At 36.2% G+C, this 144,179-nt stretch overlaps 1 protein-coding gene across 1 annotated transcript; it reads right to left on the reverse strand.

Moving 5' to 3' along the window:
- Window positions 1–45,558: 45,558 nt before the first annotated feature.
- LOC141667950 (BURP domain protein USPL1-like) lies at window positions 45,559–46,735 on the reverse strand. The gene is made up of 2 exons (XM_074474606.1): window positions 46,578–46,735; window positions 45,559–46,426 (listed from the first exon to the last, which is right to left on the reverse strand). Exons 1-2 carry the CDS (start codon window positions 46,632–46,634, stop codon window positions 45,650–45,652), a joined length of 834 nt encoding a protein of 277 aa, XP_074330707.1. The 5' UTR covers window positions 46,635–46,735; the 3' UTR covers window positions 45,559–45,649.
- Between the last annotated feature and the right edge of the window lie 97,444 nt (window positions 46,736–144,179).

Below are 144,179 nucleotides of genomic sequence, written 5' to 3' on the forward strand. Positions count from 1 at the left end.
CTGTAGTCGCAACTCAGGGTCCTTATACTCCCTGTAGTCGCCACTCGGGGTGTTGGTAAATGTTTTTTTGTTTTCCATGTATAAATACCAGAATCAGTTCATTTTATTTGTTATATACACACAACAATACACAGAGTCATAAGAGAGAAAGGGTTTGAAATTTTAAGTTGATTAAAATCCTACTGAACCTCTGCCAAATTTTATTTAATTTGTATTTTCTTAAAGCCTAGAATCAGGAGATTCTTTTGTGTGTAATCTCTTGTGATTTCATCCAGTATTACACAAAATCGACTTTTGATAGTTATTTGACTTAAGGCACCATTTGGTTGGTTCTAATAATCAATTTTTAATTAGTTCAATTCATTTGCTCTCTAGGGTTAATAATTTATTTGTTTTTTTATTTGTGTATGTTTATTTTATTTCTAGTTTTTAAGTTTAAGTGCACAATTAATTTGTTTTAAGATCGAAATTTTATTCTCATTTTAAAACAAATGGCGGATAATATTAAGATACTAAAAACAAATTATGTCTCGTTTATAGAACGTGATCCCGTGAAAATGGGTGATTTTAAGAAATGGATTCATTTTCTGAATGAGAACTCAATTGTGCGTTATGCTTTGATTACTAATGTTAAGCTGAATGTTGAGCTTCTCAGACACGTGCATACAACAGTTGAAGATACGTCAGATGACAATCAGTTAGGTTTCTCTTTATTGGTTGGTGACGAAATAATACGAATCACTGAGGATGACTTCAATTGAATATCTTCAACTTCCTCATGATAACTTTGTAGATATGCCAAGGAAATGGGAACTGTTTAGCTTTTTCAAATCCATCAAATGCACCATGGAAAATGACAACCTTCCAAAACACTTCAACAAGAGCCATCTCCCAAAACCATCACATTTGTTCTTTAACATATTGTCTTATTGTCTGGCTTCCAAGACTGGTGAATTTCATGGAATGATAAGGTTCATTCAAGTAACTGGAGTAGTTCTTGCTCACAATTTGTAAATCAACTTTGGACTTCTATTCTTGGAGGAGATCTTAGAGAACCAGGCTTCGAAACAAGATCACATCTTATGTATCAGGTTTCTCCAGATTGTTCTAGATTAGAAGTTGACAGAAGAACAAAAGGCTTTAGTTCAAAGTGATACCTTGGAAGACTCTCATGTGTTGTTCTAAAAAATGGTGGTCAAGTTGATCAATCAGAAATCATATCCCAACAACAACCTGATTTTCTCAACAGACTTAATGGAAGAGTTCTTTGCTACCATTGCTCAGTAATCTGAAGCTACACATCAAGCTAAAACTGGTACAAGTCAACAAGGTGCTCAACAAAGTGATCCACAGGGTGCAGCTGAAGCTTAACCTATGGACATTGATCATGAACCTGTTATTGTTGAACAATAGGAAGAGGTTGTACAACCTGAAGCTGCTAAATAAAAAGAAGAATCTGTGCCCATACAATCAGAAGTAGATGTCTATCGGCCAGACTTCACAGGTATTAATTATTCTTCTCAAAGTGCAACTTTTGATGATTTAGTTGATATTGACTCATTCCACATTGGTGATTCTCACACACAACTTCTTGACGAGCAAGCAGATATGAGAGGTAGTGAATTTGTTTTCCCGCAAATTCATAACCACCCTCTAGATCCTATACACACATCTTAAAATCTCTTAGACCAATCCCTGGCGTATAAGAATTCCATGAGTGAATAGGGAGAAACTACACTCGATGCAACAAATAAGGAAGGTATTATGAGTGAACCCACAACTCTGTCTCCTATGAAGTAAAGCAGTACCCATATAGGGATAACTATAATTCCCCTTGTATCTTCCCAAAAGGATACAATGGCTGAAACGATAATTAAACAGTTCCTAGATTCATCTTCTCAACAAGGTGGGTCTATTGAAATTCGCCCGTCGGCCACGACATCCTGTAATGAGTCAAACACTCTTTTCAATATCCAAGCCGTTGTGCAAGAGAGGCGTGTACTATAACTAGACTAAGTCATACTGACAACCCTAATAATTAGTTTTATGATAATCTAAATTTGTATTTTGTATTGTATTACTTGAGTCTGTAAAAATGTCAAAGATCAGAATGAAGTATTTTTCTGTAAACAGTCTCAAGCCTAAGAATAAACTCTGGTAGAAGATCAAAAAGATCATGCCTCAGAGAAATTGTGAAGAAGCTTGGCGTTGAATAAATCTGTTTTAGGAAAAATGTTCTAAGTCAAGATATCTACAAGTTACAGATCAAGTCATATAGAGAAGTCATTCGAAAACTCCAGAATGACTTATCGAGAAGTACAAAATACCTTATAGAGAAGCCTCAGAGATATCGACAAGCCAAATAAAGACTTGAAGATTGGAGATATCGACAAGTCCATTTTCTCATTAGATATCCCAGAAATATCAACAAGTCAAAATGCTTATAGAGATCTCTGAGATATCGACAAGTCATTTCTACATTAGAGAACTCAGAGATATCGATAAGTCAAAATGAAGATGTGAAGATTGGAGATATCGACAAGTCAATTTTCTCATTAGAAATCTCATAAATATCGACAAGTCAAAATTCCTAGAGAGATCTCAGAGATATCGACAAGTCATTTCTACATGCAAAAATTTGGAGATCTCGACAAGTCAAGTTCACTAATAGAGAACTCAAAGACCTCAACAAGTCAAAACACTTGTAGAGAACTAAGAGACCTTGATAAGCCATTATACTTATCGAGATGTCAGTTCTCTATAAAAAAAACTGGAGATCTCGATATGAATCTCAAGTACAGAATAAAGACAAGTTAAATATTCAAGATTATCAATCAACAAACGATCTAATCAGTTAGATTGAAAAGTCTACAAAAGCAGCTTGAAGAGTTCAAGATCAATGGCCAAGATTAACTGACAAAGGAAAGTCACTAACCTACACGATTTGCAAAGATACACTAAGCCAGAAATGGAAAGATTTAGAGATAACTTAAAGTAGGGTTTAGTATATTCTATTGCATGCTGTGTAAACCTGTGTTTACTATCTATAAAGTAAACACTGGTCATGTGCTTTTAAAATTGTATCAAATATATCTAGTTTTTCTTGTAACTCTCACAAGGAAGAAGCTGAGTTCTTTACTTATAAAGAACCCAAGATTTGTATCAAGACACTAGCTTGATTTTAATATAAAATTAATGAGCTTTGAAATATTGTGTGCATTGTTTATTTTAGCTAACATAATACTCCCTCAGTCCCACTGGATTATTTACGTTACTTTCAGCACGCTCTTCAATGCTCGTTTAAAGTATACATTCATAATAATTTTTAAAAAAAACAAATTCTAAAAAAAAGTTTCATGTTCAAACTTTTATTCAGAAAAAAAAAATTTAAAAAAACATTATGAAACTATACTTTATTGAAGCCTCGAAATACGTGCAAACAGTGTACGTAAACAACTCGCCGGGATGGAAGGAGTATTACTACATCTCTAATCTTTTTTGTTAACCAAGTAACAAACATTCAAAAAGCCTTAAAAATATCAAAAACACATTCACCCCCTTGTGTTGTATTCATTACCTAACAAGTGGTATCAGGGCAAAATCTAAAAGTAAACAGATTAAAGATCTTGGAAGAATGAATACATAGAAGATAAGCAGTATAAAGACCAACCTTTGATAAAACTAACTACACATTAAGGAAGAAAAATATGATGTTGTTTTAAAGGATGGACAACCCTTTGTACATCCAGATTCTGAATAATGGACCTTTTATTCCTATGGAAAAGATTCATGAGTCTATAGAAAAAGACATGGTCATCCCAGCTTACTATGGTCCTAAAGATCCTTCAAAATACACAGACATTGATAAGGAAAAAGTTTCTCTTGATAATGGTCTTTCAATTAATTCTGATAGAGACACTTGACAATGTCATGTACAATAACATTGTCAACTGTGACACAGCCAAACAGATCTGGGAGATAATATAGATTATGTGTGAAAGTACAGAGGAAGTTAGATCCAACCAGAGGAGAATATTGGTCTCTCAATATAAGGGTTTCATGGCTAAACCTAAAGAAAGTATAATTGATATCTTTGAAAGATTCAACAAGCTGATTAATGACTTGCAGCTTTATGAAAAATACTATGAAGCTGAGGAAGTTAACTTGAAGTTTTTTCTCATCCGTACTGACCATCTAGAACAGAAGATTTCAGCTATAAGAGAAGGGAGAGACTTGAGCAAAATGACACTGAAGGTTTTTTATGGCATTCTAAAAACCTATGAACTGGAAATGATCAAAAGAAAATCTTTAAGAGATGGTCAAGGGCACATTGTTGATGGATCAAGTGCACTAATTATTAATAACATCTAGTCATCTGATGATGAGCTAGAAATCCAGACTCCAGTTGTTTTAAGTAATGAGAAAAAGAACAAGGAATCACAGAAGCAAGTTATTCTTGAACTTGAAGAGAATGAATTCTACACCTTGGATGAACTGGATGAGTTAGATCAGTCAATGGCTTACTTATCAAGGAAATTATCTAACATTAGAGTAAAGAAGACATAGTTCTTCAAAAACAAGGGACAGACATCCAATAAGGACATCAGCTGGAAGGCAAAGGCATAGTACAACTCTGGCAGCAAAAATGGCTACAAAACAGGATCTGTTGACATGTCAAAGATCAGATGCTTCAATTGTGATGAATTGGGCAAATTTTTTACAGAATGCAGGAAGCCTAAGAAGGTGAAAAAGGACAAGGCCTATCTTGAATTGGAGGCAAAATATGACGCTCTTCTATGAAAGTAACAGGGTAAAGCTTATATTGCAGAAGGAAAGAGTTGAGATGATTCGGATAATGATGATGATGAGGAAGTAGGAAACTATGCACTTATGGCCTTGGAGAAAGGAGAGTCATCCTCATCAAAAACAGAAGTACCAACTCTTACCATTATTGATTTAAATGAAAGTCAACATAAGGAGACTGTTGAAAAGATGAGCATAGAAATGTTCCATATCCATACTAGCATGGTAGCAGCTACTGAGGAGGTTAGTAAGTTATCAAAAGCTAATGAGAAGCTTGAGAGTGAGAAACAAAAGTTTGAGCTACTGCTTCTGGAGCTTGAGACAGTTAATCAAAAGAATGAATATCTGAAGAACAAGCTAAAGTGTGCTAGTAAAATAGAAGCCGTAGAGAAAAGATAGAGAAAAATGAGGTGAAATTAAAATCATTCAGGAATGCATCTCAGCTAGTTGGTCAGTACCATGAGAAGAACAAGCCATGTTCAAACATAGCTATTGGCTTGGATTATGATACATTGAACAACAAAAAAAGGTTGAAGGTGACAGAGGAAAAATAATTATAAATGAAGATGTCCCAGTTATGCTGAGAAAGTTGGATGCACCTCTGTTCAAGGCATATAAAGAAAATTTTAGTGAAGTTGAGTTGGTGATAAAGAAAGAGCTTGCTGATGAGGATAATGTAACACCCCCAAATCCGGGGTCGGGGATTAGGGTTGTCACGAGTTCCATTTCCCTTATCAATACTTAATCTTAACAGTCAACCAACTACTGCGTACTGTGACCCCACAATATAAACTACTCTGTACTGTGACCCCACAATAAATACACACACCACAAGTTATAGTCTCAGAGATGAATATCCAAAAAATAACACGTGTCATTTTATTCCACAATTATATGCCATTACACCTTAAAAGAGTTTCTGAATAAATTTACATTTTTTTGCCATTATTACAATTCATAAATATACATAAGTCTGGCACAACAAAAGTTGAAAGCCTAGCCTACTGGTAGCTCCTACCTCAGCTACAACGGCATCAACGCCTACAGGAAACTGCGGAACGTTTTCTATCCGCTCGCGAATTGGGAGCTTGATCCTGTTCATCTTGTCTATCTGTTGTTGTGTGATGAAAGAAGAAAGCAAGGGTGAGCAACAAGCCCACCGAAATAATATGTATAATAATTAACAATATATGAGTACTCTCATAGTACTCATGAAAGTCTTGGTCAAAAAGAAATGAACCAAGTTTGTTATCTTAACGCGACCAAGTCGCAAAATATTCAGTATATATGTCCATATACTTTTCAAAATCTTTGAAATCCTCTGCCATTTATAATATACACAGAGTTCCAGTTTATAACTGTATAAAAATATCATTGCAAGGTGATCTCATATATCTAACCTTGTATCAACGTTTTTCTGAAAATCTTTGTCATGCATAAGATAATCATTTATTAGATATAAGTTGAAAAGATGAAGTTACAAGATACTCCAATGTACTTATACCTTTTTCGAATACTACTTGAACTACCATCGTTCAAGTTATAATTAGTTCATCCCATAGATGAAGCTACAAGACAAAACTTGTACAGAATCAATCTTTGAAATATCATCAAAATGAAATTAAGTTACGAGATACTTTATTTGATGAAAACATCATTTTGAAAACTCGACCCTGCCAACACTCAACAATCGCCCAACCGTAGCCTTTCTATCGAAGTTCTCTGGGTAGTGTTGCAGAAATATCCAATTGGATGATGAACTCATTACGGGAGTTTGTCACGCCAGGAAGACCACTCACGATGATCAGTCGCAGTAGTGCAACCCCACCATTTTCTACATGTAGAGGAGAACCTGTCGGATTTACTTGTCAACCGAACACTGGACTCCTAAGGAATGGACCGTCTTAGCGGAACTTCCGGCCATTTGGGCCAATAAACAAGGTTGGGCCGGCGCCACTCGACCACTTACGCCACTCCTAATTCAGATGAAATCCATGACTCTGAAACGTAAAGCTCGTCCCCCCTTTCCCCAAGTAGAAACTTGTTGATACGGCTCCACCAAGAAGTCGTATCTAGTTGAAAAGGAAAACTCACCGATATTTCCCAGGCGATGCCTGTTAATGGATTAACTTATTCCAAGAATTTTACTTCTAAGTGTTGGGTAAGTAATCAAAAACTCTTTTATCAACACAACAACCTTGTTGCGAATATAAAATACACCACAGAGTCGGATCCCTTAGATTTTGAGCGAGTATTTAAATCCCCTTCGAAAGGAAGATCTTAAATATAAAAATGAGTTTTGGGATCCGCCCTAACTTTTACAAATCATTTTGAAGACTCGAAAACATTTTTAGGAATGTTTGGAGTAATGCTGATTTAATGTAATAAATCAGTCCCGATATATTAGAAAATATCTGAATATTATTGTTTAAATAATATTCCCATAAATGATGATCTTTATAAAAATAGTTGAAGTAGAAGTTTTAAAACTCATACTTGAAATAAATAATAATAATTAACCAAAGATATACTTATACGAAAGTATGATCTTTATTTGAATAATCGAAAATAGGTTTGATTATCGAAACACTATTCTTTAATAGAATAAAGAAGGTTATTTAATAAATAAGCAGAGTCATAAGTCCTCAAATGAATATTCAAAATAATATTCATTAAATAAAATAAACGGAGTCTTAAATCCTCGAATGAATATTCAGAATAATATTCATTAAATAAAATAAGCGGAGTCTTAAATCCTCGAATGAATATTCAGTATAATATTCATTAAATAAAATAAAGTTATCGAATAAACCTTATTCGATTAATAGTTTTGAAAACTATATATATATTATACTCGGGAACATCGACTCCCGGTTTAGAAAAATGTTCACCTTTGGGTCCCCTATACCAAGGGTATACGCAACTACTGCTTATCTCTAGCATAGGTATTATGCAACTTATAAGCAATTGAATCAACAATTAGATATCAAGATTACGAAACAGACATGCATATATACCATATCAGCATGCTCCAATATATCACAAGATCTGCTAATAACATCATGCACTTATCACAAGATAATGTATATACATATATTTACATCACAACAACAGTATAACGGGTAGAAAACTTGCCTGAGTGCTCCGGGGTAGACTTAAGCTTAGAGTGGGTCCCGTAACCTATGAACAACAAAATAAGCCGGAATTAGACTACGGTCGCTTAAGAAACTAGTTTTTAACCACTTAGACCCTAACGTTCGCTTTTGCGCTTAGCGATTTACATAAGTCGCTCGAGTACCCTCGGCTCCACCATTTTTAATAAATTAACTGTTACGAATTTTAAGGCGATTCTTTCGCGAGTACTCTACCAACTGCCTAATACACTTTACATAATTGTTTCATACTTCAATTAGTCATTTAAGGGCCTTAACCAAGGTTTCAAAGTAAGGCGAGGGGTAATTGTTCGTTCGCGAAATGCCGTTACTTAAAACGATCGTTTCTCCTAAACCGTACATCGGATTCAAGCGAACCACATATCAAAATGAAGCTTACGACATAATCTAACTAAACATGGAAAAGTCACAGATTCAATAGTTAGCTCTCTGTCCCGAACACTAAGAACAAGCAGTTGTATGAAATTGGGCATTACGACGGCTATGTTTACGCGATTACCAAGTTTTAAACCACTCCAAACAACCACCATTCAACTCACAACCAACAATACAACCAACCCTCATCCAAACCTTACTACATCAGTCCCCAAACCTCAAGATTTTCCAATTTATACAACCCCACACATGAACTACTAGCTATACTTAAGTTTCATGAACTAAAAACAAGATTTCAACATCCAAATCACTACAAATCCAATCCAAACTCTAAACACACAAGCATCATGCTTCTCATTTATTATAACCATCAAAATTATCATAATACTCAAAGTAAAGTTAGGGTTTGGAGGTGTTATACCTTCCTTGGAGTGATTAGAGTAGCTAGGAAGTCTTAGGGAGCCTCCTACAAGCTTAATCTTTCCAAAGAAATCAAGAACACAAAGTTAGGTTTTGAAGTTTCTAAAAGTCAGATTGAAAGAACTGTCAAAACGAGGGTCTTACCATGCTTATTTGGACGAGACTTGTGAACAAGAGTTGTAGGCCATCTCAATACCTTTCCAAAGAGCTATAGAACATACTATTGGATTGAGTATTTAAGGAGATATGGTAGTTTCAAGTTGCTGCTCTGGTTTTGGCCGAGAGCTTCTTCATGAAATGGGGAAAGTCAACTTGTGTTTTGTGTTTTTGATTTGTTTTGCTTGGTTGTTTCCTTTTGTTTTGCTTAATTACCTTTTAACCATGGTAAAATTTGTGTGGCTTGTAATCAACCAACAATCCCTCCATTTGTCATGCTTATGTCACCATGTCTATGTCATCCATTTGCCACATGTCTCTTCCTTGTGGTTTGATGATGTCACAATCCTTGGCTTCTTGTACAAGCTTGTCTCTTGGTCGCTTATTTATTTTACGGTTCGCTTAACTTTCGTTCTCGTTTATCGTTTGAGAGATCATACCCGGGATCTTATTATGATCCTCTCTTATAATCCTTGAATTTAAATCCTTTTAATCATGTTACCTTATACTCAATTCTTTTTGTATTTGGTGGATTTTCGGGAAAAAATCACAGTGTTCGGATTTGGATTCTGACGATCTATACATACACTTATATACCATATAGAGTACTAATAAGACCTCAGAATATCAATAAAAGAACTGCTACATTGTGTGGCATGAAAAGTTTTCTTATTCAGCATAATCAGCAAAATCACTATTCATAAGGTTTACAAAAAGTCCAAAATTTTGGGGTTATTACAGATAATGAGAAAAAATGCACAGAAATAACTCTAACTCCTAAAGCTGAGAAGAAGCCCATGGTGAACCAAACTCCCAAGAAACCAATCTAGGAAGTTAAGACTGAGAATGCAGGAAAGAAGAAGAAAAAAAGAATTGGGAAGTTGGAATAAACAAAAGCAATAACTTTGCATTTGTTACAGATGCTCCCAGGATATAGTGTCAAAAATATTGCTCTGTTAATCATCTAACTTACCTTTGCAAAAAGGTTGTTAGCAATCCAGGATTGGGAGCATGCAAGTATAATCAAGCAAAGGCTGATGATCCCTACTCATTCTGTAATAAATTTGATTACATACCTTGCAATATGAAAGTAATGCCAAGTTGCTACAAGCTAAGAATAGATCTTAAGGAAGTCAATATTGAGACCTCATCTAAAAAGGAAAATGCACATCAGTCAATGAATTTTATTCTTTCTGAATCATCCAATTCTACTTTTACCAGATCTGTTAACAAGAAGAAAGAACCTAACACTGCTTGGGTTGCTAAACACACTTAATCCTCATTGTGTGCAGGGCAAACTAAAGAAGGTCATATGGATCATAGACACTGGATGCTCAATACATATGACAGGTGATATGGCCCTGCTATCACAATTTGAGGAGCTGGTTGGCCTATTAGTGACTTTTGGAGACAACAACAAAGGTTTTACAATGGGATATGGCAATATAATTTCTGAAAATATTGTCATTGAAGATGTAGAACTGGTGCTGGTCTTGAGTTGAATCTCCTAAGTGTCAGCCAATTTACAGGTAGAGGATTCAATATTTTATTTTACAAAGGAGAATGCCTAATTATCAGCAAAAAGACTGGTGAAACTGCTTTGAAAGGAGCAAGGAAGGAAAATTTATTTGTTAGAGATCTGGACTCAGCAAATGAGGATGAAAATTGTTGCTTCTACACCAAGGCATCTGAAGAACAAAGCAAGCTGTGGCATAAAATCTCTCTCACTTAAATTACAAGGCAATCAATACCCTAATTAAAAAGGAGTTAGTGAGAGACATTCCAAATAAGGAGTTTTCTCAAAATGAGGTCTGTGAGGCTTGTCAAAAAGGAAAAATGAAGAAATCAAGTGTTATGGATAAAAAACTAATATATATATAATTGTTGTATTTAGTACTAAGGAACGTGAGCTTCAAGGCTCGATTTGACTGCTCTTGTGTTTCGTGACTCAATCTGCCTTAACAAGATGCCTACGTACCTTGCTGATTGCCAAGGATCAAGTCAAAAAACGTAGTTCTGATTTGTGGGGTGAGGCCCCTTATATAGATGTGGGAGTCCTTGAATTGGACTTGGTATAGGAGACTTGGTGGACAAGCCTCTGAATTAACATAGACTTAGGAGTCCTAGAAAGTAGGAAGCTGATTCCTTATCCTTTTAGGTCCCCTTGAGGCTAATCTATAAGGATTTATATCCTTATCGGGACTCTTCTCAATAGCTGATTTTTCCCTTATTAATTAATTACGAAATTAATTAATAATCAGGGCTTTTGGGCCTTTTTTATTCCACCAGGCCTGATCTGGTCCATCAGGCTTAACCTTTCTGGTCTGAATATCATACATCTTCTTATTGGGCCTAGCAGCCCATACCTTGCAGTATTTAATTATACTATCATAATTTATTTATCCCTATCATTTGCCCCCCAACTTTTGGGAAACATTGATTAGGTTTCGCAGAAGTTAAATCTATTCGTTCCCTTACAGGGTTTCGTTTTTGCGTAAAGTGTGGAGCGACCTACACATTTACAATGAATCTTCCTTTTATTCAGGAATTATCTTAATTTCCAGGAATTTTCCCTAATTTTCTGGGATTTTCCCTAATTTTCTGGGATTTTCCCTAATTTTCTGGATTTTTCCCTAATTTTCTGGGATTTATCCTTTATTTTCTGGATTTTTCCCTTAATTTTCTGGGATTTATCCTTAATTTCTGGATTTTTCCCTAATTTTCTGGGATTTATCCTTTATTTTCTGGATTTTTCCCTTAATTTTCTGTGATTTATCCTTAATTTCTGGATTTTCCCCTAATTTTCTGGGATTTATCCTTTATTTTCTGGATTTATTCCTTATTCCTGAAAATATTAGTATTTTTCAGAAATTATTTAAGGAATTTCCTTATTTTTCTGTAATTTTCCAGGAATTTTTCCCTCCTTTTTCTTCTTTTTTCTTCCTTTTCTCTCCCTTTTTTTTATACAGATTTCGACCAGGAATCCATTCGACCAGGATCCTGGTCAAATTAACCTTCATATTGCCCTGGTCGACAGGATTTCGGGTAGGATGGTTTCGATCAGGAATCCTGGTCGAATTTCGGCCAGGATTTTCCCCCTTTTTTTTTCAAGCAGAATTTTTTGACCAGGATTTCATTTCGGTCAGGATTTCATGCTTTTTGACCGAATTAGCCATCTTTTGTTGCCCAGGTCGACGTAAATTCGGGCAGGGTCCATTCGATCAGGATTTTACTTTGCTTCCTGGTCGACAGGGTCAAAAAACGTTCTGGCATTCTGGTTGAATGAAACAGTTATTTCCTCTTTTCGACCAGGAATTTCTGGTCAGGATCCTTCTCTTGACCGAAATAGGCCCTTTTTTCAGCCTTGGTCGAAGGAAAATCGACCTCAATGCAATCGACTAGGATCTTGGTGCAGGTCTTGATCGAATTGGGTCAGGCTACTTATTTATATCAACTTTCTGGGTTGATGTCTTCACTTTGGGCCTCTCTTGAGCCCATCTTTTCAACTAGGCTTTGGCTCACAGCCCTATTTTAACCCTATTCCAACACATTGGGCTTTATCCATGTGCCATATGTGCCTTTTTACTTGGGCTTTTGTATTTGGGCCCTTAATTTCTAATCATTTGGGCCCTTTCCTGGGCTTATGCCTTGGTTCTGGGCTTTTCTCTATATTTTTTTATCATCTTTTAATATCCAAAGCCCATTCAAACTTGGGTTGGGCTTGAACTCTTAAGCCTGACTTCCAGAATATTCTGGAATTTCTATATCATTCCAGATTTTTCCATAATTTTCTTAGATTTTTCTAAAATAATCTGGAACATTCCAGATCCTTCCATTTTTGGGCCCATATGGGCTTTTATGAGGCCCAAATCCCCTTCTTCTTGGCTATAAAAAGGTGGGATGAGAGTGTGTTTCCTCACACCTCTCATTTCACTTCTCCACTCATCCTACAAATTTCTCCCTCTTCTCTTCCTTTAGTTTTTTTTGGCCACTCCTCCCTTCAAGACTTTCAGGTTTTCTAGGCTTTACTAATGGCTGACAAGAATTCCGAGAGAGCGGCGAAGATTGCCTCGGCTTCAAAACGAGGTAAGGATATCGAGATCCGTTCTTCGTACATGTCTTTAATCGATATGATTAACACTAGGGGGGATGAATATCCCTCTACTGCACATCTCAATTCTTTTAATCATTGTAACACTTGGCACAACATTGATTTCAATAAACTAAATGCTCGTTATAACGTCCTTCCTCCTTTTAGATTAGTTCCAGTCTCTGGTGGTGACCGTACTTGCCACTGGAGACCCGACACTCTCTTCATTTACACAGATGCCCTTAATGCCGGGCTTAGGTTTCCTTTCCATCCTTTTATTCCTCATCTTTTGGCTGATTTACAAATCAACCCGTGTCAGCTTCCTCCAAACGCCTGGAGGAATATTCTATGTTTTATGGTTTGTTGTCTTAGGGAGGGCTTTCCTCTTTCTGTAGCTGTTTTTAGGAAGGTCTTTCAGTGTTATAATAGTTCTTCCAATATCTGTGGCTGGGTCTATGTCAAGCAAAGGCCCAAAAGCAAACATATCTTTAACAGCGCCTCTATTCCTGATAATAATCAAAATTGGAGGAATAGTTTCGTTGGGAGAATGGTGACTGGGGCACACTTTTTTGATCTTCCTTCGGGAAGGTCAGTGATGGTAGCCTCAAATCCATTTACTTAACTCTTGAAAAAACTATTATTTATAATGGGCTTACTCAGGATGATGGCACCACCACCAGCTGGACTCTCTTAGAGGAGTTTTCCCTGATTCATGTGGGACTATCCTCTGTTTCTCAACAGGGTATTTTTCTTCCCTTCTCAATTTTACTTCATTTCATGCATTATTAACATCACTTATTTTGTCCTTTGCTTTGTTTCAGCTGCTAAGGAGATTAACGAGGACAATGTTCCTTTGGTTGAGGAAACAGCTAGGATGAAGAAAGCTCGGCTCGCAGGCCTAGACACCCGGGGAAAGGCCACGGAGCCTATCTTTTTGAAGAAGCACAAAGAGCCTATAGGGGAGGCTTCAACTGAAGGAGCTGGAGGCCATGGTGCTCCTATCACTGCTGCTGCCCCTACTGCTGCTGCCACAGGCGCCTTTCAGCCTCTCTGGGGATTCCGCCGAGGGGACACCGTAGTTAGTTCCACGAAACATGCTTGGGATTGGTCCTACCATAGCGTGACTCCCAAGGACTTTACTGATGTGGTGGCCACCCCTGATCTTGAGAGGATTAAGCTCATGGGAGCTCAGTCTCTGGCTTCGGTATGCCTTCTCTTTTTTGAACTTATTTTTCGTTCTTGTAGCATTTTCTTGCCTTATACTTTGTTAATTGCTTTGTTTCAGTCTAACGCCTACTTTCAAGGCGCTGTGAGGCAAGCCGAATCATGGAAGGGGGATTCTGATAAGGCCGATAATGCCCTCAGGAGGCAACAGAAGAAGTATGCTACCCTGGAGAAGAAGCTCAAGCGCAAGGAGGAAGAACTCGGAGAGTGTAACGCCGAGCTGGTGGTACTTCGGGCGGAGAAGGATAAAGCTATAGACAACTATCTGGACTCGGAGGAGTTTGCCCAATCCATGAGGATTAGGGATGATTCAGTCTTTCCCGGGTTTTTTAGGACTGGTTGGGACACGGCCCTTGGGACCGTGAACGAGGCTTGTCCTGATATTAACCCGGCGGACTACATCTGCCCTGATGACGAGGCTTTGCTACAGAGGTTTCGTACCCGAGTAGTTGTCTCGGACCATGTTCCTCAGGATCCACTCCTTCCTCCTCCCGAGTCTTCTTCCAGACCTGCTGAGGACGACAGCTCTTCCTCCTCCTCCGAGACAACAGAGACATCCAGCGAGAGTGGAGAGGACGATGATATGGATGCTGAGGGCACCTCAACTTCTTAGTGCTTTTTCAGCCCTGCGTGGCTTGTCTTATTTTCGAGACTTTTTTTTTTATCAAATTTCTTGTAATATTTATCTGATCTTATTTTATCACCTTTTATGCTTGCATCCATGCATTTGGTTTTTATTCGTTAGGCCACAAACATACTTTGAAGAATTCATGAATTTCATAAAATTGTCTGGGCTTCGTCCCTTACACAAGTCTTAATAAACTTCGTAATAAAACTAAAACATATAAATCCTAAGCAAGCAAAGCTTTAAGGTGCTTTTCAACCTACTCGCCATCCTGACGAGTGAGAATCGTATCCGGCTAGCCTACACATAGTAAACCTTCAGGTTTTGTGCATGCCAAGTTCTCGGGACTTCAAAACCATCCATAGTCTCTAGCTTGTAGGTTCCTCTACCTTGAACACTCTTGACTCTGTACGGCCCTTCCCAATTCGGGGCAAGCTTCCCTTTTTGTCCTACACCAGATGCTTCTATCTTCCTCAAGACTAGATCGCCTTGTTTAAAAAACCTTTCTTTAACCCTTAGGTTATAGTAGAATGAAGCCTTTTTCTGATATTCTACTATCTTTGCATGTGCCCTATCTCGCACTTCATCGATCAGATCCAGGGCTAACCTTTGCCCTTCCTCATTTTCTTCTGCATTGAAAGCCTGAATCCTTGGAGAGGAATGTGATATCTCTACTGGAACTACTGCTTCTGCCCCATATGCCAACATGAAGGGAGTTGCTCCTGTCGTGACTCTACAGGTAGTCCTGTAGGCCCATAATATTGGAAGTATCTCATCTACCCAATTATTTCTTGACTTCTCGATCCTCTTCTTTAGTCCATCCAGGATTATCCGATTTGCTACCTCTGCTTGCCCATTGGCTTGCGGGTGAGCCACAGAGGTGAATCGTAACTCAATTTCATTTTCTTCACAATACTTCTTGAATTCCTCATTGTTGAATTATGTTCCATTGTCAGTGACGAGGATACGGGGAATTCCATATCGGCACATAATGTTTTCCCACAGGAATTGTGCAACCTGCTTAGTAGTGATTTTGGCCAAGGGTTTGGCTTCGATCCACTTGGTGAAATAATCAATGGCTACAATCAGAAATTTCCTTTGTGCCGTGGCCATAGGAAAAGGCCCTAGAATATCCATCCCCCACATGGCAAAGGGAATAGGCGAGTTGATAGAGGTCAGCATCTCGGGGGGTTGTCTAACAACTGGTGCATGCTTCTGACAGCGATCACACTTCTTCACATATTCTTTGGCATCAACCATCATTTCTGGCCAATAGAAGCCTAAACGGGTTATCTTATGAGCCAAGGCCCTGCCCCCCAAGTGCTGCCCACAAATACCTTCATGCACTTCCTCAAGAGCCAAGCGTGCCTCGTCGGGCCTGAGATACCTCAAGTAAGGAACCACGAAAGATCTCTTATACAGAATTCCATCTATCAAGGAGTACCTTAGTGCTCGAATAGTTAACTTCCGTGCCTCAGTTGCATCACTTGGCAACCAACCGGTCTGAATGTGAGCCTTGATGGGATCAATCCATGACGTCCCCAAGCCTATGGGAGCCACAAGCTTAACATCTATGCTTCGTGTCTTCAAAACACGGAAGTACACACTTCCTGAACTTTCTTCAATCTCAGACGAAGCGAACTTTGATAGCACATCTGCTTTAGCATTTTCTTCCCTTGGAATGTGTTCAACATGGCATTCATTAAATTGGGTCATCACAGCCCTTACTAGGCGAACATACTTAGCCATCGTATCATCCCTTGCCTCAAATTCTCCCTTTACCTGGGATATGATCAGCTTCGAGTCTCCACGGACCTTTAAGTTTTTGACTCTAAGTGTCCCAGCTAGACCAAGGCCAGCAATCAGGGCTTCATACTCTGCCTCATTATTTGTGGTTGGGAAGTCTAGCTTCATAGCATACTCAATTAAGAATCCATCAGGGCTTTGCAAAACCAACCCTGCTCCACTGGAATTTGTTTTTGATGCTCCATCAAAATAGAGAACCCAATATTCTTTCTCCTTGTCCCCATTGTCGACTCCCTTATCTTGAGGTATGGTATCTTCCTGCCCCCCGACTTCTTGGTTGGGTATGGTACATTCCATCATGAAGTCAGCTAGTGCCTGGGCTTTTATGGCCGTACGTGGCTTATACTTGAGATCGAACTCTCCCAACTCTATTGCCCACTTAATCAGTCTCCCACTTGCCTTGGGACTGTGAATGATGTTTCTCAGCGGCTGATTTGTTAGCACTTCAATCTGGTGAGCTTGAAAATAAGGACGCAGCTTTCTTGAAGCCATTACCAAGGCTAAAGCGAATTTCTCAATAGTTGAATAATTCAACTCTGCACCATGCAAGATTTTGCTGACATAGTATACGGGTTTCTGGACTTTCAGTTCCTCCTTAACCAACACCGCGCTCAAGGCGCTTTCTGAAACAGCCAAGTACAAGAATAAAACTTCACTCAGAACTGGCTTGGCCAACAACGGGGCCTGGCCCATATACTTCTTTAACTCTTCAAATGCCTTCTAATTTTCCTCACTCCATACAAAGTCTTTAATGTTCTTTAATGACTTGAAGAATGACAAGCACTTGTCTCCTGACTTGGAGATGAATCGTCCTAGCGCCGCAACCCTTCCTGTGAGCTTCTGTACATCCTTGACAGTTTTTGGTGGTTCCATATCCAGGATTGCCTTTATTTTATCGGGGTTGGCCTCAATTCCCCTCTTTGAGACCATCAATCCCAAGAATTTTCCCGATCCTACTCCGAAAGCACACTTCGTTGGATTCAACATCATCTTGTGGTACCTTAGGACCTCAAAAGCTTCCCTCAAATGGGTTATATGATCAGTCTTTACTAGACTCTTGACTAGCATGTCATCAACATAGACTTCCATAGTCTTCCCAATAAGATCCTTAAAAATTTTATTCACCAACCTCTGATAGGTGGCTCCTGCATTCTTGAGACCAAACGCCATAACAAGATAACAATAAACACCAAAGTCAGTGATAAATGATACCTTTGGAATGTCATCCTTATGCATTTTGATCTGATTGTATCCGCTAAATCCATCCATGAAACTCAGCATCTCATGTCCAGCAGTGGCATCAATCAAGGTATCAATTCTAGGCAGCGGGAAACAGTCTTTGGGGCATGCATCATTCAGATCAGTGAAGTCTATACACATCCTCCACTTTCCATTAGCCTTCTTCACCATTACAGGGTTTGCTAACCACTCCGGAAATTGAATCTCCTCAATGAAACCAGCCTCTAAGAGCTTTTCTACTTCCTGTTTTATAGCCTCTTGTCTTTCCGGGGCAAAATTTCTTTTCTTTTGTTTCACTGTCTTCCGGCTTGGATCCACGTTTAGCTTGTGAGTAATTAACTCCGGGTCTATGCCTGGCATATCAGCTGCTGACCATGCAAACACATCACTATTTTCTTGTAAAAATTTTACTAACTTCCCTCTAAGAGGCTCCTCTAATGTGGCTCCAATGAAAGTCATCCTCTCAGGATTCTCGGGGTCTAAAGGAACCGAAACCAATTCTTCTGCTGGGCTTCCTCTATTCTCATCATTTTCTCGAACATCCATATCTTCAATAGGAAGAACCTGCCCCCCGACTCCATCTGCCCTCAAAGAGGCCACATAACAGCTTCTAGCCATTTTTTGATCTCCTCTCTCTTCTCCAATCCCGTTTCGGGTGGGAAACTTCATGACTGAATGGTAGGAAGAGGGGACTGCCTTAAAGGCATGTATCCCTGTTCTCCCCATGATAGCATTATAAGTTGAACTAGCCTTTACCACCACGAAATCCAGCATCTGCGTTGCTTGCCTTGGTTCCGTACCTATGGTGGTTGGCAATTTGATTATCCCTTCCACAGGACATTCTACTCCAACAAATCCATATATCGGCATGTCGGTTGGTGTCAACTGGGAGTCGTTATACCCCATTCTTAGAAAGGTGTCGTGGAGCAAGATATCCACAGAAGCACCATTATCCACAAGGACCCTCTTAACCGGGCTATTTCCTATTATCGGTGTTATGACCAGCGGGTCGTCATGGGGAAACTTCACACCCACTAGGTCGGAATCATCAAAAGCCAATGTTACTTCTGTCCTGGCCCTCTTCGGGGCTTCTCCAACAATATGCATAACCTCCCTAGTATATGCCTTTCTGGAATTTTTGGACAATCCAGCAGCAGTTGGACCTCCAAAGATCGTGTTTATCACTGGCCCTCGAGGGCGTCGCGGTCCTCCAAAAATTGCATTTATAACCGGCCCTCTAGGTTGGGGATTCCGCCCCTGATCGTCTTGGTCTCTCCTACGATCTTCAAAGTTCTTCCTTCCATTATTATTTCTGTCCCCTCCATCTCCAGTATACTTGTTCAATCTTCCTTTTCGAATCAAAAACTCAATTTCATCTTTCAATTGCCTACACTCATCGGTGTCATGGCCAACATCTTTGTGAAACCTGCAATACTTGCCCTTATCTAGCTTGGCAGGATCATCCTTCAAGGGCTTAGGCCAGCGAATATCTTTGTCTTTCTCAATCTCCATCAAAATCTGACTTCTGGGAGCATTCAGCTTAGCGTATTCAGTGAACTTTTGCCCAGGTCCTCCCTTCTTGGGGGTTGAATCAGGGTTTTGTTCGGTTCTAGGATATTTGTCCTTAGCGATATACTCCAAATCAGTTTTTCGTTTCTTGCCTCCAGTGGGCTCATTACTTACTACGGTCTTCCTCATGCTTTCTTCAACCTTGATATACTTCCCTGCCCTCTCTTGGAGTTGCAACATGTTTTCAGGGGGACGTTTGGCCAAGGACATCTTGAAAAACTCATCCCTAGTTCCTTGTTGCAGTGCTATCATGGCTACCTTATCATCAAGGTCTGGGACTTTTAAAGCCTCCTTTGTAAAACGATTCAGGTAATCCCTCAAGGATTCCTTAGCTCCCTGCACAAGACTCATAAGAGATGCTGAACTTTTCTCATGGACTCTTCCACTGATGAATTGCTTAATAAAAGCCTGACTTAATTCTCTGAACGATCCAATAGAATTTGGGGGTAGGCGACTGTACCATCTTTGAGCCATACCCGACAGGGTTTGAGGGAAGGCCCGACATTTTATTGCATCATTCACGGGTTGCAGCAGCAGTGCATTAGAGAATGTCCTAACATGATTAGCGGGGTCTCCCGTGCCATCATAGGCTTTGATAGTGGGCATCTTGAATATCCTTGAGATATGGGCATTCATTATCTCTTCTGTGAAGGGTGGAGTTGGATCATCAGGATCTCCAAGGGGAAGGAGATTGCTTGGATCAGTTCTTGGGACAGCAGCCCTTCTTCTTACTGGACCATCCAGGTCTATGATAGGAGGAGGATTTCTCCCCCTAGGAGGTATGTGGGGTCTGGTGGCCTGGTGAGCCTCCAAATCACGCCTCAGCCTTTGGATTTCAGCCTCATAAGCCCTGATCCTTTCCTGCACTACTTGGGGATTCGCCCCTGGGGTGCTTTGGGGGCGTTGCCTTCCATCGGCCATTGGCTCTTTTCCAGGACGCCTCCTTCTCGGGGCCACTTCATCATCCGAAGATTCGGAGTCTCTCTCAGTGTATGGACCAGAAAATTCCCGATCCTCAGGGATAGGACCCAAACCTCGTATATAGGGGGCGACCGCCCTCGTGCTTTGCTTCGCCCAGCATATCTGCTTCCTCCAACCTCAGGGTGAAGGGGCATCCCATAAGGGGGGTTAGTAGTAATAATAGTTGAATATTCATACCCGACGGGTCGAGAATTCACAGGTATATGTATTTGTTGAACTTGAGGATTCGTACCTTGAATCGGGGGAGTTGTCCCTTGTAGCTGGGGTTGAGTTGCCCCTGTCTGGGCTTCCTCCTGAGTAGATGCATAAGTTGAATGGGGAGGAACCTCCACGGTTGATGAAATCACCTGGGTTGTCTCTGATGGTGTTCCTTCCTCTATAGCTCCAATTGTTCTCCGTGTTCTCGCCATGGTTGTTGTTGTGCTTCCCACAGACGGTGCCAAATGTTATGGATAAAAAACTAATATATATATAATTGTTGTATTTAGTACTAAGGAACGTGAGCTTCAATGCTCGATTTGACTGCTCTTGTGTTTTGTGACTCAATCTGCCTTAACAAGATGCCTACGTACCTTGCTGATTGCCAAGGATCAAGTCAAAAAACGTAGTTCTGATTTGTGGGGTGAGGCCCCTTATATAGATGTGGGAGTCCTTGAATTGGACTTGGTATAGGAGACTTGGTGGACAAGCCTCTGAATTAGGATAGACTTAGGAGTCCTAGAAAGTAGGAAGCTGATTCCTTATCCTTTTAGGTCCCCTTGAGGCTAATCTATAAGGATTTATATCCTTATCGGGACTCTTCTCAATAGCTGATTTTTCCCTTATTAATTAATTATGAAATTAATTAATAATCAAGGCTTTTGGGCCTTTTTTATTCCACCAGGCCTGATCTGGTCCATCAGGCTTAACCTTTCTGGTCTGAATATCATACATCTTCTTATTGGGCCTAGCAGCCCATACCTTGCAGTATTTAATTATACTATCATAATTTATTTATCCCTATCATCAAGTTACAAGAGTAAAACTGTAAATTCCATAAGTGCACCTTTATAACTTATTCACATGGACTTATTTGGACCAGTAAATGTCTTGTCAATTTCAAGGAAGAAATATGCACTTATGATGGTGGATGATTACTCAAGGTACACATGGGTATAATTTATGCATTCTAAGGATGAGACTTCACACATCATAATTGAATACATCAAGAAGATTGAGAAGCATGCTGAAGATCAGGAATGTGTCAAAAGATTGATAAGTGACAATGGCACAAAATTCAGAAATGCAACATTAACAAAATTCTTCAAAGATAATGTCATTGTTCAAGAATTCTCTGCTGCTAAAACACCTCAGCAAAATGGGGTAGTTGAGATAAATAATAGAACACTAGTAAAGGATGCTAGAACAATGCTAAAAGATGCCAAACAGCCAATAAATTTTTGGGAAGAAGCTGTCAACACTTCATGTTATAGTCAAAACATATATCTCATTAATAAGAATCTTGGAAAATTACCTTACTCAATATTATCTAAAAGAAAGCCTACTATGAAGCATCTTCATGTATTTGGAAGCAAGTGTTATATTTTGAAAGACAACTCTGAATATGTGGGAAAATTTGACTATAAGGTTTTTGAAGCAATTTTTCGGGGATATTAATTGGAGAGAACTTCCTACGAAGTCTATATTCTTGAACAAAAGAAAATTATGGAAAACACATATGTAACTTTTGATGATGACAAATGTCCAGACTTGGAATGCCTTGATGACAATGAAGCTGAGACCCTGAAATATGAAAATCTCAATATTGATAGTGACTCTTAGGATGAAGCTGAAGTCAACACAAATCACAGAATGGATAAAGAGTCAACTGAACAAGTGAATCATGATAATGGAAACTCATCTCAATCACTTGAATTTGATAGCACAAACTCATGGGGAGAAAGATGAGAAAGTTCTACAAGTCATGCCAATGATGAAGAAAATGCAGAAAATTCAAGTCAACAAAATCACACCAGGAAATGGGATAGAAGTCACAGAAGATAAGCAATTATTGGTGATCCTAATGCTGGACTGAAGACTAGAAGTGTATCTACTAATGAATGTCTATTTTCTTTCAAAAATTAAGCCTAAGAAGAGGAATCTCTACTTGATTCTGATTGGATATCTGCTATGCAGGAGGAGCTAAATCAGTTTAAAAGAAACAAAGTTTGGGAGATGGTTGATGTACCAAAGAACAGAAGTGTTATTGGAACAAAGTGGGTGTTCAGGAACAAAATGGATGAAAATGGAATTGTCACCAGAAACAAAGCATGGTTGGTTGCAAAAGGCTACTCACAGGAGGAAGGAATTGATTATGATGAATCTTTTGCTCCATTTACAAGACTTGAAGCAATAAGGACCTTTCTTGCATTTGCTGCACACTCAAATTTCAAGGTGTATCAAATGGATATAAAGAGTGCATTCCTTAAAGGTGAGTTGTAAGAATAAGTTTATGTGCAACAGCCACCTGGCTTTGAAGATCCAGAATTTCCAAATTTTATGTATAAACTACTCAAGGCTCTATATGGATTAAAGCAAGCACCTAGAGCATGGTATGACACACTGTCGGAATTTTTGCTTAAACATGGATTCATTAGAGGAACTATTGATAAGACTTTCTTCTACAAACAACATGGTGGTGATATGATCCTAGTTCAGATCTATGTGGATGATATCATTTTTGGCTCTACTAATGAAAAGCTATATCAAAGATTCTCAAAACTCATGCATAGTGAATATGAAATGAGTATGATGGGATAATTAAGTTACTTTTTTAGACTTCAAGTTAGTCAAAGAAGTGATAGAATCTGCATCAACCAAACTGAGTATGTTAAAGATCTATTGAAGAAGTTTGGTATGGTTGATTGTTCACCTGCATCTACACCTATGTCTACAACTACTAAGTTGGATGAAGATAAAAAAGTAAAAAGTGTAGACATTTCAGGTTATAGAGGGATGATTGGATCTTTGTTATATTTGACTGCTAATAGACCAGACATTATATTTGCAACATGTCTGTGTGCAAGATTGTAAGCCAATTCAAAAGAATCACATTTGATGTCTGTGAAGAGAATTTTCAGATACCTAAAGAGAACTCCAAACATGGGACTATGGTATCCTAAGGGAACAGGATTTGAAGCTGTTGGATACACAAATACAGATTTTACAGGATACAGTGTTAATAGAAAGAGTACTAGTGGAAGCTGTCAGTTTTTTGGACGAAGACTTGTATCCTGGTATAGCAAGAAATAACAATATGTGTCAACTTCCACAGCTGAAGCTGAATACATAGCTACTGGAAGTTGTTGTGCTCATGTGCTGTGGATTAGAAATCAGCTAATGGATTATGGCCTTGTGTTAGACAAAATTCCAATTATATGTGACAATACTAGTGTTATATCTATTGTGGCTAAACCAGTTAATCATTCTAGGACAAAGCACATTGATGTAAGGTACCATTTTATTGGAGAACATGCTACAAATAGTACTATTGAGCTCATTTTTGTACCAACAGAAAAATAGTTAGCTGATATTTTTACTAAACCTTTGGATGAAGAAACTTTCACTAGACTTGTCGGTGAAATTGGAATACTAAACTCTTCATCCTAAAGGCAAGAACTCAACTAATGTTTTACAGCAGATTGATTTCTAATAAATCAAAATTAATTTGATTCAATTGGAAATTAACTAGAATATGAGTTATAAATATTTCGAAAATCTCTGTATATTTATTTTTCAAAATTCAAAACTTAGTTTGGAATTTTTCAATTCTGAGAAAACTGGCTAAATGTTAATTTACATTTTCAATATGTAAAATTAGCATAAGGCAGAATCAAAAAGATGAAAAGTATATAGAGAACTGAGTTCTCGATAAGTCTAATTGACTTCTCGACAAATCATTATGAGACTTCTCGAGTGAGTTCTCGATAAGTCATTTTTCTAGACTTCTCGAAGGACTTCCCGACAAGCCTTATTATGACTTCTCGATAAGCCATTTTAGAGATATCGATTAGTCCTTCTCGAAGCCTTATTATTCACAGAGTTCTTTACAAGTATAAACTTTGGACTTATCAATAACTCAGAACTGAGATAATTTAACTTAATAAATTATTTTTTGTAAAATACTTTTGATAAAATGCATTCTGTTTTAATTTTGATTTATTCAAATAAAAATTAGAAACCATTCAGGAAGAACTGGGTATTTATTTGACATCTCGACAAGTCATTTTCTAGTTCTCAATAAGAGTCAGGAAAATGACATATCGATATGTATCTATTCTCAATATGACTTCTTGATAAGCAAATCCCAAACGTCGTTTTTAGTTTTTGATAAGTCATTTACCTTTTACTATAAATACCCAGATATCAAGACATACACCTCTTTTCGCCTTCAAGACTCTAAGTGACCAAATTTTTTCAAATCCAAACCATTTTCTCTCATTTCAAGCTCTTTCTCTCAAATTTTTCCTACCCACTCAAATTCAAATACTTACAATGGCATCAAACACAGTTATACCCTTTATCCCAAAGGAAGGAACCAACTATCTTGCATTTAAAAATATAAATCAGGCTCTTGATACTTTCAAGAGTTTTGTGAAATTTCTTTCTAAAACATACTTTGGAGGTGCCCTAACTACAAATCCAGTGTTGTACTTGGATGTTCTCAGGGATTTTTGGAACACAGCTGTGGTGAGAACTGTGGTGCATAAAAACCAGGTTGTGTCTATTGTGGTTAACTGCTCCATTAGAGGCTAACAAGGGGAATTTTCCGAGGATGATGTCAATGTGGCTTTTGGGCATCCATATTGACAATTTCGTGGAAGTTCCAACACAAGACGAGATAGATGAGTTCATGGACTTCATCAACTATAGTGAAAGAATCAATTTGGCTAGCCTGAACAAGAAGTACCTAAATAGCGAGTGGTATTTCTTGTTTGATTCAATTGTGAGGGCATTCACCTATAGGAAGAAAGGATATGACAATATTTCAAGTGTTATTGAGAAGCTAGTTTTTCTCTATGGCTCACAACAGACACCTCAATGTAGGACACCTGATAATGGAGGAGCTAAACACCAGGCTAACAATGCCGTTGACTTCAAGAGGTAAGGAAATCTTTCTTCTTAGATTCATAATGTTAATTTTAAATTATAAAGTGCATGACATTCACATGTTAAATGGTATAGATAGAACACAAATAGGCAACTGTAAGCAAGTGTTCAAAGTTCTATTTGGTTCACTTACTACTAAAAATAAGGTACTTGTAAGTATTAAAATCACTTCATTTATGATGGAGAGATTCAGGACTTACCCTTACCTATGCCTGACATGAGGTCTAACATTGAATCAGGTGAAGTAATGGCTCCTGTCCCTGTGAAAGTATGAACACAGGAACACCATCAAAGGCCTTCACATATTGAGACCCCTTATTCTTTACCTATAGCATCTAGGAAACCAACCACTTTATCCTCTAAAAAGGGTGAAGTGAGTAAAAAGAAGAGAAAGCAAGCACCATTAACTATAATAAATGAGAGTGGTGAGGATCAAACAGAACCAGAGTCAACCTTGGTCAGGAAACTGAGTTGACAACTAAAGCTACCTCTGCATCCTCCCAAAAGGATGTAGTTGAAAAAAAGGGATTAAAATATACTCTAGGGGCATCCTCTCAATAGGGTGTCTCTATTGAAAAGAGCACTCTCCCTAGTGCACCATGTAAAGAGTCTGCACAAACACTTGAACAAATTTAAGTGTATGAAAGAAGAAATAAGAATGACACACACAAAGAGCACATCTTTTGAAGCTCCCTCATCTATTCAGGGGGAGCTTCTAACACTCAATTCTGACATTTAAAATCTAATCTCTCAAATTACTTTTTCATACAATCAAACACTTGAATCTGATTCTCAAGTGTTGCCAACATCATGTGATATGGTTCAAAAAACTGTGCTCACCACCCAGGACCCAAATTTAGTTGGTGAGCGGCTACATGCTGGGGTAAACCTTGATGACACCAGCACAAACACAGGGGTTTCATCAGTTTTTACTGAAGACACTGTGGCAGTTTTAAATGCACCTTCATGTGCAAATCAACCTTCACATGTTGTAAGGTTTGAGGGTAGTACTCTTGAGGGGGAGCTATATAAATCCTCTCCAATACAATTGGAGGTTCCAATTGAAGGAACAACACCCCTCAAAACCCTAGCTGAAATTGCACCCATAATTGAAGCTAGGAGTTCAATTTCCTATGATCCTGCTACGGTGGAGGCAAGTACATCACCTTCAAGTGACAGTGCTTTGAAATAAGAACAAGGGTTTGAGGCTAGAGTACATGACAGTAACCTAGTCAACTCCCCTCCAATTCCAATGGAGGTTCCCACCACAAGTGGAGAACAACAAACTGTCATAACCACAGTTCAACATGTGAGTCAAACTGTGACATCTGTCACAGATGGTTCTGTTGAGTCTCTACCCTCCACTTCAAGCCCAACAGATCAACCATTCACTTCTAACCCTTCTCAACCACAACCTCATTTGATCTCACAATGGCTACAGGAGACAGAAGCTCAACTAACAACTATCAATGATCTTTTAGTTTATCAATTATCTGGACTTTCTCAAATCTCACAAAGCTTCTCACCTCAGACATGTCTAATAAATATTACCAAGCTATCATGCTTTCCTATCAGACAAAGGTTCAAGAACCGCAATCCAAAATTGTAAATGAATCTGAACAAGATGTAAATTGTGATGCCTGGCCGGACAAAGATTTTATCTTAGAGATGGATGTTATATTAGCAAGGTTCAGGGAAGAGTACTTGACCATTCTTGGGAGTAATGTCAAATCTCTAACTCCACAAGAAGTGTATGATGCATTCATAGAGGTCTACAAATCTCAACTTAAAGCTTTTCATCTCATTGGTAAAGCTCTAAAATTGCAATTGATTGATCACAAGACAAAACAAGGAAACTGGTCAAGGACAAGCTACATGAGATCATTCCTTCTCAGGTGGAAATCAAACAAAAATTCTCTAAATTTACTGATCAAATGACCAAGTTTGATTTATCATCTGTAGGCAAGAGCATCAAGAACCTCAGGGAGTCATTTATAACTCTACATGAAGTTTTCCAGAAGCATATCACAAGTAATAACGACATCGGGGTCAAACTGGATCAACTCCATCAGGCTAGATTTGAACCATCTGCTCTGATGGAAGGAATCAAGCAAGCTATACAAGACAATTTTGGTGCTCCTCTATCTTCAAGCTCTCAACAACCTATGTCAACATCCATCAACTTGCAAATTCAAGCTCTATAATCTCAAGTATCCACTTTACAGTCAACAAATGAGTCATTGAAACCTCAAGTATCACAACTCACAAATATGGTCCACAGGCAACATGATTATATTCAAACCTTGGTGGACTCCCATAAGCATCTACAAATACAAAATTCAGTCTCATTGGGAGCTATCATGGGTGCATTTAGCATTCCATTGCATGCACTTCCAGAAGCTGTTAGGCCTGAAATCCCCTCACCTCACATCTTTCCTGCTAACAAGAATAAGGGGTGATTGTGGCTAGGCTATTTATATCATCTGTCCAAGCTTCTCAAGCTGTTCAAAAAGGCAAATCCAAAGAAGTTGATGTTGGAATGGAGAGGCTTATAAAAGTAGTTGAGGTACCTAGTCTAAGCAGAGAATTTGATGATATGTTAAAGGCTCTCAGGGCTTATCTCAACAATAACTTTTCACATACAAAAAGGCCTTGGACAAAATAGTTTACTTTCTAAGGGTGATCATGGTAACTGTAGATGGATTTCAAGAAAGGAGAACAGTTGTCAAGATTAATGACTCTGCGGTAGACAGGTGTATACAGGTGTCCCCTAACTACCTCATAACAAGAAGGGCATCTGAATTGGATATTCTGACAAATAAAGTCAACAGAGTGATTCAAGAAGACACTCTGGGAACACAATTGCCCTCTCTGGAAGAAGTCCTGGTAACTCATCTGGGAACACGTCTGAAAACTCATTGACTACTGGAATATCTTCAAGTTTTGTTGGCTCTCGATTTCTATCTATCACATAAGCAATGAAACACTTACATCCTTGTTGCAGTAACTTCTTAGCTTTAATCATTGTTAAGAACTTCTTTGCTTGCTTGTGACCATTAAACGTTACCACTTTCTCGTCTGGAGTCTTCAAAATTACCTTCTTGTTATGATAGTCTATCTGAGCATCGTGCTTAAATAACCAGTTTATTCCTAGAATGACATCGAATTCTCCTAACTTAAATGGTAACAGATCCACACCAAACTTATTGCCGGAAATCTCAATCTCACAGTTCACACATACTTGATTAACAGATATACGATCTTGATATGTTAATTCCACAGTCATTATTTCATTTAACAATTCAACTGGATAATTCAAATTATCAACAAAATCTTGAAAAATAAATGATCGAGTTGCTCCCGAATTTACCAACACTTTGGCACATAAAGAATTCACAGTAATCGTACCTGCCACAACATCACTGTCCTGGATGGCGTCCTTCACAGACATGTCAAAAACTCTATCTCTGGGAGGTTCATTCACTACAGGAGTGGATCCCATAATTCTCAGCGCATTACAGAATGGGGCTGGTGTCTTGCAATCTCTCACTATATTTCATGGCTTTCCACACTTGAAGCATGTAAATCCAATTGCTGGAACCTTGCCCGCTTGATTCCTGATAGACTGATCCTTGTTCACTGATTCTTTGGCTGGCTGATTATAGCACTCCTTTGAATAGTGCCCTTTCTGATTACATCTATAACAAACCACATTCAACTAATTACAAACTTCTCCATGTTTCTTTCTGCATACCTGGCATTTTGGTAAAGCTAGCCTCTACTGATTTGGTTGATTCCCAGTGGCTGGATGGTTGCCTTGTCCTCTATCGCCCGCATTTTGCTTCTTAAACTTGAAATTCTTTCTTGGATGAAACCTTCATTTCTTCTGGGTAAAATTTGGAAACTTTCCTGCTTGTGACTGTCCTTTATTTCCTTCATATTTTCTTTTCTTACTCCCCTTCTCTTTCTATGACATTTTATTTTCTATCTCTGCAATCATAGCCTTCTGTACAACTTCTGCATACGTGTCCAACTCAAATATGGCTACATTCCCTCTGATCCATGGCTTAAGACCTTGTTGGAATCTCTTAGCTTTCTTCCTATCAGTATCCACATATGATGGTACAAACCTTGACAATTCCTCAAACTTACTTTCATAGTCCGCTACTAACATATTTCCCTGCTTTAAATCCAGAAACTTCAATTCCATTTGATCTTGAACAAACTAAGGAAAATACTTCTCTAAAAACAACTCCTTGAATCTTTCCCAAGTAATAACATCCGTACCTTCCAATGTCTTAACAGTTTCCCACCAGTAGGTGGCTTTATTCTTCAAATAGTAACTTGCAAACTCAAATTTATGTTCCTCTCTCACCTTAACCAAAGCAAATGACTTATCTATCTCCTTTAATCAAACTCTCGCTTCAATCGGATCTAAAGTACCTTTGAATTCCAATGGATTCACTGCCTAAAAAGTTTTAAAAGTTACCTGAGGATTGGTCTGTCTCTGCTGCTGTTAATTCAGGTTGATTGTTTGTTGAGCCAAGATATGGAGAATCTTGGCTACTTTTAGGTCTATAGGGCCTGGATTTGCATTCTGGTTATTGTTGTCTTTGTTGTTGTTGTTGTTGTTGGTTTCTTCATTCTGGTTGGTAGAACGGGTATTTCTTTTGGGATGCATTCTGTAAAGAATCAAACAACTTATTCAGCCTTTAATTCAAATCCTTCTTTTATGAAATTTTTTGTGTAAAACAGAAATATCTCTTTTTGAAAACATTTGTAATGGTTAAACTAATTAAATTTCATGTTTTTTTTATAGAATTTAAATAGTTAAAGGGGATAGGGTACATGTTATCACAAGAGTTTATAACTGGCAGTATATAAAGTAAGATAAAACAGGTGCAGTAATGTAAATGATAATGTTGGAAAAGAAAAGGTACTGATATATATATATATCAAAGTTTGGTAGTACAAGCGTGAAAACATTTCAGCAAAAGAAAAAGGGTACAATAAGCCTACACATTAGTCAGTAAGTCTAGTCTATAAATTCAAACCAAAATCTGCTGATACAAACTACACACAAATGTACATATAAAAGCTGTCACAGCATCTCTGTCGTCTAACTCTAGGGAAACTCTAGTCCACCAAGCCTTGCAAGATCCTCTAACACCTCTCTGGCCCACCCCATAAGATCATCCAGGACCACATACTCTTAAGTAGCTCCATGCAGTCTAGCCTCAAGCACCCTCCGAGTCACATGAATCTCATCCTGAAGCTCCCTCGCATTCTTGTCAACATCTATGGTCCTCATAATGTGCTGTAGCTCCTGAATCTGTGCTAACAGGGCCTCTCGCTCCAAAAGAAGATCCTCACACCAATAATATGGAACATGGAATGGAGTAAACTAGAAAGATGAACCCGCAACTGAATGCCTAGTAGAGTCAGAACCAGCAGGTGGGGGTTCTCGGATAAGAGGCCTCATATCAGGGGTGGAATAGCTCATAGTGGTACAACCGACACAGCAGGAGGTAATATAGCTAACACCGGTGGAAGAGCAGGGCGTTGATCAGATGATGACGGTCTTCCAACTAAAGGCTCAGAATGATCAGATGGTACTGGAATGATGGAATCTGACATCGCTGCTATATGAAAATCACATCGTAAAATAAGAATCTCGAATCACAACATGAAACATACTAACACCTACTATACAGTCGCACTCAACCTCTCGATGTTCTATCTTTCTATTTCATGGTTCTAATCCTAACCCTCTACCCATTCCCGACAATCTAGACTTGTGTCAGTGACTTATAACATGTAGCTCTGATACCAAACTTGTGGCGCCCTCCAAACCCGGGTCAGAAGTTTGAAGTTCACACCACACACACACACACAATATATAAACCTGTTTATGAAAATAAAATATAAGCAATAACCCTACTTACCATATTCCACGGATCACAACAGGTTAAAGTATGCACACAAGCCACAATCACACTTATATTACAAACGTTCCAAAACCCATCTAGTTTAACTTACATCTAAAAATGAAACATTCTTACAAACTTTCAAACTTAAACTATAACAAAAGTCTCCAGCTAGCATATTCCGTCTCAACCTGGAATCCTAGCTCGCACACTTGATTGGGGATCCTCTCTACCGACGGGCTCCTTCTTAACTGGAAAAGAACATAAACATAATCGCATAAATGAGCTAACAAGCTCAGCAAGTCGCAATGACAATACTGAGATTAAACAGTGATCAATTGAAGTGATTTAGTGTATCAAGTTTATAGATAAGCAATGATTAAAATTGGATATTCATTTTTAATTTAAAAACCAAGGTTAGGCTGCTGATCAATCACGCACTAACCCCGAGCAAGGTACACAGCTCTGCTCTATATAATGGATCCAAGGCACACATTGGCCTAATACGACCACGAGTCTGGTCTGACCATGAATCTGGTCCACATTTATAAAACAATCCAATTATATAACAGTAACAGAATAAATAATGTAAATCAATAAACAGAAGCATAAATAACATTTGCTTTCAAGCGTAAGGTGATTTACAATCGCTATAGGGTATAACAAGGTAAGTATAAAGATTGGCTATCAGCCGGTAACTAGATCAGATAACAGAAGAATCAAGGACTTGTGGTGATAAGGATTGATCTTATGAGATATAAGGTTTAAAGGTTGTATGTTAAACAATTCTGGCTCATTTAGTAGACAGCGAGCAAACAGCAAACACCTTTTCTTGTTGGAGGGGCAACCGTATCTGGTATTCAACAATCAATGATTTACAAAGAATAAGGCTTACGGCTCAAATATCAATAACTGGAATCAGGGTTTAAAGTTATATGCTCAAAGCACTTACAATATAAAACAGAATTATTCCAAACACATGTCAAGATAGTTTAGGAATCACTTGTCTTTTCTCACTCTGCTTACGCTTCACTTGCTCTTGTTCACCGACTCCTAATCACTGACTATCTGCTTCCCCTTTCTACACCTCACTTCCTCTGCTAGACATTACAACTATCTATCAACCCTTATTCTTACTTTATTATATTCGTTATAAGCTTTTATATACCCTTCATTTCACCCAAATCCGACTTACGGATTGAAAGTTATGATTAAAATAATTAAAACAATACACATTTAAGCATATCGTACATCAATCGGATCACATATAGCACATAGCACATAAGATATTTGATAAAACTACTTTTTCAAAGAAGATTCAAAGTTAAAATGATTTTTCAGATATTTAATATGAATTTTTAAACATTTTTCAGAATTAAAACGGGTCGTTGAATCATTTATAACCAATTAACAGGATTCGAATACCCGAATCTGACTTTAAAATTATTTTATAATAATTATCGAGCATTGAAAATAATTTAAAATAATATTTTAAAGCTCGAACCTATTTTTAAAATTTTTAAATAAAAAAATAATTAAAAAATAATTAAATAATCAATTAAAATTAATTAATCATCAATTAAATCAATTAATCAATTAATATTCAAATTAATTAATTAATTATTAACTAAAATTAATTAATTAAGTAATTCAGATTTATTTTATTGAATTAAAAATAATTTTTGGAATTAAAATAATAATTTTTTTGGAATTTTTAAAAATTAAAAATGAATTTCTGAATTTAAAATAAAGAGAAATATTATTTTTAAATAATTTTAAAACAGGAATCCAAAATTTGCAAGTTTTTGAAACCACAGGGACTAAACTGTATCTTCTTCAAAACTTGGGGACCAAATTGCAATTTTTCAGTGGTCGCCGTCATTTTCGCCGGAGGAAACAATCCTGGCCAACTCAGGCCACCAAACTCTCCATATTTACTCTACTGTCTATCAGAAACTTATACATGTAATCAAAACACAAAACCAATCACAGATTTAGCCGAAAATTGATCAAGAAACTCGCCGTCGCCGGCGAGTTTTGTTTTCTTCGATTTGGTCAATCCATGAATCCTCACATAATTTCAAATATATAAATCGACTCCCGGAATCATTCTAAACACGACGGTAACAATCAAATTCATTAATAACCCCTTGGGAAAAAACCCCCAAATTTTAATTAAGAACATTCATACGGGTTATAAACCCTAATTTCATAATTCGAAGATTAAACTCAATTTTGAACATGTTATTGAACTCCAAATGACTAGTATGACATACCAAAATGATCAGAATCAAATTATCTACAATATGCAATCATCAAATCACACAAATAACATCAAAATCAAAAATTCATATTTAAATCCAAAATAATTCGAAAATAAATAAAAATATAGAAAAATATCGGATGATTCTGCAGGTGTATGACTTATAGAATCTTATAGTACTCTCCAAGACCTTTGTTTTCGTTACTTAAACTCCAAAATTCGATATCGATAACACCTTGAAAGTCATGTTTAATTCTCAAGAACTATTATGAATATACTGATTTTCTCTGAAAATTATATATTTTACTAATTGCAAATGATTATCTGTACAAAATAAAATACGGCAAGGGCCATTTATATTTACGTAATATTGGTACCCCGTTGGATCATATCGGATATAAAATATAACATTTAATTGATAAAACAGATCCAATTCGGTACCAGTTTTGAGATAATTATCAAAATTTGGTACCGGTCCTTGTCTCAGCGCTTTGGTTACACGAATTATGAGAAGACAATGTAATACTTTAAATAAAATATTCTGTTTCTCGAAGATACGGGTTTTATCGATTTACCGAAATGAATATCATATCGAAAATTTTATGTCGGGACCCGCACAGGGAAAACCGTACTCCGGATTGAAAAAGTCAAAACATGAAAAATGCTCAGAAAATTCCAATTAGGTTAGAAAGGAGTTTTCCCGAGACTTCCGGGTTGTAAAAACGTACAAACGGTTGAAGTCAGTTTGTTCCCGATTATACAAAATAGTTTATAATTACTCGGAAAAATAATTTATCAAATCCATAAATCATTTATAAAATCATATGACAACATAAAAATTAATAAAAAAAATATCTCAATTATCTATACTTTATTTTAGACATATGAAAATTAAGATACTCATATTTTATCATATTTAAACATCCAAACACAGATACCACTTAACAGATAATTCACCAGAATTCATATAATAAACACAAAATATTTATTTATTGATACGGATCTTACAGGAGATATCTGAAAAATGCTGAAACCAATTTGCCCAAAACTCAAATCAATACTAATGGTGACTTGGATGATGATGAGCAGAATAAAGATGATAAAAAACCTTCTGGCTCAAATCCAAGTCAACCTTCTAAGGCAACTGGCAACAAAGAAGAAGACAAGAAAAGGGATGCTAAGAAGAAGGGAAATAATGAAAAGAAGGGTGATGAAAGAAGAAGAAAGAAGAAGGAGGATAGTTCAAGATCACAAAAAAATTTCCAATCAATCCAAATCCAACTTGCTCAACCCACTAAACCTATAAGCTCAAACATCCAACTATGCTTGACCTTAAAGCCTAAGTTTCTGTATAAACAAACTGCAAACACCCCAGTCAAAATACCAATCACATCTAGCCAATCCACCTTGAAGAAAATCACAAACCTACCCGCATTCAAGCCACCAACCAAAATTCATTTCAAATATGTTGGAAGAAAACCAAAGAAACTGCAAGTTACTGAGAGGGTTGTCTGGAACTGTTTTGATCAAACTGATTTTCTGCCAATAAATTGGTGCATCACAGATGATGACTACTTTCAACAATTAGCTGAAGAAATAGTCAAAGTCTGGGTTGTATCTTACACAAAAGTCAGAATATATTACCAGGATGGTACCTTTATTCTACTTGGCAGTAACTTAATGGATACACTTTCAACCACAAAACTCAAAAGAGTGATTAGCTTGATGAAGGACAAGGATAAAATTACAAGGGCTTGGAAGGTTGTGTTGTGTGTATGGGTGAGAGAAAGGGATGATAGAAATGCAAAAGCAAAGGCTGAAAAGGAAGAAAAAGATAGAAAGAATGCAGAAGAACTTGCAAGACTTGAACAAAGATCAAATGAGCTTAAGGCAAAGGGGATGAACAGACTTTCTAAGGATGGACACTTTCTGAACATAAAGGTTGGCAGATTCTCAAGATTCAGAGCTGGTTACTTGAATAGTTATTCATTGGATGAGTGGCTCAAGCTTAAGGAAGCTCTAAGAGGTACTGAAATTATAGAAGAACTTCAAGTGCTAGTAAATCTTAAGGACCTTATTAGAAAGGAGCCATGCTATGAGGATTTCATGTAATGAATGTATTTATCAAACTCGTGTAATCACTTAAGGTATAAAAGTTGTACTTTTGTCAATTTTTATATAATCTTTATTGTTTCATTGTAACTTGGGGTTACTCTTGGTACCAGGCATGAATTTGTGATAAGTAATCTTCTCAAAAATTGGGGGAGATTGTTGTGCAAGACATGCCTGTACTATAACAAGACTAAGTCATACTGACAACCCTAAAAATTAGTTGTATGATAATCTAAATTTATATTTTGTATTGTATTACTAGAATGTATAAGAATGTCAAAGATCAGACTGGAGTGTTTTTATGTAAACAATCTCAAGCCTAAGAATAAACTCTGGTAGAAGAACTAGAAGATCATGTCTCAGAGAAATTATGAAGAAGCTTGGAGTTGCATAAATCTGTTTTAGGAAAAATGTTCTAAGTCAAGATATCTACAAGTCACACATCAAGTCATATAGAGAAGTCATTCGAGAACTCCGGAATGACTTATCGAGAAGTCTAAATTAACTTATAGAGAAGTCTCAGAGATATCGACAAGCCAAATGAAGACATGAAGATTGGAGATATCGACAAGTCAATTTTCTCATTGGAGATCTCAGAGATATCGACAAGTCAAATGCTTATAGAGATCTCTGAGATATCAACAAGTCATTTCTGCATTAGAGAACTTAGAGATATCGACAAGTTAAAATGAAGATATGAATATTGGAGATATCGACAAGTCAATTTTCTCATTAGAGATCTCATAGATATCGACAAGTCAAAATGCCTATAAAGATCTCAGAGATATCGACAAGTCATTTCTACATGCAGAAATTTGGAGACCTCGACAAGACAAGTTCACTAATAGAGAACTCAGAGACCTCGACAAGTCAAAACACTTGAAGAGAACTAAGTGATCTCGATAAGCCATTATACTTATCGAGATGTCAGTTCTCTATAGAACAAACTGGAGATCTCAATATGAATCTCAAGTACAGAATGCAGAAAACTTAAATATTCAAGATTATCAATCAACAAACGATCTAATCAGTTAGATTGAAAAGTCTACAAAAGCAGCTTGAAGGGTACAAGATCAAATGCCAAGATTAACTAACAAAGGAAAGTCACAGGCCTACACGATTTGCAAAGATACACTAAGCCAGAAATGGAAAGCTTTAGAGATAACTTAAAGTAGAGTTTAGTACATTATATTGCATGTTGTGTAAATCTGTTTTTACTAATCTATAAAGTAAATACTGGTCGTTTGCTTTTAAAATTGTATCAAACAAATCTAGTTTTTCTTGTAACTCTCTCAAGGAAGAAGCTGAGTTCTTTACTTACAAAAAACCCAGGATTTGTAGCAAGACACTAGCTTGATTTTAATACAAAATTAAGTGACTTTAAAATATTATGTGTACTGTTTACTTCAACTAAGATAATATAACTTCATTTCTAATATGCTTTGTTAACCAAGTAACAAACATTCAAAAAGCCTTAAAAATATCCAAAACACATTCACCCCCCTTTGTGTTGTATTCATTAACTAACACAAGCTCTTGAAGCTTTAAATGAGTCCATTAGAAGAGCGTTACATGATGAGGAAGAATCGATGGAAACGAGACATTCAACTAATTCAAACCCAGGGTAAACAAAAGCCTACATAGCAGTATTATGGTTAGCATATCATGTTCAAGGTCCTTCAATGGATCAATTGCCTTCACATGCGTTAGGAGAAAGTGTTGTAATTGCTGCCACATCTAGCACGACACTTACCTCCCCATGACTAATAAACCTGGATGCATTTGTGGATAGGGGATCTGACATATGTGCGGATCGGCAACCCATTAGCGGTGAACCAGATTCACATGGTGAGCCTAAGGGGGAAGTGTCTTCACCGACACTAGAGGAAGCTGAGGAACAGATGCCAAGTATGATAACCTCAGTGATCCTCCCAGAGATTCAACCTCTGACATAGTCATCTCCAGATAACATGCAACTTGTCTTCTACAAGGATCGAGAATCACAAACTCCCATTGCACCACTACTGACCTCCTTAAGGATGGTTCCAGTGTTTCTTGAAGGTACTTCTTCATCTTGGAGCTATGGGAGGAGTGTATATATGAGGATGAGTAAAACACCAATCCCTACAATGAATGAAATAGTGCTAAGCGAAACACCGTGAGAAGTCAGTGAGACACCTACCAGCCAAAACATACCTATAACATGTCACAATACGTAACAAAATCATATCTTGAAGAGCAGTTGGATTTCATAGATGAATTTCTCAAAGAACAACTGGCTCTAATAGATCAATATCTCAAGGCTGAATTGTATGTTAGGGATCATCAGATTGCCCATCTTTCCGAGCAACTTGAACTTCAAAAAGCATCATTTTCTAGTTTAAGGGAATTCATGGAGCAATCACTTTCACACTCAGGAAAGGGGACGGCAATTGACAATATTGAGCCAAAGCTCTCAGTTAGCAAGCAAGCACCAATCCCGACTTCCTATGGAATAGTTCTTACCAGTACTGGGCCAAAGACCTCAGTAAGTAACCAAGTCTCTATTTCGGAACCGCTTCTTCAAGAGGTCCCTGACTTGATCTTTCCTACTCAATCAACCCCAGCTCTGAAGGATAACACAACTGAGGGGTAGAAAAGGGTAGAGCAAGAAAAAGTAGTTGCTGCTGTGGATTTAATTCAAGATGTGTTTCAAACAGCTGGCTCTGAATATGATGAGTTTTGAGATGAGCTAGAAGAGGAGAAGGGTGAAGAGATAATTGATAAAAGGGTACTGATCAAATCAAGAGTTGCTAAGAAGAGTTCTATAACTTAAGGGGAGCAATACAAATCTAAACAAGATCATATGATCCAAGTCATTAAAGCTCAGAGGAATCTTCTATCGGATGTATATACTCCAAGGCCTGTATTCTAGAGTTTCAGTTGTAAGGTTTGGAGGAAGGGGAGATACACGAGAGCGACATTCCCAAGGGATGTGAACCTACATTTGAGGAGGTAGAGATGGAGGATAGGAAGATGATCTCTGAAGATGAAGAATATGAAGATGAAGATGCCTTCTTGGATGACTGCTTGTACTATGGAATGACTAAAGAATTCAAACTATATTATGAAGCAATTGAAGACGAGATAAAGAGAGCAAGAGCAAGAATACAGAGATCCATTCAGAGAAAGGAAGCCAGGGAAGCTAGAGAATCATATCTTCGCAAAAACAGAAAATGGAGTGAATGGGATGAAATAAAAAGGAAAATGGAAAAACCAGAAGTCGATCTAAAATCAGAAACTGGAAATAGGAATCTTCTAAACATTGTGAAATATTTCAGAAAACTCTATGATAACATTCATGTGTTCTATCACGAGTTCAGTCGAGTAATCACTGGTACCACTGTGAATGTTCTGAAGAATGGATGGAGGAACCACATTGATGGGTTTCAAATGAAGTTGTCCACTAGTGTTTTGAGAAAGCTGAATATTATTGAATTATTTGTTTTTACCTCAAAGATTCCATGGCTGATATAAAATGAGAAGGAATATTTTAGAGATAAGCTTTAGAAGATGATGATGGATGTGTCTCCTCAAGCATTCCTTAATCCACTGGTGATCAAGTGGTTTGTAGATGGCAGAATAAAGAATATCAAATTGTCTGATAAACACTTAAAACTCATTCATTATAAACAACTCACTTTTCTGAAAAGTCATCTGAGAAGCAAGAGAGCAAAGCCGGAGGCTTCTGGAGTAAAAAGGTTAGAAGCAGGTCTCAAAGCTGATGAGGCTCTATATGCTTATAGACTGAATGACAAGATGATCAGAGATTCAGAAAAAGACATAAAGAAGCTAACCAGAGCATATCATGAGATGGTGTTCATTAACGGAGAGGCAGAAATTGGACTTATTAAAGATAGTGAACCTATAATTAGTAAAGATGAAGAAGGGGATCTAATATTCAAGATCAATTAAAAAAAGACCAAGATCAAAGATTTCAAAGCAAGTGAATCAGACTCAATAAAGCAAGCCTTGATAGATGTTAAAATTTCCACATGCAAAACTGACATGGTTGCACTAATTCCAATCATGGAGAAGATGTAATGGAAGAAGAGTCTATCAACAACACCAAGAGAGTACGAGGAAATCCCAAAAGGATAACCGTCTTCGTAATGGTAAGAAGATCTACATTGTTGTTTGAACGTATTCCTAAATGCTCCAAGATCAGATATCTTTAATTGATGCTTGATGAACTGAACAATCCACCTCTCGTTAATGCACTTGAAATAGAAGCTCATGATTCTGTGCAAGCAAGACTGAATGATCTTCTGAATTGAAGCAAAAGAACATCTCTTCCAGAATCAACACAGACATCAGATCCCAGGAAGAAAGCTACCCAGAGAAAGTCTGTTCAGACTCAATGTACTCAGGAAAGAGAAGGTAGTCAACACAAGAAGCAAAAAAAGACAAAGACGAAGAAGCCTTAGATTATCTGTTCAGGATAAAGGAACACTTCTTTGTAATTTGTAATTTAAGAAATCTGGAATTGTATATGTAATCCAGAATGCACTTAATATTATTTCTTATTTTCAATACATGCATTTTTATTATCAGTTAAGTTATCCTTAGGGATTTGCTTGTCGAACTCTAACAAACAAATAGGGGGAGATTGTAAAGCATTATGTAAAGTAAATGTAATCGAGGAAATATAACTCAATTTGAAATAAAAACAGATAATTAATATTAATTGTGAAGTACAGGAACCCTGAAGATGAAGACTAGATAAATACAAAGAATTAAAAGATGGAATTAATATGCAAGTCTGTAACCAGGTCATGGAAAGAAGTTCATTAATATGTTCAAACCTCCGTGAAGAATACAATATCAACGGACTTCCAGTGTCAGTGAAATCTATTAATTTGAAGTATTGAAGATCAGAGGTTCAGTGAATGAAGCAATGAATAACCAACCAAGTTGTATCAGCTCAGAATTTTAAGAGAAATTAAATTAAATTAATTCAGTGTTAGTTGTTTATGAACCAGATAAGTTCACCAAGCATCAACACATCAGAAGGGAATTAATTTGATTATGCAGAAGATTTATTGTTGATAAAATTACAGGGGTCCAAGAGGTGTAAAATTGTCTAAGCAAAATACTTGCGAGTGGTTGCAAGTAAGAAATAATCTAAGGCAAAGAACTTGCTAGTGGTCGCAAGTAAGATGTCTAAGGCAAATCTGTTCCCTAGTGGTCGCAAGTTAGGGAAATGCAAAGCTCCCTAGTGGTCGCAACCTAGTGGATTTATGTTAAGAGGTTTATGTTTTCCTAAGGTCACAAGTAAAGATGATTGTCAGAAGACAAATGCACTCCTGTGTTCGCCACTAAGAAGGAATTGATACTAAGAGATAATTTGCCTGTAGTAGCAAGTAAACAAAGTCATGTCCCTCTCTGGTCACAAGGAAGAAAATTGCTATGGAAACTATGTTCTCCTGTGGTCTCAAGTAAAGGGTAAAATGCAAAGGAATTGTTTCCCTCTTGTCGCCAGTAAATCACTTGGAATTATTCATTGAATAAGAAGCAAATGATTTGAATTTGTGTCCAACAATGTGCCACATGTCCAATTCATTTGAAAGTCTACAAAAGAAATAGAATTAATTTATTTCATTTACTTATCTTTCTCAGCAACCAACTATATTTTTTTACAAAGCTCCATTGAAGGCTTCATTTATTAAGCTTGTAAATATACTGTTATGCTGTTGAATTTATTGTAGCTAATTATTTAATTGATTAGATTGTAGCAACCTAAAGGTTTATATTAGTAAAAAAATATATTCCTCGAGTTGTTTTGTGTCTATTTTGATTCCGTAAATATAACGAAGAACTTGAAACGAATCGAAAAAGATTGTAGGTATCGTATTTAACCCCCCGCTTCTACGATACTTTGGGACTAACAAGATGTCTCGGCCCAATCTCAAATTTCTCATATCGAAATGTCAATATAATGTTTTTAAATATTTCACGTAAATGTTTATTTAGAAAATATTGGCATAAATACTATTTGTGCATCTGACATGTACTTTGGAATATGTCATTATGCGTGCTATTTTTGGTGTCAGATTATATATATTATTTTTTTATTATAGAGACTAATGTATCATATTTTAATCATTCTTCATTTTGTTCGTAAATGATTTCAACTTTTTTTCATATTCAAATTCAATAATTAAATATATTGGTTTTCTGTGTCAAACTTTTCTAAATTCGATAAAATTGTCATAAACATTAATAATAAAATTTATAATATTTTAATATTATTATGAAAGAAATAGTACAATAACTTTTGTGATCAATAAAATTATTTTTCATTTTTAACTAATAACAGATCGAATGAAATCATATTTTAGTGTGTGTATAAGTCTTATTCATATATTAAAATTTCAAAAATGATAATAATTCTATATTAACATTAAACTATTTCGTATTGAATAAACAATTAAAAAAGGTACCATATTTCATTCATAGACTTTTAAATATATGTAATTTTATTTATATGAAACAAATTACAATATATAATGTAATTTTTTTTATAATAGAGTATTGTTAAAAATTATTTAAGTCAATACATTTTTAAAGTTACATTGACTGCTAGAATTATTTTCTTCATAAAATTGTAAAAAAAAATCTGATTTTGTATAAGACAAATATTAGAACCTAAAATTTATTCTTTAACGATTCACCATTGTTAAAAAAAGTCACATACACGTACTTTAAAATTATAACAAAGTCGAATTTGGGAAAAAAAGTTGGTTGAGTACAAACCCCATAATCCGTAGCTTCACCTGATCGTGCGATAATCTAAATCAAATACTAAGTACTTTTCAAAAATCGGGTCAAGTCCACATTAAATTATAATAAATCAAGATAGTAATTTTTGGTACACGTTATTTATTGGTTTGTCCTTATAAAAGTCACTAACATAGTAGTACCCGTGAATGTAGGAAGATATATGGATAGATAAATAGATAAATTTAATATTTTTTTAAAATTAACTATTCATTTCTTTAAATTTCAGAAAGTGCGTCCAACATGGATTTTAAGGTGAATATAAAGTATTATTCAGTAACATATTTTTAATTTTTTTCTAAATAATAATTGAATGGTTAAATTTTTATTAAGAAAAAGAAATGTATAAAAATAAGTTACGGAACTATACTTTATACGTCCCTTAAAATGCGTGTCCGACACTCTCACTAAAATGTAAAGAATTGAGAGGGACATTGGGAGTACTAATTATGTTTGAAGTGAAAAATAAAATGTCTTACTATCTACGATACTCAGATATTATGTGTATTATTAATAGCATATGTGACACTATGGTGTAATGGTACCAACATGTATTTGCGAATATATTGGCTCGAGTTCGATTCCAACAAAGGGTGTATTCGAGCTGAGCCAAACACTGCCAGGCTCGGCCGCTCAAGATTGATTAAAATAGTTTGATCTCGAGCTCGGCCGAGCCTTTAATTTCAAGTTCGAAACTCGGCTCTAAAAAGTTCTATGCTCGAGTTTGACTTGAAAACTGGAATTAATTTCACTCAATATTAATAACAACTCGAAATATGATCGATTCGGCTCGAGTTTGATTCCATAAAAATATATAAAATATTTAAATATTTAAATATCTATATAAAAGTATATTTATAAATAAAAAATTAAATATAATAGAAGCTCGATAAGGCTCGCGAACGTTACGAGCCGAGTTATTTGAAACTCGAGTTCGACTCGGTTAAAAATTTGAAAAGCTCGAGCTCGAACTCGGCTCGATTATTTTCGAGCCGAATTTGAATGTCTTACGAGCCGGGCTCGAGTAGCTCATGAATAATTTGACTCGTTTACACCTCTAATTCCAACTAACAACGCCATTTTGAACTAAATTTTAGAGATAAGGGAATATTAGTCATTTTAACTAAATAAAATATCTCATTAATTTTATACATATGTTGGTCTATTATATGGATAATAATAAAGGATAAAAGATGTTGTACCAATAAAGATGAACATGTAGGAGCACAAATGATTATCATATATAACTTCACTGCTTCGACAATTGATATAATCTCTTTCAATAACATGACTTTTCAAAACTTCTTTCTAAAAAGATATAATGTGTAAGCTTTTTAAAAATAATTTTTATGTATCAGAATATTCTATTCTAGCGTGAATTGGTTGGTGATTTTTTTCTTTCTATTTAGCAGTGTAATATACACATAATTAAGCGATGTAGAATACTAATTTGTAATATAGTTACTAAGAAAAATAATTTTATTTGATTTGATTCGAATGAGCTTATATATATATATATATATTAGTTATTATAGCTTTTAAAACAATTAGTCACATTAAGTTTAAAAATGTATTTATTATGTAATACTTATATGTGTTTTAATTAGAACGTATATTCAAGATAATTACTTGTGTTTCGATTAGATTAAAGTTTTAAATAATAAGGTATATTATAAAACGTTAAAATAAGTAGATCCATAATTGGTCTAATTATCAATTGATTCATCATAACTTATAATATTATTGTTTTTAATAATATAATGCATATACAACTTTAAAGTTTATTGTTTTCATAACTAATGTATGTCGAGTTTCACAGCATACTTAAATTTGATCATATTCCGAAAATGTAATCCATGTAAAATATTTTAATTTTATATAATTATTTCTTATATTTACAGACTTTTTTTAAATAAAATTATTTTTTATAAAAAACAAAGATATAGTGAAATTATCTTTAGCGCTTTAGAAAAAAATTATATTTTATAATTGATTTTATAAAATATTTAAATATGACAATTGAACTTGTTCTTATACTATTATTTAATGATATATATACACACACACACACACTCCATCAATCACATAATATTAGTCTCTTTTCAAATTTTACGTTTAAAAAGAAAAAATTAAATTTATGATACATTTAAACTTACACCAATCATAAATACAATGATTTCATAATAATATAATTTATTTAATACTTTTACACACCCTCATTAATTGTTATACAATATTCAGAAAGGGTAATTTGGTAAAAGTGATCAAATTTTGAGAATTGCATTGGAAGTTCAAAATTGACATGAATTGTTGAAAAATAAATTATCTTAAAAAAAATAATAATATTATGTAAAAAAAGGGTGCAACATTAAAAATGTTATAAATCGAAACCCCTTCAGTTCATTTTTCTAAAAAAAGATAGAAGATTTTATAATTTTTTTTAATAGTTAAACACAAGCGCACGCTAGGAGTCGAACTCGTGGCCTCTCTTAGAAATACCAAAGATCTAAATCAATGCACTAACCTTTGTTGGCAAGATTTTACAGTTCTTTGAACAATATTTGTAACTTTAATAATATTAAATTATTAATGTGCATTTTTTCTTCTTCAAAATTATATATTTTAGAAATTAAATCTTAGTTGTATTGATTTATACCTACTCACTGTACTTTTATCGTTAAAAAAATAGTATATATATTACGATGTCATGCTAGGAAATCATTTTGTCTGTTACGTTGCATAATATTTTAAACATTTGTTCAAAATGTAACTAAATAATAATTAATAGTCAATGTACATATATTAACTATAATATAATGAGAATATAATAATCTCACAAATCACTTGCCCAATTTATTAATTTAGGTATCATTCATTTTGAACAAGCATGGCATGCTGAGCATGCATATATGATCACATCTACTGATCAGAACTTAAAGGAAGCCACACAAAATTATTATGTGGAATAAAATGACAAACAGGTCCACTCCTGGGTTTCATATTCAACATTTTAAAAGAAATGTGATCCTCATCCCAACTAGAAGTATGCGAATGACAAACAGCAATGGCATCAACTTTATCTCCATTTTCACCTCTTAGCGGAATCTTGAACACTCTAGTAGAGCCGTCTACATGACCATGGCAATAGAAAACTGCATATGGATAAGGCATTGGGTGGCAAGCCATCATTTTCTGTGTTGGAAACTGTTGAGGAACATCGAGAAAAGTATAATTTTGTAACAGTGGAGAATTTTTAGAAGGATGAGTGATTGAGGTGAAAAGATCAAATTTGGTGCTCGATCCAAAAGTTTTTTGTACTAAATCAAGCATGGATTCTAGTGATGAAACACAGATTTGGTGACCTCCTACATTCTCATTGCAATTGTTAAGTGTGTATGCAATGGCTTTTGCTTCTGGGGTTTCTTTAGGAATCGAAAAAATTGAAAGTAAATTATCAAGTTCTGATATTGAAAATGGAATTGATTCAGATTCCTCTCTTGTGAAGAAATGAGGAGAATTTGATGGATCTCTTTTAGCAAAATATATAGGCATTGTGAAGCCTTTGTAGAGATCTTTAGGTGTAAACCAAATATGGTAGAAAGGTTTAATGTCATCTTTGTTAATTTCTGAATATTTTTGTGAAGTATCAGCTCCTTGTTGGTTGATTGTCATCGAGGCGCTAATACCATACCCACACTGTGTAAAAAAATCACATTATAATCATATGTAAACAGATAATATAATTTTATTGTTACAGAGATTTATAGATTAATACATACACATGCGTGCACACACACATTTAAACACTCAAAATAATCATGATTTTAAAAGTTATTGATGTTATTACCTGTAAAACAAAAACAAGAAAGAGGAGAAAACAGCAAGATGCAAATCCAGAAGCCATATTTTATGTGTTTGTTATATTTCTTTCTTTTTCTTGAATCATATAAAGTATTTATGAACTGAGATTATGCTAACAAAATCGAATATGTGAGATATAACAAGTACTATTGGGATTTTATATGAAAAGATGACAGTACAAGAGGGAATAATAACAAAAACATTAAATAATTATCCTCCAACTACATCTAAACGTATGCATTTAATATATGTAGTTGGGGCGTATAGATAAACTAACGAAAATAGATATATAACACACTATATATATAAAAAGACGTAAATAAATACGACAAGATGGAATTGAAGAAAGAAGATAAAAAAATATTTAACAAATATCACCAACCATATTGAAACGTAAGTATTTAATACATGTGGTTGGTAAAAATAGATTATGTTGGTTAGAACATTGACCTTTTAACATTTTTGATGATAAATTACCAAATTACTTTAGACTTTTTTTTGTAGATCATCGATTTATAACTGAAAGTAGTTGTGGGTTGTGGGTATATTATAGTCAGTTATATATTGATTTCGTTGGTTAGAACATTGACCTTTTAATATTTTTTATGATAAATTACCAAAATAATTTAGACTTTTTTTTTGTTTTTGATTTATAATTGAAAGTAGTTGTTGGCACATTATAGTCATTTTCATCAACGATTATCGTTATCTTCAAAGTAACAAATTACTAACGAAACTTTCAATATTTCGGCTTTAATAATGTAGTATAGAAAGAAATTGCTTTCTAATTTCACGTATTTGATATGAACCTATTCAAAATTTAAATCATTTTTTTCAATTTTTTGTGTCAAATACGTTTTGAATAATTAATATATTGAATAATTTATATCAATAAAAAAATGAATTTTAGTAAATAATATTACTAGCGTATAAATTTTTGTAAATTTGAATGCCAATAATTTCAATATAACTCTTTAGATTGAAAATAAAAAAAATATTTCAACTAAACATAACTTTAATTAAAATTAATTTACTTCTCTTCTACCACCTTAAAATATATATAAAAATACGCATTATTAACAAAATTACTCTTTTTTAAAATTCTAAAAGAATAAAACATATTTTCTTAGAAAAAATAACAAACATAACTTTTTGAGTAGCCTCTTTAATTATTTCAAATAAATTCGATTGAGAAAGCAATAAATTTATTTATTACCAACATCTGAGTTGTATTTAATTCAGTTTTTAATGGATTTTAAAAATCTACGTGTATTGGAATAGAATTTTGAAAAATCTTTTAAGATTCGGTGGTATTTGTTAGAAAACAAGGATCCCAAAACTAGGCAGAGGCGGGTGAATGATTAGTTTATTATTTTTTCAGAACAGTTTGAAACTATGCAACTCATAAATAAGACGAACTGCACAAATAAAACTATGTAAAAACATAGAGATATTTTACTCAATTTACTTTATATAAGATATAAATAAATTATGTTACAACTCCCAAGAAAAACTATGGTCTTTTTCCTGACTCATTCTCAAGAACAAGTCCTGAGTTTGGCTTCCACAGAGAGAAAATATATTTCAATGTTTATCACCTATTTGTTACACAACTAAAATATGGGTAGATCACTCAATATATAAAATAATGTACTACATAGTATGCACACCCATTTACAGCAAGTTGTCCTATACTGCTGAGGCGACACGTTATAACTTTTATAAGGACCGCTTTATTATTCCATACGCTTCTCCTCTTTTGCTGTGTGTTTGCTCATCTTTTCTCTCCAAGTTAAACTGTAGGCTTGACACTTGTCCATGGATTATCTCCATGTACAATATGCTATAGTGATATGTTTCTTCTTTTCTGGTAATATGTACCTTCATTTTTCTTGTTGTGAAGAAGTCGAGTGAAGATATCGCGAACTCCAGTTGGCTTGATTACACTATATAGCTTACTTTGGACTTCTCGATACAGTACAATTCTACACTTCACCATATAGCATATTTCTTGACTTCTCGGTGTAGTACAAATTAGACTTTACAATCTGGAAGAAGTTTGGACTTCTCGACATAGGCCAAACTTAGATTTCTCGATATAGTTGTAAATCGAACTTCACTATATGGCTTAGATTGACTTCACGATATAGCTCTTTTAGACTTCACGATATTGGACTTAAAGAATTTATGCAACTTATTGACTTTAGGATTCTTCTTTCTTCAATTTGCTGTTTGAACAATCTATATTAAACTTCTTTCAAATTGATTTATCCTATATCTATTATATACAAAGTTTTTTCAGAGAAGTCCCTAAGCTCTTATAGCATTATGAGTTGTCTAGATGATAAACAAGACAAGTACATTGAAACATATCATTAATCCAAATGGTAGCATCTATTTGGTTATGTAAAGAGATATTGTCACTTAAGTAGACTTGTTATGATGGTATAGATAGGTCATGCACCTAACAAACTCCCCTAAATTATGAGTAAGATCCTTAAGCACAATTTCAAATCTATCAACAAGCCTACCATACATAAAAGAAACATGCAGGTAAAAGAAGTATGACTTTTAAATAAAAAACATATAATTTGATATAAGAAAACTTACAGAGAGTGACCTAGAAAGTATTGACATAGTTTTCAGTTCTCTTGTCGCTTCAATTTCTTCCAAAGATTGTATATTGGCCTTTTCTCAATTTTTTTAATAAGGTGAATAATCAATCTTTGGTTGTTCTGATTTAGGTCTCTTGGAATGGCAAGATTTATGTCTTGTGGTCGTGTGCCTGTTTGATAGATAATAGTTTTTGGATTGTTGCAAGCTTCTGGAAGCCTTAGTGACTGATTGTTGTGCAGGAGATCATATAGATTCTTATTGTTTGGCCCATTTAGTTCAATGAGAGTGAGGATTATATTAACCTCAGAGTACTTTAGTCTTTCCAAGGTGTCATACTGAAGATGCTAGACAATGTTGTTATTTTCCGATACCATGACAATCTTCTTCATATACATTTCATTTATCCTTCACGAAAGTACTGTAAAGTAGTTCACTCTCTTTTTAAGAAGTCTGAGATATTCTAAGTGATTTCCTCTGACTTCTTCCTTCAAGTTTTTCAAAAACTTCAAGAAAGTCTTATCATGATATTCATTTGTGTTTGCTACTTCCTGAGGTTTGACTTGGGTTATTAGTGGCATAGTCACTGGTTTTCCATCTGCCTTGGGTGCTACTTGGCTGATTGGTTTTGGATCCAGCATCATAGTTTCCGGATGAAAGGTCAATTGAATAATTGTTGTCATTCCTTCAGAGTCTTTGATAGCAACCTTATGTAGCTAGAATGGTTTTAGCATTTCTTCCGTGATCTCCAGTTTGCCATTGCCTTTTTCATCACTCACTTTCCCTTTGCTTTCACTTCTTGATTTACTGCTTCCACTAGATCTGCTACTTCCACTTGCTCTGTTGCCCACACTTCTACTTCTCTACCTCTTATGACTGTCAGTGATATTTGTAATAGATGCCACCTCGGGGATATTGAGGTGTTTTATTATTTGAGAGATCATTTGCTAATGATTTAATTAGACTTCACTGATAGTGGTGGCTGACACATCTACCCAATCATTCACTATCAGCTTCTCCTTTAACTCATAATTTTCAAGTTTTAGTTCCTTTACAGTGTTTTCCAGAGAATCTATTTTTGCATAGAGATTGTTGTAGGATGGTACATATATGGTAAGTTCCTTGAGTTTCTCAAATAGACCTTTAGATATTTGATATAGAGGAACTTCAGTTGTAAGCATGTTACCATACTGAATCCTCCAGAGTACTTCACATTTTGAATCTACATCCATGACTTATTCAAGGAGCTTTGAAAAAACTTCTTTATACTATTTGAAGTGAGTATTCTTATCTCCCAGATTATAACTCAAATTTTTTATTCTTCTTTTGATTCCTTCTCCTTCATTCATAGCATGAGTCCTTTGGTAGATGATCTTCTAAATGTTTCTTGACTTCTCTGACATCATGTGTTATAGCTTTACTTTTAATTCTTATCCCTAAAGGATTTAGACATTTTAAATTGAGTTTGGTTGAGTTATTTAGAGCCTCATAGAGTTAAGTGGTTATGAGATCTTTGGCATTTGAACTCAGAGTTATTAAATACTCATGTCTATTCTTGGATAGGGCTTTTTAATCTCTAGTTGATGATTAGCATGCAACCAAGAGTCCGCATTACAATCTTCTTCAGCTTCATTTATAATCTTTTCACTTTAAGTTTCCATGTCTTTCTTGTGTTCTAAGAGAATTTTTTGATAATTATCATTAGGTAAGTCAGATGTAGGGGAAGATGTTGAGCAATTTTTGTGAACCTTCTTAACTGATCTTCATAGTCAAAAGACTCTGTCAATTGAGTTTCAGTAGAAGTTCCTGCAGTGTTGTCATTTTGCATAGGCTACAACCAAGTTTTCATGAATTGAGAATTAGAGCTAGGCTCCTCTGGAATAGATGAAGATTCTAGACCAGGATGGATTTTTCTTGACTCTGAGGGTCCAGCTTTTACATGGCTATGAAGTCTATCGATGTCTTCACTGTAGTGGGATGAGTTACATCAATAGCATCTTTAGCCATTTTATGAAAAATCCTTCAAAACATCTTGATTGATATTTGTTGGATATTTAGGAGACTTCACGGTATCTTTAGTAAAAATTGGTGAATTCATCATGTTTTTGTTACTGTCATTAGAGTATTCCCCAACTTGCATCTCCTGACCAACTGAACGTGTTTCCTAGGTAGTGAGTAAAGTTCCATGCACTAAGTCACTTGATATTGGCTCAATCACAGAAGAAGATTGTGATTGATCAATTTCTAGAGTTTCAGTCACTTGAATCTCTAGTTGAGAAGAAATTTGAGAGTTTGAGATTTCTGGTAAAGAAGTGAATTATAGATTTGATTTTGGCAAGTTACTCTGAATTGAGGTAGAGTGAGTTTCAGTTTCCATGTGCTCTTCACTCTTGTGTGCACCTTGTTCCTTAACCTCTTCAGAATTTAGTTTCTGAGATTTTGAAGATTCTTTACAAAGAGTAATGGGGAGACTATTCTTTTTAAAATCTATGACTCGTTGAGAAGCCACAGACAATAAAAGGTTTGCCCATTCTAACATATCTTAGTCCTGTTGAGAGAAAACAAAGGTGGCTTATTTCTTTGACTTCTTCAGCCTGACAAGAGGTGACACATGATTCTCACGTCCTACATCTAGATTAAAATTTACAACAACATGCTTAAAGGTTCTATTCTTCTTCTTTTTACTGACATAAATCTTTTGGAAGACTGATGGAGTTGTTTCATTGTCTGTTTGGTTTGTATTTTCCAAGGATGATTTTGGAGGGTTAGCAGTGCTTGGGTCAGATTAATCTTGTATTGTTTCAACCTTAGAACTACTTGACACACTAGATAGTCTCTGTAATGTAGGTTGTGCCAGAGAGTAACTCTTGAACATATGACTCATATGAGATGTTATGCACAAGTCTACATTAACTAGATTCCCTATATCCAATGTTATTCCCTAACAATACAACAAGAATTACAGAAGTGGGGTTGAATGTAATTCTGGCTTCTTTTTGAGATTTATGAAAAATGGTTCTAACTTAATAATATATAAGTGTTTGATTTGCAAAGTGCGGAATGAAAGAATTATATAAATCAAAACACAAGTAATAAAAACACAAGTCTTTAAAACTTTCTGGTGGATTTGAATGTATCCACCAGAGATATAAATATATATATCAAGAGAACTCTGTGAAGCTTGAATAGCTCACAGCTGCTTTATAAGTGAATAAACAAACTATAGAAAAATTCTACAGAATACAGCTTACAAAAGTTTCTCTCTGCTAAGAATGTGTTTTCTTATATGTTTCTTAGTTGGTTTGTTCTACTAGCTATACTTGGTTTATATATCGCCAAGTTTACATGGTAATAAGATAGGATAATAAAACAAAACATATCAAGTCTAACTCCATGCTGCTTCACTACTATATTCCAGCATCTTTGAATATCTTTATAACTTGCATGGAAATGGTAATGCTTCTTTGTTCTCAAAACCCTGCTAAATAGGCTGCCACATTCCCTTTTTAAACACCCAACGCATGTGACTGTGTTGTCACTATCAACAGATATTCGAATTAATCATCCGTCGGGTACATGCTTGTTATCCTTCGGGTAGCCTTGTTGATCATCCGTCGGGTAGCTTTGTTGATCATCCGTCGGGTAGCTTTGTTGATCATCCGTCAGGTAGCCATTTATCACTTGACTCCATTTCATTTATGCAGAATTACAAGACATCTTATATTTACATTTAATCAACCTATTCTACACATCTACTAGTAGTCTACATGATTCATAAGCTACTACAGAATCTATACAAAGTTGTTTGCAGAAATGTGCTTCATGACTTATTGATATATAAGCTACTCACCCGGTGAATATCAAATTATCATCCGTCGGGACTATATTAAATCATCCGTCGGGACTATAATTAATCATCCGTCGGGTGCTACAAAATTCACTAAGTTAAATCTACTAAGGTGTTTTGTTTAACTTATCATCAAGTACACAACCTATTCCTAACAATCTCCTCCAATTTATGTCTACTAGAATTGTAGCCATAAATTAAGAGAAACTTGATGATAACAAAACATCATAAACATGCAGATTGAGAAATAGTAGATAAAACTGATAAGTGCTACAAAATTGCTAAAAGTTGAACAATGTAAAGTACACAAAGAAATTGCTTACAATTGTTATCAAGGTGCTCCTCTAGTCTGAGCAGATAGATCTATTTCCTCGATTGTATGGATTCCTTCCCAAGCCTTCTGTTGTTTTCTTCAATTTGATTCTGAAGTTGTCTGTGGAATTCAAGTTCATCAGCTTCTGAGAGATCTAGCATTTTCTGCATTTCCAAAAGAGTCTCATTGCTAGAGATACTCAATTGGTCCTCCAATCTGAAAAATCTTCTAACCCCTTTTTCATCCTTGAATTCCATCAGCCAATAAGGCCTCAGATGCACTCTCTTTCCTGTAAAGGGAATAAATAGAGTTCTTGGAAGTGCATCTTTGGCTCTAATACTCCTCAGCTCCTCAATCTTCTTTAGAACTTGTCTTCTTGCAGTCACATTGTAACCAAAGTTCTTTTTGAATGATGAGTAACCTTTATCAGCACATATTGGCTTTCTAGGAGAATCCTGTGAAGTGGCCATATGAACTCACTTCCTCCCTTATATTTGAATACCAGTCTTTCAAGAAGACGTCTGTAAGCATCAATTCCTCTAACTTCTTCCAATTCATCTAAGTAAAGGTTGATGTCAGAAAAATCCTTGATGTCACAGATGTACAACATGTCTCCCTTGTTTATTGTGGGTTGGGACTTGGTTAGAGCTTTGGATCTGAGAGATACAACCTTCACTTTCTTGCTAGCTCTAGTTTATGTCTTCTTTGTCTTGAAGATGGGTAAATTTAGCTCAGGAATTGGCAAACTATCCCAGTCTACTGGCTCATCCTTAGGAATAATTGGCTCACCATGAATATTCCTTGTTGGATCCACCACTTTGAATTCTTCAAATATCACGGAAGGTTTTGATGTCTGAGTTGTAGTTGTAGACTTTTTGGGAAATTGGTCTTCCAATTCCTCATCATTAAAGTTCACTTTCCTCTTGGAATGAAGTTTGTATCTAAATCTTCTTTTTTGCTGTGATTCTTCTTGCATTTTCAGATCCTTAGATTCAGTAATTACAGTTGGTTGTACAGGAAGCTCTGTTGTGGTTTTTACAGCTTGAAGCTTGGCCAAGATAGCAGCTTGTTCTTTCTTTTACTTTTGATTTTTAACATCCAAAGCAGCTTGCTTCTTTTCTAGCCTGATTCTTTCTTTCTCTTCCTTCTTAGCTTCCATAAATAGTGGATGTCCAACCATCACACTAATCTCCTTACCATTTCTGTAAATTTTGGCAATTCTTCTTCTCAATGCTAAATCATCTGGATCCTTTAGAATGCAATAGATCTTGACAACAGTTTCTTTTCATATGGATTTGGTGTCTCAAACACTGTATCCATAGGATTCTTGTCTGAAAACTTAGGATAGTTCCATTTAGCCTTCATGATGAGATCTTTCTTTGGAGATTTGACACAGGAAGTTTGACCCCTTTCCAGATAGTTCATACTTGTATCATTTACAGAGATTTTCATGACTTTAGAGTGATGATTGAAAACTTTCTCTGGCTTCTTTGTTGGGCCAAATATCTTCTGAATGTTCTCATCAATTTTCTTCCAATTGATTGGACTCAATTGCTTCTTCTCAGCTGCTCTCAAGTTGGCTGCTGCTTCTTTGATTAGATCTATGCTATCTTTAGCAGGTGGCCTTGTGAAAACAATTATTGGCACAATTGCTTTACTTAATTGAATATTAAGCACTTTTTGCTCCCCCTCACTTCTTAATTCCCATTGACTGAATAAGACAATTGAGCTTTATTTCTCCCCCTTAGAAGAGGTTTCTTTCTCCCCCTTTTTGTTATCAGCAAGTTTAGTAGAAGAGGAGGTTTGTGCTGCCACTAGCCTTTGAAGCAAGTATGTTTGTTGTGCTTGGTGTACATGAATTGCTGTTAGAGAGGCTTCCATTGCTGTCATTCTGGTATTCAAGGAATCTATCTTTGTGGCAAGATCAGAATTCTTCCTGAGTTATCTCTTAATGTCAAGCATTGTAGCTTCTAGAAGTTTGGAATCCAACCTGTCAGAAATGCCCATTTTCATTTGATCAATTTCACCTTTGAGAGAGGTGACATCCTGAGTATGTTGAAAACCTTGGATTTGTTGCAATTGGAGAGAAGCAAGATGTGCTTGTAGAAGTTTCTTGGTGCTGGCATTTGTTGTTGATTGAAGAGCAGAGTGTGTTTGACTGATAAGTTGGATGAGTGTGGTCTTGAAATGGTGTTCATCACATTTCTTGGAGAAGGCCCATGATGGCATGCCTGATCTGGAACTAGGGCCTACTTCTTCCCCTATGTCTAATGGCTCTTCTTCACTTTCTGCATCCTCACCACCAAAGAAATCTTCTGAACCACCATTCTCATAGTCAATATCACCAGCTGTAGAGGGCAAAGCTGTGATTGCATCCTTTGCTCTTCGTATAGACTGTGTGGTGTGTACCAAATTGAGCATCCTTTCTGCATTATCATTGCCCTATCCGGCTAGAAGTTGATATCCTAAAACAGGGTGAGTAAATGTCTCAACATCCAAGGAGGTAGAATCTAGAATAGCTTGACTTTGCTGAAATAGTCCCTCCATGTTTGCATCCTGGACATTCATTGATAATAGGCCACTTGCAATGACATCCACCCTTATATCTCATATACCTGCATTTCTCTCAATATCTCTCTTTTCTTACATCAAGGTCTCACCTTGGCACCCCACCCTCACACCCTCACCTTCACCATCTAAGGTGGGACTCCTCTCACTCACTTTTGCCAGTCCTAAAGAAATAGACTGCATTGGATCACTCTTTTCCTCTCTCTTTTCCTGGGAGCAACCCAGACTCTCACTCAAATCACTCCCTTCCCTCAGTCCTAGGAGCGATTGCATACTACTAAGTCTTCTGCACTTGTAAGAATAGATGAAATCTGAAGCTGTGCAGAGACACCCAACGGATGAGGAATATCCATCGGGTTAGCAGTTTGACTATCTGACGGATGACTGCTATTAAGCTTATCCGTCGAGATATAATCACTACTCGACGGATGATAGATATCCATCGGGATAGAAGAAATAATTTAGTTTGGAGTGGAGACTATTGTAGACTCTGTGCAGATTGATGAAAATTTTGGCACGGATGTCTCAATAGTCTCAGAAAGAAATGGCAAGTGAGCCAACAAATCATCTAGAAGATGATGCTCACTTGCATGGATTTTTGGCTTCTCCAAGAGAGTTAAAGATGGAGAATTTGGTTGAGATGTATGAATCATATCAACGTCCAATGAGTGTGTGGGAGAATTTGGTGTTTCAGGTGCTTCAATTATAAGAGATTTTAGCTGTGACTCCACATTTATTGGAGTCACATCAACCTGACTTTGAGAGGGTATAGTGACTGGGTCTTTTGTACCAGTTTGCACAGTGTGTGAACCCTGTGCATCCCCCAGTGCTTTTGGCTTCTTCTTTCTGGTATAAGTTTGGGGTGAGCTTGTGTCCCTTACCCTCTTGGCCTGTGCTCTTGGCTGAAAGCTTGTTTCAATGGTAACATCCTTTTGGGAGGATGAAACCAGTAATGAGCTAATGTCCTTATTAAGCACGACAGTTTGTTGAGAAACTGTAGTATGGCTAGGCTGGGAACCACTCACCTCTGTATCCTTATGCTTAGGGATTCTTTGATTTTCACCTTGTCCTTCACCTTTCTTTCCCACCTTCACACTCCCCTCTTTAGATTTGGTGGATTTTACAAGTAATTTCTTTTGAAAGAAATCAAAGAGGGTTTTCTTAGCTTTGGATTTAGGAACTTTTGTTGATTTGGTAGCTTGGGTAGGCAACTATTGGGTCATTGACACAGTTGCCATAGCTACACTAGAAAGCAAAGAAATTTGTGAGGTTGGAAGAGTGGAGACAGAAGAAATTACCTCACTTACCTCAGGTCCCTCCATTACTGGAAAGTAGTATAAGGGAACCTCCTTGTGATGGTTTGCTCTATTTAAATCTGCAATGATCCTTCTTTCTTGAACCCAACAATTCAGCTTGTTGGTTGGGTTCTTAATTATAATTTCCTCAACAAGATGGTTAGCAAGCATCATGAAAAATCTAGCATAATAGATATTTCTACCTCTCTTGTTGATCTCTCCTAACTTAAAGCCTAACTCAAATAAAACTAAGTCACTGAAATTAAAGTACTTATCAGTAACTAGCATGTAAAGCATGTTAAGCATAGAAATGTATATAGATTCAAAGTTACTAACTTTACCAGAAAACACCTTAGTCACTACATCATACAGGTAACTCCATTATTTCCTAAGACCCAACCTCCTAATTTCACTTAATTTAGAAGTAGTGAGTGCATAGCCCATGGAATTAAACATATTAATAATGTCAGTGTCTGTGTGTGGAGCAGTTACAGTATTATCAGGATTCTTGAAGCATGCTTTAACAATATCACTATTTATGTAAAACTGCTTACCTTTCAGAGTGAATGTGATGGTTTTGTCTGTCGAGTTGTATACTGCAGTTGTCCATATCTCTTCAACAACCTCACAGTAAATGGTAGGCGATTCCAGCATGGCATAGTTGTGTTTGCAGTTCCTCATAAAATCCATCATTTTGTGATAGTCACCAGACTGTTGAATCTCCTTGTTCACCAAAGCTGAGAAGTTGTTTTTCTCATAGATATAACCGGTTTGAGACATGATTTTCACTACAGGTGCCATTATTAGAGGTTTGGAATTTGCAGAGAGAGGGAGTTTGCTTTTGAGAAGAAAGAAATTAGAGCAATTGAATCTTGAGAATGATAAAAGAAATGAATAAAAGTGAATTTGCTTTTATACTATCTCAGAATATAACTGTCAAAAATAATAAAGTAAAATAAAGTAACCAATAAAAATTTCCCAAAATAGCCGTTTCAAAATAAATAAACTGTAAAAATTCCATCACTTATCCGTCGTGTCATGCTTACAAGCTGTAAGTATACTCGATGGATAATGTTCAGGGAATTAACAGCTAGGATTGAGACAATTCGACAGATGAGAATAAATCAGTTATCCGTCGAGTTATAAAATATTCCGGAAAAAATTTAATTGATTTTATTGACAAATTTTATTCCGACGGATGATCAAACTCGATGGATAATGATCATCCGTCGGGATGTAAATTTTGACTTAGCCAAAATTTCATCCAAAACAGAAAAATCAATTAAATTTCTGGCTGCATAACAACTTGCAAAATATCTGAAATGATTCAAGAAAAATTTAGCATACCTAATTCACTTACCAACCTTGAAAAGGTGGATTCATCTAGTGGCTTGGTAAATACATCTGTAAGCTGTTTTTCACTTGGAACAAAATGCAGTTCCATAGTACCATTCATCACATGTTCCCTTATGAAGTGGTACTTGATGTCTATGTGCTTTGTTCTTGAATGATGTACTGGATTTTCAGTGATGGCAATTGCACTTGTGTTATCACAGAAAATAGGAATCCTTTCCACTTGTAGACCATAGTGCAACAATTGGTTTTTCATCAATAAAATATGTGCACAACAACTACCAGCAGCAATATATTCAGCTTCAGTTGTAGAAGTAGAAACTGAATTTTGCTTTTTACTAAACCAGGACACAAGCTTATTTCCTAGAAAATGACAGGTTCTTGTTGTACTTTTTCTGCCTATTTTACAGCCTGCATAATCTGCATCTGAATAACCAGTTAGATTAAAACCAGAATCTCTAGGGTACCAAATGCCAAGTTTTGGTGTTCCCTTGAGATATCTGAAAATTCTCTTAATAGCTACCAAGTGAGATTCTCTAGGATCAGCCTGAAATCTAGAAAAAAGACAAGTAGCAAACATTATATCTGGCCTACTAGCTGTTAAGTACAGAAGTGAACCAACCATTCCCCTATAACTTGAAATATCCACAGGCTTTTCAGTAATGTTTAATTCAAGCTTAGTTGCAGTGGCCATGGGAGTTTTTGCAGATGTGCAATCCATTAGATCAAACTTCTTTAAAAGATGAATATATTTAGTTTGACTAATGAATATTCCATCACTAACTTGCTTGACTTGTAAACCTAGAAAGTAAGTTAGTTCTCCCATCATGCTCATTTCATACTTACTTTGCATCAATTTGGCAAACTTTTTATAAAGTTTTTCATCTGTAGAGCCAAATATAATATCATCTACATAAATTTGAACAAGTATACTAGAGCCATTAACATTTCTAAAGAATTAAGTTTTATCCACAGTACCTCTTGTGAAGTGATTTTCCAAAAGGAACTTTGATAAAGGGTCATACCAGGCTCTAGGTGCTTGCTTCAGTCCATAAAGTGCTTTCAAAAGATAGTAGACATGATTTGGGAAATTTGGATCTTCAAAACCAGGAGGTTAACTGACATAGACTTCCTCCTCCAAATCTCCATTTAGAAAAGCACTCTTGACATCCATTTGATAGACCTTGAAATTGGCATGGGCTACATAGGCTAAGAAAATTCTGATGGCTTCAAGTCTTGCAACAGGAGCAAAAGTTTCATCAAAATCTATTCCTTCTTATTGGCAATAGAACTTAGCAACCAATCTAGCTTTGTTCCTGACCACTATGCCATTTTCATCCATCTTGTTTCTGAATACCCATTTGGTGTCAATTGGATTATTTCCTTTAGGCTTGGGTACCAGCTTCCATACTTTATTCCTTTCAAATTGGTTTAGCTCCTCCTGTATAGCTAAAATCTAATCAGGATCCAACAAAACTTCTTCAACTTTTTTGGTTCTTCCTTAGATAAGAAGCTGCTATATAAACATTCTTTTTGAGTTGCTCTCCTTGTTTGAACTCTAGAAGATACATCACCAATGATGAGCTCAAAAAGGTGATCTTTTGTCCATTTTCTTTATTGAGGTAGATTAGCTCTAGATGAAGAGGCCTCATTGTTGTCTTGATGTGTATCTGAGTTTTGATTATTAGAAACCCCCCCTGAGTTTATGGATCTTTGATTTGAGAAAGGGAAACTTTTTGTAAGTGATATATTCTGACTTTCAGCTTCTTTTGATGACCCGACGGATGGTGCATTTTGAGTTTCTACGGATGAAGCTGATTGTCTCCCGACGGATAAAGCAGATTGTCTCCCGACGGATGAAGTATTTTGCAACTCAACAGATGTTGAATTTTGTGCTTTATTAGTAGTAGATTTTTCTGCAATATCCTTTGTCATTGTTTCCTGATCACTTTCATCATCACTATCATCACTAACCATCTCAACATTATCAAATTTGAGGCTCTCATGGTAATCTCCATCTTGTAGTCCTTCAATCATCTTATCATCAAACACAACATGTATTGATTCTATAACAATGTTGGTTCTTAGATTGTAGACTCTATATGCTTTACCAACAATACATCCAACAAAATTCCTTCATCTGCTTAAGCATCAAACTTCCCATTTTGATCAGTTTGATTTCTCAAGATATAACATTTGCAGCCAAAGACATGAAGAATATTTAGAGTTGGCTATTTGTTCTTGAACAATTGGTAGGGTGTCATACACTTTTCTTGATTAACCAAAGAAATATTCTGAGTGTAGCATGCAGTATTTACAGCTTCAGCCCAGAAGTATGTTGGTAACTTTGATTCTTCAAGCATTATCCTTGTAGCTTCACTAAGTGATCTGTTCTTTCTTTCAACTACTCCATTTTGTTGTGGAGTCCTTGCTGCTGAAAACTCATGCATAATCCCATTTTCTTCACAAAATGCTCTCATAACAGAATTCTTGAACTCAGTTCCATTGTCACTCCTGATTGTTCTAACTTTGAAATCAGGATGATTGTTGACTTGCCTTATGTGAATGATGATGATTTCACTAGCCTCATCTTTAGACTTTAGGAAATATGTCCAAGAGAACTTTGAGAAATCATCTACAATTACTAGGAAAAAGGCAAAATCTTTTCCTTGAGATGGACAACACATTGACTGGTCCAAACAAATCCATGTGTAGCAATTGCAAAGGTTCTTCAATTATTGAATCAAGCTTCTTCCTGAATGATGCTTCAATTTGTTTTCCTTTCTGGTAGGCATCACACAGTCCATCCTTAGAAAACTCCACTTGAGGAATGCCTCTAACCAGTTCTTTCTTGACAAGCTCATTCATGGTCTTGAAGTTTAGATGAGACAGCTTCTTGTACCACAACCAACTTTCATCTTGACTTGCTTTACTGAGAAAGCAAGTAACAGATTCTGCATTTGATGAGTTGAAGTCAGCTAGGTACACATTTCCTTTTCTCACTCCAGTGAAAACCACTTTGTTGCTCCTTTTATTAGTCACAACACAGGCTTCTGAATTGAAGGTTATTGAATTGCCTTTATCACAAAGTTGGCTGATACTCAACAAATGGTGCTTGAGACCATCCACTAAGGCAACCTCCTCAATGATGACATTGTCTTTTGAAATCAAGCTATATCCCACAGTATAACCCTTGTTGTCATCTCCAAAAGTAATACTTGGGCCAACTCTCTCCTTGAACTCTGTGAGCAGGGTAGAATCTCCAGTCATGTGTCTTGAACAACTACTATCCAAGTACCACAAATTCTTTCTATTTCCCTGATTACTTGAAGAACTTGTTTTTGTTTTATCAGACTTGGCCATCAGGGCTATATTGACATAGGTGACATCTTCATCTTCATCCAGACCATCTGCTGCCAAGTCATTTTCTTGTGTAATAAAAGCCCTTTCTTTTTGTTTGAGCAACTCAAAATACTTCTATTTATAATCCATAGGCTCAAACTTTTTCTTGCTGTAATCTGACTTTCTACACTCACTGGAAAAATGGCCTACCAAGCCACATTTGAAACATTTGAATTTTGATTTATCCACCATGTTTCTATTTGGCTTAGCTGTTCCAAAGTTCTTCTTGAACTTGAGCTTGGCAAATCTTCTGGAAAGGAATGCAAGATGTTCATCAATATCATCCATATCATCTTGGCTCAAAGAATCTTCATTTTCAGCTACCAGCCCCTTTCCCTTGTTTTCACAGACCTTTGTACTAGACTCAACAGCTTCTACCTTCACCTCTTTCTCTTTCTCCAACTCAGCAACCAGTGCTATGGACCCTCCTTTCTTCCTTCCTTTCTCCATCCTTTCATCTTGCTCTACTTCAAGCTCATAAGTTTTCAGGATGCCATACAGTCTCTCTAGAGTGAACTCCTTGTAATCTTGAGAGTTTCTCAATGAGACTGTCATTGGTTTCCACTCCTTTGGAAGAGATTTAAGGAACTTGAGATTGGAGTCTTTTGTCTAATAGACTCTTCCATGCAACTTTAGAGCATTTAGCAGTTTTTGAAATCTACTAAAAATGTCAGTGAGAGACTCACTATCTTCACAATGAAAGTGCTCATATTGCTGAATTTGCAGTTGCATCTTATTCTCCCTTACTTGCTCAGTACTATCACAGATAATCTGAATTGTGTCCCAAACCTTCTTGGCTATTTTGCAGTTAATGATGTTATCAAACATATCACCATCAACTCCATAAAACAATATATTCATGGCCTTCTTATCTTTCCTGACTTGCTCAATATCAGGATCTGACCATTCATGCCTAGGCTTGGGAACAGATGGTTCATTGCGTGTTGCAACTTTCATTGGCACATGATGACCTCTCTCTATGCAATCCACATAGGCCTCATCTTGAGAAAGAAGATGTAGGTGCATCTTCACCTTCCAGTGGTGATAATTATCTTTGTCCAGAAATGGAATCTTGACTCCAACATCCTTGTTGTTTTATTGTGATCTTTAAACTCTTTGTACTTCAAGAGCTTGCTCTGATACCAATTGTTATTCCCTAACAATACAACAAGAATTATAGAATGGGGTTGAATGTAATTCTGGCTTCTTTTTGAGATTTATGAAAAATGATTCTAACTTAATAATATATAAGTGTTTGATTTGAAAAGTGCGAAATGAAAGAATTATATAAATCAAAACACAAGTAATAAAATCACAAGTCTTTAAAAATTTCTGGAGGATTTGAATGTATACACCAGAGATATAAATATATATATCAAGAGAACCCTGTGAAGCTTGAATAGCTCACAGCTGCTTTACAAGTGAACAAACAAACTACAGAGAAATTCTACAGAATACAGCTTACAAATGTTTCTCTCTACTAAGAATGCGTTTTCTTAGATGTTTGTTAGTTGGTTTGTTCTACTAGCTACACTTGGTTTATATGTCACCAAGTTTACATGGTAATAAGACAGGATAATAAAATAAAACCTATCAAGTCTAACTCCATGCTGCTTCAATACTCTATTCCAGCATCTTTGAATATCTTCATAACTTGAATGGAACTGGTAATACTTCTTTGTTCTCAAAACCCTGCTAAACAGGCTGCCACATTCCTTTTTCAAACACCCAACGCATGTGACGTGTTGTCACTGTCAACAGATATTTGAATTGATCATCCGTCGGGTACATGCTTGTTATCCGCCGGGTAGCCTTGTTGATCATCCGTTGGGTAGCTTTGTTGATCATTCGTCAGGTAGCTTTGTTGATCATCCGTCAGGTGTAACGTCTGGGAAAATTACGTCTGTATTATATCATATTTATAATAAATTATATGTGTTAATGTGTTATTTATGTGTAATTAACTGTCAAACCCTAATTGCTATGTGTTACGTGCATTCTGTGTCATCCAGGTATTTTCAGATATTTTATTTTGCATTTATAGCATTCATATCAAAAGTTATACGACTCGAATCATGATTTTATAGCTGATATTTCAAATAAAATAATGGGCCTTAATTTTTTTTCAAACGGCTTTTACCATCGCATTATTCTGAACATCTAGGTATTTTATAAATTTTCTCATTTCGCGAAAAATGACTTTTCCGGGCCCCATTGGGTGTTAAAAACCCCACAAAAATTACATTTTTATTTTTATAAAATTATAGGACTTTCATTTATACCATTTCTTTGTATTTTTGCATTATTCACAATTTTTGGGAAATTTTGGCATATATATTGTATATATATAATATTTATAAATTAAATTTTAATACTCAAAAATTATAAAATTAGGGGCTTATTAATTTTAAAAGATGTAGAATTAGGGCCTTAATTTTAATTAGGAGTATTAATTTCACTACTATAAATAGCCTAATTTTTATTTAATTAATTATAATTAATCATTAAAAATCAGAAAAATTCTAAAAATTCTCTGAAATCGGGTCGGGAAGAACAGGGTCGGGCCGAAAATTCAAGCCGTGATTTCTTATTGATTACAGCATCAAATCGTGTGATTCAAGTACTCAAATCGAAGGTATTGATCTGTTCTTTCCATTTCCAGTATCAATTTCACGTTTTAATTCATTGTTTTTTATTTTCGATTTCTAGGGTTTATGTTCGAATTAGGGATTTTTTGATAATAGGGTTATTATGATGTTTTGATGATTGATAATGCTTCCTGATGTTATTTGCAATCAATTCATGGTGTTTAATTGAACAAACGATGTCTGGATAGTAAAGTTCGATTATTAGGGTTTATGTTCGATTTTCAAAACATAGCTTCGTGATTTCTGTGAATATTTGGTTCTTGTGATGTTAGGGCTTTGATTGTACATGTTCTTAGCTTTAATTTGCTCTATAAAGCATTGAGTTTCATGTATGATTCTGTGATTTCGATTTTTGGCCGGAGTTAATGTCGGTTTTGGTCGAGATGGAGATTCAGGGATGTTTTTGGTATGTTTTGGCCTGAATCAGAAGGGTGAAGTGATTTGGAATGATTTGGACTTAAAAACTGTACCAAACGAAGCTGTTTTGGGCATGAATTAGGGTTGCCGGAATCCTGGCCGGTGGCCGGATTCTGAGCAAATCCCGGCCAGTTCATCCCCAACCAGGGATGTTTTTGGTGACCGGGTTGCAACCCGGGTTTAATCTGTTTTTGTGAGAATTCCAATCCTGACAACTGTTTCTGGAAATTATTTTTATTTTTATTTTATTTTAATTATAAAATCATTTTTATTTATTTTATAAATTAATTAATTCATTGATTTATATTATAAATAATTCTGAAATATTTTCTAAGAATCATATTTAATTATTTTCTTAATTAATTGTTATTTATTTATTTATTATTTATTATTTATTTATTAATTATTTAAAAATGATTAATTATTTTGATAATTAATCAAATAATTTTCAATAAATCATAATAAATTCATTTTAATTCCAAAAATTATAGAAAAATCATTTTTAGTTCTGATTTTTATTAAATAATTATTTAAAAATTATTTTAGGGTTTAAAAATTAGTAATAATTATTTATATTGAATAATAAATTGAATTATATGTGTTTAATTGATAATAATTAGACCGTTAGTCCGATTCGAGCGAAACAAAAGCCCTTTGACCCTGAAAAATGAATTATTTTCATTAAAAGTAATATTAAAACCTAATTTCTTCTAGAAATTAGTTTACTTTGTTATATGTTCGATTATAAGTTGAATCGCGTGCCGAGACGAATCCGATAAATCCCGAAAAATAGGAAACGAGTCAGATAATGATCGGTTAAGCGATCAGCGAGTCGATTTTGATTCTAAAAATTAATTTAACTATAAAAATGATTATGTGGCTTATGTGATTATGTGTATTATGTGGTTACTTGAGTCTTACTTGCTAATATATAATATACGAGTTAGTCATAAGCACATGGGTAGACAATAGGGACGATGTGAAATCGGTTCGAGACGCAATTGAAGTACGAAATGACTAAACCAGTCTATTTCTCTAACAGAATCTAAGCCAGCAGGGCAGGTTGAGCCGGTGATAGACGAAGCTGGCATAATTGAAGTGAGTCGCGCAGAAGGCAAGTTTTTCGCCTATTCTAATTTCAGAATAGTGATATTTCTTCAAACTCATATCACGCTTGCACTCTTTTGATTCTTGTTCATAAACATCGACACACACTTATTATTCTCTTGTCTATATTTCATTTTGATTCTTGATTTCTCCTTTTCCTTTGAATTTCTTATTCATATTCCAATTGATACGCATACACATTGGTATATTCTGGTGATTAGAATATATCAAAGCATACCGATTATTCTGGTTGCTACTTCATGGACTGGATAGTGATATTTTGGGGATTAAGTTTTACTTAATCCTAAGGACCGGGACATAACTGAATCCTTGAGATGGGTCATAGTGCCTGGGTTCCCGACTGGATCTATATAGTGGGATATAGATCTGCACTGTATCCTGGCTGATCAGCAGGGTATAGATGCGAACTAGTGTCTAGTTTAGTTCATTTGCATTCGCCAGTAGTGGCCTTCTTTCTATTCTCATGGGGTTATATCTTTGCAGATATACCCAGATTACCGATTCATTTAAACTGCTTTAACACTGTTTATATATTGCGAACCTGTTGAGCAATTTATGGCTCACCCCTTTTTATTGTTATTCACCTTATTGTTTTCAGTTAAGAAGGAATATGAAACCCATCAGGACTCGAGTGGTAAAGAAGCAGGTCAAGCCTCGGGATCCTCTCATACCCAAGGTGTTGATCCCAATCCAGGAAGGAAGCTTTGAGTTATCCGAACAAGTGGAGTGTAGATAGTTAGTTTGTGTGTTTGAATAAAAGATGAAATTAGTTTAAAACTGGTTAGACAATGGTTTGTAATAAAGAGAGTTTGTAGGATTTTAAATATGGTTTGTAATAAAGTAGTTAGTGGTTCTTGTTTTCATACTTCAACCTAAAAATATCATGGTTAGTGTTAAAGGGGTGTAGATACATTTCTTTATTATTTGTTATTCAGATTGTACAGGTTTGGTGATTAACTAGTAACCCCCAGACTTATACCCCGGGTCGGGAGGGCGTTACATCGGGTAGCCATTTATCACTTGACTCCATTTCATTTGTACAAAATTATAAGACATCTTATATTTACATTTAATCAACCTATTCTGCACATCTACTAGTAGTCTACATGATTCATAAGCTACTATAGAATCTATACAAAGTTGTTTGCAGAAATGTGCTTCACGACTTAATGTTACATAATTTACTCACCTGGTGGATATCAAATTATCATCCGTCAGGCCTATATTGAATCATCCGTCAGGACTATAATTGATCATCCGTCGGGTGCTACAAAATTTACTAAGTTAAATCTACTAAGATATTTTGTTTAAATTATCATCAAGTACACATCATATTCCTAACAATACCGATTAATACTTTGGACATAGATTTTGGAAAACCATTATAGTCTTATCTATTCTACCATCATCAATAAGTTTATTATTTCTAAACAGTAATACAGACATTATGAACCTGGAGTAAAAGATTTTAGTACCTCTTTCTTTCGGTGATTTACCAAACTTCTTGGTGAGCTCCTTCATGATTATGCCCCCAATGTTTATCTGCTTGTTATGAGCAATAGAGTATACTATCTTCACTTCAGCATGACCAATTTAATCTCATCCAGTGTGTTTGCAAATAAGTGCTTTTTGAATTGCATCAAACAGCAGTGACCACTCTTTTTTAACATTTTTCATGTTGAACTGGGACATGTTGATTCCATTATTTTATATGATTAAATCAAGAAATTCAACCATTGAGAAGTTTCAGCTTCAAGTTCCTTGGTGGGAAGTTTCAAGGCTTTGTTCATATCATCCTCATTGAAAATCATCAAAATTCCCTTGATGTTGCAGGATATTTCTGTTTTAGATAATCCATTTTTCAGTATAATCTCAACACAAGTAGCTATCTTCCAAAATTATTTTAAGACTTCCACATAGGGTATGGAATTTTTAGTTAAGGCATCCTTTATATAATAGTTGTTGAGGAATTGAACGAAGCACTTGTACTGGTCTTTAATTTATTAATGGCTGGAAAACTGAGGTAGTTTTTTAAAGTATAAATGGTGTAAGATTTAGGTGCTGCTTTGGGTGCCATTTAATGAAGAGATTTATGGAATCTTTGGTTTAGGGTTTTGAAAGATTTGGATTTATATGAAAATTGAGTAGTCGATGGAAGTGATTTGAGAGTTTGGCTGATATATAATTAGTGAACTTAAATGATATAGATATAAAAGTTGTGTCGCATAATTTAAATGTTGAGAAGTCCATATACCAAATATAGCAAACTCAATATTTGAACTAGATCACATAGTCAAAAAGAACTATATATTGTAGTCCAAAAATGAACTAGACCACATAATCTTAAAAGTAACTATATCAAGTACCCTGAGACGAGAAGATGTATTCATATAGTGAAGTCACTACTCTGAATAAGACGTCAAAGAACTGATAATTTTCTAAAAATATTCAAACATTGAAATTTCTATGAAATCATTTCTTTGTTTAATTTCAGTAAATGAGTTACAAAGATTCAGAAAATACCACAGAGTAAGTTCTAAATATTTTTGACTCCGTAGAATACAATAATATTTATAACATATACTTCAGCTAATTTTCACACAGATAAATATCAATTATTTTATAATGTGAAAATTTACTGCCACAAAGCAATTTTCAGATGTTTTTACTAAAAGATTGAGAATGAGGGATTTAGCATTCCTATTTTACTAACCAACCTGTTAAAGGATGCTTCATTCAAAGGATTGATAAAAATACCAGCTAATCATATTTATGTTGGAACATACATTACAACAATTGTACCATTTTCAACATGCTCCCTGATGAAATGATACCTTATGTCAATGTGCTTTATAGTAGAATGAATAGTTGGATTATGGATAATGGATGATGCACTGGTACTGTCACGTGTGATTGGAATATGTTCTAATACAAGTCCATAATCCATCAACTGATATCTAATCTAAAGCACTTGAGTACAAAAACTACCAGCAACAATATACTCAGCTTCAGCTGTAGAACTTGCTGTTGATTGTTACTTTTCACCTGACCAGGACACTAATCTTTTTCCTAGAAACTGCCATCCCCTGAGGTTCTTTTCCTATTCACCTTGAATCCAATATGGTTAGAGTCAGTGAAGCCAACGATATTAAGTCCAGTTTCCTTGAGATACCACATGTCAAAGTTATGTGTTACTTTCAAGTATCTGAAGATCCTCTTGATGGCAATTAGATGAGATTCTTTGGGATTTTCCTGGAATCTTGTAGAGAGACAATTAGAAAACATGATATATGGTCCACTAGAAGTAAGATAAAGTATAGAACCAACCATCTCCTTTTATTACTTGATGTTTACACTTTTCCTTGACTTGTCTTCATCAAGTTTCGTTGAAGTTGACATTGGAGTTTTTGCAGGTGATGAATTTTCTATGTCAAACTTCTTCAATAGATCTCTAGTGTACTTGGCTTGATTGATGAATATTCCATCACCTCTCTGATAAACTTGAAGACCCAAGAAATAAGTCATCTCTCTCATCATGCTCATTCATATTAGCTTTGCATCAACATAGAAAATCTTTAACATAGTTTTTATTATCCAAAAATAATATCATCAACATAAATTTGCACCTGTATGATATCATCATTGTGCTTCTTGTAGAACAGTGTCTTGTCTACTATGCCTCTGGTGAAACCATTTTCAATCAAAAATTTTGAGAAGGTTTCGTACCAAGACCTTGGTGCTTGCTTTAGTTCATAGAGTGTTTTGAGTAATCTGTAAGCAAAATTAGGATTTATTGAATCTTCAAAACCCGCTGAACATAGACTTCCTCAGCTAGATCACCATTGAGAAATACGCTTTTGACATCCATTTGATACACCTTGATATTTACGTGAGCTGCGAAGCTATAAATATTCTAATGGCTTCCAATTCCTTCTGCTTGTGAGTATCCCTTAGCAACCAATCTTGCCTTGTTTATGGTAACCACATCCTGTTCATCCATCTTGTTTCTGTACACCAATTTTGTACCAATGACATCTCTGTCAGTAGGTGGTGGAACTAGCTCTCAGAATGTGTTCCTTTCAAACTGGTTCAACTCTTCTTGCATTGTTGTAATCCATTCATCACTCTTCAAGACATCTTTAATTTTTTTGGTTCCTATTGGGACATGAAACAAGCACAGAGACACTCATTTTAACATTCCTTCTAGTTCTTATACCATCATTGGGATTACCAATAATTTGATCTCGAGTATGGCTTTTGTCCCATTTTCTGTTAGAAACATTCATTTGACTTGATTCAGCATTGTTAACATGATCATTTTATAATATTCCCCCTGAGTTGGATAACTCTAGTGAATTGGAAGCTTCCCATATGTTTGACACCCCCACTATGTCATTGAGGCTTTGTACAGATGAAGACTCGGGCCTATTTTCATGATTATCTAGAATTGAATCACTTTGCTGATCAATTGTACCTTTAGGTTCATGGTTAATTTGAATTTCATCATTAGAATCATCATTATCTGAATATTCAAGATATCCCTAATTCTCAAATCTTAAATTAACATTTTTTGTCTCATTTTCATCATTGTTACCGGGAAATGACTTATCATTAAATGATACATCCATGTTTTCCATGATCTTTTGTTGAGTAGGAATGTAGACCATGTAAGTTGTTCTTTCTAGTGAGTAGCCTAAGAATACACCATCAAAGGCTTTGGCATCAAATTTTCCAACATATTCAGATTGATCTTTCAATAAATATTTTTTTTCCAAACACATGTAGATGCTTAAAAGATGCCTTCTTATTACTCATTAGTGAATACAGATTTTTGCTATTTTTCTTATTGATCAGTTTTATGTTCTGAACATAGCATGCAGTTTTGATGGCTTCAGCCCAAAAGCTGATAGGCATCTTGGCATCAAGTAGCATGGTTCTTGCATCCTCAATAAGTGCTCTGTTCTTTCTTTCCATCACACTAATTTTTAGGGAGTTCTAATAGATGAAAACTGTTGTGGTATGCCCTTATATTTGCATAAAGTATCCAGAATAAAATTCTTAAATTCAGTTCCATTGTCACTTCTGAGAGCAATTACTGATTTGCCTTATGTTTCCTTTCTACTCTCCTGATATGCTCTATAATTACTTTAGGTGCTTCATCCTTAGAGTATAGAAACTCCACCCTGGTGTACCTTGAGAAGTCATCAACCATTACTAGAGCATACTTCTTCCTATCTAGAGATTGAACATTTACAAGACCAAATAAATCCATGTGAATTAGTCATAGATGGTTGGTGATTGATTTCACAATCTTGATTTTGTGACTAGATATTTTCAACTTTCCTCTCTGACATGTCTCACATACTCCTTCTTGAACGAATTCAAGTGCAGGCATGTCCCTCACCAATTCCTTCTTTACAAAAGAGTTCATTGACTTCAGATTTAAGTGAGACGGCTTCTTGTGTGTTATGCATATGACATATCTATACCATCATAACAAGCCTACTCAAGCTATAATATTTACTTTGCATGAACAAGTGGAGTTTACCATTTGTCTTAGTGATAGATTTCTATGTACTGTCCTGATTGTATCTTAGACATCTCATAAATTTATAAGAGCTAAGAGTTTCTCATGCAACAGTCTTGTGCTGTTACGACCGGTATTTTGTGTAATATTATTTGCGAACTCTGTATAATATTAGAGTCGAAAATTAAAATATTTATTGATTTTGCATTTGTGTGAATGGAATTTGCTGCATTATAAACCGATTTATTAAAAATAAGAATTTTTCAAAGAGAGAGTTTTATTAATTGCTCTTATTCTTGATTTATAGAGAATATTCTTTACCATGGGAAAATTATCTTTTAAAATTATTTCATTCACAAATCACAAAAGTGATCTCATAAAATTTCTAAAAATCCAAGCTATTTTATGGTACATCTTTTATAATTTTCAAAATTTTATTTTATTTTATAAAAGTAAATCTTTGAAATTAGTTGTTTAGTAATTAGCAATTTACATGGATACCCATGCATGCAAATACCCACCCATTCAACTTAAAGGGCTAAAAAGATAATTCATACCCCATTAACTCTCTTTTATCCACCAAAAGACTAAACTAACCTTGCATGCAATTTTGCTTAGCTTTGGGAGAAGGGCACTATTGTAAATTCTAAACTCCACTCATTACTTGGTGCATGATGATAAAAAATAGGAGAGTTAATCCAAAACTACACTCCACTCAACCTCACCATTTTCACTCTCACAATTTTCTCTCCTCCCCCCTCTGTCTTCCATTCAGCCGAAGCTCCCTTCTCCCATCCCCTTCAATTTTTCTTCAACAAATGCTTGCAATTCTAGTGTAATTTTACTACATATTAATATATAATACACTTTCCAAGAAGTTCCATGCCTAGGATGAAGTTTAATGCTTGCATGTCTTGTTTTTATGAGATCTCCAAGGAGAAACTCTTAATTCATGTGGATTAAAGAGTTCTCCATGAGATATAATTTTATGTGCATAAACTAAGTGTTTCCTTGATTAAAACTCCTTCAAAACACTTGGATTCTACTGATCTCTAGTTGTAATGCCATGTTTTACTTTGCATGTTAGAGATAGGGCATTATTTTCAAGAATGATCAAGCTATATATGCTCTCTTTTTCAAAAATATATATGCATGTTTGGTTTGTGATTAAATTTGACCTATATGAGCTAAAAACGAATTGTTTCCTTGATATCATGCTTGATTTTAGTTTCTAAAAGATAGTGTGCATGATCCCTTGAAATAATTTAGTATTTTAAGTCGAATTTATGAGCTAATAATCCCATTGTTTAGTCGAACTTGTTTTTATGATTATTGTGAGTTGCATGTTAAGTTTTAGTTTCCATGTTGGTGCTATAGGGCATGAATGATCTCCATTCTTGGTTGAGGCCTTAGTTTAGAGTCTTATAGAAGTAAATTTGCCTTGGTTGAGATTTAATTTGTGGTTTTGAAGTGGGAGTTAAGGTGGAAAGGCTAGGATAGAACCCTGAAATTTTTCCAGATTTGCATGTGAGTTGTGTGTTGATTTTGAATGGGCATTTCTTAGGCATTGTTAGGCCCAAGCCACGGGGAGTTAGTAATTGGGTTGTAGTTGATTCCAGAATCCATAACTTAGAGAAACCCAACCATTTAGTGAGGTGCACACACCAAAACTTAGATTCTGCCAGAATAGGGGACATTTTGAGTTTAGTACCTTTTGGAGGTCAAAAAGTTGGATTAAGAGCTAAATTTCCTAATTTCCTTTCCAGTTGGCTATCATTCTAGTTGTTGAACTCTTGAACTATGTAGTTTCCCTATTTCCTTGTTGAACTTTGATATCGTTGTATTTCATTCGAACCTTAATTATTGAGTTGTAAGCCGACTTTGCTTTGATGATTAAAGCCTTGCTATTTCATTTCAATTTCGCTTTCGCTTTCATATCTATAATTGTCTATCACCTTTATTGCTAATAACCAAAAATCTGAATTGCATGTGATAAACTTAACTTGTAAACCCCCTTAACTTGAAATAATTGTTATATTTACAACTGTTTTGTTAAACCTTTTTATTTCAGAATCATGCCACCCAAAAAGACGAGGCAAACTAGTACCTCTACCGACCCTGATATCCTTCGAATATTGGAAACTTTACAACAACAAACCCATACACTTGCTCAACAACAACAAAATACTCAACAACAATTCCAACAACAATAATTTTGAAACTCAGAGAATCATGAACAACACCAACATCAACCAGATCCACCAGTACCTCCTCAGCAATAGTAACTTTCAAAGCTTTTCAAAGTTTGAACCCTCCAGCTTTTCATGATACCACTGATCCAGTTGTAGCCAACACCTGGATAAGAGAAATTGAGAGATCTTTCGAATTGGTTAGGTTAGGGGAAGAGCAGAAGACTGTCTATGCTACGTATTTTCTGAAGGGAGAAGTGATCTATTGGTGGGATTCCGTGAAGGCCATGGAAGCAGTTCAGCCAGTTACTTGGGCAAGATTTAAGGATCTATTCTTGGAAGAGTATTATCCCAAGTATATTCAGAAGCAGATGGAAGTGAATTTTTTGGAATTGAAGCAAGGGAATATGTCAGTCTTTGAGTATGAGAAGAAGTTCATAGAATTATCAAGGTTTGTGGCCAAGTATGTGGGAACTGAAGAAGAGAAAGCCCAAAGGTTTCAGCAAGGGCTTGAATATTGGATTCGAGATAGAGTGTCGATGTTTAAAATCGATACTTATGCAGGAGTAGTTCAGAAGGTGGCTTTGATTAAAAGTAATGGAGTGCAGTCCAGGAAGGAAAGAGATAACAAGAAAAGGAAGGTATTTCAAGGAGAAAAGACAGAATTAGGAGGTCAGATAGACACGAATGTGAAGAGGTTTGTATTCCAGAAGGGATGGAACTCACAGAAGAAAGGAGAAGTGAGTAAGAAGCAGAATAACAAAGGAAATATCCAACAGAATCAAGGACCAGCAAGTGAGAATAGGCAGCCAAGGGTTGAATGCAAGCACTGTGGAAAGAAGCATCCAGGAGTTTGTAATAAGATCAACATGACTTGTTATCGATGCAATCAGAAAGGACATTTGGCAAATGAGTGTAAGGCTCAGAAGACGGGAATTACTTTTTTCAAGTGCGGGAAGCCAGGACATATGGCTAGGGAGTTATAAGGCCTAGTATGTCACCGTGGGGAGCGACGGTTTTGTTCGTAAAGAAAAAGGATGGAAGTATGAGACTGTGTATAGACTATCGCGAGTTGAACAAATTGACAATTAAGAACAGACATCCTCTACCAAGGATAGATGATCTATTCGATCAATTAAAAGGAGCTAAGTATTTCTCTAAGATTGATTTGAGGTCAGGATATCATCAGTTGAAGGTCAAGCCAGAAGATATTCCGAAGACGACATTCAGGACAAGGTATAAACATTATGAGTTTTTAGTAATACCATTTGGGTTAACAAATGCCCCAGCAGCTTTCATGGATTTAATGAATAGAGTTTTCAAGAAGTATTTGGACAAGTTCATCGTAGTATTGATCGATGACATTTTGATATATTCAAAGTCAGAAGTGGAGCATGAGCAACATTTGTGGATAGCTTTGGAGATTCTTAGACAAGAGAAGCTGTACGCCAAATTTTCAAAGTGCGAGTTTTGGCTGCGAGAAGTTCAATTTTTAAGGCATATAATTGGAAGTGAAGGAATTAGAGTGGACCCTGCAAAGATCGAAGCAGTAATGAGTTGGGAGAGACCCAAGAATCCCATAGAAGTAAGAAGTTTTCTAGGATTGGCTGGGTATCACAGAAGATTCGTAAAGGATTTCTCAAAGATTGTTACGCCACTGACAAAGTTGACAAGAAAGAATCACAAGTCTGAATGGAATAAGGATTGTGAAGATAGATTTTAAGAGTTGAAGCAAAGATTGGTTACCGCCCCGATATTGGTATTACCGGATGATAAAGGAAAATTCGTGATCTATAGTGACGCTTCGCATAAGGGTTTGGGCTGTGCTAATCCAGCATAACAAGGTGATTGCATATGCATCCAGACAGCTTAAACCTCATGAATTGAAATATTCGACTCATGATTTAGAGTTAGCAACTATAGTATTTGCGCTCAAGATATGGAGGCACTACCTGTATGGAGAGAAGTGTGAAATATACACGGATCATAAGCTTGAAGTATATATTTACTCAGAAGGAGCTCAACATGAGGCAAAGGAGATTGTTGTAGCTTATAAAGGATTACAATTGTTCGATACATTATCACATAGGAAAGGCGAATGTAGTAGCCAACGACCTCAGCAGAAAGGAAAGATTAAATTTGAGGGCATTGCCAAATGAAAGGCATATGTCATAGCCTATTAGTTTATTCGAGGATTTAACTCAACTCAAATAAGAATGTAATAAGAAAATAGTAGATCCACAGTCAAAGAGATCTCTCTAAGTAACATCTGTCAAAGGATTCAGTATCAATGTTCATCTACAGCTTTAGAAATTACTTCACTGGCAGAAGTTCAAGAAATTGATCAAGCCTTAGTGATATAAATCAATATTGTGGATTTAATCAAGTGACAGAGATCTCGTCAGGGTATCAATTAATTACAGGGATTTAATCAGAAGAAAATCAAGACATGAAGAAACATCACAGAAGTTAGTCATTCATGAACCAGATAGTACATCGAGTGTCAACATTGAAGTGGTGAAATGGATTCATGATTTTCAGAAGATTGTCAGAAGAGTGGTTGTTGTTCAAGAATAGTATTAATTCTCTATTATTAATTAAATCATATAATTTAATTAAGAAAATAAATTATATCTGCAAAGATTAATTTATTGATTAATTGGATTAATTGATTATTTAATTCTGAATTAATATTATGGTTTTTTAGAATTGATTTTGAATTTAAATTCAAGATTAATTCAGCAAGACAATCTTTTGTATTAGTATGACAATCGGTATGACAATCAATAGTCATACCGAAAGTCATGCCAGTTCATTTAAATTGTCTTACTGGAAGTCTTACCAGCTGTGGTGATTGTCTTGCTAGTACAATCAATAGTCCTACCGAAAGTTCTACCAGCTGTTGGGATTGTCTTGCTGAGCTCAACAGATTGTCTTGCCAATTAAAATCAAGCGGGTTGTTTTAATATAAAACAATAGAAGCTGATTGTTAACAGAAGCATTGAATATCAAACCAACTGAAGAACACAGAATAAAAGCAGAGAACTTATTGCAATTTCTCAGGACATTAATTTCTAGTATTTTATTGTTAAATCTAAACCACTAGAAATCATTCTCTTGTTCTTGTGTAACTATCTAGCGGATCAAAATCCCTAGAACTTAATCTCAAATTCCTTTTAGCATTTGATCCTTTTTATTTCAAAAATAGAAAAAGTTCATGTCGAATTTATTCTAGATTTGGAATAATTTATTTGAGATTAATCCCTTGTAAACGATACCGTTGTTGTAACACCTTTCAAGTTTAATAATAGTTTTATTTAACTTGAATTTTGTTTCACTTTTTTATTCCGCATTTTATTCAATTAAACGGTATAGTTTGTATTCAACCTCCCTTCTACAAACATATTGGGACCTAACAATTGGTATCAGAGCCTTCTGATTAACGAACAAATCAAGATCCTAGACTTTTATGATTCTTCCACTCCTTGAATTTTTATTTACTCAAAAATTCATAATGGCTACACAAAAAGTTGGAACCGTTAAAATTCCACTGTTTGATAAAGAAAATTATATTATGTGGAAGAAGAAGATGCTCTTGTTTTTACAAGTTGCAAATCCAAAATATCTGGACGTGTTAAAGAAGGGTCCAAAAATTCCAATGGTTATTGAACCAGAGGTTATAGAAGATGATGTTGTAATTACCAAAGCTAGAACCTATGTAAAAGACACTGAGGATTTTTCTCCTGCTGCAAAAGAAGAAGCCTCCTTGGATGCCAGCCTTCAATTAATTTTAGTTGATTCCCTTGATCCATTGATGAACAGACATGTGATGAACTGTAAAATTTCAAACACATCTGGGAAACTATTGAGGTGATTAATGAAGGCACAGAGGAAGTTCGGGAGAATAAGTTAGAGATCCTAACCTCGGAGTATGAACATTTTAAATCCAATCCAGGAGAAGGAATTACTGAAGTGTTTGAGAGGTACAATGCATTGATCAACAACCTGAACAACAACAACAACCACAACAACAACAATCTCAACAGTCAGAGAGAATGGTACAGTCTTCCAAGGCTGAAGAAAATGTGATAGTAGCAGAATTTGATCCTCCTACTACAAATCAATCAGGAGATGATTTTTACTCCTTGGAAGAACTGGAGCAATTGGAAGATGAGTCAATGGCCCTGATTGTCAAGAGATTCTCCAATGTCAGATTCAAGAGGAATCCCAAGTTCAAGTACAAGTCCAACTACAACAGATTCCAGAAAGGTGGATCTTCATCCTCTAACACCAGCAGTGGTGGATACAAAACAGGGACGGTTGATCGAAACACCATTCGATGCTTTAACTGCAATGAGTTGGGACACTTTGCCACAGAATGCAGGAAGCCAAAACAAGTTAGGAAGAACTCTTATGATTCTAATCAGAAGAGTAAATCTGAAAGGGCTTACCTGGCAAAGGGAAGAAGCTGGGATGATACTGACAGTGAAGATGAAGAAGTTGGGAATCTTGCTCTTATGGCTAGTGATGCAAACACCTCATCGTCAGGAAAAGAGGTAAAATTTACTGATGCTGAATTAGTCTATCATCTAGGAGGCTCCTTAGATTGTGCTCGTCGTGATAATGAAATGTTAACTCAACAAATCAAAGACCTTGAGAAAGAGGTCAATGAATTAAGACTTGTGCAGATTAATCAAGATAAATTAAATGAATAAGTATCTTTTCTAGAGAATAGAGTTGACTGTTATAGACAACTCGAAAGTATCTTTTCTAATTAATTAATAATTGGGTAATTAATTAATAATTGGGTAATTAATTAATAATTAGGTAATTAATTAATAAATAAGGATTAGAAATAATTAGTGATATGATTAATAATCTAATAAGTAGTTAATAATGCGAATAGTGATTCACTAATTAGAATTAGTATTCGAGCGATAGTTATTCGAATAATATTGCGGTAATTATTTGTATCGTATAATTAAATATCAGTAACTAATTGATTAGCGAATCGTATGAGTTTCAATAATAATTTAATAGTTCGATAATTATGCGAGAATTGCGAGTAGCTCGTAGTTATACGAGTGATTAATCGTTAAGTTAGTTTATAATTCGAGTAATTCATAGTTATTCGATAAATAGCGTATCAGTTAATTAAATCGATTGATTATTTGTAAATAATCGATCTAATCGAATAAGTAATAATAATTTATAATAAATAATAATAATTCCTAATAATTAGGGATTAATTATTTTAAAATACAATAATTATTAATTAATTATTTAAAAATGTAATTAAGGATTGTTTAATTATAATTAATTATTTATAATTAATTATTAATTAATTTAATCTTGTTTAATTCATAATAATTCAACCGTTAGTCCGATTTGAGCGAAACGAAGACCCCTAGACTCAGAAAAATGTGACGAATCCAATAAATATAGTTGTAAGTTATAATTTCTTCCGGAAGAGAGTGGTTTGGTGATAATTAATAGTTCATGGGTCCTAATAGGGGTATAATTGAGTCGAATAAATCCTGAAAAATTATAATAAAATCATATAAGACTAGTTAATGCAGGTATGAGTCTAGAATCGATTCTAAAAATAATTATAAGTCTAAAAATTGATTATATGCTTTATGTGCTATGTGCTTTACATGATTATGTGAACCTATGTGCTATATAAATATATGTGTATATATGCGAGTCAGATAGAAACGCATGGGTAGACTGATAAGGTTACGTGATATCAATTCGAGATACACGTATATAGTAAGTTATCTAAACGACTATATTTCTATGATTGGTTCAGTGTTAGCAAGACAGAGCAATCTAGGGACAGAAGGCGGTGAGTTGAACCAGGTTAAGTACGCGCAAGGCAAGTTTTTCCCCTACTCTAAATTCAAAATAGTGAATTATATTTCCTTTTATCATATTAGTTACCTTTGATAATCATTGTTCATATACACTGTTACCCATTTATTAATGCTTGTTTCAATTTCATTTCGATTCTTGATTTCTCCCAATTTATTGAATTTCCTATTCATATTTTAATCCTTTTTTTTACCCTTGTTACATATACTCTGGTATATCCTGGTGTTGGGATATATCAAAAGCATTCTGATTGTTCCGGATGCTATACCTTGGACTGGATGGTTACTATACGGGCTGGGTTTTACCCAGACCATTATTTAATAGGCTATAGTTGCCTGAGTACTCTTTATGTTGGTTGGGTCTATGCAGTTGGGTATAGATCCGCACTATATCTTGACTGATCAGCGGGTTATAGTGCATATGTTGGTTCTTGTTTCCAGTCTTGTTCATCTGGTACTCGCCAGCATTGGCAAATTACTATCCTATACAGATTCAGATGGTTGTTTCAACCAGCTGCTTATTGGTTCACTTATTTCTCTCTCTTTACACTATATATATTGTTGCAGGCTTGTTGAGCAATTTTGGCTCATCCCCTTTTATTGTTATTATTATTGTTTTACAGTTAAGGTAGAGAATGAAACCCATCAGGACCCGCATAGTCAAGAAGCGAGTCAAGCAGCGGGACCCTCTTATACCAAGAGTGTTGCTTCCCATTCCCGAAGAGAGCTTTGAATTGCCAGATCAGGTGTAACAGGATAAGTAGTAATGTTGGGTTGAAGAAAAGTCTTGTGTAGTTTGAATAAGAGTTGTGTGGTGAGATTGTAGATAGAATAAAGTTTTATATCAAAGAGAGTTCTTGAGACAGGTTTTATTTATTTGGGTTTGTAATAAACTGTAGTATGTGGTTCTTGTTTTCGACTCAACCCTTAAAAGATCCTGGGTAGTAATAGTTCGGGGTAATTAATATATTTATATTCCGCTTGTGCAGGTTTAGTTGGTAGTTGTTGTTAATAATGCCCCAAATCTATACCCCGGATTTGGAGGGTGTTATAGTTGGCATCAGAGCTTAGGATTGACCCTTGAAAACAAGAACGTTAGGGTTAAGATAAGATAGGAAAATGAGATAGGATAAAAGTAAGAGTGTTAGGATTGTCTGTTTATGTGATTAGAAGTTATGAGTTTTAGGATTATGATTTGATTTTTTTTGTGTTATTATTGTTATGTATATTAGATGGCTTCTTTATCCTCGTCTACGGAGCGGACCGAGACAGATCCAATGGTTGCACCGGTATTAGCTCCAGTGTCAGAGCAGATCTTTCCTCCATTGCCACCACCTCCACCATTGCCACCTGGACTAGCACCAGAGATACCACTTCCCCCAGAGGTACCAGGTTTTGCAGATTATTTTCCCTATTTTGAGCCAGAGATACCAGATTTTCCACAACTAGAGTTTTCGATGTTCGATATTCCTGACATGATTGATCTTCCGCAGTGGGAGGATCTAGAGCCCCAGATTCTTATGCCACCAGTTGAGATTCCAGAGATGCCACAGATGGAGCCAGAGGCAGAGCCGCCAGTGTATGCACCTATGGAGCAGCCTGTCTTATTCCCTGCCCCATTAGCCATTTATGCCCCTGTTCCTGGAGTTTATCAGTTTCCTCAGCCAGAGTTTATGGATGAGATAGTGGTAGATGGGTCGTTACCTTCTCGAGGTTCTAACACAGATCTTCGTGAGCATCATACAGTGACTTATCAGCGCTTTCAGGCGGAGAGAGAGGAGAGGATTCGATGGCAGAACCAGTGTAGAAAGATCCTTGGATTGTTTGAGATGCAGGCAGATGGTCCCGTTCGAGCGTTACGATCAGATTACATACTGAGGGAGAGGTTACGTCAGATTCACCGGGTTAGTTCTCAGCAGCTTATGGATTTGAGACAGCAGGATCTTAGTGCGGGGACAGTATATCGTAGAGCATTGGGACTTACCGAGGCAGTGCTAAAGGCATTGCAGGAGGAGTTGAGTCACGTGCCACCAGGATTTTGAGATTAGCAGATAGAGGAGTGTTGTACCATATACATTTTGTAGATAGAGGCAGCATAGTATTGTATGACTAGTTTGTATGAGCGTAGCTACTGACTTTGACCGATAGTAGTAGCAGTACGACTGATATATCATAGGTTTTTGTATCAAGCATTGACACCTGCAGCTGGTGTTTTACCTATATATATATATATATGAGATGGTCTTTTGCACATTTTCTTTATTTTATTTCCAGTCATTTAAGCATTTACATTTATTTCATTACCATTGCACATTTACAAATGTTGTTTTATTTACGATCATGTTGTACCCTTATATTTTCAAAAAAGATTTTAAAGTATTTAAAAAAAAAAATTAATTACACATCATACTGTTTTATTTATTTAGCTATTTAATAAGTTGTTTTATTTTCCCAAATCAACTGTTTTAACACATGTTTAATATACTGTTATTAAAGAAGACCCACTATTTTATTACCAGAAAGATGGCACCTAAAAGAAAAGCACAACCCGACTCATCAAATGGAAACACCGAGGGCCAAAACAATAATAACCAGATGGATTAGATGTTTAATCTCATGCAACAACAGATGTTGATGATGCAACAATAAATGCAGCAGCAACAGCAGCAGTTCCAGCAACAGATGTTACAGCAAGCCGCTCATCCAGGACATCAAGTACCACCAGTAGCACCTACGGTCACTTTCAAGCAATTTCAGTCGGTAAAGCCTCCATAATTTATGGGTTCCACGGATCCTACAAAGGCGAGAGCTTGGCTGAAAGAGATAGAAAAGGCTTTTTCGTTGGTAAAAGTTGAGGAAGAACAGAAGACAGATTTTGCTAGCTACTTTCCAAAAGGCGGAGCCAATTACTGGTGGGAATCGAAGAAAGTTGTTAGTCCCTTAACAATATAGAAAGAATTACAGAAGGGGGGTTGAATGGAATTCTTGAACCTTTTTCTTGAAATAAAAATGTTCAACTCGATTATGGATATATTTGTTTTGATTAACACAATGCGGAATGTAAACTTGAATGAATCAAAACTTAAGTAATTAAAAAACAAGAGTCTTTAAAAACTTTCTGGTGGATTAAACAATTCCACCAGAGATATATTTAATATCTCGAGAGGACTCTGTGTGCAGAAATGCTCACAGCTGCTTACAAAAAATAAAACTGATAAGAATACAGGAAATGCTAAAGATAGTGCTTACAAAGATTTCTCTGTTGTTGTTTCTTAGCTGTCTCAGTTATTTTTCTATTTGCTACTCTCTTGGTTTATATAATACCAAGATTACAAAGTCAAAAGAACTGAACAAATATAAAATCTAACAGTCTTGATCTTTGCTGCTTTTCGTCCTCTATTACCCAGTTAATGAGCTTCCACAGTGTACTTGTATCCAACTCAACGGCTGTGTGTCAGCTTTCACTGTTCAACTGATGTTTGAATCTTGATCATCTGTCGACTTTCAGATCATCCGTCGATGACTTAATTGATCATCCGTCGACTGCTATGTTAAACATCCATTGATAGCTATTTTGGTCATCCGTCGAAGCTTTGTTAATCATCCGTTGGTAGCTATTTTGGCACTTGACTTCATTTCACTTATACAGAATTACAAGACATTGCTTATGTACAGTTAATCAACCTATTCTACATATCTAGTTAAAGTCAACATGACTTATATGCCACTACAGATTCTATACAAAGGTGCATACAACACTGTGCTATAAACTTATTACATAAGCTACTCACTAGATTGATAATAAGTTAATCATCCGTCGGGACTATAATGAGTTATCCGTCGGGACTATAATTCTTATCCGTCGAGTGCTACATTATTTCACTAAGTAAAATCTACTTAGATATTTTGTTTAGGTAATCATCAAGTACTCAACATATTCACAACAATCTCCCCCAATTTATGTCTACTGGAATTGTAGCCATAATTAAGAGATACTTGATGATAACAAAACATCCTAAACATATATTTTTAAAGATAAGTAGATAGAACTGAAAGTGCTTTCATTAAAAAAAATGTACAAGGTTTTCATTAAAAAAGATAAGTAGTTAACGTTCTTTCGATGTCAAAGAAGTGTTACTGTCTTGTGATAGTTGATGACTATTCCAAGTATACGTAGGTTATATTCCTTCACTCTAAGGATGAAACACCACAAGTTGTGATTGATCATATCAAGTTGATCGAGTTAGATTCTAATGTCCCTGTTAGAGCAATAAGGTCAGATAATGGAACATAATTCAAGAATTCACTTCTCAATGGATTTTGTACAGACAAAGGGATTACCAGACAATTTTCAGCTCCTAGAACCCCTCAGCAAAATGGAGTGTTAGAAAGGAAGAATCATACATTGATTGAAGCTGCAAGAACTATGTTAAGTGAATCAGGTCTTCCAATGTATTTTTGGGCTGAAGCTATCAATACTGCATGTTATACTCAGAATCAAACTCTAATCAACAAAGACTTCATGAAGACTCCCTATGAGATTATGAATGAACAGAAACCTTCTATCAAATACTTTCATGTATTTGGTGCCAGATGCTTCGTGCTCAAAGATGGAGATGATCGTCGTGGTAAATTCGAGGCAAAGGCATATGAGGGTATTTTTGTTGGATATGGAAGAAGATCATACAGGGTGTATATCATTGATCAACACAAAGTAACTAAAAGTGTCAATGTTACATTTGATGACACTAAACTCCCTAGTATCCAAACTGAAGATCCTTCTGAGAAACTGAAGTTTGATGATATGTCAGATTCAAAATCAGAACATGATTAAGGACCTGAGTTTGTTGCTGGTGAAGAACCTGTTAATCATGATGATACTTAAGGTAATGGTGATGGAAACATTGGCAACAATGGAGATACCACTGCTACTGATGGAGAATCTTCAAGTCAACATGGCAACAACTCAGGGGGGGATGCTAAAGGATCAACTAGTATGACCCAACATCCCAATAAATTTCAAGGCGAATCATCAAGATCAAATCTTCCAAGACAGACTGTCTGGAATAAAGCTCATCCTTTTGAGTTGATTATTGGTGATCCAGATGTTGGAGTCAGAACTAGACGTGCTACTTAAAATGAATGTCTATTCTCAGGATTTCTTTCTGAGATGGAACCTAAGAAGATTGAGGAAGCACTGACTGATCCAGATTGGGTGATTGCTATGTAAGATGAACTCAATCAGTTTGAACATCAACAAGTCTGGAAACTGGTACCTAGACCTACACACAAGAAAGCTGTTGGTACTCGGTGGGTATTCAGGAATAAACTAGATGAAGATGGTGTGGTTACAAGAAACAAAGCAAGACTGGTAGATAAAGGGTATTCTCAAGCTGAAGGCATTGATTATAATGAAACCTATGCTCCAGTGGCTAGACTTGAGGCCATTAGGATATTTTTGGCATTCGCAGCATTCTCTAACTTTAAAGTTTATAAAATGGATGTCAAGAGTGCCTTTCTGAATGGAAAGCTGGATGAAAAGGTGTATGTAGAGCAACCTCCTGGTTTTGAAGATCCAGATCATTTGGATTTTGTCTACTTTCTTTTCAAGGCTATCTATGGTCTCAAACAGTCTCCGAGAAAATGGTATGACACACTCTCTGAAAATAGCTTTATTAGAGGTATCATAGACAAAACTCTCTTTTCTAAAAAGCATAAGAATGATACTATACTATTCCAAGTCTATGTGGATGATATAATATTTGGGTCTACTAATGATAATCTCTGTAAGAGATTTTCTAACTTAATGCACAGCAAATTTGAAATGAGCATGATGGGAGAGCTGAAGTTCTTTCTTGGATTACAAGTAAATCAAAGGTTAGATGGAACTTTTATTTGTCAATCCAAGTATCTCAAGGAACTCCTCAAAAAGTACAATCTAGAGGATTCTGCATCAGCAAGGACTCCGTCAACTACAGCTGTCAAGCTTGGACCATGTGAAAACTCCATTAAGGTAGATGTCAAAAGCTACAGAGGTATGATTGGCTCATTACTTTATCTTACTGCAAGTAGACCAGATATTATGTATGCTACATGCTTATGTGCAAGGTTCCAAGCGGATCCTAGAGATATTCATCTCGTTGCTGTTAAACGAATCTTGAGATATCTTAAGGGAACACCAAATTTAGGTATTTGGTACCCCAAAGAATCTGTTTTTAACCTTGTTGGATATACAGATTCAGATTACGCAGGAAGTGTTGTTGATAGGAAAAGCACCTCAGGGAGTTGTCAATTCCTAGGTAGCAGACTAGTCTCATGGTACAACAAGAAACAACAAATAGTTTCCAATTCAACGGCCGAGGCTGAATATATTGCTGCTAGAAGCTGCTGTGTTCAGATTTTGTGGATTAGGAATCAGCTACGGGACTATGGCTCTGTATTGAACAAAATCCCTATTCTATGTGACAATACAAGTGCAATAGCCATCACCAACAACCCTGTGCAGCACACAAGGACCAAGCACATTGACATCAGGTATCATTTTATTAGAGAGCACGTCATGAATGGTACTGTTGAACTATTTTTTGTTCCGACGGAAGAACAAATAGCAGATATTTTCACTAAACCACTTGATGAATCCACATTTACCAGATTAGTTGGTAAATTGGGTATGTTGAATAGCTTTAGTGATTAAACTAGTTAATATCTGAGATCTGTTCTTGAATGAATTTACAAATGAATTTTTCATGAATGAAAAATTCATTTGCAAATTTATTTTATCATATTTATCATTTTTCTTGGTTATTTATATGTAAGTTTTATTATCTTATCTTCTTTATTTATTCTACTTGTTAATTTTAATATCTCAGAATAATTTATTTTCTCTAAAAATATTTTTCTATGAATTTTGTTTGCTAAAATTCAACAGAAATCTGTTTTTGGAATAAAATATAATTATTTCTAAGTATTTTAATTTTGTAAATATTTTGTGTAAGTGTAAATTCTGCTTATATTTGGTTTATTACTGCAATGATAATCGGCAAGACAACTGAAATTGTCTTGCAGAAAGTCATTCTAGTGTATATGTGTATATGTGTTTAATTTTATTTTCAGTTTAATTTTATACTGGCAAGACAATCGGTATGACTATCAATAGTCTTGCCAGTTATAAAACTTATATTATATATATTTTTTTATTTTTATTTAGTACTAGAATGACAATCGGTATGACTATCGATTGTCTTTCTAGTTTATTCGGTTAATTTCATGTATTTTATACTGGTATGACAATCGGTATGACTATCAGATTGTCATACCAGTTATTTTTATTTTCTTTTTCAAATCCAACCGTTTGCCTGGTATGACAATCGGTATGAAAAACCTGGATTGTCATACCAGTTGTAGTACTTATACTAACCAGTTGTGTGTATTCTTTTCTATCAATTTTCTCTTCAATTCAACAGACTCCTCGTTTTTTATTATCAAAACCGCCATTGTTCCTCTTGCTCGAGTTTTTACTCAGCACACTTAACTGTTATATATATACATATTCGTGTGAGGAGGCGCTGTCAATTTTTTTTATTTTTACTATTTCACTTCGTTTTTTTCTCAAATCAGTTTTACTTTGGTATTTCAATTTGGTTTTGTGTCTTGTGAGATTGCAAATCTGATTTCGTGAGTTAAGAACATTAACGAGATACATTTCTTTCTAAATTTTTCAGATATAATTGATTTAATTCGAATTATTAATTTTTTTTAATTCAAATTTTCTTAATTTAATTCTTAAAATTCTGAAAGTGTGTGTTTTATTATATTTTTAATGGCTCTCAATTTCCAAATTGTCTCGCATAATCATGTTGGTTATTTTAATCTAGAAAAGTGTGATGTGGAAAAACTTAAGCCGTGGATTAGATTTTTAAATGACCATTCGATTGTTAGCTCTGCTATTAAATCAAATGTGCTATTAAATGTCGATCTGCTTAGACTGATTTGCACAACCTCTACTGTGGCCGATGATTCAAAATCTTTTTCATTCACCGTGGCAAACATACAGTATGTAGTTGATGAAACAGTCATCAATCGAGCGTTAAATTTTCCAATTGACAATTTCTGTAATTTACCCTCTGAAAATGAGATTTCAAACTTTTTTCATGCCATTCACTATCAGGGGGTGATTAATTTAACCAAGCTTTCTAAATCCAATTTGGTTTCTGAATGGGACATTTTCTTTGATACTCTTTCCAAAGTGTTTGCCAACTACACTAAATCAAATTTTCACAACATCACTTCCACTCTGCAGTATATTGGTCTTGCGGTTATTTTTAATCAAAGGATCAATGTTGGCAAATTACTTTTACCCATTCTTCTGAGACGTCTCATTTCAGCTAAGCGTGATCATTCCACAAATCATAGGGTTTCTTGCTATTACGCTCGCTTTCTCATGCTTATAGCAGAACATCTTCTCACAACTGAGCATAAGGCTCTTTTTGCTAACTCATCAGTAGTTGAACCCCCTCCCGTAAGCAAAAAGATCTACACACGCCAAGACACTTCCTTCAAATTCATGCAAGTTCCAGTACTTGTATCTGCTTTCATGGCCACCTTAATTCCTTTACCAATTTTCAATCTTCCCGGTCATGAACAGCAAGCTCAACCTCCAGTGGTTCAAGCCACCCAGGCACAAACATCTGATGCTCTTCCACTGCAGGTAATAATTCCTCACTCTCAAACTATTTCTACTTCTGTTGAAAGACCCCCAGTGGTTGATAGGGCTGACCATGAAGTTGTAGAACCGCAACTTCAATCCCAGGTCATAGAGCCAAACACATAGTCTCAACTTGTCTCAACCTATCCCTCACTGTCTAAAATGTTACCGAGAAGGTTAGTAGGAAGTAGTATGTTGTTGGATGTGAATGAACCCTCAGCTCTGCCTCCTCTCAAGAAAAGAAAAACACTTACTGAGGCATCTGAAAGACCATACGTGTCCTCCCAACAGGACATGAACTTTGATATGGCCAATGAACAGTTACTAGAGACATTCTCTCAACAGGATGAATCTATTGAAATTCGCCATAGGGCCATGGCATCTTGTACTGAGTCAAGCACACTTCCATTACTCACAATGGAAGCATACAGACCAATAGATGATACTCTAGACACAAAGAGAGGAGTGCACAATGAGTCAGTTACAGTGCCTGCCATAGTTACGGCAGAAGAGCAGTCACATGCTTCTGGGGGAAAATCTGACTCTCAGCCACCTCTAATAGAGTCATTTTCTCCCCTCCCAGATCCAACACCTCTGGCTCCCTCACGGGATTCTCCACTCACAGATTTATCTGGAGAAAGTGGAGGGCAACTCGGTCAATCTATCCCTGAAGCAATTCAGACATCTATTTCACATGAAAAGATAGATTTGACTGAGGATCGGGACTCGCGAATTCCCATTGCACCACCACTGACCTCTCTTGAAGAGGCTATGGTGATTTTAATTGCAGGTACAGAAGATCAGCAACAGGATGGCTCCTCACGAGCACTTATATTGATAGAAACACAAGCACGTGAGTTGAGTGAATCAAACACGAGAGATATTCAGGTGAGCGCACACACAGACACAAACACTGAAAATCTGTTAGCTCAAATTGCTGCTCTGAAAGAACAACTTGCAAAAAGTCAGGCTGAGGCTCAAACATTCAAAGCATAAGTGGTTGAACGGTCTTCTTCTTCCACCTCTGTCAACAATCAGCTGGCATTCATTAGGAATGATATCTCAGATTTCAAGACCTCTGTGATACCAAAGCTTAATTCCATTCAGGAATCTCCAACTTTATCAGCAGACGATATTGCAAACTTCTGCTCTCTTCATATTAGAATGAATTCTCTTGAAGACCTGGTTGAAATTAACCATTCACTGGACTCCTCCAGATTCCTAAAGATAGAGACGGGCATGGAACATCTCAATGAAGGGATGAAGCACTTGTATTTCACATTGCCCTAATGAAGAACAAAGGACTTTCTTTGAAGGGCCTTCTGGTGGGGGCTTAGGCTCTGGAGGTAATGGAGGTTAGGGAGGGTCTAAAGGAAAATCTGTAGAGGATTTCTCAACTAAGGGGGAGAAGCAAGGGAGAAGTGAAAAGGGTAAAGAAAAAGATTCTTCTGCTGGAGACACAAGGAAGGCTGATGATGTCTACTATAGTGGAGAACATGACGACTTTGATATTTTTGACATTCCCACTGAACCAGTCTTGGAAGATAAAGATGGTTTCTTTGAAGCTGAGGAGGAAAGTGATTTTGAAGAATGGGAGGAGGAAGCTCAAGTGGATCCTGTTTTTGAGAAAGAGTTTCAGCAGCAGCAGTCAGAGTTGAAGAGAAAAGAAGCTGAACTTAAAAAGATATCCCAGACCATTGATATGAGGAAAGACTTTCAACAAACAGAAACTCTTGAAAAGCAACGTCTTCATGACATTAAAGCTAAAGAAAGGAGAAGAGGTGTCAAACTGAAGATTGGTGAAAAATGGGATGAAGCTAGGAGAGTACTTGATATGCCTCAGCTGAGCACAAACAATGATAGGCAGTTTCTACACCTTCTTGACAAGCTGGAAATCTCTAATCCAAACAATGACGTGTACATGAATGCTATCAAGACTGAAGTCTCAAGGATCACAGCTGCCTTTGACAGATCTTTAAATGAAATGAGCATCTTTGTATATTGTCATAATGAAGGATCTTTCAAAGTATCAATTCACTTGTTTGAGAATCGTTCTTTATCTGAGATTTGGGTTCTACTCAACAAATTAAAAAGAAGCTCAAAATTGAATGAAGTTCTTCGAGAAAGGCTCAAAGAATTTGCCAGCAGGACTAGTCCTCAAGTGGTCAACAATCCTCATCAGGTAAGATTCTTTAAGTCTGAGTATCTTCAAATCTGCCATCTCGATGCACAATCTCTTAAAGACTACTCTGCTAAGTATCTTATCTGGATGGAAATTCACTCAAGAACTGCCGGATACTCATCCATGTTGAAAACTCAAGTTGCTGATCTGATTCAAGCTTATTGTGAAAAGAATATTAAAAGGTACAATCAGTTCAAGAATAAGCTAAAGTCAGTTGGAGTTCAACCAGTCAGACCAACCAGCTTCACTTCGGAAAAGGATCGTGTCTTTGACAAGGAGTCGCTTCAAGATTTCGAAGAAGGTGAATTCAGAAGGGAAGACAACTGAATTCAATTAGCTCAAAACTTAATGTAATATGCTTAGAGCTTTATGAATCAAGATAGACAAATGTAGTCATTTGTTCAGTCTAGAGGAACATCTATCTTGTATTCACTTGTAAATTTCTTTTGGAATCTGGAAAATGTTAAATATAATCCAGAACTTTTCTGCTATTTACTTTACATTACTGTTTATATCTTTTTCTTATTTGTTAGTTGAGTTATCCTCTAGGTATTTGTTGTTATTGTCTAACAAACAAATAGAGGGAGATTGAAAGGCATATGTCATAGCCTATTTATTTATTCGAGGATTTAACTCAACTCAAATAAGAATGTAATAAGTAAATAGTAAATCCATAGTCAAAGAGATCTCTCCAAGTAACATCTGTCAAAGGATTCAGTATCAATGTTCATCTACAGCTTTAGAAATTACTTCACTGGAAGAAGTTCAAGAAATTGATCAAGCCTCAGTGATATAAATCAATATTGTGGATTTAATCAAGTGACAGAGATCTCGTCAGGGTATCAATTAATTACAGGGATTTAATCTAAAGAAAATCAAAACATGAAGAAACATCACAGAAGTTAGTCATTCATGAACCAGACAGTACATCGAGTGTCAACATTGAAGTGGTGAAATGGATTCATGATTTTCAGAAGATTGTCAGAAGAGTGGTTGCTGTTCAAGAATAGTATTAATTCTCTATTAATTAATTAAGTCTATAATTTAATTAAGAAAATAAATTATATCTGCAAAGATTAATTTATTGATTAATTGGATTAATTGATTAATTAATTCTGAATTAATATTATGGTTTTTCAGAATTGATATTGAATTTAAATTCAAAATTAATTCAGCAAGACAATCTTTTGTATTAGTATGACAATCGGTATGACAATCAATAGTCATACCGAAAGTCATGCCAGTTCATTTAAATTGTCTTACTGAAAGTCTTACCAGCTGTGGTGATTGTCTTGCTAGTACAATCAATAGTCCTACCGAAAGTTCTACCAGCTGTTGGGATTGTCTTGCTGAGCTCAACAGATTGTCTTGCCAATTAAAATCAATCGGGTTGTTTTAATATAAAACAACAGAAGCTGATTGTTAACAGAAGCATTGAATATCAAACCAACTGAAGAACACAAAACAAAAGCAGAGAACTTATTGCAATTTCTCAGGACATTAATTTCTAGTATTTATTGTTAAATCTAAACCACTAGAAATCCTTCTCTTGTTCTTGTGTAACTATCTAGTGGATCAAAATCTCTAGAACTTAATCTCAAATTGCTTTTATCATTTGATCCTTTTTATTTCAAAAATAGAAAAAGTTCATGTCGAATTTATTCTAGATTTGGAATAATTTATTTGAGATTAATCCCTTATAAATGATACCGTTGTTGTAACACCTTTCAAGTTTAATAATAGTTTTATTTAACTTGAATTTTGTTTCACTTTTTATTCCGCATTTTATGGAAGAATTGGTTAAGGAATTCGACAAATTGGAAATCGAGATTCGTATTCCCAATGAATCTGCAGGAACTATCTACGCTATGACTTTTCAACCAGGGTTGCTAGAAAAGATTCGCCGTTGTCAAGATGAAGTGATGAGTCAAGACGACGACTTAACGGGAGAAGAGATTACAACTCAGAAAGATAATGAAGGAATTTTACATTTTGCGTCAAGAATCTGGATCCCTAACGTGGCAGAATTAAAAGAAGAGATTATGCGAGATGCGCATAATTCGAAGTATTCCATTTATCCAGGAAGCACGAAAATGAATCGCGATTTGAAGGAGAACTTTTGGTGGCCGAATATGAAGAAGGGGATAGCAGAATGGGTGAGTAAATGCTACACATGCCAGCGAGTTAAAGCAGAACATCAACGTCCGAGTGGGTTATTACAACCGTTAAACATTCCAGAATGGAAATGGGAACATCTGGCGATGGATTTCGTAGTGGGACTTCCAAGAACGAAAGCAAATCACGATGCAATTTGGGTTATTGTTGATCGATTGACAAAATCAGCACATTTTCTTCCGATTAACGAGAGATTTTCACTGGACAAGTTAGTGCACTTATATCTTAAAGAAATTATGATGCGTCATGGACTACCAGTATCGATTGTATCGGATCGAGATCCTCGTTTTAATTCAAGATTTTGGAGACAATTCCAAGAATGTCTAGGAGTGAAGTTGAACATGAGTACAGCCTATCATCCGCAAACCGACGGTCAAAGTGAAAGGACAATTCAAACGATTGAAGACATGCTACGAGTTTGTGCGATCGATTTTGAAGGCAGTTGGGATGAACATTTACCCCTAGTGGAATTTTCTTATAATAACAGCTATCACGCTAGTATTGGAATGCCACCGTATGAAGCATTGTATGGGAGGAAATGCAGATCACCAGTGCATTGGCATGAAGTTGGAGAACGCAAGTTTTTGGGTCCAGAATTAATTCGGCAGACAAAAGAAAAGATTGAACTTATTCGATAATGAATCGAGGTAGCGCAAAACAGGCAAAGCAAATATGCAGACCAAGCAAGGAAGGATATAGACTATCAGGAAGGAGAACACGTATTGCTCAAAATATCGCCATGGAAAGGATTGACCAGATTTGGCAATAAAGGGAAATTGAAGCCACGATACGTTGGACCATTTGAGATTTTGAAGAAAATTGGGAAGGTTGCGTACGAGTTAGCTTTACCACCCCATATGCAGCACATTCACAACGTATTTCATGTATCTATGCTTAAGAAGTAAATCCTGATACAAGGCATGTAATAAAATATGAACCAGTAGAACTTCAGGCAGATTTGTCGTATGTAGAGCAGCCGATAAGGATTTTAGGTCGGCAAGAGAAGGTATTAAGAAATAAGTTTGTATCATTAGTGAGAGTCTTGTGGAGAAACCCAGTGGTTGAAGAATCAACCTGAGAGCTTGAGAGTGAAATGTTAGAAAAGTATCCTCAGTTATTTGCATAGTGTGATTCTGAGGACAGAATCCTGTTAAGGGGGGGAGAATGTAACGACCGAGGAATTACGCTTGTATTATATTATAATAATGATAAATTATGTGTATTATTATGTGATTAAATGTGTTAAGTCATTAAACCCTAACTGCTATGTGTTATGTGTTGGTCGTTTTGATACCAACGTGTTTTGGATATTTATTGAGCGTTTTATCGTCAGTTATATATGTTATATTAAAACCTGTACAACTCAAACCTATGTTTTAAAAGACCATATTTCAAACAAAATCATTGGCTCTATTTTATTAAAAATGCCTTATACCATATCGCTATTCTGAACCCCTAGACGTTTTACAAATTGACCTTTTTCGCGAAAAAATGACTTTTCCGGACCCCTTCGGATACCAAAACCCCACAAAAATTACATTTTTATTTTTATATGATCATGAAATTATCATATATCATTTTTCTTTGTATTTTTGTAATATTCACAATTTTTGGGAATTTTTAGCATTTATTTTGTATTTATTGGATATTTAAAAATTCAATTTTAATACCCAAAAATCATAAAAATTGGGCCCAAATATTTTTATTAGGAGTGTAATTAGACCCTTAATTTTACTTAGGGGTATTATTTTCATAAATATAAATACCTGAATTAATATTAATTAAATCAGTTAATTATACAGAAAAATCAGAAAAATAAAAAGAAAAAGAAAAAGGGGATTAGGGTTAGGGTTTGTGAAGAACAGAGCAGGAGAATCAATGTCGAATTTCATCGTGATTCCGGAGTCCAAATCAGTCATGTGAGTACTCGTTTTGAAGCTTATGATCTCTAGTTTTCAATTATGTAATTATTTTTCGTGTTTGATTGATCGAATTGAAAGTTGTTATTTCGGGTTTTAATTTCGAATTCGGGTTTTGATTTCTAGTTATTGTTTGATGTTATTGTTGTTAGAAACGTGTAGATCGTCGAATAGGGAGTCGTTTAGCACCGGTTTCACTCGATTTGGTGTCCGTTTCGAGCTCGTCGGAAAAACGGCGATGCCGCCGTTGTTCTTCGTTTCCGGGGACAACGTCGACGACTGGAGAAGAAGGAAGGAAGGAGAGGGTGTCTGTGTTGTTGTGCTTCAGAAACGCAGAAGAAATAAACTGGAATCGAGCATTTTGGCTGCATTTGGTTCGCCGGAATCAGCCCGCCGGCGTCGGGTTCTGGGCAGCCGACCGGTTGTTCTTAACGAACCGTTTGGGTTGGGGACGACCCGGTTTGCAACCTGGTTTCGACCCGGTTTGCAACCCGGTTTCGACCCGGGTTCAATCCTAAAAACCCAAAATCTGTTTCTGATTTTGTGTTTTTGAATTAATTAATTATTTATTTATATTTTAGTAATTAAAAATCAGGTTTAATAATTCTAAAAATTAATTAAAAATTAGTTTTAAATTCTGAAAAATAGTATTAATAATTTCTGAAATATTTTATTAAATTATAAATTCGAATTTATTTGTTTAATTAATTATTTAGTTATTTATCTAATTATTTATTAATTATCTAATTAATTAATAGTTGGGTAATTAATTAATAATTAGGTAATTAATTAGTGAATAAAGATTAGAAATAATTAAGTAATGTGATTAATAATCTAATAATTAGTTAATAATGCGAATAGTGATTCACTAAATAGAATTATTATTCGAGCGTTAGTTATTCGAATAATATTGCGGTAATTATTCGTATCGTATAATTAGTTATCGGTAATTATCTGTTTAGCGAATCGTACGAGTTTCAATAATAATCTAATAGTTCGATAATTATGCGAGAATTGCGAGTAGCTCGTAGTCATACGAGTGATTAATCATTAAGTTAGTTTATAATTCGAGTAATTCGTAGTTATTCGATAAATAGCGTATCGGTTAATTAAATCGATTGATTATTTGTAAATAATCGATCTGATCGAATAAATAATAATAATTTGTAATAAATAGTAATAATTCCTAATAATTAGGGATTAATTATTTTTAAAATACAATAATTATTAATTAATTATTTAAAAATATAATTAAGGATTGTTTAATTATAATTAATTATTTATAATTAATTATTAATTAATTAAATCTTGTTTAATTCATAATAATTCAACCGTTAGTCCGATTTGAGCGAAACGAAGACCTCTAGACTCAGAAAAATGAGACGAATCCAATAAAAATAGTTGCAAGTTATAATTTCTTCCGAAAGAGAGTGGTTTGGTGATAATTGATAGTTCATAGGTCCTAATAGGGGTAAAATTGAGCCGAATAAATCCTGAAAAATTATAATAAAATCAGATAAGACTAGTAATGCAGGTATGAGTCTAGAATTGATTCTAAAAATAATTATAAGTCTAAAAAAATGTATTATGTGTTTTATGTGCTATGTGCTTTACGTGATTATGTGAACCTATGTGCTATATAAATGTATGTGTATATATGCGAGTCAGATAGAAACGCATGGGTAGACTGATAAGGTTGAGTGATATCAATTCAATATACACGTATATAGTAAATTATCTAAATGACTATTTTTCCATGATTGGTTCAGTGTTAGCAAGGCAGAGCAAGCTAGGGTCAGAAGACGGTGAGTTAAACCAGGTTAAGTACGCACAAGGCAAGTTTTTCCCTATTCTAAATTCAGAATAATGATTTATATTTCTTTTCTATCGTATCAATTCTCTTTGATAATCATTGTTCATATACACTGTTACCCATTTATTATTGCTTGTTTCCAATTTCATTTCAATTCTTGATTTACCCAATTTATTGAATTCCCTGTTCATATTTTAATCCCTTTTACCCTTGTTACATATACTCTGGTATATCCTGGTGTTGGGATATATCAATAGCATTCCGATTGTTCCGGATGCTAAGCCTTGGACTAGATGGTTACTATACGGGCTGGGTTTTACCCAGACCATTATTTAATAGTCCATAGTTGCCTGAGTACTCCTTATGTTGGTTGGGTCTATGCAGTTTGGTATAGATCCGCACTATATTCTGACTGATCAACAGGTTATAGTGCATATGTTGGTTCTTGTTTCCATTCTTGTTCATTTGGTACTCGCCAGCATTGGCAAATTACTATCCTATACAGATTCAGATGGTTGATCCAACCAGCAGCTTATTGGTTCACTTATCTCTCTTTCTTTATACTATATATATTGTTGCAAGCTTGTTGAGCAATTTTGGCTCATCCCTTTTTATTGTTACTCCTATTGTTTTACAGTTAAGGTAGAGAATAAAACCCATCAGGACCTGCATAGTCAAGAAGCGAGTCAAGCAGCGGGACCCTCTTATACCAAGAGTGTTCCTTCCTATTCCTGAAGAGAGCTTTGAATTGCCAGATCAGGTGTAGCAGAATAAGTAGTAATGTTGGTTTGAATAAAAGTATTGTGTAGTTTGAATAAAAGTTGTGTAGTGAGAGTGTAGATAGAATAAAGGTTTGTAACAAAGAGAGTTCTTGAGACAGATTTTATTTAGTTGGGTTTGTAATAAAGTGTAGAATGTGGTTCTTATTTTCAACTCAGACCTTAAAAGATCCTGAGTAGTGATAGTTCAGGGTAATTATTATATTTATATTCCGCTTGTGCAGGTTTAGTTGGTAATTGTTGTTAATAATGCCCCAAATCTATACCCCGGATTTGGAGGGTGTTATAGTTGGCATCAGAGCTTAGGTTTGACCTTTGAAAACAAGAACGTTAGGGTTAAGATAAGATAGGAAAATGAGATAGGATAGAAGTAAGAGTGTTAGGATTGTCTGTTTATGTGATTAGAAGTTATGAGTTTTAGAATTGTGATTTGATTGTTTTTGTGTTATTATTTTTATGTATACTAGATGGCTTCTTTATCATCGTTTACGGAGAGGACCGAGACAGATCCAGTGGATGCACCGATATTAGCCCCAGTGTCAGAGCAGATCTTACCTCCATTGCCACTACCTCCACCATTGCCACCTGGACCAGCACCAGAGATACCATTTCCCCCAGAGGTACCAGGTCTTGCAGATTATTTTCCATATTTTGAGCTAGAGATACCAGATTTTCCACATTTAGAGTTTCCGATGTTCGATATTCCTGACATGGTTGATCTTCCGCAGTGGGAGGATTTAGAGCCTCAGATTCCTATGCCACCAGTCGAGATTCCAGAGATGCCACAGATGGAGCCAGAGGCAGAGTCGCCAGTGTATGCACCTATGGAGCAGCCTGTCTTATTCCCTGCCCCATTAGCCATTTATGCACCTGTTCCTGGAGTTTATCAGTTTCCTCAGCCAGAGTTTATGGATGAAATTGTGGTAGATGGACCATTACCTTCTCAAGGTTCCAGCACTGATCTTCGTGAGCATCATACAGTGACTTACCAGCGCTTTCAGGCTGAGAGGGAGGAGAGGATTAGATGGCAGAACCAGTGCAGAGAGATCCTTGGATTGTATGAGACAAAGGCAGATGGTCCTGTCAGAGCATTATGACCAGATTATATACTGAGAGAGGGGCTACATGAGATTCACCGGATTAGTTCTCAGCAGCTTATGGATTTGAGACAGCAGGATCTTAGTGCGGAGACAGCATATCGCAGAGCATTGGGACTTACCGAGGCAGTGCTAGAGGCATTGCAGGAGGAGTTGAGCCATGTGCCACCAGGATTTTGAGACTAGCAGATCGATGAGTGTTGTATTATGTGCATTTTGTAGATAGAGGCAGCATAGTATTGTATGACTAGTTTGTATGAGTATAGCTACTGACTTTGACTGATAATAGTAGCAGTACGACTGTTATATCATAGGTTTTTGTATCAAGCACTGACACCTGCAGCTGGTGTTCTACCTATATATATGAGATGATCTTTTGCACATTTTCTTTATTTTATTTTTATTTATTTAAGCAATTACATTTATTTCATTACCATTGCATAATTACAAATGCTGTTTTATTTACAATCATGTTGTACCTTTATGTTTTCAAAAAGATTTTAGAACATAAAAAAAATAAAAATTAACATCATACTGTTTCATCTATTCAGTTATTTAATAAGCTGTTTTATTTTCCCGAATCGACTGTTTTAATATATGTTTAATATACTATTATTAAAGAAGACTCATTGTTTATTTACCAGAAATATGGCACCCAAAAGAAAAGCACAACCTGACTCATCAAATGGAAACACCGAGGGCCAAAACAAAAACAACCAGATGCATCAGATGTTTAATCTCATGCAACAGCAGATGTTGATGATGCAACAACAAATGCAGCAGCAACAACAACAGTTCCAGCAACAGATGTTACAGCAAGCCGCTCATCCAGGACATCAAGTACCACCAGCAGCACCTACGGTCACTTTCAAGCAATTTCAGTTAGTAAAACCTCCGGAATTTATGGGTTCCACGGATCCTACAAAAGCGAGAGCTTGGCTGAAAGAGATGGAAAAGGCTTTTTCGTTGGTGAAAGTTGAGGAAGAACAGAAGACGGATTTTGCTAGCTACTTTCTGAAAGGCGAAGCTAATTATTGGTGGGAATCGAAGAAAACTTTGGAAGGAGAAGGTGTGGTGACCTGGGATAGATTCACTGATCTTTTCTTGGAGAAATATTTTCCTCGTTTTATGAAGAACCAGATGGAGATCAAATTCTTGGAGCTGAAGCAAGACAACTTATCAGTGTCAGATTATGAGACCAAGTTCACTGAATTGGCAAGGTTTGTTCCAGAACAAGTGGATACGGATGAGAAGCGGGCCAAGAGATTCCAGCAAGGACTGAAACCATGGATTCGTAGCAGGGTAGCTGTGTTTGAACTGACAACTTATACGGCTGTTGTTCAGAAGGCTATGATTATTGAAGGTGAAAGTGAAGCAGCTCAAAAAGAGAAAGGACCAGGAAATTTTCAGAATCGTTTCAACAAAAGGCCAGGATTTTAAGCTAGAGGAAAAGTAAATTTTAGGAGACCGGAACAAAACAACCAGAGGATGGGTAATTGACTTCCTGCCCCAACTCAGCAAAGGCTTATTCGACCGCCTATACCTGATTGCAGAACGTGTGGTAAAAAGCATACGAGGATTTGCAACAAGCCAAATGTTACGTGTTTTAAGTGCAAGCAAAGGGGACACTATTCTGGAGAATGTCCGACGGGAAAAGCAGAAGTTACTTGTTTCCAATGTGGGAGAAAAGGACATATCGCCAGAGACTGCAGAGGAATTGCAATGGCCGCTAGTATTCCAAGAGTTTTAGTATTACCTCCACCTCCACTACCACAGCAAAATCAGCCTAGAGCAAGGACTTTCAATATGTCAATGAAGGAAGCGGTACAGAGTCCGAATGTGGTTGCAGGTACACTCCCTGTAAATTCTGTAAATGCTTTAGTGTTGATTGATTCAGGAGCTACTAGATCTTTTATTTCTGAAGATTTTATCTCTAAGATAGACTGTGAGGTTCAGTGGTTAGATGAAGTGTTAGTCATAAAATTAGCAAATGATGACCAGGTTGCAGTAGATCGAGTATGCCCGAGTTGTGATATTGAGATAGGGAGATGTCATTTTTCAGTTGATTTGATACCTTTTAGGCTAGGGGAGTTTGATGTTATTCTAGGAATGGATTGGCTATCTAATAATAATGCTCAGATTGATTGTGCGAATAAGAGAATGGAATTACAAACTGATTAAAATGAAACGGTAATATTTAAAGGTGAGAAACAAAAGCAGAAATTTCTATCAATAATGCAGACGAGAAGATTGCTACGTCAAGGATGTCAAGCTTATATAGCCTATGTACGGGATGCTGATAAGGGTAATCCGAAGATTGAAGATATTCCTGTAGTTTGTGAGTTTCTTGATGTTTTTCCAGACGAACTACCAGGACTTCCACCAGATCGAGAAATCGAGTTCACTATTGACTTGACGCCAGGGACTGAACCAATTTCGAAAGCTCCATATCGAATGGCACCTGTTGAAATGAGGGAATTAGCAAAGTAGTTGAAAGAACTTCTCGACAAAGGAATCATAAGGTCAAGTGTATCCCCATGGGGCGCGCCAGTATTGTTCGTGAAAAAGAAGGATGGTAGTATGTGACTGTGTATTGATTATCATGAGCTGAACAAGTTAACTATCAAGAATAAATATCCTTTACCTCGCATTGATGATTTATTTGATCAACTAAAAGAAGCAGCATGGTTTTCGAAAATTGACTTACGATCGGGCTATCATCAGTTAAAGATCAAGGCTGAAGATATTCCTAAGACAGCGTTCAGAACGAGGTACGGACACTATGAATTTCTTGTGATGGATTTTGGATTGACGAATGCACATACAGCGTTTATGGATTTGATGAATCAAGTATTCAAGAAGTATCTGGATAAGTTTATCATTGTATTTATTGATGACATCTTGATCTACTCCAAGACAGAAGAAGAACATGCAGCGCATTTAAGAACGACATTGGAGATATTACGAAAGGAGCAGCTTTATGCAAAATTTTCAAAATGCGAATTTTGGTTGAAAGAAGTGCAGTTTCTAGGGCATATCATCAGTAGAGAAGGCATTCAATTTGATCCAGTAAAGATTGAAGCTGTGTTGAACTGGGAAAGACCAAAGACGCCGACAGAGGTTCGAAGTTTCTTAGGATTGGCGGGATATTATCGAAGATTTGTTAAAGATTTTGCAAAGATTGCAACACCGCTGTCCAAGTTAACTCGAAAAAGTGAAAAGTTTGAATGGAATAGTAAGTGTGAAGAAAGTTTTCAAGAGTTGAAGAATCGGTTGGTGACCGCACCAGTATTAGTACTACCAGACGAGCAAGGAAATTTTGTTATATACAGTGACGCTTCGTATCGCGGGCTAGGATGTGTATTGATGCAACATGGTAACGTCATTGACTATGCTTCGAGACAACTTAAACCTCGTGAGCAGAAATATCCTACGCATGATTTGGAATTGGCAGCAATTGTATTTGCATTGAAGCTTTTGAGACATTATATGTACGGTGAAGAATGCGAAATCTACACGGATCATAAAAGTCTGAAGTATATCTTCACGCAAAAGGAACTGAACATGTGACAACGTCGATGGCTAGAATTGATTAAAGATTATGATATTACAATCAGTTATCATCCAGGAAAAGCAAATATTGTAGCGGATGCGTTGAGCAGAAAAGAAAGATTGAATCGGTTAACTTCATGCGAAGAATTGGTTAAGGAATTCGACAAATTGGAAATCGAGATTCGTATTCCCAATGAATCTGCGGGAACTATCTACGCTATGACTTTTCAACCAGGGTTGCTAGAAAAGATTCGCCGTTGTCAAGATGAAGTGATGAGTCAAGACGACGACTTAACGGGAGAAGAGATTACAACTCAGAAAGATAATGAAGGAATTTTACGTTTTACGTCAAGAATCTGGATCCCTAACGTGGCAGAATTGAAAGAAGAGATTATGCGAGATGCGCACAATTCGAAGTATTCCATTTATCCAGGAAGCACGAAAATGTATCGCGATTTGAAGGAGAACTTTTGGTGGCCGAATATGAAGAAGGAGATAGCAGAATGGGTGAGTAAATGCTACACATGCCAGCGAGTTAAAGCAGAACATCAACGTCCGAGTGGGTTATTACAACCGTTAAACATTCCAGAATGGAAATGGGAACATCTGGCGATGGATTTCGTAGTGGGACTTCCAAGAACGAAAGCAAATCACGATGCAATTTGGTTTATTGTTGATCGATTGACAAAATCAGCACATTTTCTTCCGATTAACGAGAGATTTTCACTGGACAAATTAGTGCACTTATATCTTAAAGAAATTGTGATGCGTCATGGAGTACCAGTATCGATTATATTAGATCGAGATCCTCATTTTAATTCAAGATTTTGGAGACAATTCCAAGAATGTTTAGGAACGAAGTTGAACATGAGTACAGCCTATCATTCGCAAACCGACGGTCAAAGTGAAAGGACAATTCAAACGATTGAAGACATGCTACGAGTTTGTGCGATCGATTTTGAAGGCAGTTGGGATGAACATTTACCCCTAGTGGAATTTTCTTATAATAATAGCTATCACGCCAGTATTGGAATGCCACTGTATGAAGTATTGTATGGGAGGAAATGCAGATCACCAGTGCATTGGGATGAAGTTGGAGAACGCAAGATTTTGGGTCCAGAATTAATTCGGCAGACAAAAGAAAAGATTGAACTTATTCGAAAACGAATCGAGGCAGCGCAAAACAGGCAAAACAAATATGCAGACCAAGCAAGGAAGGATATGGACTATCAGGAAGGAGAACACGTATTGCTCAAAATATCGCCATGTAAATGATTGACCAGATTTGGCAATAAAGGGAAATTGTAGCCATGATACGTTGGACCATTTGAGATTTTGAAGAAAATTGGGAAGGTTGCGTACGAGTTAGCTTTACCACCCCATATGCAGCACATTCACAACGTATTTCATGTATCTATGATTAAGAAGTACAATCCTGATACAAGGCATGTAATAGAATATGAACCAGTAGAACTTCAGGCATATTTGTCGTATGTAGAGCAGCCGATAAGGATTTTAGATCGGCAAGAGAAGGTATTAAGAAATAACTTTGTATCATTAGTGAGAGTCTTGTGGAGAAACCCAGTGGTTGAAGAATCAACCTGGGAGCTTGAGAGTGAAATGTTAGAAAAGTATCCTTAGTTATTTGCATAGTGTGATTCTGAGGACAGAATCCTGTTAAGGGGGGAGAATGTAATGACCGAGGAATTACGCTTGTATTATATTATAATAATGATAAATTATGTGTATTATTATGTGATTAAATGTGTTAAGTCGTTAAACCCTAACTGCTATGTGTTATGTGTTGGCCGTTTTGATACCAACGTGTTTTGGATATTTATTGAGCATTTTATCGTCAGTTATATATGTTATATTAAAACCTGTACAGCTTAAAACTATGTTTTAAAAGCCCATATTTCAAACAAAATTATTGGCTCTATTTTATTAAAAATGCCTTATACCATACCGCTATTCTGAACCCCTAGACGTTTTACAAATTGACCTTTTTCGCGAAAAAACGACTTTTCCGGACCCCTGCGGATACCAAAAACCCCACAAAAATTACATTTTTATTTTTATATGATCATGAAATTATCATATATCATTTTTCTTTGTATTTTTGTAATATTCACAATTTTTGGGAATTTTTAGCATTTATTTTGTATTTATTGGATATTTAAAAATTCAATATTAATACCCAAAAATTATAAAAATTGGGGCCAAATATTTTTATTAGGAGTGTAATTAGACCCTTAATTTTACTTAGGGGGTATTATTTTCATAAATATAAATACCTGAATTATTATTAATTAAATCAGTTAATTATACAAAAAAATCAGAAAAATAAAAAGAAAAAGAAAAAGGGGATTAGGGTTAGGGTTTGTGAAGAACAGAGCAGGAGAATCAAGGTCGAATTTCATCGTGATTCCGGAGTCCAAATCAGTCGTGTGAGTACTCGTTTTGAAGCTTATGATCTCTAGTTTTCAATTATGTAATTGTTTTTCGTGTTTGATTGATCGAATTGAAAGTTGTTATTTCGGGTTTTAATTTCGAATTCGGGTTTTGATTTCTAGTTATTGTTTGATGTTATTGTTGTTAGAAACGTGTAGATCGTCGAATAGGGAGTCGTTTGGCACCGGTTTTACTCGATTTGGTGTCCGTTTCAAGCTCGTCGGAAAAACGGCGATGCCGCCGTTGTTCTTCGTTTCCGGGGACAACGTCGACGACTGGAGAAGAAGGAAGGAAGGAGAGGGTGTCTGTGTTGTTGTGCTTCAGAAACGCAGAAGAAACGAACTGGAATCGAGCGTTTTGGCTGTGTTTGGTTCGCCGGAATCAGCCCGCCGGCGTCGGGTTCTGGGTAGCCGACCGGTTGTTCTTCCCGACCCGTTTGGGTTGGGGACGACCCGGTTTGCAACCCGGTTTCGACCCGGGTTCAATCCTAAAAACCCAAAATCTGTTTCTGATTTTGTGTTTTTGAATTAATTAATTATTTATTTATATTTTAGTAATTAAAAATCAGGTTTAATAATTCTAAAAATTAATTAAAAATTAGTTTTAAATTCTGAAAAATAGTATTAATAATTTCTGAAATATTTTATTAAATTATAAATTCGAATTTATTTATTTAATTAATTATTTAATTATTTATCTAATTATTTATTAATTATCTAATTAATTAATAGTTGGGTAATTAATTAATAATTAGGTAATTAATTAGTGAATAAAGATTAGAAATAATTAAGTAATGTGATTAATAATCTAATAATTAGTTAATAATGCGAATAGTGATTCACTAAATAGAATTATTATTCGAGCGTTAGTTATTCGAATAATATTGCTGTAATTATTTGTATCGTATAATTAGTTATCGGTAATTATCTGTTTAGCGAATCGTACGAGTTTCAATAATAATCTAATAGTTCGATAATTATGCGAGAATTGCGAGTAGCTCGTAGTCATACGAGTGATTAATCATTAAGTTAGTTTATAATTCGAGTAATTCGTAGTTATTCGATAAATAGCGTATCGGTTAATTAAATCGATTGATTATTTGTAAATAATCGATCTGATCGAATAAATAATAATAATATGTAATAAATAGTAATAATTCCTAATAATTAGGGATTAATTATTTTTAAAATACAATAATTATTAATTAATTATTTAAAAATATAATTAAGGATTGTTTAATTATAATTAATTATTTATAATTAATTATTAATTAATTAAATCTTGTTTAATTCATAATAATTCAACCGTTAGTCCGATTTGAGCGAAACGAAGACCTCTAGACTCAGAAAAATGAGACGAATCCAATAAAAATAGTTGTAAGTTATAATTTCTTCCGAAAGAGAGTGGTTTAGTGATAATTGATAGTTCGTAGGTCCTAATAGGGGTAAAATTGAGCTGAATAAATCCTGAAAAATTATAATAAAATCAGATAAGACTAGTAATGCAGGTATGAGTCTAGAATTGATTCTAAAAATAATTATAAGTCTAAAAAAATGTATTATGTGTTTTATGTTCTATGTGCTTTACGTGATTATGTGAACCTATGTGTTATATAAATGTATGTGTATATATGCGAGTCAGATAGAAACGCATGGGTAGACTGATAAGGTTGCGTGATATCAATTCAAGATACACGTATATAATAAGTTATCTAAACAACTATTTTTCCATGATTGGTTCAGTGTTAGCAAGGCAGAGGAAGCTAGGGTCAGAAGACGGTGAGTTAAACCAGGTTAAGTACGCACAAGGCAAGTTTTGCCCCTATTCTAAATTCAGAATAGTGATTTATATTTCTTTTCTATCGTATCAATTCTTTTTGATAATCATTGTTCATATACACTGTTACCCATTTATTATTGCTTGTTTTTAATTTTATTTCAATTCTTGATTTACCCAATTTATTGAATTCCCTGTTCATATTTCAATCCTTTTTACCCTTGTTACATATACTCTGGTATATCCTGGTGTTGGGATATATCAATAGCATTCCGATTGTTCCGGATGCTAAGCCTTGGACTGGATGGTTACTATACGGGCTGGGTTTTACCCAGACCATTATTTAATAGGCCATAGTTTCCTGAGTACTCCTAATGTTGGTTGGGTCTATGCAGTTGGGTATAGATCCGCACTATATTCTGACTGATCAGCAGGTTATAGTGCATATGTTGGTTCTTGTTTTTAGTCTTGTTCATTTGGTACTCGCCAGCATTGGCAAATTACTATCCTATACAGATTCAGATGGTTGATCCAACCGGCAGCTTATTGGTTCACTTATCTCTCTTTCTTTATACTATATATATTATTGTAGGCTTGTTGAGCAATTTTGGCTCATCCCTTTTTATTGTTACTCCTATTGTTTTACAGTTAAGGTAGAGAATGAAACCCATCAGGACCCGCATAGTCAAGAAGCGAGTCAAGCAGCGGAACCCTCTTATACCAAGAGTGTTCCTTCCTATTCCCAAAGAGAGCTTTGAATTGCCAGATCAGGTGTAGCAGAATAAGTAGTAATGTTGGGTTGAATAAAAGTATTGTGTAGTTTGAATAAAAGTTGTGTAGTGAGAGTGTAGATAGAATAAAGTTTTGTAACAAAGAGAGTTCTTGAGACAGATTTTATTTAGTTGGGTTTGTAATAAAGTGTAGTATGTGGTTCTTGTTTTCAACTCAGACCTTAAAAGATCCTGAGTAGTGATAGTTCTGGGTAATTATTATATTTATATTCCGCTTGTGCAGGTTTAGTTGGTAATTGTTGTTAATAATGCCCCAAATCTATACCCCGGATTTGGAGGGTGTTATAAATACCCTCCCATTCAACTTAAAGGGCTAAAAAGACAATTCATACCCTACTAACTCTCTTTTATCCACCAAAAGACCAAACTAATCTTGCATGCAATTTTACTTAGCTTTGGGAGAAGGGCACTATTGTAAATTCTAAACTCCACTCATTACTTGGTGCATGATGATAAAAAATAGGATAGTTAATCCAAAACTACACTCCACTCAATCTCACCATTTTCACTCTCAAAATTTTCTCTCATCCCCCATCTTTCTTCCATTCGGCCGAAGCCCCCTTCCCCCATCCCCTTCAATTTTTCGTCAACAAATCCTTGCAATTCTAGTGTAATTTCACTACACATTAATATATAATACACTTTCCAAGAAGTTCCATGCTTAGGAGATGAAGTTTAATGCTTGCATGTCTTGTTTTTATGTGATCTCCAAGGAGAAACTCTTAATTCATGTGAATTAAAGAGTTCTCCATGAGATATAATTTTATGTGTATAAACTAAGTGTTTCCTTGATTAAAACTCCTTTAAAACACTTGCATTCTACTGATCTCTAGTTGTAATGCCATGTTTTACTTTGCATGTTAGAGATATGGCATTATTTTCAAGAATGATCAAGCTATATATGCTTTCTTTTTCAAAAATATACATGCATGTTTGGTTTGTGATTAAATTTGACCTATATGGGCTAAAAACGAATTGTTTCCTTGATATCATGCTTGATCTTAGTTTTTAAAAGATAGTGTGCATGATCCCTTGAAATAATTTAGTATTTTAAGTCGAATTTATGAGCTAATAATCCCATTGTTTAGTCGAACTTGTTCTTGTGATCATTGTGAGTTGCATGTTAAGTTTTAGTTTGCATGTTGGTGCTATAGGGCATGAATGATATCCATTCTTGGTTGAGGCCTTATTTTAGAGTCTTATAGAAGTAAATTTTCCTTGGTTGATATTTAATTCGTGGTTTTGAAGTGGGAGTTAAGGTGGAAAGGCTAGGATAGAACCCTGAAATTTTTCCAGATTTACATGTGAGTTGTGTGTTGATTTTGAATGGGTATTTCTTAGGCATTGTTAGGCACAAGCCACGGCGAGTTAGTAATTGGGTTGTAGTTGAGTCCGGAATCCATAACTTAGAGAAACCCAACCATTTAATGAGTTGCACACACCGAAATTTAGATTCTGCCAGAATAGGGGATAGTTTGAGTTTAGTTCCTTTTGGAGGTCAAAAAGTTGGACTAAGAGTAAGCTCTCATTAGTCCTTGATTAGTATTGATACTATGGAGTTTAAGAAAGAGTTTCAAGTTGAACCACGGAGGTTTAGAGTTAGAACCAATGAGTTTAATTTAGTCCAAAATAGGAAAGTTTTCAGGACACCCATTTAGAGTTGTGTCAACTTTGAGGTTAGGCCCAAGAAAATCTAGAAAGGCCCTTAGTGTCATTACAAGTGCACAAGTTAGCTTATAGACTTAATAATCCAGTAGGTCAGTTTTGGTTAGGAATATTCAAGCTTTAGTGGTGTCAAAAACCGAGAGTCGCTTAAGGTGTCGCCATAAGTGTGCAAGTGAGAACGCTTTCTTTTAGCGTTTAGTTTTGTGGACCCTATGAGTGAGGCATGAGTGAGCCCTAATGTTTTCATTTAGATATAGTTAAGTAGAGTTTTAGGCCAAGGTTTTGGCTAAGAGAATTGGAACCACCAAGTGTAGGCCCTTCAAGAGTCGAGACTAGTTTTGTAGTATGTCGCAAGTGGAATTGTGGAGATTTGAGAGTGAGATCATTCAAGTCCCGAATAAAGCACCAAGTCTAAATAATAGTATGAGTATACCTATCTGTGTTATGTGCTCCAAGGTTCTAATATATGTATATGTGCATGGTATTGTGTGTTACCTTAGTGTCTTACGCAATATAAGACACTAAGCGTTACTTGGAGTCAAATTATGCATTTAATGTTAGGGTTGTTTGGTGTCATAAGAGTCCGTAGTAATGAGGGATTCTTATTATTTTTTAGGACCGAGTGAAGATAGAAATTGTTCCGTCAAGGTCGAGTAGTGCTCCCGTCGCTCTCAAGACAAGTCGTGTGTAGTCAAGCCTTCTCAAGGCAAGTGTCCTTCCCTTGTAAACTTATATTGTGAAAGTATATTCCTCTTGTTAATATTTTGTGATGCAAGTGACCCTCTTTCAAACTTATATTTATGCAAGTGTACCCCTCTCTCATATTTTTACAATGCAAGTGTTACACCCTTCCTAAATTTATATTGTTCAAGTGTACTTTTCCTTCGTAATGATATTATGCAAGTGTTTTCCCCTTGTCGAATTGATATTATGCAAGTATATTCCTGTTGTTAATCATAGTTATGCAAGTACCCTAAGATACTTATTGGAACCATGATAGCTTGCTTGTTAAACGAATTTGATATTGCCCATTATCGTAAGTACCCGAACTTAATTTTAGTTAGTATAATTGATATACCTTGATCACCCCAAACTCATTCAGAAGCATTTTGTACCTTTAATAATCATTCATATACCTTTGTTGTATTCCCCTTGACTTAGTGTTTAAATATCCTTATTGATTATACATTATCAAATTTCCTTGCGAACTTGAGAAAGTTAATCCCTTCGAATCATATTACCATTTTCGATTGTTTATCATTTCCTTTCATTAAACCCTGAGATAACGATTCATTTGTACACTTTCTTATTACCCCCCTTACTATGATACTCGAACATTGAAATTTCTTTGATATCCTATGACTGTAACCCTAGTTGAGATTCCTACCTTTGTGGTTTATTGATTCGAACTCTTTTTCAATACTTTCTTCCTTAATTGTTAAACTATTGATATTCATCTTTGACAACCTCTAGTGAGAAGATTGTTCTTCTGTCGATAAGAATCTCGTAATCTTAATCCTTTAATTATTGATCATAACCCTATTATTTGAAATCCTTCAAAATTGGAATGATTGATACCCTTACTTATAATCATTAGAATTTCCCTCTGATGAACTATTGTTACTCAACCCTGATTATTCCTTTAAATCAGTGAATTGTTCCTTTGCATTGAACCCTGAATTGATTTCCTCACCTTGATAGTTCAATTCGTCTGGCAATAAACCTTAACTTAGTACAACTGTTGTTGAGTTTGGCCTAGAATTCCTTAAAGAAGTACACGACCCTTTCATGCCTAGAGAGCTTTTGAAATGTTATTATTTCTGGCATCAAATTTTTATAAAAATACAAAGTTTTAAAAAGTCAAATTGTCAAAGGGACAAGAAATATGTTTTCTTGAGAATAGTGGATCAGGACTAAGACGCAGGTCCTTTTCACACTTATTTGTGGCTTAAAAGCTGCCTCGGGATCCCATTAAATTTGTTAGAACCCAGCGAGGTTCGGGATTACTTCGCGGCTGATCACCGGCTGTAATCCGTAGCGTCATAAAATGATTTTTGAGTTAAGAGTTGATTTAAAAAGATTTTGATCTGATTAATGATGCCATTTCCCAATTGTTAAACTTATAAATTTGAACTGTTGTTAATATTCCAATTGTTGATTATATACCTTGGTGAGCATTTGGCTCACCTCTTGCTATTATTTATGTACTTCAGCTAGCAAGTATGGTTACCTCCCGTAAGTCCACTGGAGATGCTGAGGCTTATTTGAGAGCTCAGGTAGATAGCTGAAAGTCTATTGTGAGAACCGATAGTTATGAAGTTGTATTAGTTTGTAGTGTTGGACTGTTCTTCAAACACTAAACATAACGATCTTGGATATTGTTTGTAAACAGCCTTTTGTAATATTATTTTATTATTAAGTCATTTATATTGTTAAGTGTAATTTGGGGCTGTGACATGTGCATAGTAAATATAGAATAAAACAAATTGGGTTGAAGTTTAATAAAGACTGTTCAAATATTAAATTGAAGATAGAAGACTTATAAAGTTACGGAAAAGTTCTAAGTCTAATATCATGATGTCTAGAAGAGCAATATCGTGAAGTCTATCAGAGTTTACAACTAAACTCTGATATATTCCAAATTTGGCCTATGTCAAGAAGTCTAAACTTGTACTACATCGAGAAGTATGATTCTGCATTACACCGAGAAATCAAGAAAAATGTTAAACTGTGAAGTGCAGAATTACACTACATCGAGAAGTCTAAAGTCAACTGAGCAGCATATTTAAATTTAATGGAGTTCATGATATCGTCACCCGACCTCTTCATAATAGGATAATTGAATGTACAAATGAAATGAAAAACAAATCACTACAACATCATGTACATGGAGGTGGTCCATGTACATTTTTCGAGCCTGTAACAAAATTTGGAGAGAAAGAAAACAAGGCAAACAACAAAAAATCAGGAGCGAATAACGAAATAATGTGGTCCTCAAAAGGCTGCTATGTGTCCCCTATAAGGATATTATTATTTGTTGTAAATGGATGAGCACTCAGGGTAGTACAATGCAATATTAATATTGTGATCATCCCATCTTTAGCTACAAGAAAATAGTGAGCAAAAACTGATTATAATATTTTCTCTCTCTGTAAGATATCCCAAGAATCTGTTCTTGAGAAGAAGCTAAGAAAATTAATTTTTTTTATAAAGAGCTGAAGCACAATTTATTTATATCTTATATAAAGTGAATTGACAAAATCTCATTTCTTTAATTGCTTTCAGTTGCAAACAGCTGGTTTAATTTGTTAGTGTCTCCATCTTTGAGAAAAGGGTTTGAAAAGAAGTCTAAAATACAGTCTCCGTACAAAGAGCACAACACACAAGAACCTGATTCTCAAAGGGTTTCATCAGCTATTCAAGCTTTAGTCACACAAGAACCACTCCCTCAAAGTGAGAATGCAGACACACTTATTCAAAGGATAATTCCTGACACTGTTCAAGGTGGTCATGATTTTGTGGAAATTGAGATTAAAACATATGTACAACAAAAAGAAGCTCATCAGGAGCATTTGGTCAAGTTGGATGCAGTGATTAATGATCCAATCTTTGAGAGAATCCCACAAGAACCTTCAACTCAAAGGGTTGAAGAAGCTTCACAGCCTCAGGTCCCATAAAAATTATCAGTTCAAAGTACTGATGCAGACAAAGCTACAATTCATGATTCCAAGTTAAATCCTGACGCTATTCATCCTGATACAACAAATCCTGACGCTTTTTGATCCTGATATTGACATAGTGGCTACAAAGCAAAACACTGGAGCTATCCTGGTGACTCATTTTTTTGCTATGCCTTTGGAATCAAGCACACAAGGTACACTTTCTACTCAAAATTCTACTTTATCTATCACTATGACTATAAATAGACCATTGTATAAGGATACCCCTATTTATATGACTGCAAGGCCTTCTTCTCATCCAACTCTTATTTCTTCTTTTGTGAGTGATTTGAGCCTTTCTAGTGAGACTGAGAGAAAACAATTAGTGAAAAATCAAATAAATGAAATGCAGTCTCCTGTACTGGTAAAAGGAGAGGTAGAATTGAGTGAAAAGAGTAAGCAATATATTACTATTGAAAGTAATATATGTGTAAAAAGTGATGAGATCACTTTAAAAGAATAGAGAGACTTAGGTGTTATTGGTTCTTTTGTTTCAGGTTCTTCTCAGGATACTGGTCTTCCTAAATCAAAGGTTGATCAAAATATCAAAAGCGCAGCTGAAGATCCAGTTCCTGATGATCACGATATTTTTGGGGAGTTTAGCACTGACAGTGATGATGATCCTGATGCAGCTCAACTTAAAGCAATATTGGAAGCTTCTAAACATTCTATATATGGATCTTCATCTGGCCATGCTACTCACAATGCTCATAGAGCTCATGAATAGAATAACTTCTGAAGTCTTGCAAATGAATGAATTTCTTATGATACTGCTCATACTTTAGTTGACCATGCTATCAATTCCATTGCTAATCCTGAGTTAACAACTGTTGTTAAAAACACTACACTTTTGGTTAAATGACTGCATTCTTCTTGTTCTTCTCTCAAAGATTCAAATACTGATTTGAAAAAAGAAGTTACTGACTTATCTGTTACTATCAAAGACACTAACAAGCACAATGAAATGGTTAAAATGATGATGAATGTAGAGTTCAATCAGGAATTGATGAATAAAAGGCTTAGTGCTATTAAATCTATTCAACAATCTACAAATCAAAAATTGGATAATATTTTCTCCTTTTTACAGGGTCTTGATGCCAAAAAGGGGGAGATAGTAGCTCAGATAAAATGTGCACCTGAATCAGTATTGAGGAAAGATGATGTCAATTCTGATGATGATGGTAGAAATCAAGGTACATGGATCTCTGATGCTGTTATGGTACAATTAAGAGCTGGAATCAAGACTGAAACATAAACCACACAGTCCACTCATGTCTCTATGAATGGTGCAAGGACTGTTAGAACTGAAACATTGACTCACTCTCAAATATTGGTGGAAAATTAAACTCTATCTGCATTTCTTGAGGAGGATGAAGTGGTCATTGATAATCCTGAAGATGCTCAAAGGTTCTACAGATCCTTCAAGACAAGAACTGGTGAATTTGTGACTCTTTATCATAAAGATAAAAGAGTTGAAGATATGTTTGATAGAAAAGTCTTCCCTCATATAGTTGAAGAGATTCCTGATATGACTGAAGAAGAAATGCTAAGGCAGCAGGAAAATATTCTTAAACAATTCTAGTCTGGAAATCAAAAATCATCTAGAGGAAGATGAGGTGGAAGAGCTAGAGGTGCTAGAAGTGCAATAAGAGGATAAAGAGGAAGGACTACTAGAAATGATCAATCCATTATTCCTTCTCCAAGAAGGACAAGGTCAAGTGGGGTCAGGATTGAAAAAATTCCTGAAACATCTCAGGCTCCAAGAATGCTTTATTTCTTAATCATGTACCAAGGTCAAGTGAGGTACCTAATCTTAATCTCTTTAGAGAAGAAGGTCATGAGGAAATTAAAACTCGGCTATCTAAAAGATCAAGCAACTTCAGATTACTGCAGCTTCTAATAATACCGATCCTGACATTACTTATCTTGACACAGGAATTCCTGACATAGTCAATCCTGACAGGGCAACTCATGATACTGACATGAGGTCAAACATTGAAAATCCTGATATTGATGAAAATGGAGATCAAGAATGCCTCAATCAATTGAATATTCAAATTATTTTTGTCTTTGTTCATTCTCATAACTTTGAAATTGATGAAGAAGAAAGAATAGAAGAAGCTAGAATCAGGAAAGCATTGAACAAGGCTTATGATGAGTTCAATAATATGCTTTGGAGATCTGAAAGGGAGAGATGTCGTAATTCAAATCTTGGAAATCTTGAAGAAAATCAAAAGACAAGAACTTATTTTTCTAACAAAAAAGAAAACTACAAGTGGAAAAAGATTGATAAAGTAAAATGTTCTGGTAAAATGAATTTCATTCCTGAGGAATCAGTCATGAAAATCAAGTTGAACCTGTTGAGGAAAATAATTCAAATTCACCCTCCTGGTTGAGACAAGCACAAGGTATCAGACTGTTGGGGCCACACACAAGAGCAGGAATTGGGCATCATGAAGTTGAGTTTATAAATCCAAGAATATAAATTTTACATTGGTTAATAGAAATGGTTAGGAAATTACTTCTGATCATCTTAACTGGCTTGAAGCCGTAAAAATTATCATTGACAAGCATGATGGCTCAGAACCAAAGGAGAAGATTATATTGATGTTGGAAGAAGATCAAGTTTAAAAACTTTCTTCTGATGAGCTACTGATGATGTCAACCAAGGAGCATAAGTATATTTATCATTTTCTAATGGTTGAAAATAAAGCATCTAAAGAATAGCTGAATCTGATTTTCTATGTAATCAGAAAAGAGAATTCAAGATAGAGGCTTTGAGTACTTTGTGCATTACACTTCTATGTACATGAACTACAGACAGTAGGAAGTGAACATGAGAAGGGGTGCATCTATATTTGAAATTATTCTTACTTCAAGCCAGTTGACATTAAATCCTGATGGTCTAAGAACCAGTTATGTACTACTTGATGATTTGATGATAGAGAGGACTCCAATTGGGAACTTGAGAGCTGCTATATATCAGTTGTCTGAAGAAACTGATTATGAAAGAAGTTTAAAGATCAAGCTAAAGTAACTTCTCAGAAAGAAGATAAATGAGAGAGTCAAGGCTTTTGTCAAGATATACCCAAGGGTTTATGAAGAACCAGAAAAATTGATATCAATAGAACTTAATGTGTATGCTCTACAACTTTTAACTCAATATTTTATCTTCCTATTTTTGCATAAAACAGAGCATAGAATTTATTCATGTTCTACAAAGCATAAATTGATTGTTAGGTGAAAATGCTCTAAGTCAGAATCAGGATTTGCTGGGAATCAGGATCTGCCATCAGTCAGGATTTGCATAGCATCAGGATATGGCATCAGGATGAAGATATTCATCAGGATATGACTGAGTGTCAGGATTACAAAATAAATCAGAATCTACTGATTTATACAGTCCCAGTAATTGAGGAGTAGTTTAGTTCTTAGTTCCTAATTTCTGGGAACGTAGCTGTTAATTGCGATATGTATAGAAACATGATAAATATCTTTTTGACATATCTTGTAATTGATAGAGCAACTGTGTATTATATAAATAGAGAATATGTTATCATTGTTGATAAGCTTTTAACACGAGAATTATTATAACCTAACAGCTCTCAAGAACATCTGAATTTCTTGAGACAGTTATGTAACAGTTTATATCATAATTAATAAAGTGTTATTGATCTTACATCCTGATTTTGATTTATTGATATAATTGTATCCAGCCCCCTTAAACAATTATATGGTTAACATCTTTCATCTTTTATTTTCTATCTGCAAACACATACACACTCCAAGCTCTTTCTGTAACCCTAATTTTTTTCTCAATGGAAAATAGTGATCCTATCTCCAGGATTATTTCTGTAAGAAGATCACTCGTGACCGTACCTTTGGTACAAATAACTTTAAAGCTTCATTGTCGCATGATAACATTCATTTTATTTTTTCACATGATTCAAGACTTTCTTGCTCACAATGATATTGGCTATGCTTTAACTGCTCCTTCTAGAGTGTGGTTTAAACATGTTATGTAAATTGGGACCACAGCTTAAGTTGATGCAAAAAGAGGTACTATTTTCTTTGAGTACGATAACAAGGAGTATGAGATTACGGCTAAAGTGGTGGAAAAAGCTTTGGGTCTTCCTTAATTGGGTGAAAGATCAGTTTTTGTGACACCTACTGCAACATTCTTCGATTTTGTTAGGACCATTGGTCATAGCACACAGTTCACTAAAGCCAGAGAATTATTCAGGACCAATCCTAGAAAAGAATGGAACTTTTATTTTGATTGCATAAGCCACTGCTTTCATAATAAGGTATCAAATTTTGATGCACTGCCATTGGTTTCCTTGAAATTAGGATACTCCTTAATTTTTAATCATGTTTTTGATTATGGGGGAACAATTCTGCAATTCCTGATAGCTAGAGATGGCAGTTTTATCCGACCCGATGGATACTCGACCCGTTCTGACCCATTTGGATTTTCCCGAACCCGATTTTTTGGATCTAGATCTGAATCTAGATCTTTTTTTTAGACCCGAAAAAATTTGGATCTGGATTTAGATCTTTGATATCCCGAGCCGATACCCGACCCGAAACCCGAGACCCGATCCAAACCCAATTTGAACCCGAAACCCGAAAAAAATTCGTTAATATATATATATATATACACATACATATATTTATATATTTACTTATATAATTATAAATTATTAAATGAATTTATGATATATACATAATTTATATGCAATCTTTTAACGGATGTGTTATTAAACTTTATTCCATTTATACATTTTTAATTTTTATTCCATGTACGGTAGTATTAGGTTAGAGTTGGTCTATATCTATTTCAACAACACTCAGCCGCATACGATCACGATGCGGTCACATAACATGACATCTCAAAGACTCTGACTTGAAAGCTTAAGACGATCATCTCTTTCATTTTCAGTCAACTATAATCCAAAGTAAGCACTCAACAACTTTGAATAAGTATCTAGATTTTGTATTTTAATTTTTAATTGATGATTATGCAATCCAAATATGCAACCCTACATTTAGTTGTTCTCCTAATTTGATTTCAAGTTCACTTAATGCTTTTAAGTTTTAGCCCGAGTCTTGATACTTTGCAGTTAAGTAATTTGGGTATATAAGTGAGTGTGACATTATGTATTGGAAGTGTTTGACAAAATGCTTCTTAGAAGATGTATATGTAAATGTTAATATTTTATTTTATTTTGATGTAATTACAGTAATGTCAAGTCAATCTCCTTTAAAATCTCAATCCGTGAACAATGTAGGCTCTGGCTCTCAACCATCATTGACACCGAAATTGGAATCGGCCCATCTTGATATGAATATAAATCCTGACTCTGAACCAGATGTAGTTTTTATTAGCGATGATAAATATGTGAAAGTGGACAGATCAGGGAGTGATGTTTATAATCATTTTGACAAGAAAAAGGTTGATGGTGTCATGAAAGCAATTTGCAAGTATTGCGGTAAAAAGCTTAGAGGTGATTCAGGATGTGGAACATCACATTTAAGGAAGCACTTTTTGAATAAGCATCATAACAAGACGGTTGGGGGAATATAAGGCAGAAGCTTTTGATGAGCAATTTAAATAAAAATCATCATGAACTATCCTTTTATAGTTTTGATCATAATGTATCAAAGTAAGAGTTAGCAAATGCCATAATAATGCATGAATATCCTCTTTCTATTGTTGAGCATGTTGGGTTTATGAGGTACTCATATTCACTTCAGTTGTTGTTCAAGGTGTCGTGCAGAAATATGATTAAAAATGAGATATTACAAGTTTATGAATTTGAAAGGGTGAAGGCATTAAGCTTGATAGAGAGTAATGTAAGGCGGGTAGTGATCATTACGGATATGTGGACTGCAAGCAATCAGAATAAAGGTTATATGGATGTGACAGCGCATTTTATTGATGATGCTTGGATTTTATAAAATCGTATCATGAGGTACGTTTTTAAATTTACAAATAATGCTGGGATTTCTAACTGGTGATAGTAACTTATAGAATTATAATTTCAGGTTCATTTATATCCCATGCTCTCACACAAAAGAAGTGTTGCGTGATCATTTATTAGAGTGCATGATAGACTAGAATTTGGACAGAAAAATCTCGGCTCTTACGGTTGATAATTGCACAATAAATGATGCAATGGTTGAATCTTTATTAGATAAGCTGAAAAGGTCTAAAATTTTGGCAGGTGGGAGTTTGTTTCACATGCGATATACTGCGCATATTTTAAATCTTATTATCATGGATGGAATGAACGTGATTAGAGTTGGAATAGAAAAAGTCCGAGGGTTTGTCAGTTATTGGACATCAACACCAAAAAGAGAAGAAAGATTTGAAGAAGCAGCACGACAATTGCGGTGTACAAGCACCAAAAATTTGGGACTTGATTGTGTAACAAGGTAGAATTCAACATATTTGATGATTGAGAAAACATTATTGTATAAGGACGCGTTCACTCGCCTGGGTACTAGTCCTAGAGAGCCTCAATATCATAAATTTATGCCTACTAGAGAAGAATGGGAATTTGCTCAAGATTTTTGTGGGAGATTAAAGTTATTTTATAAAGCCACTGAAATTTTTTTCAGGTACGAAGTATCCTACTGCTAATCATTATTTTATCAACATATGTGAAATTCTACTAGCAATTGAAATATGACGTAAGTGCCCAAATTCTGAAATTCAAAAAATGGGTGAAAAAATGTTAATAAAACTTGAGAAATATTGGGATGGGATGCATGGTGTTGTGGGCGTAGCTGCTGTATTGGATCCTAGATATAAGTTGGTGGTACTAGAATTGTATTTTGACAAGATTTTTGGAGAATACTCATCACTACAAGTTGAAGATGTTCATACCCTTACATATAAATTACTAAAAGAGTACCATCAGAAACTTGATCAAGGCAGCGAGGGTATTGTTGAATCTAATTCAACAGGCTCTATTTCTAATTTTGAAAATGCATCACAATATGAGTTATTCATAAGCAACAAGAAGCGTAAAAAAGTGGACTTCAGAAAATCTGAGCTGGACCATTATTTAGAGGAGGATGTGTTGGAAAAAACAGATGGATTTGATGTATTAACATGGTGGAAGGGCAATGCGACAAAGTACCCAACTTTGCAATATATGGCTCAAGAATTTTTGGCAATTCCACCATCAACTGTTGCATCAGAGCCTGCGTTTAGCACTTGTGGGAGTGTGGTGATCCCACATCGTAACTGGATTCATCCTAAAACAATAGAGGCGCTAATGTGTGCTCAAACTGGTTATGGTTTGCTGAAATGAATGATAGCGTATGATTATATTGTTTTATGGTTTTATTTGTCTGCTACTGCTACTACTACACTAATAATCTAATAGTTTCAAATCTAATCATATATTTAATTTTAGCAGAGGCTTTATCTGGATATGCCACATTTTCAAAGATATGGAGTTGGAGGATTCATGTATCACTCGTGAGGTAATTATATTCAATCAAAGTTAGTTGACTATAAATTATTTATGATGCATCCTGATGATTTTAAATCTATTATGTATGATATGTACAACTGTGAAAAATATAGCATGAATCAATGAGTAATCTTTTTTGCGGAAAGTTTATGGTATTTAATTTTTACTCAATTTTGTGTCAAATGATAAATTAGTAACTATATATTTGCCTAATTTATTATTACTTAATTGCTGATAACTTATAAAAAAAATTCAAATTTTGCATGTGGTAAATAGTATGTCAAATTTTTAGAGGTGCATGTGGTGGCTCAATTTCACCAGAATATTGAAACATTTGAATCTTGTCATTTATATATTATTGGTCTTAATCAAGCTTTGTTTATAAAATTGAAGACTTGATTTATTTTGGAATGTAATCAGATTCTGAATTTATGAAGTATTGCTGGTATTTTATTTTTTAAAATTATTCAATCCATGGTTAATGGTTATGTAGCATTATAGGTCTGTAGTAGATTTGTGTTAGTAATATAAATGCACTTCAGTCTCTTGAAGCATAATTCAGGTCAGTGTTTTGGGTAAAATCCGACCCAATTTAAAATCAAGAATAAATTTCGGGTCTCGGGTAAAATCTGATCCGATCCAAAATCCAATGGATCGGATTCGGGTCTTATTTTGTTTTTTGGAATCTACTAAAAATGTCAGTGAGTGACTCACTTTCTTCATTGTGAAAATGCTCATATTGCTGAATCAGGAGCTGCATTTTATTTTCTCTTACTTGCTCAGTACCATCACAGATTATCTGTATTGTGTCCCAAACTTCCTTGGCAGTCTTGCAGTTGATAATGTTATCAAACATGTCTGCATCAACACCATTGAACAGAATGTTCATGGCCTTTTTATCTTTCCTGACTTGTTCAATATCAGGATCAGACCATTCATGCCTTGGCTTTGAAACAGATGGTAATTATCTTTATCAAGAAAAGGAATCTTGACTCCAACATCTTTCTTGTTCATCTTGCTGAATTGTTTTGATCTTTAAACTCTTTGTAGATTAAGAGCTTGCTCTGATACCAATTGTTAGTCCCTTAACAATATAGCAAGAATTACAGATTGGGGGTTGAATGGAATTCTTGAACCTTTTTTTTTAACAAAAATGTTCAACTCGATTATGGATATATTTGTTTTGATTAGCACAATGCGGAATGTAAACTTGAATGAATCAAAACATAAGTGATTAGAAACAAGAGTCTTTAAAAACTTTCTGGTGGATTTAAACAATTCCACCAGAGATATATATAATATATCGAGAGTACTCTGTGTGCAGAAATGCTCACAGCTGCTTACAAAATAGAACTGCTGAGAATACAGGAAATGCTAAAGATTGTGCTTACAAAGATTTCTCTGTTTTTATGTTTCTCAGCTATTTTCAGTTGTTTTTTTTTATTTGCTACTCTCTTGGTTTATATATTACTAAGATTATAAAGTCAAAAGAACTGAACAAATATAAAATCTAACAGTCTTGATCTTTGCTGCTTTTCGTCCTCTATTACCCAGTTAATGGGCTTCCACAGTGTGTTTGTATCCAACTAAACGGATGTGTGTCAGCTTTCACTGTTCAACTGATGTTTGAATCTTGATATGATCATCCGTCGACTTTCAGATCATCCGTCGATGACTTAATTGATCATTCGTCGACTGCTATGTTAAACATCCGTTGATAGTCATTTGATCATCCGTCGAAGCTTTGTTAATCATCCGTCGGTAGCTATTTTGGCACTTGACATCATTTCACTTATACAGAATTACAAGACATTGCTTATGTACAGTTAATCAACCTATTCTGCATATCTAGTTAAAGTCAACATGACTTATATGCTACTACAGATTCTATACAAAGGTGCATACATCACTGTGCTACAAACTTATTATTACATAAGCTACTCACTCGATGGATAATAAGTTAATCATCCGTCGGGACTATAATGAGTTATCCGTCGAGACTAAAACTCTTATCCGTCGAGTGCTACATTATTTCACTAAGTAAAATCTACTTAGACATTTTGTTTAAGTGATCATCAAGTACACAACATATTCACAACAATCTCCCCCAATTTATGTCTACTGGAACTGTAGCCATAAATTAAGAGACACTTGATGATTACAAAACATCCTTAACATATATCTTTAAAGATAAGTAGATAAAACTGAAAGTGCTTCAATTTAAACAAAATGTACAAGGTTTGGCTCACAGTCAGTTCAAGATGCTCCTCTAGCCTGAGCAGATTTTTCTAGTTTCTTGAAGGTCTGGATCTTCTTCCAAGCTTTCTGTTGTTTTCTTCAATTTGATTCTGGAGCTGCCTGTGGAACTCTAATTCATCAGATTCAGAGAGATCTAACATTTCTTGCATCTCCAAGAGAGTCTCATTGCTAGAGATACTCAATTGGTCTTCTAATCTGAAGAATCGTCTCACACCCTTGTCATCCATGAATTCCATCAGCCAATAGGGCCTTAGATGCACTCTTCTCCCTGTGTATGGGATGATAAGAGTCTTGGGAAGTGCATCTTTGGCTCTAACACTCCTTAGCTCTTCAATCTTCTTCAATACTAATCTTCTTGCAGTTACATTGAACCCAAAGTTTTTCTTGAAGGATGAATAGACTTTGATCAACACAGCTTGGCTTTCTTGAAGTATCCTGTGAAGAGGCCACTGAATCTCCCTTCCTCCTTTGTACTTGAACACCAACCTTTCAGGTAGGTTTCTGTATGCATCAATTGCCCTTACCTCATCCAGCTCCTCCAGATAAAGGTTTAGATCTGAGAATTCTTTGATGTCACATAAGTACAAGTAGTCTCCCCTGTTGACCTTGGGTTGAGTTTTGACTACTGACTTGGATTTGAGAGGTGACAACTTCACTTTCTAGACTGCCCTTGACTTTGTCCTTCTTGGCTTAATAAGAATTGGCAAGTTGAAGTCAGGAATTGGAAATTTATCCCACCCTATTGGCTCATCCTTTGGCACAATAGGCTCTCCATGTATGTTCCTGTAGGGGTCCACCACCCTTATATCTTCAAATACCATAGAGGGCTTTGCTGATTGAGTTTTAGCTTGAGTGGATTCCTTAGGAAATTGATCTTCCAATTCCCTGTCCACAACATCCAATTTCCTTTTTGTTCTTTTAGCCAGTTCTTTCTTTCTTGGGGATTTCTTCTGTTCTTCAATCTTCTTCTTTGATTCAGTAGCTTGAGATGGTTGAGAGGGAATTTGTTGAGAAGAATTCACAGCCTGTAGCTTGGCCAAGATAGCAAACTGTTCTTTCTTTTGTTTAGACTTCTTTGCATCTAGAGCAGCTTGACTCTTTACCTACTTCAATCTGGCTTTTTCTTCTTTCTTTGCATGAGCAAATTGTGGATGTCCAGCTACCACACAAATTTCCTTCCCATTTCTGAATATCTTTGCAATTCTCTTTCTTGAGGCTGAATCAGCTGGATCTTTGTAGAAGACAATAGATCTTGACAGAAGCTTCTTTTCATCAGGCTTGGGTGTCTCATACACAGTATCCATAGGGTTCTTCAAAGATGACTTTGGATAGTTTGCCCTTGGTTTAAGAATTATCTCAGCCTTTGTAGTCTTGATGCAGGAAGATTGTCTTTTCTCCAAATAGTTCATGCTCATCTCATTCACACTGATTGGCTTGACATGAGAGTGATGGATGGCTGACTGAACTGGTTCCTTGACTAATTCAAACCTTTTCTGTATGTCCTCATCAATCTTTTTCCAGTTGATCAGAGTCAACTTTCCTTTATCAGCATCTTTTAAATTTTCTGCTGCTGTATTGATAAGATCTATATCATCTGCAACTGGTGGCTTGGAGATAGTAATTGAAGGTACAATTAATTTGCTGATTTGAACTAGAAGTTTCTCCCCCTCAGTTGGTCCTTTCTCCCCTTTACTTGATTCTCTCTCCCCCTTTTTGTTATCATCAAGTGGAGGAGTTAGGCCTTGTGCTTTAGCCAGTTGTATAAGAAGATTTGTCTGAGTCTGTTGATTTTGAAGAAGTAGAGCCACTGAATTCTCAATAACTTGAACTCTGTTCTCCAGCTTGGCTATCTTCTTGTCAGAATCTGATTCTCTCCTTAATCTCAGTAATAGTTCTTGCATGGTACCATATGGTATTACTGAATCCAGCTTCTCAGAGTTATAGGTCTTCAAGTCAGCTATATCCCTTTTCAATTCATCCACACTGAGATTCTGTCTTAAGTGCTGGATCTTCATTAGATGTAGAGAGTCCAGGTGAGCTTGAAGAACAGCCTTGGTACCAGCATCTGAAGTTTCCTGAAGGGCCTGTTGAATAGCTATTACTTGTTTGACCAAAGACACCTCAAATTGTCCTGGTGTAGATCCCTTTGCCCATGCCCATTCAGGTAAACTTAAAGCAGAACTTGGGCCTTCAGCTCCCCCTAAGTTCATGCTTCCATCCAAAGAACCAGAGTCATCATCATCAGAATTTACTCCAAATTCTTTAGATGGCTCTCCAGCTTGAGAAGGCATTCTGTTCACAGCAGCTTTATCTCTTTGAAGAGACTCTGTGGTGTGAACTAAATTCAAAGTCTGCTCTGCCTCCACATTGCCCTGAGCAGCCAACAATTGATAGGCTGAAACAGGGTGAGTAAAAGTGTCAGCATCCAAGGAAATGTTATCAATTACAGCTTTGTAATGTTGCTGAAATTGTCTTTCCTTTTCAGCATCATCCACAATCATTGACTCACTAGCAATGGCTGGTTCCATCCTTATTTCTCCAGTACCTGCCTTTCTCTCATATTCTCTCTTTTATCGCATCAGGGTCTCACCCTGGCTCCCCACCCTCACACCCTCACCTTCACCTACTAAGGTGGGACTCCTCTCACTCACTTTTGCCAATCCTGAATGAATGGATTGCTGAGATTCACTCTTTTCCTCTCCTTTTGCCTGGGAGCAACCCAGCCTCTCACTCAATGCACTCTCCCCTCTCAGTCCTAAGAGTGATTGTATTACCACTAAATCTTCTGCACTTGAAATTATTGAAGTTTGAAGTTGTGCAGAGACACTCGACGGATAAGTGATATCCGTCGGGTGAGTGGTAAAGCTATCCGACAGATAACTGCTGTTAAGCTTATCCTTCGGGATACAATCACTACTCGATGGATGAGCAATATCCATCGAGAGAGTAGAAATGAATGAGGTGGGAAGAGAAACTATTGTTGACTCTGTGTTGATTGAAGTTGTTTGAGGCACATATGTCACAATAGAATCTGAAAGAATTGGCAAGTGAGCCAACAAATCATCTAAAAGATGATGCTCACTTGCACTAGATTTTGGCTTCCCCAACAGAGTTAAAGAAGGGGAATCAGGAATTGAAGTGTTTATCATGTCCACTTCCAGTGAGTTGGTGAGTATTGTGTTTCTGTGGCTTCTATAATGAGAGATTTTGGCTGTGACTCCACATTTATTGGAGCCACATCAATCTGAATTTGAGAAGGTGCAGGGACTGTGTCTTTAGCACCAGTTTGCACTAAGTGTGTGCCCTGTGCATCCTCAGTTTTTTTGGATTTCTTCTTTCTAGTGTAAGTTTGGGGTGAGCTTGTGTCCCTAACCCTTTTGGCCTGTGCTCTTGGATGAGAGCTTTGTTCAATAGCCACATCCTTTTGAGAGGATGCAGCTAGAAGTGAGCTTTTGTCCTTTTTAAGCACTGCAGTTTGTTGGGAAACTGCAGTGTGGCTAGGCTGGGATTCACTCAACTCTCCAACCTTATCCTTGGGGTTTCTTTGATGTTCACCCCTTCCCTCACCTATCTTACCCTCCTTCACACTCCCCTCTTTGGCTTTGGTAGATTTTTCAACTGATACCTTTTGAGAGATACCAGAGGGGGTTTTCTTTGATTTAGATTTAGAAATTGTAGTTGTTTTGGCAGCTTTGGTAGGCAACTGTTTGGTCATTGTCACAGTTGCCATAGCTATGCCTGAAGTCAAAGAAATAGAAGAGATTGTAATAGTTGAGGGTATGGATGAACTTACCTCACTTACCTGAGGTGTCAGCATTACAGGAAAATAGAACATTGGCACATCCCTGTGATGTTTGGCTCTGTTCAAGTCTGCAATGATTCTTCTCTCTTGAACCCAACAAGCTAATTTGTTGTTTGGGTTCTCAAGCACAATCTCTTGACAAAGATGGTTAGCCAAAAGCATAAAAAATCTAGCATAGTAAACATTCTTTCCTCTTTTAGCTAAGTCACCTAATTTAAAACCTAACTCATACACAATAAGGTCACTGAAATTGTAAAATTTGTCTGTAACTAACATGTATAGCATATTAAGCATGGAAATGTTCACAGAATCAAAATTACTGATTTTTCCAGAAAAGACTTTAGTTACAACATCACACATGTAACTCCATTCCTTCCTAAGACCTAGTCTTCTAATGTCACTTAGCTTTGTAGTAGGAAGTGCATAATGAATGGAATTGAGCATATTGACAATATCAGTGTCAGTGTGTGGTGCAGTTACATTATCATCAGGAATCTTGAAACATGCTTTTATTACATCACTATTGATACAGAATTCATTACCTTTGATGGTCAGAGTGATGGTTTTGTCAGTAGAGTTGTAGATTATTGTTGTCCACATCTCTTCAACAAATTCACAATAAATTGTGGGTGATTCCAGCATGGCAAAACTTAACTTTCAGTTCTTCACGAAGTCCATCATCTTATGATAGTCTTCTGATTGCTGAATACCCTTATTGACCAAAGCAGTGAAGTTGTTCTTTTCATATATGAACCCAGTCTGTGACATGATCTTTACTACGGGTGCCATTGTTAGAGAAGAAAATCTTGAAGAGAAAGAGGATTTTTGCTTGAGAGAGAATGAAATAACACAGTTGAATTTGAGAATGATAAAAGAAAATGATTAGAATGAAATAAGCTTTTATACTTTACTCAAAATCAACGGATAAAAATAATAAAGAGAAGTAAATTACCCAATAGAAATTGCCTGAAATAGCCGTTTTAAAATAAACTGTAAAAATTCCACCCATTATCCGTCGTGTAATGCTTACAAACTGTAAGTATACTCGATGGATAATGTTCAGGGAATTAACGGTTAAGATTTAGACACTTCGACGGATGAGGATAAACTGTTATCCGTCGAGCTTTAAAATATTCCAGAAAAGTAATTGATTTTTATTTATAATTTGTATATCGACGGATGACTCAACCCGATGGATAATGGTCATCCGTCGAGATGCAAATTTTGACTTAGCCAAAATTTCATCCAAGACTAAAAATCAACTAAATTTCTGGCTACTTTTCAACTTGCAAAATAATTCAGATAAATTCAAGAGTAATTAAGCATAGCTACTCACTTACCAACCTAGAAAAGGTGGATTCATCCAGTGGCTTGGTAAAAATATCTGCAAGTTGCTTCTCACTTGGAACAAAATATAGCTATACAGTACCATTCATTACATGTTCCCTTATGAAATGGTACTTGATGTCTATATGCTTTGTCCTTGAATGTTGCACTGGATTTTCAGTGATGGCAATTGCACTAGTGTTGTCACAGAAAATAGGAATCGTTTCAACTTGCAAACCATAGTCTAGCAATTGATTTTTCATCCATAAAATTTGTGCACAGCAACTGCCAGCAGCAATATATTCAGCTTCAGCTGTAGAAGTAGAAACTGAATTTTGCTTTTTACTGAACCAGGACACAAGCTTGTCTCCTAAAAATTGACAGGTTCCTGTTGTGCTTTTTCTGTCAATTTTGCAACCTGCATAGTCTGCATCTGAATAACCAGTTAGATCAAAACCAGAATCTCTAGGATACCAAATGCCAAGTTTTGGTGTTCCTTTGAGATACCTGAAAATTCTCTTAATAGCTATTAAGTGAGACTCTCTAGGATCAGCCTGAAATCTAGCACATAAACATGTAGCAAACATTATATCTGGCCTACTAGCTATTAAGTACAGAAGTGAGCCAACCATGCCTCTATAACTTGAAATGTCCACAGACTTTTCAGTAGTGTTTAGTTCAAGCTTAGTTGCAGTGGCCATGGGAGTTTTTGCAGATGTGCAATCCATTAGGTCAAACTTCTTTAAAAGATCAAAAATATATTTAGTTTGACTAATGAATATTCCATCACTAACTTGCTTAACTTGTAAACCAAGAAAGTAAGTTAGTTCTCCCATCATACTCATTTCATACTTACTTTGCATCAGTTTGGCAAACTTTTTACAAAGTTTCTCATCTGTAGAGCCAAAAATAATATCATCTACATAAATTTGAACAAGTATGCTAGAGCCATTAACATTTCTGAAAAATAAAGTTTTATCTACAGTACCTCTTGTGAAGTAATTTTCCAAAAGGAACTTTGATAAAGTGTCATACCAGGCTCTAGGTGCTTGCTTTAGTCCATAAAGTGTTTTTAGTAGATAATAGACATACTGGGAAATTTGGATCTTCAAAGCCAGGAGGTTGACTTACATACACTTCTTCCTCCAAATCTCCATTCAAAAAGGCACTTTTGACATCCATTTGATAGACCTTGAAATTGGCATAGGCTGCATAGGCTAAGAAGATTCTGATGGCTTCAAGTCTTGCAACAGGAGTAAATGTTTCATCAAAATCTATCCCTTCTTGCTGACAATAGCCTTTAGCAACCAATCTTGCTTTGTTCCTTACTACTATGCCATTTTCATCCATCTTGTTTCTGAATACCCATTTGGTGTCTATTGGGTTCTTTCCTGTAGGCTTGGGTACCAGCTGCCATACTTTATTCCTTTCAAATTGGTTTAGCTCCTCCCGCATAGCTAAAATCCAATCAGGATCTAACAAGGCTTCTTCTACCTTCTTTGGTTCTTCCTTAGACAGGAAGCTGCTGTATAGACATTCTTCTTGAGTTGCTCTCCTGGTTTGAACTCTGGAAGAAACATCACCAATAATCAGTTCAAAGGGGTGATCTTTTGTCCATTTTCTTGGTTAAGGTAGATTAGCCCTAGATGAAGAGACCTCAATGTTGTCTTGATGTGTGATTGAGTTTTGATTGCTAGAAACTCCCCCTGAGTTTGTGGATCTTTGATTTGAGATAGGGGTACTTTCTATGGGTGATCTGCCTTGACTTCCTGCTCCTTTTGATAACCCGACGGATGGTAAATTTTGAGTACCGACGGATGAAGCAGGTTGTCTTCCGACGGATAATACAGATTGCCTTCCGACGGATGAAGCATTATGTAACTCGACGAATGTTGAGTTTTGTGCTTCATTTGTGGTAGATTTGTCTGCATTATCCTTAGACACTGTTTCTTGATCACTCTCATCATCACTTTCATCACTGACCATCTCAACATTGTCGAATTTGAGGCTTTTATGGTAATCTCCATCTTTTAGTCCTTCAATCTTTTTATCATCAAACACAACATGTATAGATTCAACAATAATGTTGGTTCTTAGATTGTTGACTCTATATGCTTTACCAACAACATATCCAACAAAAATTCCTTCATCTGCTTTAACATCAAACTTCCCATTTTGATCAATTTGATTTCTCAGAATATAGCATTTACAGCCAAAGACATGAAGAAAGTTTAGAGTTGGCTTCTTGTTCTTGAACAATTGATAAGGTGTCATGCATCTTGCTTGATTAATCAGAGAAATGTTCTGAGTGTAGCATGCAGTGTTTACAGCTTCAGCCCAGAAATAAGTTGGTAATTTTGATTCTTCAAGCATTGTCCTTGCAGCTTCAATAAGAGATCTATTCTTTCTTTCCACTACTCCATTCTGTTGTGGAGTCCTTGCTGCTGAAAACTCATGCAAGATCCCATTTTCCTCACAAAATACTCTCATGACATGGTTCTTGAACTCAGTTCCATTGTCACTCCTGATTCTTCTAACTTTGAAATCAGGATGATTGTTAACTTGCCTTATGTGATTGATGATGATTTCACTAGCCTCATCTTTGGACTTTAGGAAATAGGTCCAAGAGAACTTTGGGAAATCATCTACAATTACTAGGCAAAATCTTTTCTTTGAAATTGACAATACATTGACTGGTCCAAACAAATCCATGTGAAGCAGTTGCAGAGGCTCTTCAATTGCTGAATCAAGTTTCTTCCTGAATGATGCTTTAATCTGCTTCCCTTTTTGGCAGGTATCACACAGTCCATCCTTTGTAAACTCCACCAGAGGAATGCCTCTAACTAGCTCTTTCTTTACCAGCTCATTCATGGTCTTGAAGTTCAAATGGGATAGCTTCTTGTGCCATAGCCAACTTTCATCTTTACTTGCTTTACTAGGAAGACAAGTTACATATTTTGCTTTAGTTGAGTTGAAGTCATCTAGGTACACATTTCGTCTTCTCACACCAGTGAGAACCACTTTGTTGTTTTGATTATTAATCACAACATAGGTTTCTTTGTTGAAGGTTACTGAGTTGCCTTTGTCACAAAGCTGGCTGATACTCAACAGATTGTGTTTGAGACCATCCACTAAGGCAACCTCTTCAATGATGACATTGTCCTTTGAAATCAAGCCATATCCCACAGTATAACCTTTGCTGTCATCTCCAAAAGTGATACTTGGGCTAGCTCTCTCTTCAAACTCTGTGAGCAGGGTAGAATCACCAGTCATGTGTCTTGAACAACCACTATCCAAGTACCAAAGATTCCTTCTGTTTCCCTGCACACATCAAAATCAAATCAAGTTGATTTTGGTATCCAAGTTTCCTTGGGTCCTGCCTTGTTAGCTTTCTTCTTCTGTTTCTTAGGTCTTAACTTGTAATAACCCCAAATTTTGGAATTTTTGAAACCCTTATGAATAGTGATTTTGCAGATTATGCTGAATGAGAACACTTTTCATGCCACACTATGTAGGGGTTCTTCTATTGTTATTCTGAGATCTTATTAGTACTTTATATGGGATATAAGTGTATGTAAAGATCGTCAGAATCCAAATCCGAACACTTTGATTTTTCCTGAAAATCCACCAGATACCGAAAGAATTGAGTATAAGGTAACAGGATAAAAAGGATTTAAATTCAAGGATTTTAAGAGAGGATCATAAAAGGATTATAATGTATTGAGAAAGGTTAAGGAAACCCCAGTAATAAGATCCCGGGTAAGATCCCTCAAACGATAAATGAAAACGAAAGTTAAGCGAACCGTATAACAGATCAGCGGTCATTAGGCAAACAATTAGGAAGTTAATCAAGGAGGTTAGGGATGATGAGGTCATCCAACCAATAAGGAGAGGGCAAGTAAGAGATGATGACACAATAAGGTGATGCAAGCATGACATAGGGAAGGAGGAGGTGTGGTTGGTTTATAACCACACAAATATAAGGTTAATAAGGTAATTAACCAAAAATCAAAACAAAATCAACCAAGCTAAGCTAAACAAATCACAAACACAAAAATCTCTCTTTCTTCCAAGCTTGCTCTCGGCTTTTCCCCATTTTCAAGAAGAAGAATTTCAAAATTCAAGTTCCAAGCTTCCTTAATTGGTAAGTTAATTATCTAGTACTCCTTATGCATAGATATAGCTATCCCATGAGTTTAAGCTTCAAATTCCTTCACAATCTCTTCCAATAATTCAAGGAAGAAGATGGTGAATAGTAACTTTCAAAAAAATAACTTTAGTTTTCTTGAATTTTATGAAAGTTTAAGGTTATACAAGCAAGGATCAAGGTTCTTTAGGCATTCAAAGCTCTTTTGTTGTGTTAAGAAGCTTCAAGAAGGTATAAACTCCAAACCCTAGCTTTAGTTTTGAGTATTTAGGAATGGTTATGATTGATATAGTATATTTAAAGCATGAAGCTTGTTTGTTTAGAGTTTGGGTTGGAGTGGTAGTGAAATGAATGTTGAATATTGTTGATTTGTTAAAGGAATTAAGTATAGTTTAAATTCATGATGAGAATAACATAAATTGGAAGAACTTGAGGTGTTGGGACTGTGGTGGTGTGTTTTGGAGGGATGTTGGTTGTATGAATGAATTGGGATTGATTGGTGGTCGATTTGAGATGGTATAAAATTGGGAAATCGCGTAAACATAGCCGTCGTAATGTCCGATTTACTTTAGACTGCTTTTGTTCATAACATTAGGACCCGAGAACTCCCTGCTAGGTATTGACCATTGCCATATTTAGATAGTTCATGTTATGAGCTTCGTTTTGATATGTGGTTCATTTGATTCCGATGTACGGTTTAGGAGAAACGACCGTTTTAAGTAACGACGTTTCGCGAACGAACCATTACCCCTCGTCTTACTTTGAAACATTGGTTAAAGACCCTAAATGACTAATTGGAGTATGAAACATTTATGTAAAGTGTAATAGGCAGTTGATAAGGCACTCGCGAAAGAATTGACTTAAAACTCTTAATGGTTAATTAATTAAAAATGGTGGAGCCGAGGGTACTCGAGCGACTTAAGTGAAGCGTTAAGCGCAAAGCGAGCATTAGAGTCTAGAGTGGTTACAGTATAGATTCATAAGCGACTTTGGTTTAATTGCGAATTATATATTGTTTATAGGTTGCCAGACTCGTCCCAGGCCTTTTATTACCCCCAGTCACTCAGGCAAGTTTTCTACCCGTATAACTGTTGTTGTGATGTATATGTGTATACGCATGATCTTGTGATAAATGCATATTTGTTATTAGCAAATTCTTGCGATATATTGTAGCATGTGATATGGTATATATGCATGCCTGTTTCGTATTCTTGATGCACATATCTGTTGATTCAGTTGATAATACCTATGCTAGAGATAAGCGGTATTTGAGTATACCCTTAGTATAGGGAATCCAAAGGTGAACTTTTTATAAAACCGGGAGGCGAGGCTCCCGAGTATTATATATATACATATATATATATATATATGAATAGTTTTTTTAAAACTATTAATCGAATAAGGTTTATTCGATAACTTTATATTAATTAATGAATATTACTTGAATATTCACTCGAGGACTTATGACTCCTTTTATTTTATTTAATGAATATTATTTCGAATATTCATTCGGGGGCTTATGACTCCTTTTATTTTATTTAATAAATATTATTTCGAATATTCATTCGGGGGCTTATGACTCAGTTTATATTATTTAATGAATAATATTTGAATATCCATTTGAGGACCTATGACTCCGATTATTTACTGAAATATATTATTTATTTTATTAAAGAATAAGGTGTCGATAATCAAACTTATTTTTGATTATTCAAATAAAGATAGTACTTTCGCATAAGTATATCTTTGGTTATTTAATACTCATTTCAAGTATAAGTTTTATAACTTCTACTTCAATTATTTGTATAAAGATTATTCTTTATGGGAATATTATTTAAATAATAATATTCAGATATTTTCTAATATATTGGGACTGATTTACTTTATTAAATCAGCATTACTCCAAGCACTTTTTAAAGTGTTTTCGAGTCTTTAAAATGATTTTTAAAAGTTAGAGCGGATTCCAAAACTCATTTTTTTATATATTTAAGATCTTCCTTTTAAAGGGGATTTAAATACTCGCTCAAAACCAGAGGGATCCGGCTCTGTGGTGTATTTTATATTCGCAACAAGGTTGCGGTTTTGGTAAATGAATTGATTACTGACCCAACGTTCGGGAAGTAAGTCCATCTATCGAGTCGACATAAGCAACATGGGCTCAGTGGGCGTCCATGATAGTGTAAGTGGCTCAGTGGGAGTCCATCAAATGCGTAAGTGGCTGAGTGGCAGTCCAGCATAAGGTCCTATTGCGACCAGGGTGATGACCAGTGGGGAATTCGTCCATCTACTAGTAGAAAAGGTTACTTATTGGTATCTTTGCCTGATCAGCAAGATATCGGGTTTATGCCACAATTCTTTTTCCTTCCAAAAATTTATTGGATGTTACAAACTCTGTTCATACTTTACATGACAGAGGTTTTCAGGAACTGTATAAAGAATGTATATATATAGGGTATATATATATATCGGGACTTAATGAAGTATCTCATAACTTTATTATTTATAATGATATTCAAAGATTAATCTATTCAAATCTTGTCTTGTAGTCTCATCTATGTGATGAACTGTTGAAAGCTCATTATAACCTGAACGGTGGTAGTTCAAGTAGTATTTGGAAAAGATATAAGTATATTGGAGTATCTTGTAACTTCATCTTTTAAACTTATATCTAGTAAATGATTACCTTATGCATATCAAAGATTTTCAGAAAAACGTTGAGACAAGGTTAGATATACGAGATCACCTTGCAACGATAGTTTTATACAGTTATAAACTGGAACTCTGTGTATATTATTCGTGGAAAAGGGCTTCCAAGATTTTGAAAAGTATATATGTATATATACTGAATATTTTGCGACTTCATCGCATTAAGTGTTATGGATAAAAAACTAAGGTTATTACTTGCTGTATTTAATACTAAGATTCGGGAGCTCAAGGCCTTTAATGGCTGCTCTCATGTTTCGTGACTCAATCTGCCTTTACGAGATGCCTACGTATCTCTGTGAATTAGAGAATCAAGCCAAAAAACGTAGTTCTGATTGGTGGGGGTGAGACCCCTTATATAGATGTTGGGAGTCCTTGAATTGGACTTGGTATAGGAGACTTGGTGGGCAAGTCTCATAATTAGAATGGACTTTGGAGTCCTAGATAGTAGGAAACTGATTCCTTATCCTTTTAGGTCCCCTTGAGGCTAATCTCCAAGGATTTATATCCTTATCGGGACTCTTTTCAACATCTGATTTGTCCCTTATTAATTAATTATGAAATTAATTAATAATCAGGGCTTTTGGGCCTTTTTTATTCCATCAGGCCTGATCTGGTCCATCAGGCTTAACCTTTCTGGTCTGAGTATCATATATCTTTTTATTGGGCCTAGCAGCCCACAGCTTGTACAATTAATGCAGTATTTAATTATACAAGCATAATTTATTTATCCCTATCATTTGCCCCCCAACTTTTGGGAAACATTGATTAGGTTTCGTAGAAGTTAAGTCTATTCGTTCCCTTACAGGGTTTTGTTTTTCCGTAAAGTGTGGAGCGACCTACACATTTACAATGAATTTTTCCTTTTATTCAGGAATTATCTTAATTTCCAGGAATTTTTCCCTTATTTTCGGGATTTTTTCCTTATTTTCTGGATTTTTCCCTAATTTTCTGGGATTTTCCCTAATTTTCTGGGATTTTCCCTAATTTTCTGGGATTTTTCCCTAATTTTCTGGGATTTTCCCTAATTTTCAGATTTCCAGCCCTTTTTCGACCAGGATCCTAGTCGAAATTTCGACCTGGATCCTAGTCGAAAATAGGGGTCAGCCTTGCCATCCTGGTCGAAAGAATTCGACTAGGATCCACGACCTGGAATTCGACCAGGATCCTAGTCGAAATTTTGACCTGGATCTAGGACCTGAAATTCGACCAGGATCCTAGTCGAAAATTCGACCTGGATCTAGGTCGAAAATTCCACCTTTTTTTTTAGCTTCTTGCCATGAGCCTATCGACTTGGATTTCGACTAGGATTCTAGTCGATATTTCGACCTGAATCCTGTTCGAAAATTCTTTGATTTTCTTGCTTCCTGGTTGAAGGATTTCGACTAGAATTCACGACCTGGAATTCGACCAGGATCCTAGTCGAACTTCGACCTGAGTTTTTAATCCCCTTTTTTTTTTTGAAAGATGCTTGGTTTATTCGACCTCATTCCTGGTCGAAGTTTCGACCTCAATTCAGTCCCGTTATTCCAGCTTCTTGCCATGAGCCTATCGACTAGGATTTCGACTAGGATTCTAGTCGATATTTCGACCTGAATCCTGTTCGAAAATTCTTTGATTTTCTTGCTTCCTGGTCGAAGGATTTCGACTAGGATTCACGACCTGGAATTCGACCTGGATTCTGGTCTTTTCTCCCGTTATTTTCGGGTGTCTGCTCGAAAGATTTCGGGCAGGATTCACGACCTGGAATTCGACCTGGATTCTGGTCTTTTTTACCCGTTATTTTCGGGTGTCTGCTCGAAAGATTTCGGGCAGGATTCACGACCTGGATTTCGACCTGGTTCCTGGTCTTCCACTAGCCTTCTTTATTTAGCTTTAATTTAAGATATTGTATTTTCCAAATCCTAATTGGATTTGGGCCTGGCCTTTTTTGTTGGGCCTTATTAAATTTTACTGAGCCTCTATTATTGGGCTTTTCCAAATCTTATTGTGCCTCTTTTATTGGGCCTTTTCAAAATCTTATTGGGCCTCTTTTATTGATCTGGGCTTAATACACCCTGTTTAGAATGCTCTAGAATTCCTAGGAATATTCTGGAATATTCTTTATCCTGGGCTTTTTCCTATGGGCTTTTGTCCTCAATGGGCTTTTCGTCCCTTCAACTTCCTTTTCCTCTTATATAAAGGAATGAGGAAAGGCTATTACTCCTCACTTTCTCATTTCTTAGTTTTCTTCTTCATCTTCCTGCTAAGATTCTCAGAGGAATAACAACAAGTCGGAGCTCAAAGCCTTTTTCAGGAGGGCTTCTTCAGGTAAGATTCCTCCCTTTGCTTTTCGTGTCTATTTTTCCATTGTGTGCCACTTTAAGATAGCCTATTTACGTGCCCCTTACTTTTTTTCAGATGGCTGACAAAAGAATGACCCATTTGGCCAAGATGAACGTGGCTAGAAAGTCCAACGATTTTCCTATTCGATCGAGGTATACTTCCTTAATCGACATGATCAACACTCGAGGGGACGAGTATCCGTCTGATGCGCATCTGGACGCGCACGATCATATCAGTGCTTTACGGGATCCCAAGGAGCTGGAAAAGTTGAGCAGCTGCTTCAAAATCAAGGAGCCTTTTAAGCTGGTTCTTGCGGGTCCGGCCGACAGGGCCTATCAGTGGAAGAAGGACGCGCTATGCGTCTATAGGGATACTCTAAGGGCAGGTATTAGACTCCCTTTTCATCCATTCATTCCTTTGCTACTGGCTGATGTGGGAATCAGCCCTTGCCAACTTCCCCCTAATTCCTGGAGGTTGATTCTGTGCTATCTGTCGCAATGCGCCAAGCACAACGTCCCCACATATGTTGCTGTCTTCAGGAAGATTTTTCAGTTCAAAAACAGCCCTGATAAAAGTCCGGGTTGGGTTTCTATCAACCAGCGCCCCACTATCCCCCATATCATGAATGGGAAGTCCATCCCTGACAACAACTTGGGGTGGAAGAAAGATTTTTTGTTTGTTATTTGGGAAGGTGGAGATTGGGGCTCCCTGTTTCGATCATCCTTTGGGCTGGCCGTGGACGGGAGCCCGAATGACATAACTTTGTCTGAGGAGGAGGCTAGAGGTTTCAACCTCCTTACGCAAGACAACGGCACTTCCCATTGTTGGGACCTTATCCGGGAGACCGTCCTGGTAGAACGCGGCCTTTCGCCCGTTAATAAGAAAAGTAAGTTCCCTTTCTTATCTCCTTTATTTCCTGCACTTTTATTTCATTGATTTTCAACTGACTTTGTTTGTTGCAGTGGCTGAGAAGATTGAGGAGGCTACCAAGCCGAAGGACCTGGAGACAACCAGGATGAAGAGGGCTGGGAAGGTCTTTAAAGACCCTCGACTTGGTGATCGCTTCCCTGAGTTCCTCCTTCAGGCAATGGAGCCAAGCGAGGAAGGCCCCAGCCAAGTTTTGCGCACCAAGCAGAGGCCAGGGGCCTATTTTCAACCTGCCTGGGGGATCCGGGGCAAGGACTCTATCGTGGGCAGCACGGCGCTGTCCAAGGAATGGTCTAAGCATTCCATCTCCCCGGTGGACTATCAAGATTTTGTCCTTCAACAGGACTTAGAGGGGAATGAGCTATTTGGAGCCCAGGCTCTGGCGACGGTACGTCCTTTACTTATGCTCTTCTTACTTATTTTTCCACGTTTCTTTTCTGAACTTTCGCTGTTTCTCTTGCAGGCTAACGCCCATTTCCAGGGGGCAATCCACCAAGCTAAAGCTTGGAAGGTTGTCCTGGAAGATGCCAACAAGAAGTTGGAAGAGGCCAACCAAAAAATAGAGGCCCTTGAAGCTCAACTGGCCTCTTCCACTTCTGACCTAGAGACGGCCCGGGCCGAAAATGTCATTCTGAAGGCGCAGAAGGACAAAGCCTTTGATGGCTGGATGGACACCCAAGAATTCAAGGACTTGATGGTGGAGCATGATGCCCTTCTTCACCCAGTTAGCTATAAAGAGGGCTGGGATGCTGCTGTGGAGGCCATCCAGGATGAGTTTCCCGAGGTCCTTGAGCAGTCTCCCTTTCCTTGCCCTGTGCGGGTTCCAGAGCTTGGAGGGGTTACTGAGAAGCTTGCTGTTATGATCAAGGACGGAGAGGAGGAAGATTCTTCCGAAGAGGAGTTCGAGCCTGTCGCTAAGAAGGCCAGGGTGGAAGAGCCTCCAAAAGCAACGCCTCAACAGCCAGCATCTCCTGCAGAGGGAACTTCTACAGGGACTTCGGAGGGGACAACCGAGACGTCCGAAGGAACGACCGAGACTTCCGAGGAGACTTCAGATAGTGGTTCTGAGGAATCTTAGCCTTCCAAGGCCTAACTTTTTGTATATCTTCTATTTGAACATCATTCATATCTAAACTTGTCACCCTTCGGGGTTATATTTCATATGTTGCTTTTCTTCTTTCTGTTTTAACTTTACAATCTTAATACGCATTTGAACTTTAAACATCCTTAGATAGAAATAATTTCAAACTCTTTAATATGAAGTCTGGTTTTCCAAAACCTTACACAGCATGGGTTCGACCCTAATCAACAATAACTAGACAATGTAAATTCTACTGGAATATAAAATCCTACGCAAGCAAAGCTTCATGGTGCTTTTAAACCTACTTGTCAATGACAAGTGAGAATCGTACTTCACCTATCTTACACGTAGTAAACCTTCAGGTTTTGTGCGTGCCAGGTCCTCGGGACTTCAAAACCTTCCATAGTTTCTAGCTTGTAGGTTCCTCTACCCTGAACGCTCTTGACTCTGTACGGCCCTTCCCAATTTGGGGCAAGCTTTCCTTTCTGTCCAACACCAGAAGCCTCTATTTTTCTCAAGACTAGATCTCCTTGTTTAAAAAATCTCTCTTTAACCCTTAGGTTGTAATAGAATGAAGCCTTTTTCTGATATTCTACTATCTTGGCATGTGCCTCATCTCGCACTTCATCAATTAGATCCAGGGCTAACCTCTGCCCTTCCTCATTTTCTACAGCATTGAAAGTCTGAATCCTTGGAGAGGAATGCGATATCTCCACGGAAACTACTGCTTCTGCCCCATATGCCAACATGAAAGGAGTTGCTCCTGTCGTGACTCTACAGGTAGTCCTATAGGCCCATAATATTGGAAGTATCTCATCCACCCAATTATTTCTTGACTTCTCGATCCTCTTTTTTAGTCCATCCAGGATTATCCGATTTGCTACCTCTGCTTGCCCATTGGCTTGCGGGTGAGCCACAGAGGTGAATCGTAACTCAATTTCATTTTCTTCACAATACTTCTTGAATTCCTCATTTTTGAATTGTGTTCCATTGTCAGTGACGAGGATACGGGGAATTCCATATCGGCACATAATGTTTTCCCACAGGAATTGTGCAACCTGCTTAGTTGTGATTTTGGCCAAGGGTTTGGCTTCGATCCACTTGGTGAAATAATCAATGGCTACAATCAGAAATTTCCTTTGTGCCGTGGCCATAGGAAAAGGCCCTAGAATATCCATCCCCCACATGGCAAAGGGAATAGGCGAGTTGATAGAGGTCAGCATCTCGGGGGGTTGTCTAACAACTGGTGCATGCTTCTGACAGCGATCACACTTCTTCACATATTCTTTGGCATCAGCCATCATTTCTGGCCAATAGAAGCCTAAATGAGTTATCTTATGAGCCAAGGCCCTGCCCCCCAAGTGTTGTCCATAAATACCTTCATGCACTTCTTCAAGAGCCAAGCGTGCCTCATCGGGCCTGAGACACCTCAAGTAGGGAACCACGAAAGATCTTTTGTAAAGAATCCCATCTATCAAAGAGTACCTTAGTGCCCGAACAGTTAACTTCCGTGCTTCAGTTGCATCACCTGGCAACCAACCGGTCTGAATGTGAGCCTTGATGGGATCAATCCATGACGTCTCCAAGCCTATGGGAGCCAGCAGCTTAACATCTATGCTTCGTGTCTTCAAAACACGGAAGTACACACTTCCTGAACTTTCTTCAATCTCAGACGAAGCGAACTTTGATAGTGCATCTGCCTTAACATTTTCTTCCCTTGGAATGTGTTCAACATGGCACTCATTAAATTTGGTCATCACAGCCCTTACTAGGCGGACATACTTAGCCATCGTATCATCCCTTGCCTCAAATTCTCCCTTTACCTGGGATATGATCAGCTTCGAGTCTCCACGGACCTTTAAGTTTTTGACTCTAAGTGTCCCAGCTAGACCAAGGCCAGCTATCAGGGCTTCATACTCTGCCTCATTGTTTGTGGTTGGAAAATCTAGCTTCATCGCATACTCAATTAAGAACCCATCAGGGCTTTGCAAAACCAACCCTGCTCCACTGGAATTTGTTTTTGATGCTCCATCAAAATAGAGAACCCAATATTCTTTCTCCTTGTCATTCTTCTTCCTGTCCCCATTGTCGACTCCCTTGTCTTGAGGTATGGTATCTTCCTGCCCCCCGACTTCTTGGTTGGGTATGGTACATTCCACCACGAAGTCAGCTAGTGCCTGGGCTTTTATAGTCGTACGTGGCTTATACTTGAGATCAAACTCTCCCAACTCTATTGCCCACTTAATCAGTCTCCCACTTGCCTTGGGACTGTGAATGATATTTCTCAGTGGCTGATTTGTTAGCACTTCAATCTGGTGAGCTTGAAAATAAGGACGCAGCTTTCTTGAAGCCATTACCAAGGCTAAAGCAAATTTCTCTATAGTTGAATAATTCAACTCAGCACCATGCAAAATTTTGCTGACATAGTATACGGGGTTCTGGACTTTCAGTTCTTCCTTAACCAAAACCGCGCTCAAGGCGCTCTCTGAAACAGCCAAGTACAAGAATAAAATTTCACTCAGAACTGGCTTGGCCAACAACGGGGCCTGGGCCATATACTTCTTTAACTCTTCAAATGCCTTCTGGTTTTCCTCATTCCATACAAAGTCTTTGATGCTCTTTAGCGATTTGAAGAATGACAAACACTTTTCCCCCGACTTGAAGATGAATCGTCCTAGCACAGCAACCCTTCCTGTAAGCTTCTGAACATCCTTAACAGTTTTTGGTGGTTCCATGTCCAGGATCGCCTTTATCTTATCCGGGTTAGCCTCAATTCCTCTCTTTGAGACCATCAGTCCCAAGAATTTTCCAGATCCTACTCCGAAAGCACACTTCGTCGGATTCAACATCATCTTGTGGTACCTCAGGACCTCAAAAGCTTCCCTTAAATGGGCTATATGATCAGTCTTTACTAGACTCTTGACTAACATGTCATCAATATAGACTTCCATAGTCTTACCAATAAGATCCTTAAAAATTCTATTCACCAACCTTTGATAGGTGGCTCCTGCATTCTTGAGACCAAACGCCATAACAAGATAACAATAAACACCAAAGTTAGTGATAAATGATACCTTTGGAATGTCATCCTTATGCATTTTGATCTGGTTGTATCCGCTAAACCCATCCATGAAACTCAGCATCTCATGTCCAGCGGTGGCATCAATCAAAGTATCAATTCTAGGCAGCGGAAAACAGTCTTTGGGGCATGCATCATTCAGATCGGTGAAGTCTATACACATCCTCCACTTTCCATTAGCCTTCTTCACCATTACAGGGTTTGCTAACCACTCCGGAAATTGAATCTCCTCAATGAAACCAGCCTCTAAGAGCTTTTCCACTTCCTGCTTTATAGCCTCTTGTCTTTCCGGGGCAAAATTTCTTTTCTTTTGTTTCACTGTCTTCCGGCTTGGATCTACGTTTAGCTTGTGAGTAATTAACTCCGGGTCTATGCCTGGCATATCAGCTGCTGACCATGCAAACACATCACTATTTTCTTGCAAAAATTTCACTAACTTCCCTCTAAGGGGCTCCTCTAATGTGGCTCCAATGAAAGTCGTCCTCTCAGGATTCTCGGGGTCTAAAGGAACAGAAACCAATTCTTCTGCTGGCCTTCCTCTATTCTCATCATTTTCTCGAACATCCATATCTTCAATAGGAAGAACCTGCCCCCCGACTCCATCTGCCCTCAAAGAGGCCACATAACAGCTTCTAGCCATTTTTTGATCTCCTCTCTCTTCTCCAATCCCGTTTCGGGTGGGAAACTTCATGACTGAATGGTAGGAAGAGGGGACTGCCTTGAAGGCATGTATCCATGTTCTCCCCATGATAGCATTATAAGTTGAACTAGCCTTTACCACCACGAAATCCAGCATCTGCGTTGCTTGCCTTGGCTCCGTACCTATGGTGGTTGGCAATTTGATTATCCCTTCCACAGGACATTCTACTCCAGCAAATCCATATATCGGCATGTCGGTTGGTGTTAACTGGGATTCGTTATACCCCATCCTTAGAAAGGTGTCGTGGAGCAAGATATCCACAGAAGCACCATTATCCACAAGGACCCACTTAACCGGGCTATTTCCTATTATTGGTGTTATGACCAGCGGGTCGTCATGGGGAAACTTCACACCCTCTAGGTCGGAATCATCAAAATCCAATGTTACTTCTGTCCTGGCCCTCTTCGGGGCTTCTCCAACAATATGCATAACCTCTCTAGTATATGCCTTTCTGGAATTTTTGGACAATCCAGCAGCAGTTGGACCTCCAAAGATCGTGTTTATCACAGGCCCTCGAGGTCTCGGCCCTCCATAAATGATGTTTATAACTGGTCCTCTAGGCTGGGGGTTTCGCCCCTGATCGTCTTGGTCCCTCCTACGATCCTCAAAGTTCTTCCTTCCATTATTATTCCTATCCCCTCCTTCTCCAGTGTATTTGTTCAATCTTCCTTTTCGAATGAGGAACTCAATTTCATCTTTCAATTGCCTACACTCATCGGTGTCATGGCCAACATCTTTGTGAAACCTGCAATACTTGCTCTTATCTAGCTTGGCGGGATCGGCCTTCAAGGGCTTAGGCCAGCGAACATCTCTGTCTTTCTCAATCTCCATCAAAATCTGACTTCTAGGAGCATTAAGCTTAGCGTATTCAGTGAACTTTTGCCCAGGTCCTCCCTTCTTGGGGGTTGAATCAGGGTTTTGTTCGGTTCTAGGATATTTGTCCTTTGCAATATATTCTAAATCAGTTTTTCGCTTCTTGCCTCCAGTGGGCTCATTACTTACTACGGTCTTCCTCATGCTTTCTTCCACCTTGATATACTTCCCTGCCCTCTCTTGGAGTTGCAACATGTTTTCAGGGGGACGTTTGGCCAAGGACATCTTGAAAAACTCATCCCTGGTTCCTTGTTGTAGTGCTATCATGGCTACCTTATCATCAAGGTCCGGGACTTTTAAAGCCTCCTTTGTAAAATGATTCAGGTAATCTCTCAAGGATTCCTTAGCTCCCTGCACAAGACTCATAAGGGATGCTGAACTTTTCTCATGGACTCTTCCACTGATGAATTGCTTAATAAAAGCCTGACTTAATTCTCTGAACGATCCAATAGAATTTGGGGGCAGGCGACTGTACCATCTTTGAGCCATACCTGACAGGGTTTGAGGGAAGGCCCGACACTTTATAGAATCATTCACGGGTTGCAGCAGCAGTGCATTAGAGAATGTCCTAACATGATTTGCGGGGTCTCCCGTGCCATCATAGGCTTTGATAGTGGGCATCTTGAATTTCCTTGAGATATGGGCATTCATTATCTCTTCTGTGAAGGGTGGAGTTGGATCATCAGGATCTCCAAGGGGAAGGAGATTGCTTGGATCAGTTCTTGGGACAACAGCCCTTCTTCTTACCGGACCATCCAGGTCTATGACAGGAGGAGGATTTCTCCCCCTATGAGGTATCTGGGGTCTGGTGGCCTGGTGAGCCTCCAAATCACGCCTCAGCCTTTGGATTTCAGCCTCATGAGCCCTGATCCTTTCCTGCACTTCTTGGGGTTTCGCCCCTGGGGTGCTTTGGGGGCGTTGCCTTCCATCGGCCATTGGCTCTTTTCCAGGATGCCTCCTTCTCGGGGCCACTTCATCATCCGAAGATTCGGAGTCTCTCTCAGTATAAGGACCAGAAAATTCCCGATCCTCAGGAATAGGACCCAAACCTCGTATATAGGGGGGTGACTGCCCTCGTGCTTC

This window comes from Apium graveolens, chromosome 1, assembly GCF_009905375.1.
Source record: "Apium graveolens cultivar Ventura chromosome 1, ASM990537v1, whole genome shotgun sequence".
In the NCBI taxonomy this organism is placed as follows: Eukaryota; Viridiplantae; Streptophyta; class Magnoliopsida; order Apiales; family Apiaceae; genus Apium; species Apium graveolens.

Excerpts from the sequence above, each read along its gene's own strand:
- LOC141667950 (XM_074474606.1), bottom strand. The coding sequence starts at position 46,634 with ATGGCTTCTGGATTTGCATCTTGCTGTTTTCTCCTCTTTCTTGTTTTT. Across the intron at positions 46,427-46,577 it reads TTCTTGTTTTTGTTTTACAG|TGTGGGTATGGTATTAGCGC; the intron begins GTAATAACATCA and ends TTTTTTACACAG.